General features: G+C 37.6%; 3 protein-coding genes across 4 annotated transcripts; all 3 read left to right on the top strand.

Moving 5' to 3' along the window:
* The first annotated feature begins 376 nt into the window (after positions 1-376).
* Positions 377-63,076, top strand: LOC127423507 (zinc finger MIZ domain-containing protein 1-like). Of its 2 annotated transcripts, XM_051667875.1 has the most exons (24): positions 377-510; positions 17,509-17,581; positions 26,675-26,789; positions 27,190-27,303; positions 34,678-34,783; positions 36,827-36,962; positions 38,630-38,689; positions 40,668-40,782; positions 40,876-41,063; positions 42,459-42,657; positions 42,776-43,021; positions 44,518-44,697; positions 44,882-44,941; positions 45,052-45,220; positions 45,411-45,552; positions 48,530-48,737; positions 52,194-52,299; positions 52,363-52,523; positions 52,652-52,719; positions 52,807-52,875; positions 54,686-54,915; positions 56,702-56,859; positions 59,414-59,602; positions 59,750-63,076. In XM_051667875.1, exons 3-24 carry the CDS (start codon positions 26,721-26,723, stop codon positions 59,855-59,857), a joined length of 3,081 nt encoding a protein of 1,026 aa, XP_051523835.1. In that variant the 5' UTR covers positions 377-510; positions 17,509-17,581; positions 26,675-26,720; the 3' UTR covers positions 59,858-63,076. The 2 variants fall into 2 exon arrangements, with proteins under 2 accessions (XP_051523835.1, XP_051523836.1); XM_051667876.1 differs by lacking the exon at positions 38,630-38,689.
* Positions 63,077-64,204: 1,128 nt separating this feature from the next.
* On the top strand, positions 64,205-66,924 carry LOC127423562 (peptidyl-prolyl cis-trans isomerase A-like). The gene is made up of 6 exons (XM_051667987.1): positions 64,205-64,433; positions 64,916-64,946; positions 65,024-65,112; positions 65,554-65,650; positions 66,111-66,186; positions 66,277-66,924. Exons 1-6 carry the CDS (start codon positions 64,284-64,286, stop codon positions 66,410-66,412), a joined length of 579 nt encoding a protein of 192 aa, XP_051523947.1. The 5' UTR covers positions 64,205-64,283; the 3' UTR covers positions 66,413-66,924.
* Positions 66,925-84,995: 18,071 nt separating this feature from the next.
* Positions 84,996-102,710, top strand: LOC127423524 (annexin A11-like). The gene is made up of 15 exons (XM_051667906.1): positions 84,996-85,127; positions 88,897-89,199; positions 89,345-89,376; positions 89,520-89,693; positions 91,326-91,413; positions 91,554-91,648; positions 91,755-91,868; positions 94,572-94,662; positions 94,746-94,825; positions 97,065-97,121; positions 97,244-97,337; positions 97,794-97,889; positions 100,504-100,562; positions 100,783-100,905; positions 101,519-102,710. Exons 2-15 carry the CDS (start codon positions 88,905-88,907, stop codon positions 101,576-101,578), a joined length of 1,458 nt encoding a protein of 485 aa, XP_051523866.1. The 5' UTR covers positions 84,996-85,127; positions 88,897-88,904; the 3' UTR covers positions 101,579-102,710.
* Positions 102,711-104,751: the final 2,041 nt, after the last annotated feature.

Raw genomic sequence — 104,751 nt, 5'->3', positions numbered from 1 at the left:
AGTGTGAAGCCGCATGAAGGTGGTTCAAATAAAAAGATGCACTAGGCATTTTTATTCTGAATTATTCATCAATGTTAAATCAGTAAATTACTTTTTCAGTAAAATAATATTCGGTTAATGCAACCTTTAATATAATATATTTTTGTGATTATAAGTCATTGCCGAGTCATCCACTTCAAGATTCTTGCATGCTGTTCCTGTAGGCTAATACGGTTTATTTTACATTTAAAACACAATCAAACTCCTAGAAGTACAGTTTGCGGATTGGGATGCAGCCAGATCCGTGCATGCTGATGATCCGTGCATGCTGAATGATCCGTGCCGTGTTTTCCGTCTGTCCGTAATGTCTCTTTGGAAATAGAATAAGCTCGATGTAATTTGACACTTGAACTGAGTGCTGCTGCTCTCCAGCTCATTCTCTCATACAATGACGAGTGAAGAACACAAGATACTTTGAACATCACCGCGATATTACGATATTATCATTCATCCTCCAGCGGGATTTAATCGGTAAGACACTTTCTCTGCGTGTTTCCGTGCTGCGCTGGTTCGGGATGCTGCTTTTGCTCACGGTTCGTGTCCCAACAATGGAGCCACTTGTATGAAATAGTTCACCTTTATCCTGCGGGACCGGACCGGGACTCGCGGTGCACGCGATTGTGTGCGGTCTCGCCGCGGATCGCGATGCGCGCGACCGAGATTCGAACGATTAATCGAATCGGGTTGATTCGGATGATTAATTCAGGTGATTCTGGCAATTATTCGTAAGTTTTGCCAGTTTTTCTCGCTTATCTTTGTTGCATTTGCTTTGAATGTTTGTACACATTTATTATAGTTTTTGGTTGTTATTCTTAATATTAATTAGGCTACGAATTCATAAAATATTGTTTACGATGTTCTATTGGCGATTAACATACAAATAACGTATTTATTTTGCGGGACATCTTACAAATACACATTTATTACAAATATATTTAATATTTCAAATGTTACAATTATAATTAGTATAAATAAACTTTGCTCCCATATATATAACCTAAATCTGAAATATGGCAACATATGCAAAACACATATTTGGTTTCTACTAATATAAAAAGTCACCTACTTGAACATATGTTCCATATATGTGCTACAAGTGTGTGACTTTTTATATAAGTGAAAACTATATATGAACATATTTTTCAAAAATGTGTTTTGCATGTTGCCATATTTCAGATGTATATATATATATATATATATATATATATATATATATATATATATATATATATATATATAGGAGCAACATTTATTTATAACAAATTTGTTATATTATTTGTAATAAATGTCCATTTGTAAGCTGTCCCTTGAAATAAATACCTTTAATGTGTGTGTGTTGATCACTAATAGTAGCTATTACACAAATAGCTGTTTTGATATATGTAAAATATTTTGGACAAATAATAGTGTAATTTGAATTTGTACATACTGTATATGCTCAAATAAATAAACTCTAAATTTCTATATATGGCCATATATCAGATATTCTGTATGTGCTATAAGTTATTTTACAGTATAGTTACAATATATGCTACTGATTATAGTAATTGTACTGAATATTGATATATAATTTCCAATATAGGCTACCAATATAATATTAACATTATGAACTCAGTAATGTAAAGTAGAGGTCAACCGATAGAGGATTTTGCCGATACTGATAACTAAGGTGGTTGGGAAAGGCCGATAACCGATTAATCATCCGATAGTTTTTTTGTTTAGTTTTTTTCTTCTAATCGATTTATAGAATGATTACAAAAATTCGTAATCTTTCCTTACTATGAAGTAGAGGTAGACCGATATATCGTTTTTTCTGATTAATCGGTGACGATTGTTGCTTTTTGGAACTACCGTTTAGTGGTAAAAATCTGTTGACAGTTGTCGATAACTGTCGGTAAAACTATCGGTTTTTGCCGATAACGATAGTTCCAAAAAGCAGCTATTGGCACCGATTAATCGGTAAAACCAATATATCGGTCTACCTCTAATGTAAAGTGTTAGCTCTTTTTTCTCATAATGTATTTGTTGGAATAATTAAAAATGATAACTTTATGGTCTTATATATTTCTTTTGGATCTTAAAGGAATATTCCAGGTTCAACACAAGTTAAGCTCAATCGACAGCATTTGTCCCTCTTTTTTCTTCTAAAAACAGCAAAAATCGAGGTTACAGTGATACACTTACAATAGAAGTCAATGGGGCCAATCTGTAAATTTTTAACCCTCCTATTGCATTCAAAATCTGCATACACCTTTTGCATTCGCAGGTCAGTTTTGACCCGGTGGAGTTTTAAGCTTATAAAACATTCATAATCCAATTGTTTTCATCAAGAAATATGCTGTAGCTCATTGTTAACATCTTAGCTATTCATACATGTAAAAAGATCTATATTTTAGGCATGTTAACTGAAAAATATAAATGTTATTATGTATGATGTCAGGTTTTTTTTTTTTATTAAATTTTTTAGAAATTCTTTAATATTTCAAAATATACATTAACTACAGATAAACAAATGTGATGCATGTGAAGATATGTTTTTTATCAAGGTATATGTACAATTTCATTTGAATATAACATTGCATTAAATTTATATAAATATTTAAAATGATAATTTCTATTAATTCTCCTATTAACTTCCATATAATGAATTACTCATTACTGCTGAAAAACAGCTCAGTTGTCAAAATCTACGCAACTAAATACATTTTTTCCAACCGAACAACATCAAAACAAAATTGATGTAACATCTCTTAAATAAAATCATCTAAAAATCTGAAAAAAACAAAAAAACAATTACGTTAATTTTGGTAGTCTTGACAAAGTCACAAAATTTGGTTCCCGCATGAATAACGATGTGGTATTTTTAAAATGATGATTTACCTCTACCGGGTCAAAAGTGATCCGAACGCAATAGGAGGGTTATATACACACTGTTTCAAAAGCAAGCCACAAGACGTAAACAATATGTGTGTTAACATGATTTTAGTGTGATAAAATCACTTACTAACCACATCTGTGTAAAGTTATAGCCAATTTTACAACTTTGTTGCCATGATGATGTAATGTCAACAAACCCTAAGACTCTAAAATGACTCAAAATGATGATTTAAACTTTACAGCTCAAATAATACACAAGTTTTAACAGAAGAATTCATGTAAGTGCTTTTATAAAATTATAAGTGTCACATTTCTGCCTTTAAACCCTCTAAAAATTGGCCCCATTGACTTCACAGATTTTTGCCTTTTTTAAAGAAATGGACAGACGAATCAAAATAATTTTCTGTTGTAATCAACATTATGCCACAAATGCTGTCAATTGAGGTTAACCTGTATTGAACCCGGAATATTCCTTTAAGTAAAAGCAGTTGTTTAAACATGATCTCTGTGTGTGGATTCTGTGGTTTCACCCCTGGACATCTGTGCAGGACGAATGTGAACCACAAAAACCCTTCAACCAGACACAGACCATCTCTCTTTAACCCTTACAAAAGTGTATCAGTGTGTATGTTTTGCTGTAGTTATCACTGGTTGCATCACTGACCAGCCCTTAAATTCCACTTTACTATGAGCATACTTTAGTCACCACTGATTGTACTGTGAGTTGCATAATCTGGCATTTGTTCCATTGTGGTTTATGCATAATTAAAAATGAACTCAAACGTTGTTCTTGGTAAACGGGGTTTTGCTCGGAGAACTGTAAGTGATGTGTAACCGAAGACGACCTGATTGCAGGTCTGATCAGTCGAATGTGTGTTGATGTCCAAAAAAAGGAACTCTTGAATCACAGGAGGGTCACTCTTTCTCTTAACCTGTGTGTGTGTGTGTGTGTGTGTGTGTGTGTGTGGGTGGGGTGGTGGGGGGTCGTCTGTCCTATTCAGCTGTAGACACAGCAGCCAGTGAACAAAAGACACATTGACACTGGGCAGTGTTATAGCACGTGTTTGTAAGGCAAACCAGTTGCATAATTTGTTAACACTACATTTGAGTGTTTAGAGACTCTGCTGTGAAGTTTTATAAAGTTGAGATGGGGATGTGCTGAGAAACGAAGGGACAGAATGAGTACAGTTAATATGTAAGGGTGGAGTTGTTCTTTCATTTTATGAGACGGTAAATTGATTCGTTTCTGTGTGTGTTTTACCAATGTAAATATCTCCTCTTCTGTCTCTTTGTACTCTTAACACTACAACACTCAGCAGCCTCACAGCTACAGGTTGTGTGTGTAAACTAACCCTAACTACACCTTAACATCACCTGTATTCATCTCAGTTTCCGTATGTCGAGGGTAAAACAGGCACCTTTGTGGTTTTGGTTTGTTTCGGGTTGTCTGCTCAGACGTGTGTGTTCTTGTAATCTCCATTAAGCTAATGTAACGGTGGCTAGCTGATAGATAGCTGTGCAGTGTGTATACACCTCTCTCTCCTGACCTCATGAGGTGCACTAGCGACTGACACTAGAGGCTGTAGCCTTTAGCCTCCTTGTTAACTCACCCACCTCCCATGCCGGAGACGCTGGTTCGAGTCCCGTACAGAGCCGTGACCCGGATAGGAGTGAGGTTTAGGGTGGTGAGTGTAATGGTGGCCAGCTGATAGATAGTTGTGCAGTGTGTATAAACCTCACTCTCCTGACCTCAAGAGGTGCACTAGCGACTGGGCTGTAGCCTTTAACCGCCTTGTTAGCGCACCCGCATCCCATGCCGGAGACGACAGTTCGAGTCCCGTACAGAGCGGGTAGAACAGGAGCGTCACAATGGTGCCGTGACCCGGATGGGAGTGGGGTTTAGGGGGGTGAGTGTAACGGTGGGCAGCTGAGAGATAGCTGTGCAATGTGTATAAACCTCACTCTCCTGACCTCATGAGGTGCACTAGTGACTGACGTTAGAGGCTGTAGTCTTTAGCCTCCTTGTTAGCGCACCCACCTCCCATGCTGGAGACGCCGGTTTGAATCCCGTACGGAGCGGGTAGAACAGGAGCATCACACTAATCTATCATGTGCTGTGATGAGACACACTCTGAGTAAGTCTTCATTAGGGCTGCAACTAACGATTATTTTGATAATCGACTAATCTATCGATTATTAGAACGATTATTCGACTATTCGGGCGATTACTGCAACGATTAATCATTAGCTCTAAACCGACTATTCAGCTTGTGCCCCGACTTAAAAGGTTGTATTAAACGTGCTTGCTAACAATAAAGAGGACAAAATCATCTTTTAAAAATACCTCTAAATGACTCACTGAATAAAAGGGAAAAAATACTTTTTATGTTTAATTCAGTAAAAAGTTCACTGCAAAAAAATCCTATTGTTATCAAGTGTATTTGTCTTTTTTCCATTTAAAATTGTCTAAAAATCCTTAAAACAAGATACATTTACTTGAGAAGCAACATATAAGATATTTAGACTTGCTTTAAGAGAATATATCTTAAATATAAGTGTATTTTTTCACCGAGTGCGGTAAAGACAAAATACAGGCCTCAATCTGGCGCGAGCTGCAGTGCTGCTCTTGTGTGCAATCATTAGAGTTTCATATGATCTTATGTTAGGTTAAGATCAAACGACTATTCGACAACGAAAATTTTTGTTGACAATTTTTTATTGTCGACGTTGCCGATAATGTCGACTAATCGTTTCAGCCCTAGTCTACATCAAACACACACACACACACACACACACACACACACACACATACACCAGGTTAGGTGGCTGGCGGACGCCCGGTTCTAAGGTCATGACCTCTGCCTTCATCTGAAAACACAACCGTTTGCACAGATGCCGCACATATTACCTTATTATAGACGTAATATCCTTTGCAAGTAAATGTAAATAATTAAATAGGTTCACTTACTGAACAACAAAAACACTCAGGGTCCAAAATTAACATTTAGAACAACTAAATATGAGTACAAATAAGACAGCTAAATGTAAAAAACAGCTATATAACCCCATTGTAGTACTGCACTGAAAAATGCTTTGAATTTACATGATTTAATCATGTACATTGGTTCAACATGAAATAATTAAGTTACATCAACATATTTTTTCCTCTTGGTTTATTCGTTCACGTAATTTCAGCGTAATGGAATACAGTTCATTTTAAATGACCCAATTAAGTAGCCTCAAAGTGATTTTATGTGTGTCCCTAACATAGGCCTGTTGTGATTATTAAATAATCGTCTGATCTTACTCTGTTTCTGTGGAGTGATAAAACGAAACCTCAAAGGTTTTGCTTCATGAGAAATAAGGGCTCGTGGGTTTAATCAAAAAGCATTAAAATAGCGTGTGAAAGTAAAGAAATTAGGACAGAAATATTTTACCAGATAATACAATATTACATTTATATTATATAATAAAATATATATACAAATATATATAGTTTATTTTTATAAATGTATATATTATAAAATATAAAACAACAGTGTAAATGTAAAATTTTACCAAAACTAAAGTTGACCAAAAAAGAGATTCACAAGATTTTAAAGCCTTAAAAGGAAGTCGTGTATCCCTGTTTTATTATTTGATTTATATATTTGAAGTTAAATATGTTAAAATGACTTCTTAAGGTTTGTGAAGCACACATGCACCTAAAGAAATATGACAATTAATCATAAAAGCCTAAAAACAGACAATTAATCGCCATAATCGCAATTTATTTGTTTGACAATTAACCGTCAACCAAATTTCATAATGGTGACAGCCCTACCCTAACATGATTCATTTCATCAGTTTAACCTAATATTTTTGTGTCACATTATTGATTTATGTTGTAATTTTATGCTAGTTACCTACCTTTTAGCTAGCAATAGCATACATTAAGAAATGTGCATGCTAAATGCTAAGTTTGAGTAAAACACCTTGCAGCATGCTGTTTGTGGTCCCGTCCTCAACCTAAGTAAAAGCTCCACTCTTCACCACAGTGGTAACCCACCACTGTAAAAGAATCAACCAAAATCACAACATTAAACACTATTAAAAGGGTCATGACATGAGGAATCAATTTTTCCTTGATCTTTTGACATATACATGAGGTCATTGTACTATAAAAACACACTGTAAGTTTCAGAACTCAAAACTTCCCACACACTGTAAAAAGAGCATTTGTTGAATCCAAGCTGAGAGCCAATCAGAACAGTGGGCGTGTACTGTCAAGTCTTATAGGAGAAGCAGCACCAAAACTGAGCATTTCTGACAGTTTTGTGTGCAAAAAAACTAGAGTTAGACCGAAATATCGGTTTTACTGATTAATCGGTGCAGATAGTTTCTTTTTAGAGCTATCGGTTATCTGCAAAAATCAGTGCCGATAGTTGCCGATAGCTTTTTTGTCCCTTTTCTCCCCAATTTGGCATGCCCAATTCCCAATGCACTCCAAGTCATCGTGGTGGCGTAGTGACTCGTCTCAATCCGGGTGGCGGAGGACGACTCTCAGTTGCCTCCGCGTCTGAGACCGTCAATCCGCGCATCTTATCACGTGACTTGTTGAGCGCATTACCACGGAGACATAGCGTGTGTGGAGGCTTCACGCTATTCTCCGCGGCATCCACGCACAACTCACCACACGCCCCACCGAGAGCGAGAACCACATTATAGCGACCACTTGGAGGTTACCCCATGTGACTCTACCCTCCCTAGCAACCGGGCCAATTTGGTTGCTTAGGAGACCTGGCTGGAGTCACTCAGCACGCCCTGGATTCTAACTCACGTGGTAGTCAGCGTCAATACTCGCTGAGCTACCCAGGCCCCCCTATAATAAAGTTTTTTAAATTGAAGCGAGGCCATGCAAAGAAAAACACATAGTGTCTCCAACTTAATATAATGTGAATAATAATAATAATAAGTAGGCTGTAAAAAGCTTAATTTGGTAAATATGAAATATAGAGCATTGTGACGGAGCCAAATCGCCGTCATTTCAAAATAAGAGTCTCCGGTGTGTTTCAGGCTTGTTTAGTGTTAAAAGTCCCATGCACCAGATCTTTTTTTCTTATTATCATTGGTATTTTGGTTGAAAAATAAAATCTGAGATTCCATTCATTTTGGACTCTGGCCTCTGTGTCTAAGAAAATGTTTATAACATTCTAATAATCTAGCGGCCGATTAATCGGCCTTTTCCACCAACTTAGTTATCGGTATCGTTAAATCCACTATCGGTTGACCTCTACAAAAAAACGTAACTAATATTATAAGTGAACCTTAAGGAACATATTAAAATAATAAAAGATAAATGCATGTCATGACACCTTTAAGTCTCCTCCTTTTCACATCTTGCTCAAAAATGCATAAAATAACACTTAATTTCAACTTTTGTACTCTCCGCATTAAGTTCCATATAAAGCATGCTGGGAACTACAAATCCCCTGCCAATGTTGTTGAACATACTTCATTGGTACACATTCACCCTACATAATGTAATCTACTAGAGTGCACATTTTAGAGAATTACATTAACCGAAAGTAAAGAAAACAAGTTTAGAAGAGAAACACAATTTTGTTGTGTAGATCACAAACAATATAATTTAGTAAATCAGACAGTCCGCACTTTCCCGTTTTATCAGTAAGTACAAAAATGTATGCCTATTTTTAATAAAAATAATTACAATTGCAGCTTCCTGGCCTGTAAGAAATATTTAGATCTTCATATTCACTGTTGGTAGGCATGTCAGAAAGTTAATTCTGGACCCTGCACACACACTTGTAGTTGACACACTCTGCCGAACACTCTTTGCATGTGTGAATATTCTTGGCACATTGTCTTTTGCTAATCATTGGCTTGAGAAGCACATAAATGTTGAAGACAAGCAGAGACTTTATTTAAAGAGAGAAAGAGACAGATAGTTCTGAATGAGACAGATTTGACCTCAGTTGACCTCAGAGAGCTCTCCCTCGTCCTGTTCTTATACTGTTGATAGTGGAAATCTCTCTCTCTCATGCACATACACAGTGGAAGACCTAATAATCATGCTATCCGTTCTTTAGTCTGTTAAAACATTACAATATGATACACCAGATCCATCAAAAAAATGGGCTGACAGAACTACACACATATACACACACACACTAGCTTACATATTCAAGAGACCCCAATAATCACTGCACACTCAGGTCATAGAAAGATTATCCATAATAATTGATAACGTATAATAGATATCACAGTACAGGCCAAACAATCCCTATATGAGAAACCCTAACCTAAATATATAACACAGTTTAACACTAAGAATAATGTTTTAAATTTACATAAACAAAAAAAAAAAAAAAAGATTTTATTTGCCCTTTTTTATTAATAATAATAATGATCATTTAACCCAGCTCATGCCTGTGCCATTCAAAAGACACTACCCGGCACTACTGCACAGCTACCATTTTCCCCCCTGCCGCGTCCAATTTATTAGTTTAGTTATTATTATTCATTATTATTTTATTATTTACATTTATCGAAAATCAACATTTATTATATTCTGCAACCGCAGATACCAAAAATACACAAGCAATAAGTGGTAAAATTACTGCGCGAACAGTGGGCGTGTACTGTTAAGTCTTAAAGGAGAAGCAGCACCAAAACGAAGCGTTTCTGACTGTTTTGTGTGCAAAGACACTAGAGGTAGACCGATATCTGAGTTTTACTGATTAATCAGTGCCGATAGTTGCTTTTTAGAGCTGTCGGTTATCTGCAAAAATCAATGCCGATAGTTTTTTTTAGTCCCTTTTTCTCCCCAATTTGGAATGCCCAATTCTCAATGCACTCCAAGTCCTCGTGGTGGCGTAGTGACTCGCCTCAATCTGGGTGGCGGAGGACGAATCTCAGTTGCCTCCGCATCTGAGACCGTCAACCTGCGCATCTTATCACGTGACTTGTTGAGCGCGTTACCACGGAGACATAGCGTGTGTGGAGGCTTCACGCTATTCTCCACGGCATCCACGCACAACTCATCGCGCGAGAGAGAACCACATTATAGCGACTACGAGGAGGTTACCCAACGTGACTCTACCCTCCCTAGAAACCGGGCCAGTTTGGTTGCTCAAGAGACCTGGCTGGAGTCACTCAGCATGCCACCAAAATGGTAGCCACCATCGGCTATCATTTTCCCCCTGCCGTGTCCAATTATTCTGTTTAATTATTAATGTTATTCATTGTTATTTTTAGAGGTGTGAATCTTTACTGGCCTCACAATTCGATTCAATACACTGTGACTGTCTCTGTTACACTATAAAAATTCCTGTGTTTGTTTTGAGAGACCCACTTAGACCCGCCCCAACAACATTACTCAACCAATGGCGTGCGTTGGGGGGCGGGACTATCTGACTGTTTGACCAACGGCAGGTAAGGGGCATATTCAGAAAGCTGTTTTTATAGCATTGTTTATTTTTTCTATTCCGTTTGGTGGCGGTAGTGTCGCAGAAATTACATAATTCAGCTTTAAATAGTATTAATTACTAATTTAGAATGAATCGACCCCTAGCCTTTAACTACGACCACAACTATCGGTTGCTGGATTACAGGATGGCTACATGAGATATTGGTAAAAGCGGTAAAATTGCTGCACGGCTACCTCTTCACAACATTTTGCCAATGTGATGGCAAGAAAGTGATACTGAAGCTTTAAAGCTGGCATCTGTTAATTGAAAAATGGGCTTGTGATCAGTGTATGTAATTGGCCAAGTTGAGATAGCACCGATTAAGTCATCGGATTCGGAAGATCAGCAGCTGATCGATTGGATTGTCCCAAGTTCATTCATTTCTCCCATTCTGTTGACTTAACGACTCTGCAGCTCTTTTTATAAGTGTTTTTGCAGTTGTCCTTATTGAGAGCAGTTACTCTACTTAAGAAAGCAATTTTAATGCAGCTGGGACACACCACCCCTATCTCTCTCTCTCTCTCTCTCTCTCTCTCTCTCTCTCTCTCTCTGTTATTATGGGCTGTTTGGAGTTCTGACTCCATTGATTTTTTCTCTCTCATTCTTGCTTTAGGCTCTGAATAGCATGTGATGAATGACTGAAGGTGTCATAATGATCTGGAATAAGAGTCATAGAGTTTTCCTTCCCATTACACTCCAATGCATCACCTCCACACACACACACAAACATAGAAGATTCATCATAAATTCTGTGACATTCCCAGATACAAAACTCTCCTGTTAGAAAATGCTTTAGAAAAACACAACAGAAATAGAAACCTAGCCAGTATGGAAATTGCGTAATGACTTTCAGAGGGTCAGTGTCACTAAAATGGTGATGATTTTGACTGATGATTTTTTTAAGGTGTGGTCAGTTGAGGTTCTTCTCACACAACCCAAATTATCTTTTGATAGCACAGTAAGCCCATTGTCAACCATTTTAAAGGTGCAATATGTAATTTATGTTTTCAAAGATGTTTCCATAACACTACCCTCTTCTGCTATTGGTCAGACGAACTGGTAGTCCCACCCTAAACTTATGCCACTGGTTGCATGATGAAACCCAGATTTTACATTGGAAAACAAGTGGCGACTCAAAATAGTTTAGCGTATAAAAGGAAAGACAATTATTCTTTAAACAACCTAGTTTCATAGAATGAACGTTACTATAACTAAATTTTTGTGAACTGACCTTGCCGCATTCTACGTTTCGCCACAGTTTCCTGGTGAAATAAATACTAGAGGCACTACAACAACTGTGCATTTTATTCACTTTCACAAAAATAACGATTGTTCTGATTATGACTTAATTTTCGAACTATTACTCACACACTGCTATGTTATGATATCGAAACACTTTTACTATGCACCATTTAGTTTTTGCTTTTGGGAAAATATCGGTTAGGTTTAGGTTAAAATTTTAGGTTAGGGAGGTAATTTTTACTTATTAAAACCTGATTACGACACAATTTCACTCACTTTTGGCACCCCCTGCTGGACATTTCACTGGGAAACTCTAGCAAAATGTGTAATGAAGCACGTAATTTCGTTTTGCAAAAATGTTGCCACGGTCACAAAATGTTCATAAGATCAGGCTGCCTTTACATCAAACACTGAAATGAATTAATTAGTACATTATTAAACATCACTTAAATTAGAGGAGGATCTCGTGCCACCGCAAGCCCTGCGAGCCCCCCAAACTTCCAATCTAACGTCCTCACCTGTGCAGTATGCGAGTGATGAGCTCCGGCCCAAACATAATGAGGCCTATTGGAGCGCACGGCCTCATTAAGTTTGGGGGCTCTGATGATGGGGATGAATCTGTGTCACTCGCAGCTTCAGGCGAGTGATTCACGGAGGATGTTGCCACCTCTTCCCCCAGCAAGGGTGAAGAATGTGCTCACGCCATGGACAAGGAGCTTATTCGCGTCCTCGCGAGGGCGGTTCAAGAGCTCGGTCTTGAGTGGTCCCCTCCAGAAGGTGTGGTAGCTGAAGTAGTGCAGTAGTAGCTGCAGTGGTAGCTCAGCGGTTAAGGCTCTGGGTTACTGATCAGAAGGTCGGGGGTTCAAGCCCCAGCACTGCCAAGATGCCACTGTTGGGCCCTTGAGCAAGGCCCTTGACCCTATCTGCTCCAGGGGCGCTGTATCATAGCTGACCCTGCACTCTGACCCCAGCCTAGCTGGGATATGTGAAAAAGAAGAATTTCACCATATATGTGCAAATGTATAATGTGTGATAAATAAAGAAAATTATTAATTATTATAATTATAAGAAGAGCCAGAAAAGTCTCGCCTGGATGAATGGTTTTTGCAAACCGGCTGTCGTCAACAGACCGCGGTCCGGAGGAGCATACCATTCTTCCCTGAGGTCCATGTGGACCTCACAAAGACCTGGTGTGCACCTTACTCTTCATGCATTCAGGTCGGAGGTGCTGCCGTCCTCACTAAAGTGGACCAGGCCGATGAAAAAGGCTACTCAAAGCTTCCCCCTGTGGAACAGGTGGTCGCAGCTCACCTCTGCCATAATACTGCCATGGGATGGAAATCCCACCCCGCCCACCCCTCCAAGCCGTGTCGACTGACGTCCGCACTGGCTGGAAGAGCTTCTACAGCAGCGGGCCAAGCTGGTTCAGAACACCACAGCATGTCGGTGCTTCAGGTTTTTCAAGCTAAGCTCCTTAAACAAATGGATGAGCAAGGCTCTGATCCAGAGCTGTTCAAAGAGCTCCGTACTGCTACAGATTTGGCGCTGTGAGTCACAAAAGCTACCGCTCAGGCCATCGGCAAAGCGATGAGCAACCTGGTGGTTCCGGATCGGCATGTCCTATAGGCATGTCAATAAGCCCACTGTCCCGCTGCACGAATGCATGACGAGCCCTCACGGATGTGTCAGACTGGGTGTTAAAAACGATCAAGCAGGTTATACGATTCAGTTTGTACGCCGGCCACCTCGCTTCACCGGCATTTTGCCGGTGAAGCGAGGTTTGGCGGCAGTTTTGCGCGCAGAGATTCACAGTCTCCTCGCAAAAAACGCAATAGAGACTGTCCCAGACTGCGACACACACAGCTGGATTTACAGCCGTTATTTTCTCATTCCGAAGGACGGCAGGTTTCGGCACCTTCTAGATCTGAGACAAAATTTTTGATGACAAAATTTAAAATGTTATATCAGAAACAGATCTTATCGCACATCCGTCCTCAGGACTGATTTACGTCAATAGATCTGAAGGATGCGTACCTTCATGTACCGATTGCACCATGTCACAGAAGGTTTTTGAGATTCGCGTTCGAGGGAACTGCATATCAGTTCAAAGTCTTTCCTTTCGGTCTGTCTCTGGCTCCCCGCACGTTCAAAAAATGTATCGATGCGGCACTCGCCCCATTGTAAATGAATGGTGTGCGTGTTTAGAATTTGTATTACTAGCCCAATCAGAGGAACTACTGAGCGAACACAGAGATTTGCTACTTTTCCTTCTGAAAAATCTGGGTCTGAATGTCAACTGGCCAGCAGATCTCCTTTTAAGATGTTCATCTCGACTCTGTGAGCATGCGCGCTTACCTCATGAACGAGCGTGTACAGACCATTCTTTGGTGTCTGTCTCAGTTCAAACTGGGGAAAACATTGCCACTGAAGTTATTTCAGAGAATACTGGGTTTTATGGCAGCAGCATCTGCCGTCATACCGTTAGGTCTGTTACACATGAGATCTCTCCAGTACTGGCTCAAGTGTCACATTCCACATCGTGCCTGGAGCCTCGGGCGCATGCGCATCGTGGTGACTCGCCGCTGTCTTGCTGCTCTAGCACCATGGATAGCGCTAGCCTTCTACCTACAGGGTGTTATGCTGGGTCAAATTTTCAGAAGAAAATTGGTGACCACAGATACATTCAACAAATTGATGCTCTTCACGTGGTAAAGACCCAGTGAATTGCCCCATAGCTGAGATTTTGACATTCCTTCAAGAGCGGCTGGATGCTGGTCTTATCCCATCAACGCTCAAGGTTTATGTAGCGACTATCTCAGCATACCACGCCCTGGAGGCTGGCTCGTCGATAGGCAAACATAATCTAGTAATTAAGTTCCATAGGAGAGCGAGGCATTTGAACCCCCCTCGCCCTGCTATGGTGCCGACATGGGATTTAAATTTGGTGCTCCTCGTTCAAGCCATTGGAATCTGTTGAGCTATAGATGCTTTCCTTAAAGACCACACTCTTATTGGCTTTGGCTTCATTTAAATTGATGGGTGACTTGTAGGCGCTGTCGACTGACAGCTCATGCCTGGAGTTTGGTCTAGATCTGTCAAAAGCCACTATTAAACCTAGAAAAGGCTACGCGCCTAAGGTTTTTTCAACAAGAGCAATCTATGCATATGTTATGCCCGGTGAGGGCATTACATACATATGTTGAGTGCACCTGTCAGTTTAGGCTGTCGGATCAGCTCTTTATTTGTTATGAAGGATGCACAAAAGGATCTTCATGGGCTTGGACAAATGGTGTGTCCTTACAGGGCATATGTTTGGCAGCAGGATGGTCCTCACACAACATGTCGTGAGATTTTATAACCTGGACATGGTGTCCATCTCCTCACATGTCCTCTCTGTACAGAGTGCTTCTTATATTCAAACGGGTGAGCACAAGCCCTTATTATGGGTGGGCTACCAACTATACAGCCACCTAAATATATGCTGTTGAACTGCCCCTTTAAAAGTCATAATTACTCCCATAAGAAATAAAACCATGTTCTAGAGGGTTAATAAACCAGACTACATTCATTTCCATATGGCTTCCGCCATGTGGGACTATTCATATAACACTTTAATATTACTTATAAGTCATCGGCCTGTGGCCTTTGACTCCTTATGAATATCTCTGTTTAGTGTTATAACTCTGGGAGTGTAATGTCACGTAGTGCGGCGTGATGGGATATCGTTCCCCATAGTGCTTACAGCAATGTCGAGTGAACTGAATCTAAAGGAAATGTCTCCGGTTACACATGTAACCTCGGTTCCCTGAGATGAAAGGAAAGAGACATTGCCAAAGCTGGCTGCATTACTACTTAAGAGTTTCATAATACGAGTGACTCACTCTTGTCCTTCAGTCAGAAAATTCGGAAGAAATGGTGACTGAGCTCCCGCTTATTTAGGCCAAATGCGCACCTGAAGTGGCGGGGCTCAGACACCATTGCCAGTCAGAGGATTGGCGTGATGGTATATGGTTTTTAACAAGGTCGTCTAAGAAGGACTCCCTTAGTGGTTACGGCAATGTCTCGTTTCCTTCATCTCAGGGAACTGAGGTTACATGTGTAACCGGAGACGATCTGCCACCCATTTTTGGGTCACGTCCCACCATTTGAGAAGCACTGATCTAAATAAATCAACAGTGATCTCTCTTTCTCTGTAGTGGGGGTGAACAGGGGGTCAGACGCCGCAGTAAATGGCCCCTCTGGAGTTTTCCTCCCGCGTCTCTAACATGACAGACTGTCCTTAAATGCTACCGCGCACAACTCTCTGAACGGCTCTAAAAAATAACATCCTCCAGAGAGAGAGAGACAGACAGAGAGACTCGTGTTCTCCTGTCTGTCTGTAACCAGCACGATAGCTCCTTAATATACTGCGCCTCAGTCTGAATTTAGCTGTGATATTCGTCTGACGGATGGGCTGTGTGTTTTGGGTCTGTTTCGTGTGCTAAGCTTCTTTCATCTGTTGGTTTATGGCTTACATCCTGCCATGCTGTCCAGTAGATTATGAAATCACTGTTGTGTTTTATGGTAGTGTTTTGTGTTGTTATGGTGCTGAAGTGTATAGCCATGGTGATGTCTGTTTTCATGGAAGTGTTGCATATTTGAATGGTGCCGTTATGTGTTATCATGGAGATTTGTGTTTTAATGGTTGATTTTTGGATTTAATCACAACGACTGATAATCAGTATCAGCGAAGCCTATTAACTGATTTTTATATTGGCCAGACAAATAACAAATAACCCTGCCTCTCCTTGACATGATTTTTTTTTATCGGCCATTAGAAAAACCCATACCAATTAATCACTAATCAGATATTTAGTCAATAAGTCATTGGGCTATTCTCACAAAACCTGTCTAGAAAATGTCCTGGACATATTTTACTGCCAAATCAAAAGAAACGAATAATAAATAATATTTTGCATATAGAAAATGAATACTAGTTTTAGAGCCATTGAGATTTTTTACATTGTGACATTATTTTCATGACAATTACTCAAAATATACCCCCCAATTCTCATTTCCACAATGCGAAAAAAGATGGTCATTATTGTATTGTCATTACCGCAATGAGGGAATTTTTAAAATTGTAATTGTGAAATATATATAAATCATAGTAGTTCACCTTTGGTACTGCCTTTAATTTTCGCTGATTTTAATTTATAAAATCATTGAACAGCAGCATCTTTTTCACAGTAATACAGTAAAAAATGACTGTTATGGTAATGAGAATCATCATTGAATACAATGGAAATAGTCAAATTAAAAAGTTTGGATGCGTTATTATTACAATAAGAAATGGGGGCGGGGGGGCACCATGTTTTTTTGTACTGTGTGTCAAGTTAAAAAGACCTTCAATTATTGTTGCTCTATTCGAGGCACCGCGTCTAGCTTTTTTTTTTTTTAGCATAAGGACACATTCATTGGGAACGGCCCCTTAAAATGTTGAAGTATGTCTACAAAGTACATCAAACTATTTTATTTCAGAAGAGCATCAGAGAAAAAAGTTTTCTCTATGACCCCTATAATAATACATAATGAAGTGTTTGTTTGGTGTAAGTGTGCGTGTATTTGTGTATTCCTGTACATTGTAATTTAATATACTGTAAGTATCATCTCCATTACAACATAACAAACATTCCTCTCACTTAGGCAATGACTGTCTCATTAATATTACAATTAAATTTTAATATGCTAAATCATTTTGATTTCAGTGACTGAAAACTCTGATACACGTTTCAAAGGATGAACAAATTGAATTTGTTTTCATCACGGATGTAACTCCTATCATTCAGGGCTTGTGTGATTGCAAACAGAGAGATTATAACTGGTTGTTGTTTTCTTTCAGGTTAGATGAGCGACTGATGGATTCATAGCTGTTGATTTTCCTGTGCAGTTCTGTGGACGCAAAATATATGCAGGTAAAAATTCTGCCATCGTAGGTCAACTGACACCATAATGTGTATGAATGATACCTCAAATCAGGGGCGGACCCCCCCCCGACACATACAACCCCCCTCCCATCCTCAACAGACATACATGCCCCCCAACCCCCAATCCAACCACTCCATCGACAGACAAAAAAATTAGCGTCACGTCATTGACCCAAAAATCTATTGGAGCCCTGAACATAAATTTACATCGGACTAATAAACAGAGAGACAAAATTTGACCTCTTTATTTCAGAAATCCGCCACATGCTGTTGCTGTGTGCATATGAGTAACACATGACTGTGTGTTTGTTTGCATATGTTGACATATGACTCATGAATCTGCATGTGTTTGAGTGTGTGTAATGTTCCCACAGCTGGGGATGTATATTAGGTTGTATAATGGACTGTGTGTGCACTATTATAAGTCTTTATACAGCAGTCAGAACAGCGCGCTATTGTTGAGTGTGTGTGAAGAGTGACTGTTATGAAAGCAACACTGGAAGATCTCTATCTCTCTGGCTCTGTCTCTCTTAGTGCCTGTGCATGCTGTTAAATTGTTAATTTAACCCCTTAAACTCTGGTGCATTTTTGGGCTGCCTCCCACAATTTTTCACACTCAAATTTAAAAGCTCAACATTCACACATACTTTGGACTAATTGCAAAAGAATGGTTTCATTTTTCAGAAAACCCCCCAAATAAAATAAAAAAACTCAAATTATTCATAAATAATATTGTATATGTTTATAATCATGATAAACAGAATTTTTTTTTTTTTTTTTAAGTTAAAAAAAATTTGTTGTCTAACTTTGTAAACATGTCATTCTGGTTCTGTTCACTCTACATCACTTTGAAAAGTCTCATTTTATTCCACTAGATGGCAGCAAGCACAAGTAAAAAATCTATTTTTCTCTATCACATTCCATCACAATATACAGATCTGAAATGTAGGTGGCGCTCTAACACATTTTAGCCCTCACAGATGTGCTCATCCATAGACATTCAGTCTAATTTTCAGTTCAAGCACCACCCTCATTATTTCATTGAATATCTCGGCCTCTGAGTGGACTAAAACATATTTTTTGAAAACATATTTTTGTTTGATTTGTTTAGCATGCTTTTCCTGCTAAGATATAACATTTGATTATTCACACAAGCAAGCTCACAGACAAGTAAACGCTCATTTATTTAGAAAACTCTCTAAGGTAAAAGCAGATATAACATTTTTAGCTATTTGGGGCTTACAGCAGAAGTTATCAGAGCATAAACGAGATGTTTGTTTGATGACTTACAAAAATCATATTTCACTTTGTGATTCTTTTGAAAATCTTTCGCACTAAGTACTAAGGTGTAAGAAAAATATCCTTTTTTTTTTTTTTTACTGAAAAATAAGAGAAAATGTTCAATAAGAAATCTATTTTTTTTGCAGTGTAGGAATGGGGAAATCGATAAACTTGTAATTGTATTATTTATTTACCATTAAAGCGATTGTATTTCATAAGATTCAAAGTGAAAAAATGAATTGGTTGCTTATGTTAAGATTTAGGGCTGGGCGATTAATCAAATTTTATATTCAGTTACGATTTTGGCTTCCAATGATTATGAAAACAAGATAATCGAGATAAAACTATTATTGTGTCGCTTTCCATTTCGCAATGAAACACCCTGGAGTTATATCTTTAAAGCATCCTTTATTAAAGTTCAAATAATAAGGAAGCGGGTTATGTAAATAAACTCCGAAACTGGCATTTATCTGTGCGGCCAGCACTGCGTCTATGAGTTGACCGGGGAAGAGATTGAATCTTCTGCCGACTGATGCATGCTCGTCACTCGCACACGTTTGCAGCAGCTAGATTATAACATGATTGCTCAAGATATAGTGAATCATAATATACCTGTCACGTTCACTGTGTGTATCTTATCATGAAGAAAATCGGCAATACGTAGCTCTGTTAAGAAGAGAAAGTTTGTTTTTTGTGAGTTAAAGATGGATCGAATTGAACATAAAGGTGAGAGTTAGTCTTAGCCCATTATACACTGGGATAAAATATGTTTTTGATTAGTCTTTTTTGGCTTGTTTTCCAAAATAATAAATAAATAATCGGAGAATGTTGAATACAATATTTAATCAGGGCCTGACATCAATGCTTGTCCGCTTGTCTGGGACAAGTGGATTTTTGAAGGGGCAAGTGAAAGAGAATTGTACTTACCCGACCGGACAAGCATACTTATTAAAATGTCAATAACAAAAAAATAACCGGCTATATTTGTGATAGCCTAGGCCTGTGTCACTTATTAGAAAGTTCATATTCTTATTCTGCTGTTTAAAGTAATTTTATAATTCACTAGCGATCTAGTTTGATTGACAGATGGCGTATGTGTGTGTGCTGAACTTGCATGTGTGTTCCGAAAATGTTCATGCTAATGCGCACCTGAACGGTCACATTTTAAAATTTCCCCAAAATGCCCGTCTTGGCAAGGTATTCATGTAAAAACAGAGAGTGATGTCTAAAGTGAACGTAAACAGTGGAGAAAAAAGTGGATTTGTATTAAAATGTCGGATTTGTAAGTATACATGTAAGCTAATAGACCTGCTGCCGTCTAGTGTGTCATTATAATAATCAAACAACCAGAACAAGAAAACGAGAAAACTTTGAAAAGTATTCATGCATTATAATCATACAGTGAAGACAAGTAGTTTTATGTTGCATTTCATTCTGAATGTTTACTTGAATATTTGATACTGCTATTAAAAACTTTTAAAGCTTTTAAAAAAGCATTGAATTGCTGTTTTTTATTAATTTATTATTGACTGTTTACTAGTCTTGAAACCATTCTTCCATAATTAACATATTAGTTAGTGTTATTTATTTATTTATTTATTTATTGCTTTTTCCCTTTTTTCCTCCCAATTTGGAATGGTCAATTCCCAATGTGCTTTTAAGTCCTCGTAGTTGCGTAGTGATTCGCCTCAGTCTGGGTGGCGGAGGACGAATCTCAGGTGCCTCTGCGTCTGAGACAGTCAACCCATGCATCTTGTCACGTGACTTGTTGAGCGCGTTGCCACGGAGACATAGCACGTGTGGAGGCTTCGCGCCATCCACCGCGGCAACCATGCTCAATTCACCATGCGCCCCACCGAGAACAAACCACATTATAGCGACCACGAGGAGGTTACCCCATGTGACTCTACCCTCCCTAGCAACCGGGCCAATTTGGTTGCTTAGGAGACCTGGCTGGAGTCACTCAGCATGCCCTGGGATTCGAACTAGCGAGCTAGCGAACTCCAGGGGTGGTAGCCAGTGTATTTTACCACTGAGCTACCCAGGCCCCCAGTTAGTGATATTTTTGGTGGTTTTGAAGCTAGTATTGAGAATCGTCAAATTTCACTACCGACTACTGAAACTGTGGTATTGTGATAATGTATAGTCTTTATTGTACATGGTAGATCTTGCTGCAATAACATGATGAAAAAGTAGATCTCATTCCATAGAAGTGTGAGCATCCCTGTTTTAAATTATGGCAATGGAGACTTTCCTTTATTTGAATACCATACGTAACATATAATAATTACCATATGACAATAGCCTCCTCCCCTACACAGTGCAGTTTACATTTCAAGTTCAAGGAAATCCACTGTTAAAAAAAAAAAAAAAGTTCAATAAATGCATGATATTTCCAAAGTCAGTGAGTAATCGTGTTAAACGATTGAAGAGAGAGAGAGTGAGGAGAGAGAGAAAACGAGGGCTGCTCCGCCCCCGGGTATGCTGCCATGTGGTCCTCAGCCAGCTGGATGGCCTCTTCAAGCGACACCAAGCGGTGGCACTGGGCCCATTCTGCTGTTCCGGTCGGCAGACGAAGGACGAACTGCTCCAGCACATCCAAATCGACGACTCCCTCGGCATCACACTCCTCCGCCAGCAGCCACTTCCGGCAGATGTCACAGAGCTGTAGAGCGAACACAAACGGGCAGCCGCTTGCTCAGCGTCAACGAGCGGAAGTGTTGTCGTTGTTGCTCAGGGCTGTGGCTGACCCGTTGCATGATGGCTTTCTTTAAGTCCTCATACACCAAGAGGTTCGCAGCAGGTAGGTGTTGGGCCGCAAGCTGGGCTTCCCCAGACAACAGCGGAAGGAAGCGTGCTGCCCACTGATCCTTCGGCCATTTCCACACCTCCTCCATCCGCTCAAACTGTTTGAGGAATGCCTCCAGTTCATCCTGCGGGTCCATTTTCATAAGGGTGACTGGAGGCATGGAGATTGCTGGGTCCGGGATTGCGGTTGGGCCTTCCCCCTGGTGTAGCAAGCTCCAGAATGCCTACAGGTCCTCTGCTTGAGCTCGGAGAATTGCCTGGAAACGTTTATCTTGCTCTCGACGTAGCTCAAGCAGGGCCTGATGCATGCTGGTGAGGGATTGGATTACTTCGTCCAACGGCAAGGACTCCATGACGGCATACTAGCTTCCTCAGATTTCCCAGGTTTCGGCACCACTGTAGTAGGACTGATCAGTATGGGAAGGAGGAAGCGAGGTTCAAGTAAGTTCAACTCTTTATTCACACACAATAACACATAGGTAGCTTTCTTCAAACACACTAACATGCCGCATTGCTGTGCATCACTCTCTCTCTCCCTGGACTCTGGCGTGGGCTCCTCTTATCACTCTTCCCGGATTACTGAACAAGAAACAGCTAGACCTAATTGTCACCCAGGGATGAATCCTTACTGCTTCCCCTATTGATGGACACTCAACCATGCCCTCGCCACAGTATAAAAGTACCCATCACTATCAGCGATATTAGTCATAATAGTACTTTAGTATCGGATCGAAAAGAAGTGTTATCGCCCATCCCTATTAAGTATTTTTTCCCATGAGTTCCACTTTTAATATTAGTAAAGTTTTTGTAATTCAGGCTATTTTCACACCTAGTTCAGAACCTGTTGCGTTTTCTCCCTTAGTTTGGTTTTTTGTAGGCATATATGAACATGCCAATCAAAATCAAATCAATCAAACTGTGTTATCTATCCTATTTAATTCTCATACTTCACTGTGACTAGAGAGGATGAGTTTCTGATCACCTAACAGACATCACTGATCTGTCAATGTGGACACTCGTCAGTTGCCGGAGTTTAGAATAAGTCGTTTTTGCAGTTAAGTTTCATTAAAGGCTCTTTTGGACTTAGGAAATAGTTTTGAGTTCTGAATGCTACAGTATGTTTTTAATCAAAAGATCAAGTAAAAATATAATTTCCGAATGATTTTGCATATCTTCATGAAGAATTAAATTTAATTGTCTGTGATTTGTATCCTTGTGGGAATTTTTACCACGGGCAGATCTGCTGAGTATCGAACATACACCCACAGTTCACCACAGTAACTTTTAAAACTTGAGATCTGGGGAAGATGTTTTGCAGTATTATGAATGTCTGAATGGGTGAATCTCAATAAACATGTCCATAATCACAAACAAAGTCAGTCATTGGTAGTTTGATTTCCTGAATAGTGTGAACACTGATTATGTGGCGATTTTAAAACGGGAAAACAACTCACTGCTTAACTGTCATAGTACAATGCATCGTTGGAGAAATTAACTATGTTGCACATTTGTTGTGCGAAGCACATTGGTTCAACAATATTTTTCCATCACGGCCTTCCGCTGCATTGCGCTGCAATAGTGGAGTTTTCCCTCTTACTTAATACTCTGGGATTCCCCCGGCGCACTTGAGCACGTACGAACACGCGCACTTTTCAAAATCTATAATAGTGCAGCTTATGCTTTTACATGGCCACATAAGTTGCGCTTTCTGGCAGAAATCTAGGTGTGTTAAATCACTTTCTCTGAATCCCTTAAAAGGCATACTGAAAATGGCAGCGTTTACATGTCGCTTCAGAATGCCGCTTTCTGCAAAAACTCCGGAATAAGCAGTTTTCTTAATTGCATTTAAATAAGGTCTTAATTCCTACAGAATGAAAGACATACAGAATATGAAATGGAGGATATAGAAGCCTCAGCGAAGTAAAATGACGTTGACTACTATAAAGAGCTGTAGTTCCAACCACACAACTTTGCGATGTTGGTTGCGAATGTTTGTTGGAATTATGGTTTTGAGAACACCAAATCACTAAACTATGTTGGTAATGATGGAACTTGAGACTATAGTTGGCTAACCATGCTTTTGGGAAACCCACCCCTGTTTGTTTGAGTGTCCTGACATCAACTTCTGACTCAAGTAATGGTGTAAGTTTGGGGCGGGACTATCTGTTTGACTGAACAGTTGCAGATTAGGAGTGTTTGGGAAGTCCGGTAGAGATGACGATGAGTCGGGCGGCACTGGACGAAATGTGATACAATTCTTGTAAACAGTTCACAGTTCACACAATCTCTGTACCTCCCTAAACCAGTTCCGGTCTGAGAGCGCCGGACTGGCCTGTACAACTCTCTCTCTCTCTCTCTCTCTCTCTCTCTCTCTCTCTCTCTCTCTCTCACTGTGTGTGTCTTCCTCTGACAGGAAAGAGCTCATTTCCTGCGGTTGATTTGAATCTGAGCCACAGAGGAAAACCATTCTGTTATGAAAACACTAAGAATTCAGCTTTTAAAACACATCAGTGAATGAATATTTCAGCTTACCTTCACAAAAAACAACTGTGCCGGTACCATGGTCCACAAACACATCTCTTTAGTCATGAAAAATGTGTGTAAACATTTTATAATTCTTATTTTAAACTGAGCGTGAACCATGGCAGTGAGGATTTCTACACTGAAAAAAGGGAATGTAGCTTTGTTGAAAATATTACTTAGCACTTAAGCAGCACCATACTTGTCATACAGTACTAAAAGATATACTGTATATAAAATGTGAATGTGTTTGTTGCTATCTAGCTAAGGGGTTTAAAAGAGTTATTTGAACAGATCAAATTTAAGTTAACTCAGTTCATTTAGGTTAGGCCACTACACAAAGTATTTAAGTAGAGCCTACATTTTAATTTAATGTCAAAGAAACTCATTTTCATTGTGTAATTTCAACAATTGAATTAAGTTAAACCCAAAAAAAAAAAAATATTAAATTAAAATAATTCAGTGTATATAAAGGTCAATATGAAATTCTATTATGAAATAAATTAGATATACATGTGCTCCATTGTGCACACAAGATTACAAACTATGTTCATGTTTATTGTAGATTTTTAAAGAATTTTCGGATTAATTTCAATAACCAATAAGCACAACTTCATAATTAGGACTATATGGACCCGCCGGCGGGTCTAAAGGGGGGGCGCTATATCGCTAAAAACAAATTTACGCTGAAAACGTTAAAGTCTCCGTATACATAAGTCAGGCATTTGAGGTATCATTTGAAAGCTTAGAACCTGAACTTTTCAGAGATATGCATTTCTTCTGCATTTATGTTGCTTAAAATAACAAAATAAGGCCTCAAAACATTTGCTTCTCAAATTAGTGCCTCCTAGAGGTAATGGGGTGTAAATATTTATATGAAAATAAAAGTCTTTCACATAGCACCTAAATGGACAAGTCACATATCAAATGAAAGCTCTCACTCTCAGGAATGTGACTGTATAGTTTATTTTGTTGCCCTAATACCACAGTTCGAACGATTTTCAAAAGAATCACAAAGTGAAATATGATTTCTGTATGTTATCAAATACAAATGTCTCATTTATGCTCCAATAACTGCTGCGGTAAGACCCAAATTGCTCAAAACTTTACATTTGCTTTTACTTTAGGAAGTTCTCTAAAGAATGAGACATTTTTACTTGTCTGTGAGCTTGCTTGTGTGAATAATCTAATGTTATATCTTAGATGTCCAGATCAAAATATGCCATCCAGAAGGAAAAGCATGCAAAACAAATCATCAGAAAATATGTTTTTGACTATTGATCGCAAAGGGGAAGATCTCAGCCTTCTAATAACACCTAGATTGAGTTTCTAGTCCACTCAGAGGCCGAGATATTCAATGAAATAATGAGGGTGGTGCTTGAACTGAAAATTAGACTGAATGTCTATGGACGAGCACATCTATGAGGGCTAAAATGTGTTAGAGCGCCACCTACATTTCAGATCTGTATATTGTGATGGAATGTGATAGAGAAAAATAGATTTTTTCTAGTGCTTTCTGCCATCTAGTGGAAACAAATAAGACTTTTCAAAGTGATGTAGAGTGAGCAGAACCAGAATTACATCTTTACAAATTTAGGAACACAAAAAAAAGTTACGTTTTTTAATTATTCTGTTGATCATAAGATTATAAACACATACACTTGTTTATTATTTATGAATAATTGGAGTCTTTTTTATTATTATTTGGACAGTTCTCTGAAAAATTAGACACATTTTTTGCAATTAGTCCACTGTATGTGTGAATGGTGAGCTTTTAAATATGAGCATGAAAAATTGTGGGCGTCACCCCAAAAATGCACCAGAGTTTAAGGGGTTAAATGTGGTATAAACAAAATAAACAATGCGTTATAATAATGCATGTTCTACCCAAAATCCAATAGTAAATTAAAATAATTTCATTTTACTGTCCAAACATCACTATCTGGATAATTGAATGGGGAAAAAAAATCCATCAAGCCATTTCATTGTATCCAAAATTGGTCGGTGTGTTTCGATAATGATGTAAATTGTTTTTAATCAAATTTGGTGACTGATTATTTGTTTAGATATTGACATGTAAAGTTAAAATGAATTTTAATCATTTTTCATACTAATTAGCTTCTCCCATTTTTGGTCAAAGTTTTGTGTGTTGTGGTAATGAGAATTTACATGCTCCTGAATTTTTTTTTTTAAATGTTAAAATATGTCTTAATTTGACTGCGTACAATATCAGACTTCCCTTTTCATGTGTTTTCAAGGCCAATAGCAATTCTGCCTGATTGTGAAATACTAACTAGTGTTAAGTGTCTCTCCAGTGGTAGCATGTATGTTCTGTTCATTATGATATTTATATCACACACTGTTTGAGAGACATTATGTATTCGACATGCGCTGCTTTAATTTAATGTGATTGTGGAATCTCTGCTCTAATATTCCTCACATTAAGCCTCTCGTATATTTTGTGTGTTGTAGAGTCTCAGAGTTTGATGGCTGGTTGGGTCAGTGAGGGTCCTGCAGGATGAATTCTTTCCCGCCAATAGACAGACACATCCAGCAAACTAATGACCGACTGCACTGCATCAAACAGGTGAGAACATGTGTGTCTGCAGTGTCCCAAAAAACCTTCAGCATTTCCTGTTTTCTCTCACACACTTAGGCTGCGTTCATCAGGCTGAAGTCACTCAGAGTGTGTGTGTGTGTGTGTGTGTGTGTGTGTGAATGGAGTTGTAAGTGTCTTTCGTACTCTGTGCTGTGTCGCCCCCGGCAGGCTGCAGTTGAATATGAGACTTTTATCTCATTATTGAAAATTCTGTCATTATTTTCTCACCTTCATGTTGTTCAAATCCTTTCACTCTTGTAAACAAAGATGCAGTTTATTAAATGAATACAATTTATTAGGTATATCATTGCATTTAAATGAAAGTGTAACCCATATGATCAGATATGAAGTATTTTCTCATATTTGTGTGTTTTTTTTAATTATTTAGCATCTGCAAAATCCGTCAAATTTCCAGACTGCGGCGTCAGAGCTGTTGGACTGGTGCGGTGATCCACGAGCGTTCCAGCGGTCCTTTGAGCAAAGTCTGATGGGATGCCTAACGGTGAGACCAAATTAACCAATCAAATTAACCATGCAGTAAACAAATCCACAAACACTATTCATCTGCAGACAGTAATCAGAACAATGTAAGCTTATTACCCTATTCTGTTCTGTTCTGTCCTATTCTGTTACTTTAATCTGTTCTACTCTGATCTCTGTTTTATTTTATTCTGTCATAATCTATTCTGATCTGTCTATTCTATTATACTCTAATATGTTCTATTTTATTCTGTTCTATGCTATTATATTCTGATCTGTCATATTCTACTCTGATCTGTTCTATAGTATTCTGATATGTTCTGTTCTGTTTTATTCTGTTCTGATCTGTTGTTTTCTATTCTATTATACCCTGATCGGGGCTGTATTCACAAAGATTTCTGTCTCACCACTACGAGTTCTCCAAAGAGTTCCTAGCTAGGAGTTTTTGCTTAAAACCTATTCACAAAACTGCTAAGAGCAAGCTTTAGTAAGGAAATCTTAAGATAAGAGTAAGGCAGAGTTGACCTCATTCTTTTTTATTGACCTATGGATGACATCACGTTTTATTAACAAGCTCTTTTAAATCGTCCTCAGTGATTATTAGACAAGGAACCACTATTTGTCAGCTAAGACAGACAGTGAAATATACATATATATACACATACATACAGCTGATGGATGGATGGATAGATAGATGGACAACAGATAGATAGAAGTTAGATAGATAGACAGTCAGACACACAAACAGATAGATAGATGTCAAAGCTGGGATTCAAACTTGGGTCTCTGGTGCAAGAGTCTTAATTTCCACCACTGAGCCACAGAAGGGAGTCGAACCCAATAGTCAGACGCGTTCTTAAATGAACTCAGAAGAGTTTATTAACAAAAATAGCAAAAAGGGTACAAAAAGCAATTTCTTACTGACAACCACAAAACAGAAAAATCTTTCGTCCAAAAAGGATCCAAAAGGAGGGAAAAAATAATCTCCAAAGAACTCAGGAAAAAGACACCAAAAAACAGCAAAAATAAACACAGGGAAAACAATCCAAAAGGCATTCAAAGTTTAGTACTTAGAATTAGAGCAGACTTATGGCAGCAACTGGCTAGGAACATCAATAACCAAGCAAAGAAACAAAAGGAAGTGATCAGCTTAAATACGCAGCCCAGAACGAGGCACATGTGAAAACAATAACACATGAAACAATGGCGGGAAACTGAAATGAAACACAATGAGGGCCTCTAGTGGCCAAAATATAACATTAAAGCAAAAAACTCTGACAGGACCCCTCCCTCTAGGAATGGCTCCTGACGTTCCCTCCCAGATGACTGGACTTGCGAGCATGAAATTCTTGAATTAGTTTGGGGTCCAAGATGTCCTTGGCAGGAACCCAGGAGCGCTCCTCAGGGCCATAGCCTTCCCAGTCCACAAGATACTGCCGGGACCCACGTACTCGACGGGCATCCAGTATTCTGTGGACTGTGTAAGCTGGCTGGCCACCAATGATACGAGGAGGGGGAGGTTTACCTGTCGCAAGAAAAGGAGAAGACAAAACAGGTTTTAACAGTGAGACATGAAAAGTGGGATTTATCTTCAAAGACTTAGGCAAGTATAAGCGATAAGTAACTGGGTTTACTTTCCTGGCAATCTTGAAGGGGCCAATGAACCTCTGGGAAAGTTTACGGGATTCCACCCGCAAGGGGATGTCCTTAGTGGAGAGCCAGACTCTTTGGCCGGGGCGCAGAGTGGGGGCAGGTCTGCGTCTGCGATTGGCCTGGTGCTGATACAGCTGAGAAACCTTCAAGAGCTTGAGTCGGGCTTTTTTCCATGTCTGGCGGCAACGTTTAACGAACTGTTGAGCAGAGGGAACTGCAACCTCCACTTCTTGCTCAGGGAATAGTGGAGGGGTGTATCCCAACTGGCACTCGAAAGGGGACATGCCTGTAGCAGAAGAGCGAAGGGTATTGTGAGCGTATTCTGCCCACATGATGAAGGAAGACCAAGAGGATGGGTTGTTAGCTGCCATACACCTCAGTGTAGTCTCAAGATCTTGGTTAAGCCTCTCCGTTTGCCCATTGGACTCCGGGTGGAACCCAGAAGATAGACTCACTGTAGCCCCCAGAGATTGACAAAATGCCCGCCAGAATCGGGAGGAAAATTGGGGTCCTCGATCAGAGACGATGTCTTGTGGGATGCCAAAGACTCGGAAGACGTGGTTTATAACCAATTCAGCAGTTTCTTTTGCGGTGGGTAGTTTGGGCAGAGGAATAAATCGGGCGGCCTTGGAGAATCTATCAACTATGACCATGATAGTGGTGTTGCCTTGTGATAGCAGAAGCCCAGTGATAAAATCCATGGAAAGATGAGACCAAGGTCTATGAAGTATGGAGAGAGGATGCTATAGCCCCCAAGGAGAACGGTGAGGGACCTTACTTTGGTTGCACATGGGACATGTGTTTACAAATGTTGTCACATCCTCCTTGATAGTTGGCCACCAAAATCGTCTTTGGAGGAACTCAGTAGTGCAAGAGGTACCAGGATGACAAGTGAGACGAGAGGAGTGTCCCCACTGGAGGATCTGGGAGCGGACAGCTTTATGGACAAACAGGCAGTGGGTTGGCCCCCCTCCTGGGTCAGGTTCTCTGGCTTGGGCTTGTTTTACAGTATTTTCCAGATCCCACCTGATAGGAGCTATTATCTTGGAACTGGGGATAATCGATGCAATAGAGTCTTCCTGAGGAGTGTTTACATATACTCGGGACAAAGCATCAGATTTTAGGTTCTTAGAGCCGGGGCGGTAGGATAAGATGAACTTGAATTGGTTGAAGAATAAGGACCAACGTGCCTGGCGGGGGTTGAATCGCTTTGCCTGCTGAATATATTCCAGATTTTTGTGGTCCATGAATACTTGGAATGGGTGTTTGGCCCCCTCAAGCCAATGCCTCCACTCTTCAAGCGCTAGCTTAACTGCCAGTAACTCTCGATCCCCTACATGATAGTTCATCTCAGTCGGTGTAAGGCGGTGGGAAAGGAATGCACATGGATGCAACTTGTTGTCCTCCCCCCTTTGGGACAGCACAGCTCCAACCCCTACGTCTGAAGCATCGACCTCCACGATGAAGGGTTTATCTGGGTTAGGGAGAATGAGAATAGGTGCAGAGGTAAAATGGCTTTTGAGTTTGCTGAAGGCCAACTCTGCTTCATGTCCCCAATTAAAGCTGGTTGTGTTCCCCTTGGTGAGGGCAGATAAAGGAGCCGCCACAGTAATGAAGTTCCGGATGAACTTGCGATAAAAATTGGCGAAGCCAAGGAAACGCTGTACTTCCTTTACCGACGAGGGGGAGGGCCAATCCACAACTGCTTGAACCTTTTGAGGGTCTATTTGTATCTGGCCAGGCTTGATAATGAACCCCAGGAACTGAACTTTGGTCACATGGAACTCACATTTCTCAGGTTTAACATAAAGATGGTTATCAAGAAGACGTTGATAAGAGCTTGAAATACTGCAGGAGCATTAGTGAGACCGAAGGGCATAACTAAATATTCATAGTGCCCAGTGGGCGTGTTGAAGGCGGTCTTCCATTCATCTCCTTGTCTGTTGCGCACGAGATGGTAGGAATTGCGCAAGTCAAGCTTAGTGAAGATGGAGGCTCCTTGCAGAATTTTGAAAGCAGTGGTCATTAGCGGCAAGAGATAGCGGTTTCGAATAGTGATCTATTAAGGCCCCTGTAATCAATACATGGCCGGAGCCCGCCATCCTTCTTCCCAATGAAAAAAAATCCAGCTCCAGCAGGGGAAGTGGATGGTTGGATGATACCTGCCGCAAGGGATTCGTTAATGTATTTGTCCATAGCAGTTCGTTCGGGGAGAGACAAAGAGAATGTACGACCTCTGGGGGGACAGGTTCCTGGGAGCAGCTCAATGGTGCAATCATAGGGGCGATGAGGTGGTAAGGAGGTGGCCTTCCTTTTGCTGAACACTGAACACTGCTTTGAGGTGGTGGTACTGAGCAGGGACTTGAGGCAGATCTAGGGCTTCTTGGGACTCGAGAACAAGATCAGGGGAGTTCTGGGCCAAGCATGTAGTCTGACAGGTGGGACCCCAACTGAGAACAGCGCCAGTGGACCAGTCAAAGTGTGGGTTATGCTGGAGGAGCCAGGGGTGACCGAGGATAATAGGGAACTCTGGAGTCTGTATAAGGTGAAAGCACATTCTCTCCTGGTGCTGGTAAGTGACGAGACAAAGGAGAGAGGTGAGGTGGGTTATTTTCCCTGGAGCTAACGTTCTTCCATCCAAGGCTGTCACAGTTAGGGGGGCAGGAAGGGAATTAATAGGAATCTGGAGACTTTTGGCAAAGGAAATATCCATGAAATTCCCGGCAGCACCAGAATCAATCAATGCCTGGAGTTGGTGTTTTTGATCTCCCCAAGTGAGTGTGATGGGAAGGAACAATCCAGAGTTGGAAGGTGAAGCTGTGCGTGTAACTCCCGTTACAGTCCTTCCTTGCCTGTACGGGACTGGGCGTTTCCCGAAAGCTCGGGGCAGGCGGAGCGAAAATGACCATACAATCCACAATATAGACAACAGCGGTCTCTCATGCGACGGTCTTGTTCAGATGGGGAAAGCCTAGTCCTTCCCAATTGCATGGGTTCCGAGGACTCGTGGGGCACTGGTAGCATTTGAGCAAGTGTTGGACTGGCAGACAATGTGGAAACAGATGGCCGGTTCAGTCTTCTCTCCCTCAGGCAATTATCCAGCCGGATTGCTTGATCCATGAGGGTCTCGAGATCACGAGCAGGTTCTCTGGTAGCCATATCATCCTTGATTGCCTCAGACAGACCATTCAGGAAACACACCATGAGGGCCTCGTCGTTCCAGCCGCTCCCTGCTGCAACTGTCCAAAACTATATGGCATATTCGGCCGCGCTGCCATTACCTTGTCGGAGGGTGAGAAGTCTCTTAGAGGCTTGCCGGCCACTGTGGGGGTGGTCAAAGACTCGCTTGAACTCCTTTTCAAACACAGAATAACTTGAACAGAAGGGTGTCTGTGCCTTCCAGACCGCTGTTGCCCAAGAAAGAGCCTTGCCAGAAAGGAGGGTGATAACATATGTGATCTTGGCCCGATCTGAGGGGAAGGAAAATGGTTGTAATTCAAATGTGAGAGAGCATTGAGTCAGGAACCCATCACATGCACTGGGATCACCTGAGAAATGTTGTGGTGGAGGTAGACGAGGTTCAATCAGAGGAGAGAGCATTCGAGAATCCGGAAGGAGTACCGAGGCAGCAGTAGAAGCAGTAGCTGAAATAGAGGGCAGCCGGTCCAGGATCTGACGGACAGAAATTATGAGATCTGACAGCACTTGTGAGTGTTTAGCCATCACAGTCTCCTGCTGAACTAATGCTGACTCATGGTGTTGGATTGTGGACTCCTGCTGAGCAATTGTGGCCAGGAGTTTTTGAGCATTAGGCGTCTCTGGGTTCATAATGTGGCTCGGTTATTCTGCCAGAGCCAGGATTCAAACTTGGGTCTCTTGCGCAAGAGTCTTAATTTCCACCACTGAGCCACAGAAGGGAGTTGAACCCAATAGTCAGACGCATTCTTAAATGAACTCAGAAGAGTTTATTAACAAAAATAGCAAAAAGGGTACAAAAAGCAATTTCTTACTAACAACCACAAAACAGAAAAATCTTTCGTCCAAAAAGGATCCAAAAGGAGGGAAAAAATAATCTCCAAAGAACTCAGGAAAAAGACACCGAAAAACAGCAAAAACAAACACAGGGAAAAAACAATCCAAAAGGCATTCAAAGTTTAGTAACTTAGAACTAGAGCAGACTTACGGCAGCAACTGGCTAGGAACATCAATAACCAAGCAAAGAAACAAAAGGAAGTGATCAGCTTAAATATGCAGCCCAGAACGAGGCACATGTGAAAACAATAACATGAAACAATGGTGGGAAACTGAAATGAAACACAATGAGGGCCTCTAGTGGCTAAAATATAACATTAAAGCAAAAAACTCTGACAGAAAGATAGATAAATGGATGGATGGAAGATAGATAGATAGATACGTAGATAGATGGATAGATGGATGGATGGATGGAAGATAGATTGATAGATAGATGGATGGATGGATAGACAGTAAGACAGACAAACAGATAGATAGACAGATAGATAAATGAATGGATAGATAGATAGAGAGATAGATAGATAGATGGATTGAAGATGGATGGATGGATGGATAGACAGACGGACAGAAGGACGGACGGATGTACGGATAGATAGATGGATGGATGGATGGACTGACTGATGGACGGATGGAAGATAGATAGATAGATAGATAGACAGACAGACAGATAGATAGATAGATTCAGGCGATACATTTTTAAACGGTCAATGTCATAATAATATTCTAATATATTGTTTTTAATATGGATTGATGACAGCAGACATGCTTTAGATCATTTGTGAGTCACTCTTAGGGAGTTAGAAATCCTCAGGATGACTTCTAAACTGTTGTGGGTTTAGCAGCTACTTTTAGTGTTAAAATGCTTTATCAGTCACACTTAGATGAAAAATTTTCGAGTCCTAAAATTAAAAGTGACACGCCCCTAATTTTTAAGAGTTGCTCCTAAATTTCCGTGTTACGAGCTACATTTAGCCTTCAGATTTTCTGTGAAAACAGGCCCAGATCTGTTGAATTGTATTTTATTCTTCTATTCTGTTACTTTAATCTGTTTTATTCAGATCTATTCTATTAAACTCTGATCTATTCTATTCTGATCTGTTCTATTTGATTCTACCCGTTTCAGTTCTGATCAAATCTATTCTATTATTCACTAATTTATAGTATTTAATTCTGTTCTATAATTTTCTGTTCTGATCTGTTGTATTCTAATTTATTCCATTCTGTGCTTTGCTATTATGATGTTATATGTGGTAACTCTCTTAACAAGCTTTCTCAAATGAACAGTTGAATCTGAATGTTGTGTTGGAGTGAATTGTGGCTGAAAAAGAGTGAAACTAAAAGAGCAGAAACTTCATTCCTCTCATGTGCCCCTCACTGTGATTTGAACTTAAAAATAAAAGCTGCATTTAAAGAGCGTGTGGAATAAAGATTAAACCAAACCTCCCTCACATGTTTAATTAGACCTTTTACACACACATATATCTCGGTGTCATCTGTGTTTCACTATAATTAAGACAGAAATATGAGACGGCTTCCTCTATGTCTGTGTCTCAAAGGGAAACAGGCCTCAGAGTTTAACCCCCCCCGAAACCACCATTACCCTGCAGCATGACAATATATGACCTGTTACTGTATGATATGACTGCATGAATTATGCACTTGTGAATTCTGGTGTTTGTTTGTAGTTTCATCTCTGTTCATGCTCTCTCAGGTGGTGAGTCGAGTGGCGGGGCAGCAGGGCTATGACATGGAACTGGGGTATCGATTACTGGCCGTCTGTGCTGCAAACAGGGACAAATTTACCCCCAAATCAGCAGGTGAGACTCTGTGATTGTCTCAATACCTTTTTTTGAGGATTCTTTACAGTATTACAGCAGTGATTTATGAGATGAGCTCATGAATTAAAGTCAAAAGGGCTCTTTAAATATTCGTGGTCCAGCAGCTTTCAGTGGAAGTCACAAATCTCAGAGTTTTTTTTGTTTGTTTTTTTTGGCTGGTGGTGTGAAGCGGTTGTGTTACGGTCTGAGGATGATTCTGTTCTCAGAACAGCACTGACTGAAAATAGACTGAAGATGGTCTAGACAGGGTGTGTGAGGTTTTTCTCTTCAGTATCCACTTTATCGCACAGGATGCAGAACACAGATCTTGGAATATTAGGCTGTTGCTATTGTAAAGAAGACTAAAAACGAGTAAAGGCAGCACAGGTGAGACGAACTGTGACAATAGGGTACATTTCGGATTACTGAATGACATTAACATGTACTGGAAAAGTGTTTGATCATCTGATTATAATCTAAAAGGAGAAACCAGCATTAAACTCACTTGTAAAAGCTCTCTAGAATACTTGATTGTGTTTGGTCATTTGCAGCATTATGTGCTTACTAAAATTAATAATAAATGTTGTTCTTTTTTATTATTAGTATAGCACCTTTCATACTTCAAGTGCAGCTCAAAGTGCTTCACGTATTAGAAATTAAAAGTCTAAGGAAGTGACTGCATTAAAATAAATTATTTCAAACATTTTAAAGGACATTTTATATAAGTAATATGAATAATAAATAATAAGTAATAATAAGTAATATTAATAAATAATAATAATTAATAATAATAAGTCATATCAATAATAAATAATAAATAAACAATCATTTTCACAAAATTAAAAAAAAATCTATATACATATCAACTGGGGGCCTGGGTAGCTCAGTGGTAAAAGACGCTGGGTAACACCCCTGGAATTCACTAGTTCGCTAGTTCGAATCCCAGGGTGTGCTGAGTGACTCCAGCCAGGTCTCCTAAGCAACCAAATTGGCCCGGTTGCTAGGGAGGGTAGAGTCACATGGGGTAACCTCCTCGTGATCACTATAATGTGGTTCGTTCTCAGTGGGGCGCATGGTGAATTGAGCGCAGATGCCGCGGTGGATGGCGTGAAGCCTCAACATGCGCTATGTCTCCATGGCAACGCGTTCAACAGGCCACGTGATAAGATGTGCGGGTTGATGGTCTCAGACGCGGAGGCAACTGGGATTCGTCCCCTACCTCCCAGATTTAGGCAAATCACTACGCCACCATGAGGACTTAAAAGCGCATTGGGAACTGGGCATTCCAAATTGGGTGAAAAATCCAAAAAAAAAAAAAAAAAATATATATATATATATATATATATATATATATATATATATATATATATACATATCTACCAAATCATAATAAAAAAAAATTTAATTAAAAGACATTTTAAATTAAAAAAATAATAATAAAAAGTAAAACATTCATTTACACAAAAGTAAATAACAATTAAACTTTAACACATACATACTACTGCACATACCAACATATCAACCAAATGCTAATTTAAGAAAATAACATGGAAAAATTATTTTAAAAGAATTAAAAAAATCAAAATAAAGTAAAACTGTAATTTACACCAAAGTAAATAAAAAAATAAACACTCACACAAACCAACACATTAACTAAATGCTATTTTTTTAAATATAATAAAAAAAATTTAATGAAAAGAAATTGAATAATAATAATAATAATAATACAAAACATTAATTTAGACAAAAGTATATAAAAAATAAATATTCACACATAATTATAACTTGTCATTTTTTTAATATGTCTTTAAATGCTTTTTAAAAGTATGGATTCTTAAAACCTGTCTAATTTCAATAATTATAGTTCTTTCCGTTTTTAGCTGTGCTAGTTTTATGTCACTAATAACTGCCATGTCAATCTTCAAACATGTGGACCTCCAATTCTCTGTGCAGTGTATGGGATGAAATTAGTCTCAAAATGATTAACAAATGCGTGCAGACTTATCCATCAAAGTTGATGTGAGTGTGTATGTGTGTTTATAGCTCTGTTGTCCTCATGGTGTGAGGATCTGGGTCGACTTTTACTGCTGCGCCACCAGAAGAACAGACCGACTAATCCGTCGGTGATGAAGAACCAGATGCAACCAAACATCAGCAACATCAAACCGCTTTCACACGGGTCAGTTCAAATCAAATCAAATCAAATCAAATCACTTTATTGTCCCACAGCCATATACACAAGTGCAATGGTGTGTGAAATTCTTGGGTGCAGTTCCGATCAACATAGCAGTCGTGACAGTGATGAGACATACGCCAATCTACAATAAACATCAAATTAACACAACACAATTTAAACATCTGTTATACATAATTAAACTCGACTTAAAACATCAAATTAACACAGCACAATTTAAACATCTGTTATACATAATTAAACTCGACTTAAAACATCAAATTAACACAGCACAATTTAAACATCTGTTATACATAATTACACAACTTAAAACATCAAATTAACACAACACAATTTAAACATCTGTTATACACAATTACACTCAACAATATACAATAATAACATACATTGCACAGTATACAATATGCTGTTTTTGTTTTTTGTTTTTTTTTTGTTTTGTTTTTTACTATATAGATACTATATAGATACACATTATTCAATAAAAATTAAAATATATATGAAAAAAGTATATATATAGAATGTACAGTATTGTACTGTATTGACATTCAGGCTGTCGGTTGATAGTCAGTTGTTAAGAGAGACATAATATAATGACAGTAATATAATTTATGACAGTCCGGTGTGAGATAAAAGAGTAATAAAGTGCAGGGATGATGTATTTTGATCGTGGGAGATCAAGAGTTCAGAAGTCTGATTGCTTGGGGGAAGAAGCTATCATGGAGTCGGCTGGTGCGTGTCCTGATGCTGCGATACCGCCTACCTGATGGTAGCAGTGAGAACAGCCCATGGCTCGGGTGGCTGGAGTCTCTGATGATCCTCCGAGCTTTTTTCACACACCGCCTTGTATATATTTCCTGGAGGGAGGGAAGCTCACCTCCGATGATGTGTTTGGCAGTTCGCACCACCCTTTGCAGTGCTTTGCGGTTGTGGGCAGTGCTATTGCCGTACCAGGCGGAGATGCAGCCAGTCAGGATGCTCTCCACAGTGCAGGTGTAGAACCGTGTGAGGATGTGGCGGTTCATTCCAAACTTCCTCAGCCGTCTCAGGAAGAAAAGGCGCTGATGAGCCTTCTTCACAACGACTTCAGTGTGGACGGACCATGTGAGTTCCTCTGTGATGTGGACACCCAGGAACTTGAAGCTGCTGACTCTCTCCACTGGTGCCCCATTGATGGTGATGGGACTGTGTTCTCTGTCTTTTCTTCTGAAGTCCACCACAAGCTCCTTTGTCTTACTGACGTTGAGGGAGAGGTTGTGCTCCTGACACCAGTGTGTCAGAGTGTGCACCTCCTCTCTGTAGGCTGTTTCATCATTGTCAGTGATCAGACCTACCACCGTCGTGTCATCAGCAAACTTAATGATGGCATTGGAGTTATGTGTTGCCACACAGTCATGTGTGTACAGGGAATACAGTAGTGGGCTGAGAACACAGCCCTGCGGGGCTCCAGTGTTGAGGGTCAGTGATGAGGAGATGTTGCTGCCTATTCTAACCACCTGGCGTCTGCTTGACAGGAAGTCCAGGATCCAGCTGCACAGCGAGCTGTTTAAGCCCAGAGCCCGGAGTTTCTCATCTAGCTTGGAGGGCACTATGGTGTTGAATGCTGAGCTGTAGTCTACAAACAGCATTCTCACATAAGTGTTCTTTTTTTCCAGGTGGGAGAGAGCAGTGTGTATTGTAGATGCAATGGCATCATCAGTGGAGCGGTTGTTACGGTAAGCAAACTGCAGCGGGTCAAGATTGAGTGGTAATACAGAGCAGATGTAATCTCTGATTAGTCTCTCAAAACATTTGCTGATGATGGGGGTCAGAGCAACAGGACGCCAGTCATTTAAACAAGTTATTTTCGATTGTTTTGGAACAGGCACAATGGTGGATGTTTTAAAGCATGTGGGGACTACAGACAAAGAGAGGGAGAGGTTGAAAATGTCCGTAAAAACACCAGCCAGCTGGTTCGCGCACGCTCTGATGACGCGGCCCGGAATGCCGTCTGGACCCGCGGCTTTGCGGATATTCACCCGTCGGAATGATCGGGTTACATCCGCTACAGAGACGGAGAGTGAACTAACCTCTGTAGCTTCGGCCGTGAGAGCTCTCTCCGCGAGGGCGGTGTTATTTCCCTCGAAGCGAGCATAAAAAGTATTTAGCTCATCTGGGAGAGAGGCAGCGGTGTTCATGGCGGAGTTTTTATTCCCTTTAAAGTCCGTGATGATGTTAATTCCCTGCCACATGCTTCTAGAGTTGGTGGTGTTAAACTGTCCCTCAATCTTACTCCTGTACTGGCGTTTTGCTGTTTTGATAGTTTTTCGGAGGGCATAACTGGCTTGTTTATGCTCCTCCGCGTTCCCGGAATTAAAAGCGGAGGTCCGCACATTAAGTGCTGCGCGAACATCGCTGTTGATCCACGGCTTCTGATTCGGATAGATTCGCACAGTTCTGGTCGGAATCACTTCCTCTACACACGTTCTGATGAAGCACATTACGCTATCAGCGTAAAGCTCGATGTCGTCATCAGAGGCGGACCGGAACATCTCCCAGTCCGTGCGATCAAAACAGTCTTGTAGCGTAGAGTCTGATTGGTCCGACCAGCACTGGATCGTTCTGAGGGTGGGTGCTTCCTGTTTCAGTTTCTGCCTGTAAGCGGGCAGAAGCAGAATGGAAGAGTGGTCCGATTTTCCAAATGGTGGGCGGGGGAGGGATTTGTAGCCATCCCGGAACGGAGAGTAGCAATGGTCCAAAACCCGGTCCCCTCGTGTGTTGAAACTAATGTGCTGGTGATATTTTGGTGCGACTGATTTTAAACTGGCTTTATTAAAGTCCCCGGTCACAATGAACGCGGCCTCAGGGTGCGCGGTTTCCTGCTCACTTATACTCCCATACAGTTCCTTGAGTGCCCGGTCTGTGTCGGCTTGTGGGGGGATGTACACAGCAGTGATAATGACCGCTGTGAATTCCCTCGGTAGCCAGAATGGTCGACACAGAAGCATAAGAAATTCCAGATCAGGAGAACAGAAAGACTTGATAGAATGTATGTTCCTCTGATCGCACCAGGATTTGTTGATCATAAAACATACACCACCTCCTCTAGTTTTACCTGAGAGGTCTTTCGCTCTGTCCGCTCGGAGCATGGAAAACCCCGCGGGTTCAATGGCTGAGTCTGGAATCTCCGCAGACATCCAAGTTTCCGTAAGGCAGATAACGCAGCAGTCCCTCGTCTCTCGTTGGAAAGAGATCCGCGCTTTCAGCTCGCAGAGCTTGTTATCCAGAGACTGAACATTTGCCAGTAGAATAGTGGGTAGCGGGGGTCGATTTGCGCGGCGTCTTACTCTGATGAGAACGCCGGCTCTGTTTCCCCTTTTCCTCCTGCGTTTCCGCGGCCGTGCTGCCCAGACAAAGGGCTCCGCTTGCGTGTTTGTAAACAGCGGGTCGGCATTGAGGAATGTGAAGTCCGGTTTACGGTGTGAGATCGCTGAGCCAATGTCCAAAAGTGTTTGTCTGTCGTAGACAATAAGGCAGGCAACATCCAAGACAAGAAACATAAGAATTGTAAACAAAACAAACAAACCATTGCTAAGTTGTGTCGGAGCTCGCAACGCAGCAGCCATACTCGGCGCCATCTTGAGTTACACACACATCCACACTTATTCATATAGTAATGCACATTCATACATCTTTTTCTTTACATTTCCATAGTGATGCACCGTTTCAATATGACTCTGTCTCCTGGCAACAAAACACCAATCAACCATCTGGTTCTGTCTCTGTGGTAACCACTGTATGGGGTGTGACCAATACATCACAGACACAAGTAAGAGTGTATTTAAACACACACACACACACACACACACACACATGTGGACTCCTCGCACTTTAAGTCCATGTCATAACATTGTGTGTTTAGGTGTTGGGGAACTCCATGGTCAACACAAACAGCCATATGAATGCAATGGCAGGGGGTAATGGGGGTATGAACCCGGGGCAGTTTGCTGGGCAGCAGTTTTCCTCTAAGGGTAACCCTAGTCAAGCATACATGCAACAGGGCATGTACGGGCGACGCAGCTACCCCAGCGGAGGAGGATTTGGGGGCAGGTCAGTATCTTCTTTTTATAGATAAATAGGTGAATCTCACAAAAACTTGTCCAAAACAAAATCAAAGGAAAAAATAAGAACCTTTCTTGAGGATTATTTGTCCTTTCCTGGAAGTGCTGTCTGTTTCATGCTGTAGATTCAAAAGAACCGGCTCATTAGAGTCATTTGTTCGGGAATCGCCTGCATTGGTCACAGTGTTCGTTTTATGCTATAGATTCAAACAAACTGGCTCATTAGAATCATTTGTTCAGAAATTGGGATAAACTGATTGCGCTGTACATTCAAAAGAACCGGCTCGTAAGAGTCATTTGTTCAGGAATCAGACTACACTAGATGAACTGTGCTTTTCATGCTATAGATTCAAAAGAACTGTCTCATAAGAGTCATTTGTTCAGTAAGCGGACTACATTGATTGTGATGTAGATTCAAAAGATACCAGATCATAAGAGTCATTTATTCTGGAATCGTACTACATTTGTTGCACTGTTGATTCATAAGATACCGGATCTTAAAAGTCATTTGTTCAGGAATCAGACTACACTAGATGAACTGTGCTTTTCATGCTATAGATTCAAAAGAACTGTCTCACAAGAGTCATTTGTTCATTAATCGGACTACATTGGTTGCGCTGTTGATTCAGAAGATTCGGATGATAAGAGTTATTCGTTCTGGAATCAAACTACACTGGATGAACTGTGCTTTTCATTCTGTAGATTCAAAAGAACCGGCTCGTAAGAGTCATCTGTTGATGAATCAGACTACATTGTTTGTGCTGTAGATTCAAAAGATTCGGATGATAAGAGTTATTCGTTCTGGAATCAAACTACACTGGATGAACTGTGCTTTTCATTCTGTAGATTCAAAAGAACCGGCTCGTAAGAGTCATCTGTTGATGAATCAGACTACATTGTTTGTGCTGTAGATTCAAAAGGTACCAGATCATAAGAGTCATTTGTTCAGGAATTGGACTACATTGGTTGCACTGTAGATTCAAAAGATTTGAATCATAAGAGTTATTCGTTTTAAAATCAAACTACAATGGACAAACTGTGTTTTTCATTCTGTAGATTCAAAAGAACCGGCTCGTAAGAGTCATTTGTTCAGGAATCAGACTACGTTGATTGCGATGTAGATTCAAAAGATACCAGATCATAAGAGTCATTTGTTCTGGAACCGTACTACATTTGTTGCACTGTTGATTCATAAGATACCGGATCTTAAGAGTCATTTGTTCGGGAATCAAAATACACTGATCACGCTGTATGTTTCATGCTGTAGATTCGAAAGAACCGGCTTACAGACAGACAGACAGACAGGTAGGAAGACAGATAGATAGATAGATAGATAGATAGGTCTATGTTTACTGAAGTTCTGAACTCTTTCTCTCTTTCACAGTTATGGGGGCGGTCCTAACTCCACAGGTGGGATGGGCATGTCTTCAGAGACACGCCCCCATTCTGACTTCAGCCAACCAGCTGCTGCTGCTGCTGCTGCTGCTGTGGCTGCTGCTGCTGCTACGGCAACAGCCACTGCCACGGCAACTGTTGCCGCCTTGCAGGAGACGCAACACAAGGACATGAATCAGTATGGCCCGGTAAGAACTTTTATATTCATGATACCAAATGAATTCAATTATTTTCACTGTTTGATTATACAAAAATGTTTTGCTTGATGCATTATGTGTGAAATTCCTTTGTTTGTTTGTGTTCTAGATGTGTTCGTCTTTTCAGATGGGACCAACCCAGACGTACAGCACTCAGTTTATGAATCAGCCCGGCCCCCGGGGGCCCCCTGCCATGCCTGGGGCCATGAACGCAGGGGGCATGAACATGGGGCAGCCTCGAGGGCAGATGGCACAGATGGGGCAGTACGGGGGTCATCCTCAGAGGATGCCACAGCAGTGTTACGGTCCCGGGCCACGACCCATGCAGGGGGTGAAGAGACCATATCCGGGAGAGGTGAGGGAAATTACATCATCTTAGTCATTAAATTACTTTTATCAAAACGAAACTTTGCCATATTAAAAATACACATAAAATATATATATATATATATTTTACTATAGTGACTTTACCCATTTAATCTTTTAAAATATGCAAATTAGTCATCTTAAATATGCACACTTTGCATATTATATCATAAAGCAGACCCCACAGAACTTTTATTTTTGCTTTAATGTGATCAACAACTTAGTGGTTAGTAATTTGTTTATTTTAAATATAAGATTTATAATTTAATTTTAAATATAAGGTTTTAATATTTTTAATATGAATGTATTTTTGATAATTTATTATGTTCATTATAAAATTGTAAATGCACACAGTATTATTTAGGAATAATTGGAAACTTTTGTTTAAATTTTGGGGGTTTTCTATAAAATGAGACCAATATTTTGTCATTTTTGCAATTTAAAAGAGTAAGGGATTTAAATATATTTTTAACTGTTTAATATCATTTTTATAATTTCATTTATAATACAGTTTTTTTTATATATTTTTAAATATACACATATTTTTTAATTTGTATGTTTACCATAAGATTGTGAATGTATGCAATATTATTTATGATTGTTTAATATAATATTTATAATTTAACTACTATACAAAATTGTTATATATTGAAAATAGTTGAACATTTTTATTTTTTATTTGTTTGTTCATCATAAGAGTTTAAACATGTGCAATATTATTTTTGAAGTATTGGAATTTTTTTATTTTTTTTAGGGTGTTTTCTATTAAATGAGACCAATATTTTGCAATGCTTGCAATTGCAGAGTGTAAAGAATTAAAAAAATATATTTAACTGTTTAATATTTATAATTTAATTTATAATACAACATTTTAAAATATACACATATTTTTTAATTTGTACGTTTACCATAAGACTGTAAACAAATGTAATATTATTTATGAAATATTGGAATTATTTATTTTTTTTAGGGTTTTTTTCTATAAAATGAGACCAATATTTAGCAATGTTTTCAATTGCAGCGTATAAGGGGTTAATTTTTTTTTAACTGTTTAATATAATATATATAACTTAACTATTATACAAAAAAAATATATTTAATATTTTTTATTATTTGTATGTTCATCATAAAATTATTAACATGCAATATTATTTATGAAGTATTGTAATCTTTTTTTTAACTTTTTTTTGTTTGTTTGGTTTTTTGTGGGGGGGGATTTCTGTAAAATGAGACCAATATTTTGCAATTAGTCTACTGTGTTTGTAAGGTGAACTTTTCAATTTGGGTGGGAAAAATTGCAGACGGCAGTCAACATATGCAGACTGTATCTGGGGTTAAACATTTATTTTGATTAAACACTTTGTGTGTGTAACTGAACATGTTTTTTGCCCTTTTGTAGATAAAAATGGCCTATAAATTGCCAACAAAACAAGACAAACAAAAAAACAAAACCTGGCATTTAAATGAGTGTTTGTTTTTCTCCAGGGGAACTATGGGGGGCAGCAGTATGGACCAAATGGGCAGTTTTCCTCTCAACAGGGGCAATACCCTAATTCTACCCCCACCAGAGCCCTGTCTTCACCCCATTACCCCGCTCAGAGAATGCCAGGACAGCCCGGGACTCCAGAACTATACCCGTCCAGTGGCGCGGGACAGTTCTACAAGGTCCATTTAAGAAGCCTTTAGAATACTTAAAGTTCTGTGGATATTCTGATACTGGAAACCTCTTTGTTTATTAAAACTACCAATTGCTTTGTTCAAAAACCAAGTGATCTGCCAACCTAGTTGGGCACTCAGCTCAGCATGTTTTGCACTTATATAAATGTCTTTCTCTCTGTCTGTATTGTAGGAGCCCAGTAATAACTGTAACACAGTGAACCCTCATTATAACCAGCCCAACATGAGCGGGGTGAGTTAGTTAGCCACTGATTACTGTGGATTAGTTTTATGGTTTCTAGTTATTTGTCTGTCGAACATTGTGCCTTCATGTTGGTTTGTGTTCTGTTGATGTGTTTGTAGCCTCCGCGGTCGATGGGCGATTACCCCCACTCTCCCTTGCCGGGCAATCAAACGCCCCCTGTGACTCCAGGAAGGAATATACCTCCGTATATGTCACCAAACCAGGATGTGAAGCCGCAGTTTCCTCCTGATATTAAACCCAACATCAATGCGCTGCCTCCACCTCCAGGTACGAGCTGCAACTCAACGCTTTTAGTCATAATTTACCATTTTGAATGCAAAATATGACATTTATGTGATATAAATAGTTTTGTTTTGATGGGTGTACAGGTTTGAAGTTTAATTTTAACTCAGATCATGATAATAAATTAACAATATGTACCATCTTATAATTTCAGGACCGTTGTCTTGTTTTCTAGGTAACTCTAACGAGGAGTTGCGCCTGACGTTCCCTGTTCGGGATGGTGCGGTTCTGGAACCGTTCAGACTTGAGCACAATCTGGCTGTCAGTAATCATGTCTTCCACTTGAGACCCACCGTATACCAGACACTCATGTGGAGGTGAGACTACATCTCATACATTATTTTGTTACAGTAGTGTGAATATATGACATTATATATCCCCTAACCCTAACCATTACAGTATATACTGTAGGTATTTTTGCTGATTTAAAGAAAGCTTTTTTTTTTACACAGTATATTAAATAACCTTGTAGTAATGCCTATTTTTGGATAATCCAGCAAATACTTAATATTATTAATAGGGCTGTCGATTTAACACATTAATTCAGTGCGATAAATTATATAAAAATTGTCCCTGTAATAAGAAAGATTCCTGAGCAATTCAAGCTTGAAGTACCACCTGTTTTCTTCAGGGGGCAGTCAGCGCAACTTCAGCAATCCATTTTGCAATTGAATTCGTCAGTCAGTCCGAGATTTATTAGGAGGGCTTGTCTGTGGACGCGCCAATGCACACCTGCGTCAGACGGACGCTTTTGGAGCATCTCACTTCGGTTGCGTCGCGTCATAAAGTACCGTTTTTAGGTCGCTGTGTCAAGTTAAACGTAGTTTAATACTTAGAAAAACACGTCTTGAGATTCGGAATTGCGCTCCATCAAGCTGTGTTTGAACGCAAGAATGCGTCCTCATGTCGTGATGTCTGCTGAAGTGTTGGTTTTAGCGATGGGTCGTTCGTGAACGATTCGTTCATTTTGAACGAATCTTTTATGTGACTCAGAAGAACGAGTAGTCTCAGAGAGTGATACGTTCATTTTGTGTTGGCCGCTCATGTGCATTGTGCAATCTCCGTTAGTTTGTTACGTGAAAACCGCCAGTCATCTGGTCCGAGTCGTTCGTTCTTTTGTCACATGACAGCCGTATACGCTATGCATTGCTCACACAGGAAACAGATATTGATTAGTTCAACTCTCGAGTCTTCTGGACCGAGTCGTTCATTCTTTTGTCACGGAACAGCCGTATACGCTATGCACATACGACTGTCATGTGATAAATAACGAATGACTCGGACAAGAAGATTCCAGAGGTGAACTAATCTTTCTGTTTCTCATAATTTGTCCTTGGCTGCATTATCAATTTTTCCTTATTGGGACTATAATCAAAGTTTGCGTAAGTAGACGTGTTGGGGGGGATTTGGCTATTGAAAATGTAACATTTTAATATAATTCTGCTCAAATGAACGAAATGAACGAAATGACTTGAATAAAGATTTGTTAATTTTGCTGAACGAGACTCAAAGATTCAAGTCAGTAAAATGATCTGATCTTCCCATCACTGGTTGGTTGTTCTCTGTATAAGCTTCGTGTTGCTGATACAGCTGGAGTGTCGCTTACTGCCCCCTGGAGACAAAAAGTGGTACTTCAAGCGTGAATTACGGGCTGAGGACATGATTAATTGCATACATTTTTAGCACCTTATTTTTATATAATTAATTGCACTGAATGTACGCATTAAATCGACAGCCCTAATTTAAATACAACTATTTATAATTATTTTCCATTATTTTTTAATTATTGTTATTTGTGGGGCTTTCACCGCAACTATTTAGATATGCGATTAATTGTGATTAATTCGATTAATCGGCATACCATGTAATTAATTTAATTAAAAAAATGTAATCGATTGACAGCCCTAATTATAAATAAATGAAAGGGACTGCATCTCATTTCATTATTTTCTCTTTTAATATGGAACTTGATGGATGCAAACCAAAAGATAAGATTATTCAAAACAAATAATAATAATTCCCACATTATGTAAAAATTAAACAAGCAAAAGACGTAAAAAAGTAGTACAAATTTATGCATAAAACATATTTGACCTGGTCCGTCATGATAAATTGTACTGATCTATCTCCCTAGTGCTTATAGAGAAACTATACTGTATTGTAAGAATTCACAATCCCAAAATAAAAAAATGTGGGTAATCTGTACATGAATTTTCTGTAATGGATTTGGGGATAATTTATGAAATTGTTATTTTTTTGTAGACCTAAATGGCACATATATATACCGTATCTAAAAAGTGTAATCTGAAAAATTGGAAAGAAATGAAAGAACATCCCTCCACTATATAGTATTCAGTTTGAGAAGTAAAACTAAAGCTGTTGTTGAGATATGAAAACCTTTAATGAACCTGTCATAAACCCTTTATATCTCTTTTGTTTACAGTTTAGCTTTTACCCATAAACCACACGTCACACTAACCACTTATGCATTTTAGTTGTTGTCGTCATTTTTCTTTCACATATTTTTATACTTATTTTAAACATATTTTTATAGAGCAAATCTTTGCTTTTTTATGTTAATGTTTTTTAAAAGATAATGTATAATTGTCCGTACAATGTTCTTTAAAAAAAAAAAATAATAATTAAGAGGATGCATATTTTAAAAAAAATTACATTTTCACAATGGAAAGATGTCTTTCTGTAACAACAACAGATGAAGGTGCAATTAAAAGACAACAAATAGAAAAAAAAAATTGCCATTTTTAAAACTCTAAATTCTGATTGCAAGCTGTTATAAAATACTGAATTAGCAAGTTGCTACATTGCTTGGCAAGTGTAAATTTTTAATTAATTCATTAATATTACTTGGCAAAATAATTATTTAAGGGCTAATTAATTAATTTGTTTTCTTCTAGCAGTTTTGTTAGTTTTACTTTAAGTTTTAGTATTTTATGGCTGCCGTTTACAGGTATTTAACTGTGTAATGTCATTCATTTTCTCAGGTGGCATTATTATGTTAAATTAATGTGGATTGTAAATGTTTCAAATTCTATAAAACATTGTTTATCTAAAGCTAAAATTCATTTGAGGTCATTTTTATTTTATATTTAGTATCATGTCAGTTTTTACTTTCATTTATGTTAACGAAAATGTTTCTATTGAGTTTTTGTTTTAGTTTCCGTTAACGATAATAACACTGAATTTGAAGCGGTTGTAAAATAACCAATATACACACACTTCCAACCGCACATCAGTTGAATTCTGTGCGATTCTTAACATGGCAAATTGTTTCAGGTCTGATCTGGAGCTGCAGTTTAAGTGTTATCATCATGAGGACAGACAGATGTACACTAACTGGCCGGCGTCGGTGCAGGTCAGCGTCAATGCTACACCTCTAACCATCGAACGCGGTGAAAAGACTTCACATAAACCCCTGCATCTTAAACACGTGTGTCAACCCGGACGCAACACCATCCAGATTACCGTGACGGCATGCTGTTGTGTGAGTATAAACACACACGTATGTAAAACAATTCTCTTCACGCTGTAAATTGTTTTGACATAAGATATTAAGTCTTGTTTTCAAAAACAGTAAACAAAGTTTAGTGAGGTTTACTTAAAACTGGAGGGGGGGACTATTTGGCAAGATGCGAAACAAGATTATTTGTCTTACCGCAATAGTTTTTTCTTGTTTTAAGCATAAACCTCCCTAAATTTTGTTCGATTTCTCTGGGATAAAACGACTGACTATCTTGGGTGTTACTTCAACTTCGGGCACTTTTTGTACTGTGGACTTCTACAAAGTAAAGTCTCAATAAATTTTTTTCACACTTAATACGTCAGTAGTATATTTAATTATTCTACTAACAATGTCCAACAGTTTATGTTCATGCATCACAGGAGATTTATGTCATGAATATTCCCACCTCAGTGTCATTTCCAGCACATCTCAAATTCTGTGTTTCACCCTTTAAGCTCGGGTGGGCCCATGAGAAAAATAAATAATCGTCAAAATATTAATTAAGTCTTGATCAACACAAAATAGGTATCGTTTGAAATCTTAGAAGCTCTACTTTACAATGCATGCAAGCATTATGACCAAAACTGAACAAATGCTTTGAAATTGGCAGACAAATCAGTAATAGCGAAGTATATGTCTTTGACAATTATGTTGGTGTTGCTTATGTCCCAAGTTTTTGCTTATTTGCTTCATGAAAAATTAACAGAACATAACATACCATTATTTAGAGGAGGTGATTATCTTTCAAAGGAGCCCACACACAAGGTAATCAGATGCATAGATCATTAGATAATCCTCATGAAGCACAATGTTACATATGGCCACCAGGAGATGGCGCCAAATACATGACACAGACTCAATGATGACTCAAATGACACAGAATGAAACTCATTCTGTGAAATCTCATTACTAAAATCATGTCTGCATGCTATGCAAACCTTTAGTCATTGTTGTGTTTGCATGTGTAATTAGTTCTTATGTACAATTATTATGTTTTATTTGTTTGGAGAGGCTTTTGGACACTATGATAAATTATTTTTGTAATGCTATAACTTTTGATTTAACAATGCTATACTTTGTCGTATCAACACAAAAAAAATTCTCAGTTACAGTTGACATGACTGGGAACAAAACAAAAGCAGGTTTTCTGAGCCACCTTATTTACACCCAGAGATATATAATGTAAAATATGAAAAATAATAATAAGAAAAAAACATACATTTTCGGCTCCAATTTCTTAGGTGGAGAGTCTCAGAATGTATGACAATCTATAGCTTTAAAAATTGAAATAGATTATCATATATTAAATTGGTTTGTTTTAAAGGAAATTAATTTAAAAATATATTCTATCTAAAATTGTATGGTATTATAAAACTTTTATATAAAATAAACAGATTTAATATTAGTTTCACTTCTGAAAAAAACATAAACGTTATTAATCTGACAAATTACGAAAAGTGTCAGGCTTTTGGAGCATTTGCTGCCATGTGGTGAAATGACACTAAAGGCCAGTAGGTGGCTATAGTGAGCCATCGATAAAGATGTGCCTAGTCGATGTAAACCAATGTTGAAACAAACTTAATTTCTTGATATTTTTTACAAGTTACAAATGTAATTTTATACTTAAAATCATGAAAGAATATTATTTGTCAAAGTTTAGCATTTGTTTAACCACCTGTTTTGAAGAGTCAGTTTTTGCAATAATGCTACATGTTGCTTACAGTCAAATCTGGTGTTAGAACGAGAGGACATAAAGTAAGCTACTGTTATCGATTATTTATTTCAAACATCAAACATCAAAATTAAATAACTCAGTAGAGTTAATAAATAAAAAATTCAATAAAACAAAAAGCAATAAGAGTTATAAACAGCAGTGAACAGTCACAACTCTGCCACAATAATGTAATGCATTTTAATTATCTGAATATATATTTTTTTATAATATATTATTTGTAATTTTTTTAATATAATTATTTCATCATAATATATTAAATTATTGTTATTTTAGAGGCATTCTCAGCAAATATTTATATATGCAATAATTCGATCAATTAATCGGCACACCATGTAATTAATTCGACTAAAAATTTTGATTGACAGCCCTAGTATCAACATAAGACTTTGCAATGGTAAACTTGCAATTTTTTTTGCAAACATCAAATTTAAGATCAGTAAAGTGAACAGCAGTAATGCATAGCAATAAACAAAGTATTCATAGAAAACATGAGTAACAAACAGTAAAAAATTGTAAAATCTGTGATAACAATGAAGAAAAAAATTAACGGAGGGTTTAATCATATTTTCACACCTTTTGCATAATTTGGCAAAATTACAGCTTGATTGGAAATGATGCCCAGTAGTGATATTTCTCTTGATTTCTCTTTGTTTTGTCTCATATTTCATCTCAAGTATGCTCTTTACTGACACTTTTGTCCACTTGGTTAACAAGTACACTAACTTTTGAAATAAACTTTATTAGGGGCAACATTTTTGGTGTGGTGGAAATGACGCCACAACTGATATAAATAATTTTTCACACAATAAATATTAAAATGGTTTGTTTATTTCACTCTTTGTTTTAAACGTAATATTTTGTATTTTTATATGTATTTTCATAGTTTAATATTGAAATTCCAGGTCTAAAGGCTAAAACAGTCAAATCTGTACATAAGAGACATTTGAAAAGTACCAAAAATAATTGATAAAGACCTGATGAAAAGTTTCCAACTCAGATTTTTTTGGGGGGGGGCTTTTCCCCTTTTTCTCCTAATTTGGAATGCCCAATTCCCAATGTGCTTTTAAGTCCTCGTGGTCGCATAGTGATTCGCCTCAATCCGGGTGGCGGAGGACGAATCCCAGTTGCCTCCGCGTCTGAGACCTTCAATCCACGCATCTTATCATGTGGCTTGTTGAGCGCGTTGCCATGGAGACATAGCGCGTGTGGAGGCTTCACGCCATCCACCGCGGCAACCACGCTCAACTCACCACGCGCCCCACCGAGAACGAACCACATTATGGCGACCACGAGGAGGTTACCCCATGTGACTCTACCCTCCCTAGCAACCGGGCCAATTCGGTTGCCTAGGAGTCCTGGCTGGAGTCACTCAGCACGCCTTGGGATTCGAACTAGCGAACTCCAGGGGTGGTAGCCAGCGTATTTTACCACTGAGCTACCCCTTTCCAACTCAGTTTTAATGTGATCTTCATATAACAAAAACAAAAAAGTTGAAATCTGCTCGTTTTAATAAAAATCAACCCCTAGGATATAAAACTGCTCTCTTATGTCATTTTGCTTCTCAGGGAAATGTTACTTGTTTTATTTACTGTCTAGAAATCAAGAAAGTCAATAAAAATAAATATCTACTAAATTTCTACTTGTCCTCTGCGCTCCAGTGAATGTTGTGTGAGGGTTGCGTGATGGTTGTGTTCTCTCTGCAGTCGCACCTGTTTGTTCTTCAGCTGGTTCACCGGCCGTCGGTTCGATCCGTCCTGCAGGGTTTACTGAAGAAGAGACTCCTCACAGCAGAACACTGTGTCAACAAAGGTACCAGAAATGATCAAAAATAAACCATCCACAACAGTACTCACAACAAGTCTCTCTCTGCAGTAAAGAGGAACTTCAGCAGTGTGGCGGTCTCGGTGGGCGGGGCCTGTCTGAGCGGCGAGGATGGGGTGGAGCAAACGGCCATCAGAGTGTCTTTAAAATGTCCAATCACGTTCCGGCGCATTCAACTGCCGGCGAGAGGCCACGACTGCAGACATGTTCAGGTCAGTCTTTTAGTATTTTTGAACAGAAAGCTTCTACATGGAACAAGCATTTATATCAAGTGTTATGATACCGTTGTGTAAATGTTGTATCAACGTTGAGAATGTGCTGACGTCGCCTTCTCTTACAGTGTTTTGACCTGGAATCATATTTAGAGCTGAACTGTGAGCGAGGAACATGGAGATGTCCAGTGTGCAAGTAAGAATCAATTCTGGCTTTCCGTCTGAGAATTATACAGAGCTGCTCTCTTTTCAGTGTAAATCATGTTTTATTTCTGTTTTTTAGTAAAACAGCTCTGTTAGAAGGTTTGGAGGTGGACCAGTACATGTGGGGAATCCTGAATGCTCTACAAACGTAAGTCTGTCCTGATAATTCACCATTATAGCGGATTTGGTTCTGGATGTATTATTCCTATTTAAAATGAACCAAACCAATTATCTCCAAGATGAATCACAACATTAAAAACTTTGACTTGTAGCAAAAAAAAAGTGTTTGAAAATCAGCATTCGGTATTGTTTTACAGTATAAATATCTAAACATTTTTGTTAGTATTCTTCTTCTTATTATTATTATTCTTGTAGCTCTAAATTGCCCAATAACTCAAGATCTCCTTGGTAAAAAGTTTTGAAATTTGGCACATTGTTACTACAGGCCACGAGTAACTACCACACCAAAAATGGCTCACGTGAGCCTATAGGTGGCGCTACAGGCCACACCCAATTTGTCCATTTTCAAAGTGATGCCATTTCCACCCCATAAGTCAAAAATTTCTGAAACTTGGTAGATATGCCTCATTTCTCATGAGGAACAAAAAAGCCTCTAGAACCCATAAAGTCCTCCATGATGGATTTTCCTGTACAATACAAATTTGTCCAAACCTACAAAAATCTACTCCTCCTGAACCATAGCTCCAATTGACTTGAAACTCGGTATGTATGTGTAGGATACATGTCTTTCAATTTGATATTTAGCAAAAAGGAATATAATCCAAAATGGCTGAAAGGTGTGCATTTATGTAAATGTCCACATTGTCTCAATATCCATATGTCCAAAAACTCTAATGCCATTTTGACTAATGTTTTTTCCAACCTAACAGGCTTCAAGATGACATCACTCTGAAGTACTGTGCAAAATTTCACCTTGATATGTCAAAAGATGACAGAATTACAGTTTACTATTATTTATCGCTAATGCTAAAATAATGCTTTACAAATCCGCTAGTCATAAAACCGATACTTTGATTCAATCACCAGTTCATATGAAGACTCTTGCAATGTTTAATAACAAATTAATGAAATGTTGTGTACATGTGTGAAGTACATGTCTCTACCATGTCCATTTTTACATAATTTGCAGTTTTGAGGAGGAATCCACATTGCTGCTTGCAGCTTTAATTTTTATCATTTTTATTTTTTTTCAGTTAATCAAATATAAAAATATTCCAAATGATTTTCAGCTGTTTTCTGTGCTGATTTGTTATTAAAAATAATCTTTGTTTTATGGTATTCATGGTATATTAAATATACTACGTACATTACATAGAGATGGCTATTTTTTATTTTGATTATACCTGCAAAATATATCATTAGTATCAATAGTACTTATTGTACTATTGATACTAATGGTCTGGACCCACTTTATATTAGTCGTCTTTAACTACTATGTACTTGAGCATTCGATACAATGTACTTATTATGTACATACGTGTTCTTGCATTGTACTTACATTTAAAGTACATGCATTTAATTACATCTGTAGTTACACTGTTAACCTTACTCTAACCCCTATCCCTTACCGTTCCACAACCTCTGTAGCAGCAAATGTGAATTTTACAGAACAACATGTAGTTACACAATAAATACATTGTATTGTATAGATTTTAATGTTAGTAAATAGTAGTTAAAGACACCCAAGATAAAGTGCGGGCCATAGATCTTGATTTAAGGGTGTTTAGATATTTACTGGAAAACATAGCAAAAGTACAGAGTAAGAAAAGGATTTTTTGCAGAGTACGACAATAATGGTCCCAAAATTTGAATGCAGCTCAATGGAGGATTTGGCTTTCTGAGGTCACATGCTCCTCTTTGAGAAAGACAACTTTTTCTCAAATAGGAAATTGTTATTAGCATTTTCCACTTAATCCACTTCCTGTCTGTCCCTACAGTTCAGAGTTTGAGGAGGTGACGATCGACCCGTCCTGCAGCTGGAGACCCGTGCCGGTAAAACCTGAGCTGCACATAAAGGAGGATCCAGACTGGCCGACGTCCAAGCGCTTCAGAACCACCAGTCCCAGTCAGATGATTCTGCCCAATGTCTTGGACATGATTGCTCAGCTGGGACCTGGAGCCTCTCCGTACCGCAACCAGAACCCAAACCATCAGAACAACAGCACAGGTATTGACCACTAATGCTATGTAGCTGTTTGACATACAGTGCATTCAGAAAGTATTTAGACCCCTTAATTTTTTTCACATTTTGTTATGTTGCAGCTAAAATGCTTTAATTATATATGTTTTTCACATCAATCTACACTCCATACCCCATAATGACAAAGCAAAAACCAGATTTTTGATAACTTTGCAAATTTATTAAAAAGAAAAAACTGAAATATCACATTGACATAAGTATTCAGACCCTTAACTCAGAACTTAGTTGAAGCACCTTTGGCAGCGATTACAGCAGGCCAAGCTTTGCACACCTGGATTTGGGGATTTTCTGCCATTCTTCTCTGCAGATCCTCTCAAGCTCTGTCAGGTTGGTTGGGGACCCTCGGTGGACAGCCATTTTCAGGTCTCTCCAAAGATGTTCGATTTTGTTCAAGTCCGGGCTCTGGCTGGGCCACTCAAGGACATTCACAGAGTTGTCCCTAAGCCATTCTTGCGTTGTCTTGGCTGTGTGCTTAGGGTCATTGTCCTGTTGGAAGGTGAACCTTCAGCCCAGTCTGAGGTCCTGAGCGCTCTGGACCAGGTTTTCATTAAGGATATCTCTGCATTTTGCTGTGTTCAGCTTTCCTTCAACCCTGACCAGTCCCCCAGTCCCTACCGCTGAAAAACACGCCCACAGTATGATGCTACCACCACCATGCTTCACCGTTAGGATGGTATTGCACAGGTGATGAGTGGTGCCTGGTTTCCTCCAGACATGACGCTTGGAATTGAGGCCAGACAGTTCGATCTTCATTTCATCAGACCAGAGAATCTTGTTTCTCACAGTCTGAGAGTCCTTTAGGAGCTTTTTTATGTGTCTTGCACTGAGGAGAGGCTTCCGTCTGGCCACTCTGCCATAAAGCCCAGATCGGTGGAGTGTTGCAGTGATGGTTGTACTTCTGCAAGTTTCTCCCATCTCCACACATGATCTCTGGAGCTCAACCAGAGTGACCATCGGGTTCTTGGTCACCTCTCTTACCAAGGCCCTTCTCCCCCGATTGCTCAGTTTGGCCGGGCGGCCAGCTCTAGGTAGAGTCCTGGTTGTTCCAAACTTCTTCCATTTAAGAATTATGGAGGCCACTGTGCTCTTGGGAAGCTTCAATGCAGCCAAATTTTTTGTAGCCTTCCCCAGATCTGTGCTTCCACACAATCCTGTCTCTGAGCTCTGCAGGCAGTTCCTTTGACCTCACAGCTTGATTTTTGCTCTGATATGCATTTTCAGCTGTGATAGTGTGTGCCTTTCCAAATTATGTCCAATCAACTGAATTTGCCAAAGGTGGACTCCAATCAAAGTGTAGAAACATCTCAAAGATTATCCAGAGAAATGGGATGCACATGAGATTAATTTCAAGTGCCATAGCAAAGGGTCTGAATACTTTCTGAATGCACTGTATAAAGCAGCTCAAACGGAACAATGCTTACACTCCAGGAAGTCAAATAACCAATGGATTAACATTAAATTGAGATTGAGAACTTACACATCGAAAAATTTACATGTAGTTTTAACACCTATCAATTTGCATGTTGCACGCCAAATGTCTTGTATAACTGCTCAAATTTGGCTTATATAAATATATATTGTTATTTGCACAGTGCTAAACAGTATGTGTATGCATGTTGTTTATAAAATGCATACAGTTCATTTATTATCTGTTATGTATATTTATACGTGTGTGTGTGTGTGTGTGTGTGTGTGTGTGTGTGTGTATAAGTTACATTTATATCTAATGTAACATCTGTGATTGGTATCCCAGGCAACAGTTACCCAAGCCACAGTAACTTTGGTGACTATCCCCATGGCAACCCTGCAGCATCATCAGTAAATGAGTTCATGCAGGGTAACCCGCTCTCCCACCCACCGACAGACCTGCCCACCTCTGAGAGCATGCTGGCACACACGCTACATAACATGGTGAGTCAGGTGCCCGTTTATACATGGTGTTAAGATGTGTGTGGGTGATTCGTTTGATTTGGGACAACACTAAAGACACCTGTAAGCGGGATCAAAACGCTTTGAGGTTTGTCCACTGCATGGACCACAAAACACATGTGATGACATTGGGCTCCTAATGTAAACCCTGTCTGTTCAAACAGCAGCGAGGCAATGCCTACTCACCTGTCAATCAACCGATGTGCTTAACACATAGGCACTGACCGATTTCAGTTTTGTTTTTGTAATAAAAATGGTTTCCTCAATCTGAGTTGTACAAGAATTTGTGACTTTTCCAAGACTTGCAATCTGAACATACAAAAAAAAGTTGGACTTTATTTGTTAAGTCTAAGTAGCCGAAAAAAGCGTCACCTTTGCTGTTCACGGTCAAAATTGACCGACCACAGATAATGAATGGGACAGACCTTAAAACAGAGTTTTTCTTTTTAGATTTTTCAAATAAAATCAATAAATCAGCTACAATGCTAGACTTAAATTCAAAGAAATGAAGAGGTGGGACTATAAAACATCCTGAATGCAAAACATATACACACACACACAAATGAACTGGTGAGACTATAACACAGAGCACATTTTTTAAATTTGTCAAATAAAATCAGTAAATCAGCCACAATGCAGAACACACACACATACACACACAGAGATCAAAGAATAAAATACAAAGTCTGAGTCTGAATTTTGATATTTAAGATAAATTGTTGGTAACAAAATGCTTATTCTGTCTTCTCTTTGTAACACCATGGTCAGGTTTGATCGTAAGCAAACAGTAATGTCGCATTATTGCAAAAACAAACACTTCAAAACAATTTTTAAAAATTCTAAATTTTGACAAATAATAGTTTAAAGATTTGTCTAAGTATAAATCCAAATAAAAAAATCTAAAATTAAGTTACAATAGGCAATCAGACCACACAGTTTCTGCATCTATCTGCTGGTTATTATTGTTATGACATGATTTTAAAGTCATGTAATTGTTCTTATTTCCACCAAATATCAGCAATTTGCCCCAATACATTCTCATATCTTTTTAATGTTTCAACTTCTTAAAGTATGTTTTTACTAAAGTGGTTAACATTAATGTGCTTATTTGCATATGCTAATGAATTATGTAAATTATACATTTACAGGTAAATAAGATCTAAATTAGGGCTGTCAATCGGTTAGAAATTTTAATCGAATTAATTACATGACATGCCGATTAATTAATCGTAATTATCATTATCATTATTGCTGAGAAAGGCCCCCAAATAAAGATAATTAATATAAATAATGCATAATAATTCAAATATTTATAAATATAATATGTAGGGCCTATAATAACATATACAGTAATACGGATTGAAATTCTGTATGAAATAAATTGCATTATTGTAGCAGATGAATAAAGCATTGATTAGACAACACAGAAAGTGGCTTAAAAACTCAATATATTGTTTGTTTTATTTATTAAAATCCGTACTTTTACGGAATTTGCGTACACGCCAGGGGCTTGATTAATTGCGTACATTTTTTTAACGCGTTATTTGTTATATAATTAATCACACTAAATTAACGCATTAATTGACAGCCCTAATTAAATAGCATGAAATCCCAAAAGCAGTGCATCATTTTATTGCTATTACTTCAGGGAAGAAGAAATGTTATACATTCTTTAACAATAAAATAGTCAAAAATGGCCTAGGAGGGTTAAACAAGTGTTTAAACATTAAAAAATCAAATGCATATACATGCAAAAGAACTTCACGGATTTTCTTCAGTGTGTCTAATATCAACATGCAGTGACACAGATGAGAAGCACACACATCTGAAGTTCAGTTAATACAGGTACACCGCTAAAATAACCAAAACTTCTGCTCTAAATGTCATGTTTGCGCTTAGATTAAATGCAAATGGTACACTTTTTTTTCTGTCATCATGCAGTTATACACTGATGTAATGATTGATGTATGTCATCATGAAAAGAGACCCTCTCCTCGATATCCAAACACTAGTGATGCATTTAAGTGGCCAGGTGCAAACGGGGATGTCTCAGTTATCCATTTGTGATCAGATCACCCAAAGCGCATCTTAATAATACCCAGTGTATACAGGGCCAGAGAGTTCCTAGAGATGCCCTAGACGTCACACAGCAATGCACTAAACACTACTCAGAACACCCTGGCAACCGCCCAGAATACCCTAGTAGTACGTTTTGGATGAGAGAAAAAAATTTTATTCAGAAAATGTAATTTAAAAATATATATATATTTTTTTTAATCTATACTGTTTTTTATAGATGGGGTTATAAATTCCTATCTATTATTTTACATACTTTGGATGAAATCAGGCACTGAAACGTCACTTCCGTCAGCTGTTAAACGCAGAGTGCTTCTGTGTAATAAAAAGCCATTAGTGATCCATTTGGGACAATGCTACACTTTAAAAATTCATACACTAAATGGCTTAGTGTATAGTGTAAGCGCACAGTGCATAGTGCGTCATTTAAGACACGGCTTTTGTTTTCTCTTCTTCACAGATGCCTCATCCAGTCAACCCAGATCAATGCCACAATCCCCTGCAGCATCACAGCGGCCCGCCCCTCCCCTGCAGACCGCCGCCTAGCCGGCAGGACTCTGCCCCCAGCGGCCACATGCACCCAGAAATGACCTTTAACCCCTCGGCCAGCCTGGAGTGTAGCTCGGACATTCCCGAGGCCTCTTTAGATGTGAGTTGATATCGAAATAAAAAATACTGTCATCATTTACTCACCCTCATGTTGTTCCAAACCAGTATGACTTTCTTTGTTCCAAGTATCAGCAATGTTGTTGTCTATTCTTCAGTTGATTATTTCATTGGTGTTTCTCCTCCGCAGCTGCTGCCTGACCTGATGAATCCAGATGATCTTCTGTCGTATCTTGATCCTCCAGATCTTCCCAGCAGCGCCAACGACGATCTGCTGTCTCTCTTTGAGAATAACTGAGAAAGGCTGTTGACCCTGAGGTCAAACTGTCCATTAGCAGCTCCTTTATACTTGACAAAGACAAATGCACTTACCATTATCTTCTTCCTGTACAGACGAGAGATTTCTAAACCAGCGTGGGGAGACGCCGTCCAGGCCGCACTGCTCAAATGAACTTCTGCAGCAAAATTATGTCTGTTTTTGTTTTTTTACCACAAATTGTTTAAAACTAGTAAATGTGTGGTTGCGTGTGTGGATTTTGTTCTGAAACACAGACAAACAAACGTCCGCTATGATACTTCGTGCAACTCCATGTTATTGTTTCAGCTGAAGTCTCAGTTTTGGGTTGTTTATATTTTGTTGTTGTTGTTTTTTTTCCACTAAAACCTGCAGTACAGTTTTGTCCTTAAAGGGACAGTTCACCCAAAAATGAAAATTCTCTCATCATTTACTCACCCTCATGGCATCATAGATGTGTATGACTTTATTTCTTCTGCAGAACTCAAATGAAGAATTTTAGTCCTTACAATGCAAGTGAATGGTGGCCAGAACTTTGAAGCTCCAAAAAGCACATAAAGACAGCATATCATATCCATAACTCCAGTGGTTTAATCCATGTCTTCTGAAGCGATATGATAGGTGTGGGTGAGAAACAGTCCTTTTTGACTATAAACCTTCACTTTTACTTTCACATTCTGAAAGTGAAAGTGAAAATAGAGATTTATAGTAAAAAAAAGGATTGAAATATTGATTAATGTTGTGATGGGAGCATTTGAAACTCTGCCTCATGAAGACCTTTACAGATCTTTTGTTGTGAATCAGTGTTTCAGAGTGTGTATCAAACTGGCAAAGTCGCGTGATTTCAGAAAACGAGGCTTCGTTTTGTCATATGGTTTCAAAACGATCCGAAATGTTTCGCGATTTGATGCTAGGGAGTGTGGACCCCACAGTGAACTCCTGAATCTGTTTCAAATATATGGTTGAAACTGATCTTAAGTCAGTTTAGCAATAACTTCAAATTCAAATAGCTGGTTTGAATTTAACCCTTTAAGCTCGGTTGGGCTCGCTGAGAAAAATAAATTGTCAATATATTAATAACTACAGTCTTGGCCAACACAAAATAGGTATCGATTGAATGCTTAGAAGCTCTACTTACCAGTGCATGTATGCATTATGACCAAAACTGAACAAGTGCTTTGAAATTTGCAGACAAATCAGAAGTGTTTCGTTTTTATAATTTATTTTAAAAAATTGCACTGTAAATATATTATTGTAATCGGTAAAAAATTCAAACTGATCAAATAGCCATGTGTCATATGTTGTTGGAAAGCTTTCAAAGAGTAGAATACAACCAACCTGTTTGTTTTACTCACAGATAAAAATATAGTGAGTAATAGCTAAGTATATGTCTTTGACAATTATGTTGGTGTTGCTTCTATGCCGCATTTTCATTTATAACTTCACAAAACATAAACGGAACATAAAATATAACATATCATTATTTAGAGGAGGCGATTATCTTTCAAATGAGCCCACACACAAGGTAATCAGATGTATAGATCATTAGATAATCCACATGAAGCACAATGTTACATATGGCCACCAGGAGATGGCGCCAAATACACGACACAGACTCAATGATGACTCAAATGACACAGAATGAAACTCATTCTGTGAAATCTCATTACTAAAATCATGTCTGCATGCTATGCAAATCTTTAGTCATTGTTGTGTTTGCATGTGTAATTACTACTTATGTACAGTTATTATGTTTTATTTGTTTGGAGACATTTTTGGACACTATGATAAATAATTTTTGTAATGCTGTAACTTTTGATTGCTTTGTCGTATCAACACAACATTTTTCTCAGTTACAGTTAACATGATTGGGAACAAAACAAAAGCAGTTTTTCAGAGCTACCTTATTTACACCCAGAGATATATAATGTAATGTAAAATCAGAAAGAAAGATTTTTCAGCAGTTTCTTAGGCTGAGTGTCTCAGAATGTGTCATAATCTATATCATTAAAACAATTTGAAAAGTTTTCTGTACAATGAGACCAAACACCTTTAATTTTGGGTATGCCACTGAAACAGGAAATCTTTAAAAACACCTTCAGAGCTTAAAGGGTTCATTTGATAGTTATGCCTTTCATTATGTTCTCAAAAATGAAAATATATGCATTAAAAAAATGTATGTAGCATTGTCATAGTTACCACTTTTCTGTCTTCCGATTGCATTTATGCATCTGTGACCAGCAGATGTCCTCAGCGTGCGGTGTTTCGAGCGCTCCAAAACAGTGAACCATTTTGCGAAGCAAGCGGATCAATTGATTCGAAGTTTTGGAAAACTTTGTTTCTCCCATCACTACTTTTATGATACATTTATGGTGTTTTTTTGTTTGCTTTTTTGTCCTTTTTGGAGCTTGACAGACACCTCAATGAATTGATGTTGTATGGAAAATAGTACCATAAGCGCTACAATTTGGAATACATGAGGGTGAAGAAATAATGTCAGAAGTTTCATTTTTCTTAACCTATATGTTCTCAAACTGTTTGTCAAAACGTTGCAGGCTTTCGTCTTACGTCTAGTACACTACATCTGATGCAGTTGTGTTTTTTGATCTCATGTAAATGTATCTGTGAATAATTTTGCACGGTTCCACGTTATGATTTTTCATCCATTTTTCTTCACCACTGTATGTCCATGAATATTCATTATGTGTGAGAGAGAGCATGAAAGAGACCATCTGTTCGGAATGCAATCATAGCATACTGCGTACTGAACACTGCACAGTGTATACTGTATATTGCACACTGTTTTTTGTTTTTTATATGTGAAACAGTATGTACAGAGAAACTTTTGAAACAGTAGTGTGCTACTGTTGTCCATTTGTCACCTTGGAAATAAATATGGCTATTCACATTATTATTTCTGTGTAAATGTGCATAGTATACATACTTGATACAACAAAAAAATGAGTAGTATGGTAGTATGCTGTTCCGAACATAGTCTCTGTGTGTACATCTTCATGTGTGTGTCACTATGCTTTCACATACAGACTGAGCAATACATTTGGTTGAGCACTCCAAATATACATTTCATCTCAGAAAACCAATAATGTATAGAGCTATCAAAGGATTTATGTTAATATGAGAGTTACTGTCAATTTGTACACGTAAATATAGCATTGTGTGAAATAAATCTTTAAGGGAGCTTTTGTATAAGCTTTAATTGGTCCAGAATTTTTGGTCCATGTTTTGTTCTGGTAAATAATTTGTACTTCCATGCAACATCCTATGGCTAAAAATAAAATGTTACACTATGTAGCAAATAAATAAATAAAAAAAGCTATACACATGCAAATAATTTTATAAATGACTTTGAATATGTGACAGAAGTCTTCCCTTTTTTATGAAAAAGAAGAATCATTTTAATCTGATTCTAAACCATTTTTATCACTAAAATCACTACAAACAATGAACGAGATAACTTGAGATCTTCTCTTCATTAAGTTAATTGTATAGGTCGACTTATAAGTCATGGCTGTTGTTATGACACTGTGCAAACATGAAATAAAGTATTTCATTGTGGGGTTTTTTCTTACATAATCAATGCTCATTCTGTACAGACCAAACTTAAGTCAAATTTGTCTCTAATCACCCGCTAAACACCCTTTTGACATATTTATTTTGTAAGATCAATTACTAATCTAGTGAGTGAGTTCATGATCTTTTAAAGAAAGTAATTTGCTAACGTGGGAAGTTTAAGAAACTTGAAGTCTGCATGGAATGACAGAGAATGATTGTATGTGGGTGAATCTCACGAAACCTGTCAAGAACGTGTCCAGGTCATATTTCACCCCAAAATAAACTGAAAAATATTAAACAAAAAATTACAGTAAAAATGAAGCATATATATATATATATATATATATATATATATATATATATATATATATATATATATATATATATATTTTTTTTTTTTTTTTTTTTTTTTTTCATGAGAATCACAAAAGTTTTTTGTGAGATTTGCCCATTTGTAATTAATAATGTATTTTTTATTTAATTTAATTTTACTACTATTCATAGGATTCACAGACTTAACAAAACGTTTATTATTATTAATATTATTATTATTATTATTATTATTATTACATTTATTAATTCACCATGGTTGTTTTTGCTGGTCATTATTTTTAGATTTATATATTATTCTTAATTGTATTTATTTATTTAAATAAATAATTTATTTTTTGATATTCACAGCTATTGTCAAAATGACATGTCAGTTACACATTTGTTTTCAGTTTTCACGAGTGTTCAAAAATGAACATGTGACTGACACACATTCTGAAACGCTTCCGTGTGCGCGTTCAGCTCTTCCTGTGAGTCTGTTCAGTTGCGCGCGCGGCAGCTGTTGTAGTCGGTAACCGGAACAAACATGTTAATCATCAGTAACCGGGTCAAATTATGTTCGCTGGCGTTTACCGCGGCGCGCATGTACGCCACCGGAGCTCAAGCCAACACCAACCCGGTGGTGTTCTTCGACATCGCGGCGGATAACGAGCCGCTCGGCAGGGTCACCTTCGAGGTGAGTGTGAGCCACTTGATGAATCCTACTACGCTGAAGGTTTGGCTCATGAATATTAATGACGTTCGCCTATGTGGTTTATCTGATTGGCTGATTTATACGCTAGACGCTAGACAGCTGGCGAATGAACGAATCCTACTGGGGCTAATGAATATTAATTAGGCTCTGTGATTAGACGCTCTACCAAAGGCAACACGGACTAATTAATATTCATTATATCAGCCTTTTCCGTAGTAGTAAACTAATGACCTGTAAATAATGACTATAGCTGTTTGAATGAGCCCAAAATACTTACATTTATAAGACTTTAGTGCATAAAGTGTTTCTGAAACATTTTAAATATTGTTTATAAAAAGTTTGAAAAATGATTTAAGTTTGAGTTAAATTATTTGCATGTTGGTTTTTATGTGTAATTATTTGCATTGTAGTTATTTAAAGAGTTTTCATGAGTTTATCACCTTCATTCTCTTTCTGAACTTCAGCTGAATGCAGATGTTGTGCCCAAAACAGCAGGTAAGAGCACTTGAGGACAGTACACACTCATAATTTCTGTCATACAGGTGTAATATTTAATCTTTGTTTTTCTGTAGAGAATTTCAGAGCGCTTTGCACAGGTGAACATGGATTTGGATACAAAGGCTCCATCTTCCACAGAGTGATTCCACAGTTCATGTGTCAGGTAACACCATCTGATCATTTCTGTACAGGAGCATGATTAGACTTGCATTTATAATCTTTTTAATAATGCTGAGATTAAGATCTAGGTTTGGCAATGGGTTGAAACTCTTTCTGCAGAATTACACGGGTGTTGATCAAATAATACGACTGACTAATAGTTTAAAGAAACTCCTGACATTTCAAGTAGTGTCGTTTATGCCTGCAAATATTTCAGTTATGTTTTGTATTTATGACATTAAGTTTATTTGTTACATTTATATAGTATATATTGCCCATATGCACAAAAAATGTGTCATTTTAATAAATGAAAACCATTTATAATTGACCTTTGTGTGTGAGAAAGCACAACAGTATTTTTACATTTTCTTTAAGGGTAATAACCCTTAAATTCCTGGTACTGATGAAATTAATATGAGTTATTAAAAGCATTATTGATGTGCAGGGAGGAGATTTTACAAACCACAACGGAACTGGAGGAAAATCCATCTATGGAGCGAGATTTCCTGACGAGAACTTTAGACTGAAACACACAGGACCAGGTGAAGCACACCTGTTCACTCTTAATGTGTATTTGCTTTGGCTCAGTTGATGCTGCTGTGAAAGTTTTCATTCGTCCTTGTCATGTTGAATGTGAGTTCATTCATCAGTTCTCTGTAGGAACTTATGACCGCCACTAGATGGTGCTATAACAACTGTTAAATGAGAGTCTGACAATGCCGTTTAATAGTATGGAAGCCCTGAACCGCAAGGTGGAAAAAAATATTTGACTTGAATTTTATTTTAGGTGTCCAAGTGCCTTCCTGAGCCTATGTCCTACAAAAAAAGCAACAAAAAATTTTTTTGCATCTTGAGAAAAAAATTTCAGGAAAAAAAACCATTTGAGCAACTCCACAAAAATGTCAAACATACCATGGAAAAATGGTGATTTCAGTCTTATTTCAATTCATCATGCAGCCTTGATGGGTATTATTATGTTTTTGTTTTTGTGTTTATTTGAAGGTATTCTCTCTATGGCTAACGCTGGACCCAACACAAACGGATCCCAGTTCTTCATATGCACTGTTAAAACGGAGTGGTACATTAACACATTCTTGTTTTGTGTGCATTTGAGAGATGTTGAGAATAGAAGAATCTGATATTGACCGTTTGTGTTGTTGTTTTTCAGGTTGGATGGACGGCACGTGGTGTTCGGCAGCATTAAAGAAGGGTTGGATGTGGTGAGGAAGGTTGAAGCTTTGGGTTCTCGATCTGGTAGAACCGCCAAGAGAATCAGCATCACCAACTGCGGAGAACTCAAGTAGAGAGTTGAGAGAACAAGTCGAGTCATTTCATACGCTGAAACTGTTGCTGAAGATTTACAGACTACTGAGTGTTCGAAAGAGCCAAAAGCTCCATAATGTGAAATTAACTCACTTTTGGGTTAAAGGGAAAAGGTCACACACAAATGAAAATAATGTACTCACCCTCATGTTGTTCCAAACCCATATACTGTTAGCACAAAGGAGAATTGTTGAAGAACTTTTCCATTCAGCGATGGCTTTATTTCAGAAATGCGTTTCCCAATTTTCCTTTTGTTTTGCATGGAAAAATAACAGGTTTGCATTGACATGAGGGTGAGTAAATAATGATTGACTTGATATTTTTGAATGAACTATTCTTATAAAAAAGATCCACTGTGAAAATGTCATATAAAAACGTCCTTCTTGGGCAATAATGCATGTTGGGATTTAAATCGTAATTTGTTTTGTTATGCATGAGAGGTTACGTTTTTATCGCACAAGTTTAAAGTAATAAAGATAAGAGCAGTAAGCAATGCTGTCTTAGTAGTTTATTTGTGTTTATAAGCATAAAACACACATTTTTATATTCCACAGGTATATTGACATTTTTTAGTGTGGCTTAAATTTCCAAAACATTTCAGGGCCTTCAGTAGATTAGCTATTAAAACATCTTTCACAAAACACAGGTACATAGACTTTGCACACAATATATAAGTAAATGTCACATTGTTTTATTCTGTTGTGATTTCACTGTTATTGCTCATGTCATATTTCCCTAAATACACAAACATATTATTCTGAGTGGTAGAAACGATCATAATATATTCTTTGACGACTCACAACATTGTAACAGATGAAAAGTATGGAGGATGAAACCTGCAAAAATAATACATAAATCACATATTTGTGCATAAAAACATAAATAATTAAATGTGCAAGGAGATATAGAAATAAATAAAGTTCATTAATAAATAAATGCACCCATCACTGCAAAAATCATATAATAAAAGTGTAAGTAAATGGTTGGGGAAATGCAAAATTGAAAGTTGATTTTTAATTAAATATTTCTATATTTCTTTAATCATTAATTTATTTCTGTGTGTAGTTCCTCATTTGACTGTGATGCCTGAACAGCTGTTGACATCCTCTCATTAGCATGTGCGAAGGAAAGTACAGTGCTGTGAAAAAGTATCTGCCCCCCTTCCTGATTTCTTCTATTTTTCATACTAAATTGTTTAGATCTTCAAACGAGATATAACATAAAACAAAGGCAACCAGAGTAAACACAAAATACAGTTCTCAAATATATATATATATATATATATATATATATATATATTGTTTTTATTGAAGCAAAAAATATTATCCAACACCTATATCAGCCATGTGAAAAACTAACTGCCCCCTTAAACTTAATAGCTGGTTGTGTCACCTTTATCAGCAACAACTGCAGCCAAATGCTTCTGATAACTGGAGATCCGTCTTTCACAACACTGTGCTGGAATTCTGGCCCGTTCTTCTTTCCAGAACTGCTTTAGTTCAGTCACATTGGAGGGTTTCCGAGCATGAACTGCCCGTTTATGGTCCTGCCACAGCATCTCAATCGTGATCAAGTCAGGACTTTGACTACGCCACTCCAGAACTTTAATTTTGCTCCTTTTGAGCCATTCAGAGGTGGATTTACTCCTATGCGCTGGATCATTGTCTTGCTGCATAATCCAGTTGCGCTTGAGCTTCAACTCACGGACTGATGACCGGACGTTCTCCTTTAGGATTTTCTGGTAGAGAGCAGAATTCATGTTTCCCTCAATTATTGCAAGTCACCCTGAAGCAGCAAAGCATCCCCACACCATCGCACTACCACCATCATGCTTGACCGTAGGTATGATGTTCATTTTGTGGAATTCTGTGTTTGATTTACGCCAGATGTAACGGGACCCCTGTCTTCCAAACAGTTCCACTTTCGACAGTCCACAGAACATTCTCCCAAAAGGTTTGAGGATCATCAAGGTGTGTTTTGGCAAAATTCAGACGAGCCTTAATGTTCTTCTGGGTTAGCAGTGGTTTTCACCTCGCCACTCTTCCATGGATGGCATTTTTGTCCAGTGTCTTTCTGATAGTGGAGTCATGAACAGTGACCTTTATTGATGCGAGAGACGCCTGCAGTTCCTTGGATGTTGTCCTTGGCTTTTTTGTGACTTCCTGTATGAGTCGTCACTGTGCTCTTGGAGGAATTTTGGAAGGGTGGCCACTTCTGGGAGGGTTCACTACTGTGTCAAGTTTTCTCCATTTGGAGATAATGGCTCTCACTGTGGTTCTTTGGAGTCCCAGCCTTTGAAATAGCTTTGTAACCCTTCCCAGACTGATATATATCAATCAAACTTTTCCTCATCATTTCTGGAATTTCTTTTTACCTTGGCATCGTGTGTTACAGGATGAGCCCTTTTAGCCAACTTCATGCTGCTGAAAAAGTTCGATTTAGGTGTTGATTTGATTGAACAGTGCTGGCATTAATCAGGTCTGGGTGTGTCTAGTTCAGCTGAACCCCATTATCAATGAAGTTTCAATAAATAACATCATCATTTAAAAACTGTATTTTGTGTTTACTCAGATTGCCTTTGTTTTATGTTAGATTTTGTTTGAATATTTGAAACAATTTAGTATGAGATACACACAAAAAGAGAAGAAATCAGGATGGGGGCACATACTTTTTCACAGCACTGTACATACAGAAATAAATGAATGATTAAAGAAATATACTGTAGAAATTTAGAATTAAAATCAACTTTCAATTTAGCATTTGCTTTAAAATTTTTGTATTTCCCCAACCATTTATTGATATGTTGTATTATTTGATCATTAATGGGTGCATTTATTTATGCACAAATATGTAGTATAAATATAGTGGATAAATAATGTGTTTATTTATATATATGAATTTTAAATAATTTACTTTGGTTTGAGCAGATTAAGTCATTACAAAGAAATGTTCATTTTTGTCCGTCTCCAAAAAAAAAGCCAGCTCCCTAATGACATCATCCTCCAGGAAGTGACATCATTTTGGAGGGAAGACAACAGCACAAACATCAGTATGTATGATGCTGCGTGCCATTCAACTCGGATGTGGGATATTCCTACTTGATATCTCCGACCATAAAAGCATTCCATTGCCAAGTGCTCGGAAATATAAATGAAAGGAAACAAAACTGCAACGCTCCCGTTAGCTTAGCAGGTGTTCGACTGTAACCAGAGACGTCTCCTAACAACACAATTGATAAACTGCAATGCTAGCATTTGAACTACAGGTGTACGATTACCAAAAGAGAGTAGAATTTACCATGTTTTATACACGTTTCTGCAGGCGTTTGTTAGACAAGTTTTAATATCATGTAATGTAGGAAGTCTGACGTATTTATCAATATTATTTAATAAAAGTAAATGTTTTATCACTTACTTTGTAGTTACCCGACATGTTTGTGTGACATCACGGACTTGCATCTCGGAGAAATCAGAGTTGAAATTTTCCACACGAGTTTCCAGGTTGTTATTCCGACTTCAAGTGCCGTTCCATTGCACATTTCCTACTAGGAAGTTGGAAAATCCAACTTTCCGAGTTGAATGGAACGCAGCATTAGCAATGGCATTCTGTGATGTTTTCGGGTACTGTTTAGGTTGTCTTGCTCCCGGTTTCCCCCCACAAGTCCAAAAACGTGCAAGTTAAATGAATTGGAGACTCTAAATTGCCCCGTAGGTGTGAGTGAGCGTCCTTCAACCACTGGGGTTGGCGTCAGGAAGGGCATCCGGCATAAAACCTGTGCCAAATATGTGGATCACAGATGGTCCGCTGTGGTGACCCCTAACTATCATGCAAGACTATGGGACCAGTATTCCAGACGTTTAAAAGCAAAAATGTGAAGCTCATATTTTAAAGCATGCACATGAATTATTCGGTTAAACCTTGTTTATTATTTGAGCTGTAAAATGGCACGAAAATTGCACTTGGAATTAGTGCTCTCACAAAAATTGAATACGATGGTCGTACCGCATAGCACTGCATGCAAGTATGAAAATAGAACATAGTATTGTGGCTATACAGTACTTTCAAATCTGTTTTTTGCATTGTTGCATATACTTCCATTGTCAATGTGTTACTGTGACCATTTTGCTTATATTTAAAAATTAAGTGATGAGTCGAAACTATTTCTGTGGTAACCAACATTATGCCACATATGCTGTTCATAGAGCTTAACTTGCATTGAACCTAGAACACTGTAATGATTCCACGAGGTGATTTTAGCACCAGTTACAAGGTGGATGAGGGTGGATAAGGGCGTATGCTGGGGGTCAGAGGTCACTGAACTCGTCTGCTGTAGTACCCGAGCACTTTACACTTCTGCTGAGGACGTTCTTTACTCTGGTCAGAAACGTCCAGACCATCAGGTTTCTCCAGAGGCCGCTGTCAATTTAGACAAAATACAGTACTTAATGAATGCATATGACTAATGAAAACATTTTGATCATTTTAGAATCAAAAAAGCAGCCATGACCTGCATATGTCATCTTAAAGTCCACTTAAAATTTTAGTCAAGGTCTTTTGCATCAAAATTAGCGCGTTTGGAGGCTTCACGCTACTCTCCGCAGCATCCACGCACAACTCACCACACGCCCCACCGAGCGCGAGAACCACATTATAGCGACCACGAGGAGGTTACCCCATGTGACTCTACCCTCCCTAGCAACCGGGCCAATTTGGTTGCTTAGGAGACCTGGCTGGAGTCACTCAGCACGCCCTCGATTCGATCTCGTGACTCCAGGGGTGATAGTCAACGTCAATACTCGCTGAGATACCCAGGCCCACAAAATTTAGTTTTCAGTGTCCAGTTTTCACCCTCTCTCTGACACAAATCGTTAAGGCTTCTACGCAAATCTTCCTTCACATTTGAAATGTGCAGCTGCACTCATTCAGCAGAAGGAGAGATTTTCTGTGAATAATCACCTAAATTTCAATTTGTTCCTCACACAGTGCTATTGTATGACTTCAGAAGACTTGGGATATAATGCACAAGTCATGGGGACTACTTTTATGGTGTGTGTTTTGTTTTGTTTTTGGTCATTTTTGGAGCTTAACAGACGTGAGTTGTCATCGTATGGAAAAAATTACGTGAAGATTCTTCAAAAATTCTCTGTTTGTGTTGTAAACGGTGAAGTCTGAGGTAAATGTGAGGTTAATTTTATTGTGGGCTGGACAAATCTTTAACTTCCTACAAATACAACAACGTTCACTGCAAGATCTACAACAGAAAAACAGTTTTCATTTCTCTAGATAAAGCCGTAGTTTTAGTGCAAGAGTTAATAACAAACATATGCTCTCCAGCTCTCCAGTTTCGAACTGTTTAGATGTTCTAATTCAGCTCATTTTGTGCAGAGGCTTCAGTAAAACAACTCCAGAACCCTTCATCCAATCTCACTCAAGAGCCCTTTTAAATATGCAAGGCCATTAGCTGTAATGTCTTTGTGTTTATTTGGATGAGACAACACAAAAAATGTACATCCTTAGAAGCCTCTTCTCCAACTGTCTGTTTATAAGGGTAAACGTTAATGTGACATTTGATGCTCTCTTGCCACTTGTTTGCCCATGGCTTTCCACTCATTCATTTTCTCTTGCATTTTGCACAACACTTCTTACCCTGATACAGGGTCAGACCTTCACCTTTAGGGTGAGCCTGTAATTGTAATTGTATGTTTTAGTTTCTCAATATAATTTGACTTGTTTGTAGCATTGAATACAAGCAGCATTGTGTCCGAACCAGAAGTTTCCAGCGCCAAGCAATTAGTACGATAGTTTTGCATTTCCTCACTTTATCCATCCCTTACCCCCTATATTATTATTATGTTTTACTAAAAATGTCATGGTTAAAATATGGTTACTGTAGTAAACCCAAGGTTCATTTTCACAAGGGATGGATGAAGCTATTATGAGGGAACCCCAAATAATTGTGAGGGAACACAAATCGTATTGTGAGCCAACGAAAACTATTGTGAAGGAATGCAAAACTTACTGTGAGAGAACAGAAAACTTATTAGCGAATGCAAATTTATTGTGAGGGAACGCAAAACTTGAGAGGGAGAACACAAAATATATTTTGAGGCAACGTAAAACTTATTGTGAGGCAATGAAAACGTACTGTGAGGGAACACAAAACTTATTAATAGGGAACACAAAATATTGTGAAGGAACACAAACTTATTGCGAGGCAACATAAAACTTATTGTGAGAGAACATAAAACTTATTGTGAGAGAACACAAAAATTATTGTGAGGGAACACAAAACTTATTGTGAGGGAACACAAAACTTATTGTGAGAGAACATAAAACTTATTGTGAGAGAACACTAAATGTATTGTGAGGAAACAAAACGTATTGTGAGGAAACATAAAACTTATTGTGAGACAACACAAAACGTATTGATAGGGAACAAAACTTATTGTGAGACAACACAAAACTTATTGTGAGAGAACATAAAACGTATTGTGAGGGAACATAAAACGTATTGTGAGGGAACATAAAACTTATTGTGAGGGAACATAAAACTTATTGTGAGGGAACACAAAACTTATTGTGAGGGAACATAAAACGTATTGTGAGGGAACATAAAACTTATTGTGAGGGAACATAAAACGTATTGTGAGGGAACATAAAACTTATTGTGAGGGAACATAAAACTTATTGTGAGAGAACATAAAACTTGTTGTGAGGGAACACAAATCTTATTGTGAGAGAACATAAAACTTATTGTGAGGGAACATAAAACGTATTGTGAGGGAACATAAAACTTATTGTGAGGGAACACAAAACTTATTGTGAGGGAACATAAAACGTATTGTGAGGGAACATAAAACTTATTGTGAGGGAACACAAAACTTATTGTGAGGGAACATAAAACGTATTGTGAGGGAACATAAAACTTATTGTGAGGGAACACAAAACTTATTGTGAGAGAACACAAAACGTATTGTGAGGGAACATAAAACTTATTATGGGGGAACACAAAAATTATTGTGAGGGAACGCAAAATATACTGATAGGGAACACAAAACTTATTGTGAGGGAACATAAAACTTATTGTGAATGAACACAAAACGTATTGATAGGGAACATAAAACTTATTGTGAGGGAACATAAAACGTATTGTGAGGGAACACAAAACTTATTGTGAGAGAACATAAAACTTATTGTGAGAGAACATAAAACATATTGTGAGGGAACATAAAACTTATTGATAGGGAACACAAATCTTATTGTGAGGGAACATAAAACATATTGTGAGAGAACATAAAACTTGTTGTGAGGGAACACAAATCTTATTGTGAGAGAACATAAAACTTATTGTGAGGGAACATAAAACGTATTGTGAGGGAACATAAAACTTATTGTGAGGGAACACAAAACTTATTGTGAGAGAACATAAAACTTATTGTGAGGGAACACAAAACTTATTGTGAGGGAACATAAAACTTATTGTGAGGGAACATAAAACTTATTGTGAGGGAACACAAAAATTATTGTGAGAGAACACAAAACGTATTGTGAGGGAACATAAAACTTAGTATGAGGGAACACAAAAATTATTGTGAGGGAACGCAAAATGTACTGATAGGGAACACAAAACGTATTGATAGGGAACACAAAACTTATTGTGAGGGAACATAAAACTTATTGTGAGGGAACACAAAACTTATTGTGAGGGAACATAAAACGTATTGTGAGGGAACATAAAACTTATTGTGAGGGAACACAAAACTTATTGTGAGGGAACATAAAACGTATTGTGAGGGAACATAAAACTTATTGTGAGGGAACACAAAACTTATTGTGAGAGAACACAAAACGTATTGTGAGGGAACATAAAACTTATTATGGGGGAACACAAAAATTATTGTGAGGGAACGCAAAATATACTGATAGGGAACACAAAACTTATTGTGAGGGAACATAAAACTTATTGTGAATGAACACAAAACGTATTGATAGGGAACATAAAACTTATTGTGAGGGAACATAAAACGTATTGTGAGGGAACACAAAACTTATTGTGAGAGAACATAAAACATATTGTGAGGGAACATAAAACTTATTGATAGGGAACACAAATCTTATTGTGAGGGAACATAAAACATATTGTGAGAGAACATAAAACTTGTTGTGAGGGAACACAAATCTTATTGTGAGAGAACATAAAACTTATTGTGAGGGAACACAAAACTTATTGTGAGAGAACATAAAACTTATTGTGAGGGAACACAAAACTTATTGTGAGAGAACATAAAACTTATTGTGAGGGAACACAAAACTTATTGTGAGGGAACATAAAACTTATTGTGAGGGAACATAAAACTTATTGTGAGGGAACACAAAACTTATTGTGAGAGAACACAAAACGTATTGTGAGGGAACATAAAACTTAGTATGAGGGAACACAAAAATTATTGTGAGGGAACGCAAAATGTACTGATAGGGAACACAAAACGTATTGATAGGGAACACAAAACTTATTGTGAGGGAACATAAAACTTATTGTGAGGGAACACAAAACTTATTGTGAGGGAACATAAAACGTATTGTGAGGGAACATAAAACTTATTGTGAGGGAACACAAAACTTATTGTGAGAGAACATAAAACTTATTGTGAGGGAACACAAAACTTATTGTGAGGGAACATAAAACTTATTGTGAGGGAACATAAAACTTATTGTGAGGGAACACAAAAATTATTGTGAGAGAACACAAAACGTATTGTGAGGGAACATAAAACTTAGTATGAGGGAACACAAAAATTATTGTGAGGGAACGCAAAATGTACTGATAGGGAACACAAAACGTATTGATAGGGAACACAAAACTTATTGTGAGGGAACATAAAACTTATTGTGAGGGAACACAAAACTTATTGTGAGGGAACATAAAACGTATTGTGAGGGAACATAAAACTTATTGTGAGAGAACACAAAACGTATTGTGAGAGAACATAAAACGTATTGTGAGGGAACATAAAACTTATTGTGAGGGAACACAAAACGTATTGTGAGAGAACATAAAACTTATTATGAGGGAACACAAAAATTATTGTGAGAGAACACAAAACTTATTGTGAGAGAACATAAAACTTATTATGAGGGAACACAAAAATTATTGTGAGAGAACACAAAACTTATTGTGAGAGAACACAAAAATTATTGTGAGGGAACGCAAAATGTACTGATAGGGAACACAAAACGTATTGATAGGGAACACAAAACTTATTGTGAGGGAACATAAAACTTATTGTGAGGGAACATAAAACTTATTGTGAGGGAACACAAAACTTATTGTGAGGGAACATAAAACGTATTGTGAGGGAACATAAAACTTATTGTGAGAGAACACAAAACGTATTGTGAGAGAACATAAAACGTATTGTGAGGGAACATAAAACTTATTGTGAGGGAACACAAAACGTATTGTGAGAGAACATAAAACTTATTATGAGGGAACACAAAAATTATTGTGAGAGAACACAAAACTTATTGTGAGAGAACATAAAACGTATTGTGAGGGAACATAAAACTTATTGTGAGGGAACATAAAACTTATTGTGAGGGAACACAAAACGTATTGTGAGAGAACATAAAACTTATTATGAGGGAACACAAAAATTATTGTGAGAGAACACAAAACTTATTGTGAGAGAACACAAAAATTATTGTGAGGGAACATAAAACGTATTGTGAGGGAACATAAAACTTATTGTGAGGGAACACAAAACTTATTGTGAGGGAACACAAAACGTATTGTGAGGGAACATAAAACTTATTGTGAGAGAACACAAAACGTATTGTGAGAGAACACAAAACGTATTGTGAGAGAACATAAAACGTATTGTGAGGGAACATAAAACTTATTGTGAGGGAACACAAAACGTATTGTGAGAGAACATAAAACTTATTATGAGGGAACACAAAAATTATTGTGAGAGAACACAAAACTTATTGTGAGAGAACACAAAAATTATTGTGAGGGAACATAAAACGTATTGTGAGGGAACATAAAACTTATTGTGAGGGAACACAAAACTTATTGTGAGGGAACACAAAACGTATTGTGAGGGAACATAAAACTTATTGTGAGAGAACACAAAACGTATTGTGAGAGAACATAAAACGTATTGTGAGGGAACATAAAACTTATTGTGAGGGAACATAAAACTTATTGTGAGGGAACATAAAACTTATTGTGAGGGAACACAAAACTTATTGTGAGAGAACATAAAACTTATTGTGAGGGAACATAAAACTTATTGTGAGGGAACACAAAACTTATTGTGAGGGAACATAAAACTTATTGTGAGGGAACACAAAACTTATTGTGAGAGAACATAAAACTTATTGTGAGGGAACATAAAACTTATTGTGAGGGAACACGAAACTTATTGTGAGAGAACATAAAACTTATTGTGAGGGAACACAAAACTTATTGTGAGGGAACATAAAACTTATTGTGAGGGAACACAAAACGTATTGTGAGAGAACATAAAACGTATTGTGAGGGAACATAAAACTTATTGTGAGGGAACACAAAACTTATTGTGAGAGAACATAAAACTTATTGTGAGGGAACATAAAACTTATTGTGAGGGAACACAAAACTTATTGTGAGGGAACATAAAACGTATTGTGAGGGAACATAAAACTTATTATGGGGGAACACAAAAGTTATTGTGAGGGAACGCAAAATGTACTGATAGGGAACACAAAACTTATTGTGAGGGAACATAAAACTTATTGTGAGGGAACACAAAACTTGTTATGAGAGAACATAAAACGTATTGTGAGGGAACATAAAACGTATTGCGAGGGAACACAAAATTTATTGTGAGGGAACCTAAAACTTATTTTGAGGGAACACAAAACTTATTGCAAAGGAACGCAAACTTATGGCGAGGGAACACAAAACATATTGTGAGGGAAGTATTCTATAAAAGATTAATTGAAATCACTGAAAGCGACATGACCGCTCCCATTATAATTAATAAATCTGTCTACACTAGTAGTATGTGATGTCGGAAATGCGGTAGCAATCCAGTATTATTCTTTTGATGAACTCACAGCACAATACATGGAGTGAACTTTTTATCTGACCTGTTACTTGTCTGAGGTAAAGGCACTTCGATGCTCCGGGGCAAATTCAAAACGACATTTTTTTGCTTTCTTGAAGGGCACTGTTGAGGGAGGGGACGCCACTCGAAAGCTCTTTCAAAATGAAAGTGTGAAAATGAATCTTTTCGTGAAGGACCCTTACACAAGACTGTTAGCCAAGGGTACATTCATACAGTAATGCTATGTTTCCTTCAGAGTACCCACTTCAAGGGCTCTGCACTTCGGAGTGAGTATAGGGCATAAGGAGGATCACTTACGATTGGAATCCGCCCCTGATCACATGCTCTTAATGGCACCTCCGTTTAATTTAGTTTAATACCCCCGCGATTTACAAATAATAACAAATTATTACTATTATTGTGAGATTATGATGATATTTGAATATTGTTTTATTTAACTATTTTAATTTAATTATGAAAATGTCTTCCCTTTTTCTGGACGACCAAAAGGGCTTGCACCCCTGCTGCCCCCGTTCTGTGCACGTCAGTGCTTTCTGCAACTCTTCTGTGCTTCAACACTAAAAAACTGTGCCTTGTTTTTAGTTTTCTAAAAACTTTCTTAGCACCATTAATATGCAGATATTAAAGGAAATTATTACAAATAACCAATGACTTCAACACAATCCAGGGTAAAAATCTGAAATGTATTGACAGACATAAAAAATTGAATAAACATTCAATAAACCATTCGATTTACCAGTCTAACGTTACATTAATTTCTTACCGTACAGTTGAGTGGAGACATCTTTGTTTCTCTTCAGTTGTAGCCAATAAACAGAAAACATCTTTGGTTAAACTTACACATCATATTTTGTTCGATTTTATTTTATGAGTCAAATCTGTATCAAATTATTATTATTATTATTATTATTATTTTTTTTTTTCCTTTTCTCCCCAATTTGGAATGCCCAATTCCCAATGCGTTCTAATTTCTCGTGGTGGCGTAGTGACTGGCGGAGGACGAATCTCAGTTGCCTCCGCATCTGAGACCGTCAATCTGCGCATCTTATCACGTGGCTTGTTGAGCACGTTACCGCGGAGACGTAGCACATGTGGAGGCTTCATGCTATTCTCTGCGGCATCCATACACAACTCACCACATGCCCCACCGAGAGCGAACCACATTATAGCGACCACAAGGAGGTTACCCCATGTGACTCTACCCTCCCTAGCAACAGGGCTAATTTGGTTGCTTAGGAGACCTGGTAGGAGTCACTCAGCAGGTGGTAGTCCGCGTCAATACTCGCTGAGCTACCCAGGCCCCCTGTATCAAATTATTAACATTTAGCCTATAGCTGACCTCACATCTATAAGTGATTATTTACTGAGGAAAGCGATAGAAAACATGTCAGACAGTGAGTCTGTCCCTGAATGACCGATAATTTTAATTGTGCAAGAGCGCGAATTTCTGTGGCTAAATGAAGAGCATGCAGATCAAATGTGCGTTCATATACAGTATAGCTATCAGACAGCGACTACAGTAATTAGATATTCTAGAGCTACTTCCTGACAGCAACGGCTCAAATGTGAGTATTGCCACCTTGTGGACCAGCTAATTTGTGCTAATTCCAGGAGCATGCGGATCCTGCGCGTTTAAAGATGCACAGTTACAAAAATGTGTCTGTGTGCGTTCAGTGCTCGCATACTTTGCTGATGACAAAATTTGCATCACGCGTCCTGTACGTCCACGTCTGACCGAGCCCGACTGAACATGCAGGTTCCACAGTTTGGGATGGAGATGCCAGATTGTGCCTTGCGCCTGAGAGAGGAGATCTCTCCTCAGACACGAATTGTCAATTGAAGTCACGATCCACTTTACTGAGGCCAGAGCCAGCAGTAGTGCGGTCTTAATGGAGAGCATGCACAAATCAACAGAGTCCAAAGGCTTGTAGGGGGGCCCTGCGAGCGCTTTTAGGACCAATGTTAGGTCCCAAGTCGGGACTGTAGCCGGCCATGGTGGATTTAATCATCTTGCTCCTCTAAAGAACTTTATGATTAAATCATGTTTGCCTATAGTGGTGCCGGCTTCAGGTGAATGATATGCATATATAATCACCACATAAACTTTGAGCATTGATGGAGTGAGTCCTGCGTCTAATCGCTCTTGAAGAAATTTGAGGATTTTATGTATGGGGCAGTTTACTGGGTCTTTGCCATGTGTAAGACACCAATCAGTGAACACATGCCATTTGAGCATGTAGAGGCATCTCTTGGATGGCGCTCTGGCCTGTAAAATGGTGTTCATGACTGAATGCATCAGTTCTGACATGTTTAGCGTGCTCCGTTCAGGGGCCACACATGCAGGTTCTACAGTTTGGACATGACTGGACATAACCTCCTGAGAGCATTCCAAAGATGGCAGACAGTGTTCTGACTTGCTAAAAAGACTTTGAGTAAACTGAACAAGCAGCAGTTATTATTTTTTGAGTATTTGAGTATCCACAATATTCCACAAGAGTCCCATGATGCTTTGCGGGCGATGTGGGCGGAACTTCCGGTTCATTATTTTATGTAATAACACAGCATTAAAAATGACAGAAACTTGAGAACAAATGATCACAGAATTATAGCGAGGTGATATTGTTCTTCCCCACCTATCTGTTAATGATTATGGGTTTCAGGATGATGGTCAAATATCACGAATATAGAAGCATTTTAGTTATTTTGTTGAGTCTTTATCCACCGAAGATAGAACCTGAGCAGACTAACCTGAAAAGCTATGTAGCCTATTAGTGCCTTCAGGAAATAACGATGTATTAGCAGCCACACAATAAACTGTAACGTACAAATAGAACTACATACAATACATTATACACATTGTCCACAAAAGTTCAATGTTCTCTGCAATGCAACTATAAACCGTATGTATTATTAAAAGCACTGTACAAATAAATTTAATTGATACTGAATTAATGTTCACACAGTTTTCCAAATCACCTTTTCCCCTTAAGGGAAGACATGTACATTCTGCAAAGACACTCAAAATACCTTTTTTCAATACCTTATCATCTTGAGCACACAGAAAGAAAATCTGTGCACTCAAAATGTAATTTTGTGCATGCAGAATTGTGGCACATGTATAACTCCATAGAAGCCGGACCATAAGGGTGGATAATATAAGTAATCCCCGCTGTTGACTTCTTGCCAATAAAGTGAAAAGAGCACACAAACAAATTATCCAAAGCTTCTTCAAACAAATGTTCCTAAGTCAATCCTTCTGTAGGCAGCCGATGGAAGAAGCAGCATCTGGTACTGGAGCGCTTTGCGAGTGGTTTCTGATCATAACATTGTTGTTTTAGATAAAACTTTAGTTTTGCTAGATTATTAGGATAACCATTAACTGCACACATTGTCCGGGACATTTTTAAGACATCTTACAACATTTAAAAAGCTAGAATCTAACCGCATGACAAGCAAGCAAGCAGAGACTGGCTACACACAAAACGCCAATCAATCGCACTTCCGCTAGCCAAGGGCGTAGATTTGGCTTGAACACTGTGGGGGTTACAGTGTGAAGAATTGACATGTTTCCATTGATCAAGGTATAAATATTGGGGGGGGGTATTATTAGGGGGGTTACCTCCCCCCCATCCCCCCTGGAATCTACATCCCTGGTTTAATATGCTCTCAGGGGAGGAAAGTTAAACCGTGAATTCACCACAATTTATGAAAGTTGCTGTAGTGTACACTGCTGGACGGTTGTCTAATGTATTAATGAGTTGGGCCGGCGCCATGGGATGGTTATCAAAGAGTGTAGACATGTTCTAATTAATATTCAAATATACCTCCTTTGGTTTAGGCCTGCTGACAAGAAGGTTGGCATAGTCTTGTTAAAATTAGAGCTTGGCCTTCCCTTCGTAATTTCGTTGCGCGTCCAGGACAATCCATCGTAAAATGAACAGAAATACCATTAAAACAACTTTAAAGCGGTCGATGAGGATCATTTATGATGAAAATGCTTACATTTGCCTAACCTTTCCCCAACAGAGAGTATAATGTTAGCTTAGCTTAATTTGAGAGAAAAGTTGTTGGACTTGATTTTGGGAGATGTTTCATCATGATCATAATGTGGTCTGATGAGGTGAAAATTCTGCTCTCTATTGTTCATAGGAATGTATTGCATGCTTAGTATAGCACAAAAGTTTGTATGAAACTGTGATTGACTCTCATATATAACCTACCCCTAACCCTAAGATCATATAACACCTACAGACCTAATATATATGTATATACAATATATATATATATATAATTTACTTTATTTATGATATATTCTCCAACTGAGGACATTCCTAGAGGTCTCCAAAGGGAGGTTGAGTGCAAAGTGCAAAACAAAACAACAAATCATAAAACACAACACCAAATCCAGAAACAATACTACAAGTCAGAACACACAACGGCAAGATAGAAAACACAAAAGCAAATCAGTCGATATGGAACCGATTGGCTGTGGAGAGTACCTAGTCCTTTCCTCAGGACTGGTTCTCTGCCCACTGGTGCGATTACTTCAAAATTCATTACTGAAAATTGTGAGTGGTTTGTCACTCAGTAAAACAGTAATGGGACACTTTATAACACAAAGAGCAAAAACAGCAACAGGGAAAACATCATTTTAGGTACAATGTTCAGCTATGGTGTGCAAGGAACCGTCTAAAAATTCCAAGTGCTCATTCAACTGACTTGCATAGTATAACGTAACAAACACTGTTATTAAAAAAGCATTTTCTCATCCTAAAGGTTGCCGTAGACTGCCGGCGTGATGGCGGCTCATTTTCTACATTTGAAGCCAGCATGTCCAATTATGAGTTTTCAATTATTTTAGAAAATAAATTGCTGAAAGATATTATTTTCATATTGTAAACGTTGTAGAAGGCTACTATTAGATATGCTGACTTACTCTAGGTGAGACTTTCCCAGGATGTGGAATTACACATATACAGTATTCAATTATTTAAAAAACACACACACACACAAAAAAAACATGGAAGTTAGTCATTCACACCACTGGCAGCCTGCTACAGCCTTTGTAATGTAAAAATGATATCTTGATGATTTTTATTTATTTATTTATTTATTTTAAACAACAGTGTTTTTTAAGTTAGAACATGCAAGATGAATGAACACTTGCACACCACCAACATTTTAGTGCAGTTTGTGGACTTTAAGCACTATATGAACCATGAGACCGTAGATGAACGTCGTACCTAAAACTAACTTTTCCCACTCGTTGTTTGTACTATCTGTGTTATAAAGTTTCCTGTTACTGAGAAAACACTCCAGATGATTTAGTTTTTCAGTCAGTGACCTTTTGGCATTAATTTTGATATAATCAGTGAACCAATCCTGAAGAAAGGACTAGGGCTCATTCACACAGCCAATCAGGTGAGAAGCTATTGTACCTACCCTTTCCATTTAAACTGAACTGCTGTCCTGTTTTCTGAATTATTGTTGTGTTTTCTGATTTGCTGTTTTGTTTTGCACTTCACGGCCACCAAAGTTTTTCCACTTGTTGTCTATACATGCATCTAATGGAACTAAAGTCAAATCCAAGAGACTCAGTTTATCACATGTATAAACATGTTTATTTGAATGGGAGAGTCATTCGTCATTGTCTCTGAGCCAATGTGAGGGCAGGACAGGCATGAGACAGAGAAAAGCGTACTGTCGTTTTCATGCAAATCATTCGTTTGTTTATTATGTCGGACATCAGCCATGTTCAAAACCTTTCAAACTCAACTTTAAGGCCAATAAATACACATTGGTTTCCTGTGAATTCAGGATAAGCTTTTTTTTTTTTTGCTTTATTGTTTTATTTAATGCAAATCTACTACACAAAAGTGTTACTGTAGTCTTTGAATGTATACAGTACATATATTGTAGAATGTTACAATTAATATTTTCAAACATCTGGCACCCTTACAGAAAGTTACTGTACTCTTTCTGGAGAAACAGAAGGCTGTTTTGACGTTTATTATTTTAATATGTTCCTTGAGGTTCACTTATGTTATAAGTAATGTTTTTTTGCACAAATAAACAGTAATATATTTGTAAAACATGATTATTTTTCCACCCTCTGTCAAAAACGCTTGGTTTTGGTGCTGCTTCTCCTTTAAGACTTGACAGTAAACGCCCACTGTTCTGATTGGCTCTCTGCTCTTGACTGACATGCTCTCTTTACTGGCCACCTCACTGCTCACCGCTACTGGGTGGGGCTACAGAAGTGAATAAAGGTAAATTAAAGGTGCACCTAGTCATTTTTTTCTCATTTATAAAGTTTTACTTCGAAATAAATGAATAGTAATGTTGAAACCAATGTCTAAAATCATGAGCACTCACATTAAAATCAAGACTCCAGTAATATCAGCAACCTTATAAAAGCTGTTTTATTGTACATGGAGAGGGTCCGCACATGGGGGCTGCCATGTTGGCATCACATGACCAGCTGAATACTACTCGCTACTTTCACTCAGGGATTTAATTAATCCTAAAAAAAATGCAAAAACTTAATGGGAAAAATACTACCGGAACCCAGATTGCTGAAAAAGTGGCCCATTCTACAAAGGGGCCTCAGTTTGTTCCTGGGAGGCAGCAGATGCCCTAACCCCGCCCCCACCCTAATCCTAACCATATGGAGCCTGTAAGGCTGCGTACCCAGCAAGGAACAACCAGAGGCACCTTTCTCCTAACGCGGAAAAAGTGGGCGGGCACTGTTGCGCATACTACCACCTACAGAGCTCTGCCTCTGTAGTATGGTAGTATCCTATTCTTTTATGGAGTTATACTTGTGCCACAATTCTGCACGCACAAAATTACATTTTGAGCGCACAAAAAAAATTCTGCTTGCGCAAGATGATATTTTGAGCATGCAAAAAGGTATTTTGCACACAGAGTGGGTAGGAGGAGTAAGCAAAATGTAAGAATTCTGAGAAAAATTCACATTCAAATAAACTTTATTCAAGTGCAAAATTGTTTTTCATTTGCTCAAAAGGAATTTATCTTTGCAAGAAGATACATTGCTTTACAAAACTGAGCTCAAGCGCGTGCAAAATAACTTTTTGTGCTCTCAGATTTCAACTTGCGCATGCATAAGAACTTTTCGGGCGCTCAGTTTAATCTTGTGCGTGCAGACATTTTTTTTGTGCACTCAAAATATCATCTTTCGCGTGCAGACATTTTTTTTTGTGTGCTCAAAATACCATCTTGTTCGTGCATAAGAACTTTTTCTGCGCTCAGTTTCATCTTGCGCATGCAGAAATGTTTTTGTGCACTCAAAATATCATCTTGCGCATACAGAAATTGTTTTTTGCACTCAAAATATCATCTTGCACGTGCAGAACATTTTTGTGCGCTCAAAATATAATTTTGCGCGTGCAGAATTGTGGCACATATATAACTCCATATATCCTCTAGTATAGTATGTGAGGATGAGGAAGGACTCGGGCGGGTCACATCTAATGTGATAGACTACAATCTGTGAACACTTCCTCATTCATTCTGTCCACGGACACGGATCGCGAGTGCTATTAATCACATACGCATTCCAGTAAGTTTTATTTAGAATCTTCACTTCGCGCGCTAATGCAGAAATGTTACATTGTTACTAAATGTTACTATGTTATTTTATTTGCCGCGTACTTTACTGAGACTCTTTAATCATTGGTGTAATGTAATTGAATAATTGGGGTAATTGTACATTTGTCTGGGTGAAATATGTCCTTAAGATGTTTGTAATGGACACTCTGTCGAAAGGACCTGAATTGTTGAAAGGATGTTTGATTTCTGGGCGTTTGTTTTAGTGTGTGTTGTGTAATCTGAAATACTCGGCTGCCATTTTTTTTGCTTGCGATGGATCAACATAATGTCGAAACTATACTACTATATGTAATCTTTGATTATCTGACTTTGTGGTTAGAGAATATTTCGGTACAAGTTTTTACTTGAGATCTTGAAGAGGATGGTTTTATTGTTCCCTTAAGCAACAAAAGAGACTGTAGAAGCGCTTCTCTGTGGTTTACATTTGACACGCACTCTGAATTATAGGAAAGATTTGAATAGCAGCACAAAGACCACGACATCCTATTTAACCATAACAACATGCTTAATATACCAACAAACAACCAGTGGAAAGTTTGGACACACTTGACTGAATTTATGTTTCTCGCGACTTTAAAAAACATTTCATTTAAAGGCGTAGGCCTATGCGTAGTGCTTTCAGTTTTGTAAGTAAATAGTGTGCCTAATATGTACATAACTAACATTTTAAATAAAAATTGGGGTGTTTTAGAGCAGTGAACAAGTGTCCCGTATTTATGGGAACTTTTTGGTAATTTTTCTAGTTTAAACCCCTTAAACACTGGTGCAATATTTCACACTCAAATGTGTGACTAATTGCAAAAAAATAGTCTTTTTTTTTTTTTTTTTTTTAAAGAAATCCCCCAAATTTAAAAAAAGAGTCCAATTATCCACAATATTGTGTTTATAATCTTATGAAGTATTTAAAAAAAACTAACTAACGCATTTTAGCCCTCACAGACGTGCTGGTCCATAGACATTCAGTCTAATTTTCAGTTCAAGCACCACCCTCGTTATTTCATTGAATACCTCGGCCTCTGAGTGGACTAGAAGCTCAATCTAGATATCTTTAGAAAGCTGAGACCCCCCCCACCCCCCAATCATCAATATACAAAAACATATTTTTTCTGATGATTTGTTTAGCATGCTTTTCCTGCTGGATGGCATATTTTGTTCTGGACATCTAAGATATAACATTGGATTATTCAGCCAAGCAAGCTCACAGAAAATGTTTTTTTTTTTTTTTAGAATACTGCCTAAGGTAAAAGCAGATTTAAAGTTTATAGCTATTTGGGTCATACAGCAGCAGTTATCGCTGCATAAAAGAGACGTTTGTATTTAATGAGTTACAGAAGTCATACTTCACTTTGTGATTCTTTTGAAAATTTTCGAACTGTGGTATTAGGGCAACAACAAAAAAACTGTACAGTCGCATTCCTGGGAGTGAGAGCTTTCATTTGATATATGACTTGTCCATTAATGTGCTATGCGAAAGACTTTTATTTTCATACAAATATTTCTAACCCATTACCTCTAGGGGGCACTAATTTGCGACACGTATGTATTGAGGCCTTATTTTGTTATTTTAATTAACATAAATGCAGAAGTGATGGTTATCTCTGAAAAGTTCAGATTCTAAGCTTTCAAATGATACCTCAAATGCCTGACTTATGTATACGAGTACTTCAATGTTTTAAGCGTAAACTTCTTTTGCGATATAGCCCCCCCCCCACCCCCTTATGCATCCATGTTGATTTTACCAATTTTTGAAAACATTTATAGCATTTTCTACAAAAAAAAAAGGAATAAATATTTAATGGATTAAAAATGTAATGTGGTGTAACCAAGTTAAAGGTTTTTAAATAATTTAACCTTAAATACATGAGTGTACGCAACTGAATCATTAATTTAAAAAAAGAAAAAAAAATTGTCTAATTTATTTTTTTACAAATATCACGCATTTTTGAGTCAAAAATATCAAGTTTCCTCAGGGTTACTCAGATTGAACTGAACAGCAAAAAAAAAAAAAAAAAGAAAGAAAGAAGAAAAAAAAAAAGGAAAGTATTGATATTTAGTTACATTTAAAAAAAACATTTTTTTTTAACTACACACAATATTTAGGGGTTTCACTGCTTATACTTTAAAGAAAAAATAATAATAGATTATCCTGCTGCGCTACTCATGCCAACATTTATTTAGATTTAAAGAATTTAAGCTTTTGTGCTAAGGAGACTTTTTTTTAATTAACCACATGACAATATTAACTTTAAGCCCTAAAAAAAAATCTCAAAATGACTTCGAACTCAGTCATTTAAAACATGGTGTATTCAAGTAATTATTTTGTGTGAATTGCTTTTTTAAAGTATTTTTGAATAATTTAATATATCTGGAAAGTAATTAGCGTTATTGACCCCGCTACATAATTCTCTTCCATTATCTCATAGTTTTGGTGACTTTACTATCATTCTAAAATGTGGAAAATAGTAACAATGAAGAATGAGTAGGTGTGTCCAAACCTTTGACTGGTATTGTATAAATACATCAGGAGATATTCTGCATATAGAGTGATTACCATGTTTACTGTGTTGAAAAATTCTCCTTTCAAAGACTGAAAATACCTGTCTGTTTACCAAGCTGATATAGGCGTTTGCTTCTAGGTTAAAGGTGATATGAAGCATCTGTGGCACTATCAAAACAGTGCTGTGTTTGTTTGAGTATCCCAACCAGCCTGATAAAGTAACATTGACTCAACCAATGGATTGAGTTTGTGACTGAACGAACTGTTTGTGTAGAGTGTTTGGGTGATTTATTTTTTGCAGTTTCACAGAGTGACACTAATGGTGCAGAAATTAAATACTTTTAGTATTTGACAAATATCATTGACATGTTTTTCAAGATTTTATGCTCAGATGTATTTGAATGTATAAGGGAAAGTGCGTCACAAAAAAAAAAAAAAAATTAGATTTCTTTTAATCAGTTTTTGTTTTTGCCGATACCGATAACTAAGGTGGTGGTAAAGGCCGATAACGGATTAATCGGCCGATAGTTTTTATAATCGGTTTATAAAATGTCCAAAAAAAAAATAAAAAATTATTCTTTCTTTACTGTGGCGGCCAGAGTCCAAAATAAATAAAATCCTAGAAGCAGTTTTTTTGTTCAAACAAAATCCCAGTAATAACCAATAAAAATGATTTGGTGCATAACGTGTATAAACAAGCCCGAATCACACTGGGGAGTCTTATTTTGAAATGCCGAAATGATGAAAAATCTATCGTAACTATCGACAGATTTTTGCCGATAACCGATAGTTCAGAAAAGCCACTATCGGCACCGATTAATCGGTAAAACCGATATATCGGTCTACCTCTAATTTCTTGTTGATTTCCACCAAAAATAATTTCGACTCCCTCGTTTATTTAAAAATAAGAATAATTTTGTGGTTAAACTATGGCACTTACAATGGAAGTCAATGGGGCCAGTCCATAAAAATTTAAATACTCACTGTTTCAAACGTATAGTCACAAGATGTAAACAATAAACATGTTAATATGATTTTAGTGTGATAAAATCGCTTACTAACATTATCTGTGTGAAGTTATGTCCAATATTGAATATAACTTTACACAGATAATGTTAGTAAGCGATTTTATCACACTAAAATTAACATTATATCAACTTAAACCATGTTTTTGAATGTTCTTGTTACTATAAAATTTAGTTAAATATTCCTATCTGCCCAGGTGTCAAGATGAGTTATCCCGGATACCCCCCTGCAGGCGGAAGCTACCCACCCGGATCAGGACCATATCAGCAAGCCCCGGGGGGTACATACCCGCCCCAACCGGGTGCCTATCCGCCCCAGGGAGGGTTTTATCCACCTCAACCAGGGGCGTATCCCCCCGGAGCAGGTTACCCACCCCAGGCCGGGGGATATCCTCCTCAGGCTGGCGGTTACCCGGCTGCCCCGGGAGGAGGGTTCCCACCGCAGGCAGGGGGTTACCCTGCCGCCCAGCCCGGAGGGTACCCGTCCATGCCCGCTGCAGGTGAGCGCTTTCTTTGCTATAACAAATAAGAAATAACAGCCTGTGTTTATAATGTTTTGACACTGACTTTATGTAATTTGTGGTGTTTTTGTGTCTGTATTGTCACAGTTTAAGCAGCACTAAGTTATTGTATGTTTTATAACAGGTGGGTGGGGTGCCCAGCCTGGCTTTGGAGCTGTAAGCATTCCTTTATTTCTATTTTATTTCTGTTGTTGTCAATCTGCAGTGTCATTTGTTTTTAAATGCATAGCAATTTTAAGCTAAATGTAAAGTCACATAGTAAAGTTACTGAACTCCTTGTGGTGTGTTTGTGTATGTAGCCTGGAGGTGGGATGCCTCAGGGGTACCCTGGAGGTCCTTTCCCAGGACAACAGCCCATGCCACAACAGCCCATGCCAGGATACCCAGGTGCTCCGGCTCCAAACCCGTCAATGCCCGGGTACGGAGGGGGTGTTCCGCCTGGACCAACACAACCAGCTGTTCCTGCAGCTAAAGTGAGCGACTGGCAACTTCATGGGCCATTTTAAGCTTTTACTTTCTTCACTTTAGATTTACAGTTCACATCACATGGTTCCCACGGTCATTGACATCTTGGAAAAATCAGGGAATTTAAAATTGTGATTTTTAAAAAAAAAAAAATGTAGGCCTGGAAAAGTCATAGAAATTACTAAAAATGAATGTGAATATGCGTATATGTACGTGAATATTGTGATTACTTGTATTATGTGTATTCTTATATTTGTGCATATAAATTAAATGATCAAATAGAATTTTCCTTGTGTTCATTTAGTGCAAACAATGTTGAAAACATGCTTTGATTATTTTTAACTTTCTTTTGCTGTGTTTTTCTTGCGCTAAGCATTTTCAGTCCACAGTTTTGTTCAAATGATGGTTCCTGACCCTTTTAAGCCATTTCATTACATATACATAAATATCAAGATAAACTGAATATTGTCAGAATTTGTATAGTAGATATGTGTGTGTATACAGTAAATGTGGGTTATTAAAATAAGGTTGTCTGAGGTGATAAAAATTTGAAATCTTTTAAATGTTTAGTTTAAAACACACGTGCCAAGTTCGTAGAAATGTGAAGTTTGTGTCAAATTTGTTCTTGTACATTTTTGAAAACATTTATAAGCATTTTCTAAAGAAAAAAGAGTGAAGTTTAGACTTTAAAAATGTCATGTGGTGTGACCATCAAGCAAAAGGTTTTAAAATACCTTCTTTTTTTTTTTTTGTGCACATTGAATACATGAGTGTAAACAATTTAATCGTTCATTTCAAGGTGAAAAATATTTTTCAGAAGTTTTCTCAGGGTTACTCCATTTGACCTGAACAAACAAAATGTGCTTTTTCATGCAAATTGTCATGAGGGTCTAAAGAGGTCCTCTGTTTTTGTTTTTTTTGGTCACATGACAACAAAATGTCAACGTACATATTGGTTACACCACCTGACTTTGATTTGGTGGACCCTTTTTTTTTTTTTTATTCTTTTTTTATTTTATTTTATTTTTTTTAAATATAACATTTTAAAACAAAAATTGTTTCACTGTTTTTTTTTTTTTTTTAAAGAATAATAAAAGATTATTCTACTCATGCCAACGTTTCTTTTTTCAAAGATTAATGAGATTTATTTTTTACTGTCTCCGGACAGTTACACCACATGACATTTTTTACTTTAAAGCTCAGAAACAAATATAAACAAGACTTTGAAGTCCATAATTTAAAACATGATCATCATAGAAGAGTTGTTTTCAAGTCTTGGTTTTGTAATCGCATTTTTTATGTACTTTTGAATAACTTAATATATCTGGACCAAAAAATAAAAAATAAATGCATCAAGTTATTGACCCATATGTGTGTGAAATATATTTATATATACACTGTATATATACACACACATATGCACACATGTATTGTGTGTGTTGATATATATATATATATATATATATATACAGTATACACAGTATATACATACTCATATATTTATATATAGCTATGTTGCCCTGCTATCAAAAGCGCATTAAGGAAATACAGTGTCTTCTTCCAGTTACAGTCAAAGTTTTACCCAAAGGATGGCGTGAATCATCTTAAGTGTTTCCTATAACAGTAGTGTTTGTGTTTAGATGGGTTACCGTGGTTCCATGAAGGACTTTCCTGGTGCTGATCCTCTCAGAGATGTTGAAGTCTTGAGGAAAGCAATGAAGGGCTTTGGTGAGAAGAAATTATTATAATTTTTTTTTTGGTTCATTGGTACCACCAAGTTTGACTTTTTTTTTTTTTTTTTTTTTGGCCACATGTTATAAAATTGGTTCAAAATGTATAGACCTGATATTGACTCTGTTTACTCATAGGAACTGATGAAAATGCCATTATCGAGCTTCTCGGCAGTCGCACCAACAAGCAGCGTGTGCCGATGGTCGCGGCTTACAAAACCACATATGGCAAGGTGAGCCATATGATGACACGGCATGCTTTTTACATATTTACAAATGTAAAAGAACTGCCATTGTGGTTTGTTGTGTGTAACACATTTTTTAAATGGTATTTCACAGGATCTGGTTAGTGATCTAAAATCAGAGCTGACCGGGAACTTTGAAAGTTTGGTTTTGGCAATGATAAAGACTCCTACTCAGTTTGATGTCTCTGAACTGAAGCAGGCCATAGCAGTGAGTTTTCCTTTAACACTCATTCACCCTAGTTTTTTCAGGAAAACCCACATCGGATCAAATTTACAATCAGTTACTAGAACTCTGGGTCAGTTTGCATCTTATTGCTCACTTAGACAGGAAGAGACTGACATGTAGAGCAAACAACCACAGTTAATTGTGTTTTCACATTTACTTTATAGAATTAGTTCACCCAAAAATGAAAATTCAATCATTGTTTACTCACCCCTGTGTTGTTATAACTCTATGTGACTTTCTTTCTTTTTCTTAAAACAAAGGGAGAAACTGTGTATAAATGTTGTGCTCAGTGATGTCATACAATGGCTGTTGATCTCCTGTGTGTGTTCATGATTGGACATGAGAGCAACAGTTCACGCAGCCCCCTCGTGACATCGGGGCGTTCAAGCGAAAATTTGTTTTGTTTATCTAAAAACAGGTCCTCCACAGTGATAGTGACAACAAAACACAATACAGCTGCACACAAAACAGAGAACAGAACTTACTAAACATGTCTGAAGAGTTTGTAGTCCAAGAATTGATGCATTTCTATGCCCAGCCTTATTTTTTTAGAAAGAAGTGCTCTGTAAACGCAGCCGCAGTCACACCGTGTCCTAACCTGGTGGCAAACGCCACACGATAAAATGTATATTTTCTATGGTAATCAGAATTTTTGTCTTAACCAGCCAGGATGAGCGACGGTACATTCTATCGATCGCTTGTTTTCTATTTTCAGCATCGCACGGGTAACTCCATCCACTGTGAACTGGTACTGGTCCAAAAATTAGATTTGAAAAGTTTGTGGACAAACTTTAGGTTGGCTTGAAAAAGCCTAGTCTGAAAGTGTATTGATAGATAGAATGCTTAGCTAGGCATTGCTAACATGTTTCAGCATGTTGCTAGCATTTGTAGCACTTAGCTAGACATTGCCAGCATGTTTTAGCACTTAGCTAGGCATTGCTAAGCATGTATTAGCATTTAGCAAGGCATTGTTAGCATGTTTTAACATGTTGCTAGCATGTTTTAGCACTTAGCTAGGCAATGCTAGCATGTTTCAGCATGCTGCTAGCATTTGTAGCACTTAGCTAGACATTGCCAGCATGTTTTAACACTTAGCTAGGCATTGCTAGCATGTTTTAGCATGATGCTAGCATGTTTTAACACTTAGCTAGCATTGCTAACGTTTAAGCATTTAGCTAGACATTGCTAGCATGTTTTAACATGTTGCTCAGCATGTATTAGCACTTAGCAAGGCATTGTTAGCATGTTTTAACATGTTGCTAGCATGTTTTAGCACTTAACCAGGCATTGCTAGCATGTTTTAACATGTTGCTAGCATGTATTAGCACTTAGCAAGGCATTGCTAGCATGTTTTAACATGTTGCTCAGCATGTATTAGCACTTAGCTAGGTGTTGCTAGAATGTGTTAGCATGTTGCTAGCATGTTCCTAGTCTGTTTTAACACTTTGCGACATGTTGCTAGCATGTTTCTAGTATGTTTTAACACTTAGCTATGTGTTGCTAGCATGTTTTAGCATGTTGCTAGCATGTTTTAGCATGTTGCTAACATGTTTTAACACTTTGTTAGGCATTGCTAGTATGTTTTAGCATGTTGCTACCATGTTTTAGCACTTAGTTAGATGTTGCTATCATGCTTTAGCATGTTGCTAGCATGTTTTAGTACTAAGCTAGGTGGTGTTAGCATGTTGCTAGCATGTTTTAATACTTAGCTAGGTAGTGTTAGCATGTTGCTAGGTATTGCTAGAATGTAGATAGGTGTTGCTAGTTTGTTTTGCTAGTATATCTATCACAGATTTGGTGCATGTAGCTTGAAAGCTTTGGCAGTAAGTCTAGTCAGAAATTTTGAATGGGAGTCGATGGGAAATTGGGCCTGTTCGGAAGTCCGGTACGGGAATACCACAATTCCGATCAGTTAGGTGCATGTAGCTTGAAAGCTCTAGGAGGAGTTAGAGTTAGAAATGTATATAATAATAATACGTTTAAATAGTAGATCAGTATGTTGGCTTTTTCAATCCAACCTAAAAAGTCTGGGCATAGAAATGCATCAATTCTTGGACTACAAACTCTTCAGACATGTTTAGTAAGTTCTGTTCTCTGTTGTGTGTGCAGTTGTGTTGTGTTATATTGTCACTATCACTGTGGAGGACCTGATTTTAGATAAACAAACGAGTTTTCGCTTGAACGCCCCAATGTCATGAGGGTGCTGCGTGAACTGTTGCTCTCGTGTCCTATCATGAACGCACACAGGAGATCAACGCTCAGTGAACATTTCACTAAATAATACATTAGATATCGGTTTGTTTCGCACCAAATCTTATTGTATACTTTCATAACAATCATGAGTCTCATGAATAATTTATTAGACTTCTGAATTATAATTTTGTGTTCTTTTGAAGCTTGAAGAGGTGGTCACCATAAACTGCCATTGTATGACATCAATGAGCACAACATTTTATTTCACAATTTCTCCCTTTGTGTTGAGAAAAAGAAAGAAAGTCATATAGAGTTATAACAACACAGAAGTGAATAAACAATGACTGAATTTACATTTTTGGGTGAACTAATCCTTTAAGTCTGAAAACTAATGTAAAATCAGACTGTGAATATGAGAATGCAAAATAGCAAAGAGAGTTTTCAGTAAATAACCAGATAAATGAATGAATGATTGTTATTGTTTATGCTCAGGGTGCTGGAACAGACGAGGCCTGTCTCATAGAGATTCTGGCATCTCGTAATAATGCTGAAATCCAGGAAATAAATAAACTGTATAAGGCAGGTGAGTGGTCCCAGTACCCAGAAGAATGTCTGAAGTGTCTGAAAATGATGTTTTAAGTATACAGATCACTGTTTGTTGTTTAGAGTACAAGAAATCTCTGGAGGACGCCATCAGCAGTGACACATCTGGACATTTCCGTCGTCTGCTCATCTCCCTGTCTCAGGTACAATGTCTGTCTTTCAATATGTGTCTGGGGGTTTCTTATTGTTTCTCTGTCCTTTTATATTAGCAATGATACCAGCATATGTTTGGATGTAAATGACCTGTTATACATGTAAATCTTACTCAAGTTGGACATTGTTGAGGATCACTGTTGTGATGTTAAACATGTGCTTACAATAGGATGGTAAATAGTTGTCACAATGGCACACTGTTTTGGATTTATTTATTTATTAATTTTTTTAATTACATGGAGAATTATGGAAGCCCGTTTCCACCACATGAAAAAAAAAAACTGCTTTGGTAAGCCCTAATTAAGAGATACTAAGTCATATTTATGAGAGAAAAGTCATAATTATGAGATACTTGGTGATAATTATGAGCTAAAATGTCATTTATATAGCACTTTTCTAGGCACTCAAAGTGCTTTACATAGAATAGGGGGAACCTCGTCAACCACCACCAGTGTGCAGCATCCACCTGGATGATGTGACGGCAGCCATAGTGTGCCAGTACACTCACCACACACCAGCAAGTATGAGATAAATTCATAATTACAAGAAAATTAAAAAATTATTAGATTTGAAAAGTTTGTGGACAAACTTTAGGTTGGCTTGAAAAAGCCTAGTCTGAAAGTGTATTGATAGATAGAATGCTTAGCTAGGCATTGCTAACATGTTTTAGCATGTTGCTAGCATGTTTTAGCACTTAGCTAGGCAATGCTAGCATGTTTCAGCATGTTGCTAGCATTTGTAGCACTTAGCTAGACATTGCCAGCATGTTTTAGCACTTAGCTAGGCATTGCTAAGCATGTTTTAGCACTTAGCTAGGCATTGCTAAGCATGTATTAGCACTTAGCAAGGCATTGTTAGCACGTTTTAACATGTTGCTAGCATGTTTTAACACTTAGCTAGCATTGCTAGCATGTTTAAGCATTTAGCTAGACATTGTTAGCATGTTTTAACATGTTGCTCAGCATGTATTAGCACTTAGCAAGGCATTGTTAGCATGTTGTAACATGTTGCTAGCATGTTTTAGTACTTAACCAGGCATTGCTAGAATGTTTTAGCATGTTGCTACCATGTTTTAGCACTTAGCTAGGCGTTGCTATCATGCTTTAGCATGTTGCTAGCATGTTTTAGTACTAAGCTAGGTGGTGTTAGCATGTTGCTAGCATGTTTTAATACTTAGCTAGGTAGTGTTAGCATGTTGCTAGGTATTGCTTGCATGTAGATAGGTGTTGCTAGTTTGTTTTGCTAGTATATCTATCACAGATTTGGTGCATGTAGCTTGAAAGCTTTGGCAGTAAGTCTAGTGAGAAATTTTGAATGGGAGTCGATGGGAAATTGGGCCTGTTCGGAGGTCCGCTACGGGAATACCACAATTCCGATCAGTTAGGTGCATGAAGCTTGAAAGCTCTAGGAGGAGTTAGAGTTAGAAATGTATATAATAATAATACGTTTAAATAGTAAATCAGTATGTTGGCTTTTTCAATCCAACCTGATTATGAGATTAAAGTCACAATTTTGAGATGGTCACAATAATGAGATAAATGTCATAATTATGAGATACTTAGTGATAATTATGAGCTAAAATGTCATAAGAATGAGATAGTTATGTGATAAATTCATAATTACAAGAAAATGTAAAATTATTAGATTTAGTCATAATTATGAGGTAAAAAGTCAAAATTTATAAGATAAAAAGTGATAATTATGAGATAGTTAGATAGAGTCATAATTTTGAGCCATACAGTAATTATAAGAAAATGTCATAATTATAACATGGTAATAATTATGAGATAAAAAGTCACAATAATAATAAAATGTCATTATGAGGTAGTAAGTCATAATTATAAATAAAATGTCAAATTTATGAGATTAAAAGTCCTATTTTGAGAAACTAAGTCATAATTCTCATAACAGTCTCATAAATTGACATTTTATTTCGTAAATATGAATTTTTATTTCAAAAGTAAGACTTATCATAGCCATTTTTTTTGTTCATGTGGCTTTAATGGGCTTTCCATAGTAAAAAGAGGTGGTAACATAAATGCAACTGTAGGTGGTTGATAAAGCAATGTTATATTTTTGTTAATAAATGTGGAACTTCACATTTACGGCAGATTACACCATAATATAATTTTTCCATTTGAAACAGGAAGTGGATATAGGAAGTGTCTGTTGTGTAGTTTTCACCCATATAGTATAATGTAATGTAATATAGTTTTCACTTGTTTTCAGGGTAATCGAGATGAGAGAGAGAATGTGGACATTTCTATGGCCAAACAGGATGCCCAGGTTGGGGAAAATACTTTTTTATTCACTTAAAGCTGATGTGTGTATTTTTTTTATTTATTTTTTGTCGTGAACTGTAGGTGCTTATTCATGAAAGAAAATGTGCGTTATTTTCTCTGATGTAGAAGCTGCATGCTGCAGGAGAGAATAAAGTTGGCACGGATGAGTCCCAGTTTAATGCCATTCTGTGCGCTCGCAGTAAACCTCATCTCAGACAAGGTAAAAAAAACACACAGGAACTGCTATTACTTCCTAAATGATGTCCAGGTACATTGCATTTAATAGCATTCATCTGGAAAAACAATTATTTTAGTTCCCTTTTATTTGAAACATCCCCATCAGGTGATTGCATTAGCTATAGATCATTTCCACTGCATTAGTTGCTCATAATTGGACCATATCCTTTGAGATAAGGATATAGTTTCCATCAGGTTAACTGAAAAGAGCTGTGTAAACAACTTAAAAGTGTCTCCCAAACTTCTACAGCATAGGAGTTTGGAATGACACGAGGATGTGTAAATAATGACTTTTAAAATATATATTTTTTAAATTCTATTTACCTGGTTAAAATGATCATTTGCAGCATAGAAACTTTAAATTTGTCAGTTCTAAATCAAAAAGCTGTAACATTATTGCACATTGTTGGTTTCAGAAATTCTTGATTTGTTTTTTTAGTCTTCCATGAGTACCAGCAGATGTGTGGCCGAGAAATTGAGAAGAGCATCTGTAGAGAGATGTCTGGAAACGTGGAGTCTGGCATGGTGGCAGTGGGTGGGTACTCGACTCTGATTGGTCTTGAGAAAAGCCTTCAGCCAATAGCTGATCTTGAATAAGCATGCAGGGGGAAGGAATAGCCACACAGGGGAGAGAATGACATAAAAATAGGGCCAAATCAGAACTCACAGTATGCTGAGTCAGTTGTTTTGAATAAGATGCAGATTTGAGGTTGTAATGCATAGAGTGCCTAAACGTTTTGCATATGCAAATAGAGCCACACTGAAAAAAAGACTTTTTAAAGCCTCTTAAAGGAATGTTTCGATTTCAATACAAGCTAAGCTCAACCAACAGCATTTGTGGAATAATGTTGATTACCACTAGGCCTGTCGCGATTATTAACCCTGTAAAGCCTGACATAAGTGTGCATGAATGTAATGTAATGATGATTGAGAGATATTCCTCTAAAGCCTGTTGTATCACATTTGATACATGCATTTCAAAGGGGCTTTTTCAATAAAATAATATACAAAATTTTAACCAAGCACAAGTTGCTTATATTCAGCAAATACTCATTTTAAAATATCAGTAACAATATAATCATTACTGTCACTTTTACTTTATTAAAATAAGCTGTCATTTATCCCAACATAAGAGTCACTTTTCATGCAAGTCTGTTGCCATTATAAATAGATCGATATAAACATTGAAACCACTTTTTTCACAAATAACCACTAGATGGTGCCATAAACATGTGACACTTACATAACATAGGTTGTTTGGCTCGTCAGCTTGAACAGAGAGTTAAACAGGAGCCGTCAAACATTGTGTATCATATTTAATACACACAGTGTTATAGGGTTAAATAATCGTCTGATGGCGGTTATTTGATCTAGCCGGGATTATAATGCAATTTAAATTCCAATCACATTTTAATGCCCAAATAAGGGTATTTTAAGCAAATATAAACAGCATCAGTGGCACATTTGTGTGTCATTCAATTGAACTCCGAGTGTCCCTGAGCCGCAACGCTGACGTCAACCAGATCAGCTCCTGTCCGGAAGATTGTGTGAAGTGCTCTGATGAACGTGCTGTCTGCAGAGGTTTTGCTTCAAACTCCCACGAAAATATAAAGAACAAATATAACCTTTGATAGTGAACGCAAAGAGCTCCGGCTTCACTTTACATTTTCCTGGTCACAACAGGTTCATATGCACAGTGTTAAAGGTGCTGTAAGCGATTTTAGCTGTTCTACTTTCACGAGACTGAGCCGTTGAATAAGCCACGCCCCCTGTTTCCAAAATCCGCACCCCAAAGATATCAAATGAGCTTTATTGAGACTGACATTATGAGAAATGGTTGTTAAAAACAACATCAGTAAAATAGCGCCCTCGACTGACAACTGTAATGAACAACATGGCATAAAAATGGCATTAAGCCTCAATAATTCGCTGCAACTACAATACTGTGAGAACGTGCAAAATGATTGACAGGCAGAAAATGTCATTGACCGCGGACACATTTTGTTGGCTGTTTACAGAGACTAAAGCTGTCACAGAGATCTGTGAGATATCTCACAACACTTATTTCATGAATATCTTTCAAGGAGTGAGATATTTTTTGCGTACCTTTACATGATAAAATCGCTCACAGCACCTTTAATGATGCACAGTGACACAGGACGAGATGCACACTTACTCTGTTTCTGTGTAGTGATAAAATGACGAAAGGAAATCTTAAAGGTTTTGCTTCATGAGAAATAAGGGCTCATAGGTTTAATTAAAGAGCATTAAAATAATGTGTGAAAGTGAAAAAAATGACAGAAATATTTTACTGTTGCATAATATAATATGATATAATCACAATTAATTGTCAGCCAAATTTAATAATCGTGACAGCCCTAATTACCACAAAGAATAATTCTGACTCGTCCCTTTAAAAAAACAAAAAAAAAAATTCCGGTTACATTAATCCACTTACAATGGAAGTGAATGGGGCCAGTCCATAAACATTAAAATACTCACTGTTTCAAAAGTATAGCCAGAAAATGTAAACATTATACATGTTAACATGATTTTAGTGTGATAAAATTACTTACTAATCTTATCTGTGTACATACTACACTTTTGAAACAGTATGTTAACGTTTACGCATTGGCCCCATTGACTTCCATTGTAAGTGCCAAGTCGAAATTATATATATATTTTATTTTATTTATTTTTTGCTAATCATCATTATGCCACAAATACTGTTGGTTGAGCTTAACTTGTATTGAACCTGAAATTTTCCTTTTAAAGTTTTATTTTATTTTTAAAAAGCACACAAAATAAATGGTATAAAACAGCAATTTGATAAAAAGACACCATGTTCAATGATTTGTTAAATATATTAATCATAATAATTACAATTCACATTGTTTTCCGCTAAGTAGTATAGTATATACTGTACGTATATTTTAATATACTTATTAATTGATATTAAATGTAATATAAAATGTGCATCACAGGTGGCTATTTTACAACATCTTTAATGCGACACTCCGTCAGTTCTAGTATTTTGCCTGTAATGTTTGGAGTCATTTCTATAATGTAAAATATACAGTAATGTGTAGTTTAGAGTCATGTTTACAGTTTCAGTGCTGTGCTGATATTTCATATGTGCTGTTTTTCAGTGAAGTGTATCAAAAACACTCCTGCCTACTTTGCCGAACGACTTAACAAGGCCATGCAGGTAAAGCATATGATGTCATATATGTTAAAGGGGTAGTTGACCCCAAATAATTTACTCATTCATTTTACTTTCTTTCTTCAAGGAACAACAAAAGGAGATGTTAGGCTGAATGATTTTGGGGTGATTTATCCCTTCGTGATGTTAATGCATGTTCAGTGTCTTTTAGCAGAATGTTGGCTGCTCATTAAATAGTGTTTTACGTATGTTTGAATGTTTTTAGGGTGCAGGCACTAAAGACCGGACTCTCATCCGCATCATGGTGTCTCGTTCTGAGGTGGACATGCTGGATATCAGACAGGAATATCTGCGGCTGTACGGAAAATCTCTGTACACCGCCATCTCTGTAAGCCACACACACACACAGAAAATATACTGCCTAATTCTTGTACTTAAAAGATGTGCATACCTATAACACAGACACACAGTCCTAAGGAATGTGACTGTGTGTAAAAGTTTAGAGCAACTTATTTTAGGTTGCGGGCCATTACATGTACATTATGAGGCCTGATATTTTTATTTGTAAAATCTTGTACCATGCAGCGAGCATCCGCAATACATGCTAACAAGTCCAGAATGGAATATATACTGCTTTAATAACCATTACTGAAGCATTAATATATTTAAAAAAATTATATAATTAATATAATATATAATTAAATATTATATATAATAGAATATATAATTAATTAATATATATATATATATATATATATATATATATATATATATATATATATATATATATATATATATATATATATATAATTATATATATATATATATATATATATATATATATATATATATATATATATAATTAATTAAAATATATATATATATATATATATATATATATATATATATATATATATATATATATATATAAAGCATTATTTAAAAAATGCATGTGGAAATGACTAATTTCATTTACCAGAGGCCTGCGTTTGTGTTTGCAGGGTGACACGTCTGGTGATTATAAGAAGCTTCTCCTGAAGTTGTGTGGCGGAAGTGACTGAGGAAACAGGAAGTTGGATGCATAACTGTGGCGATCAGAATTGTGGTGTCGTCACATAAATACAGCATATATATCAATAGTCAAATAATCTAACTGTAGTGACATCTTAATTAATAATGTACTCTCAAATTAACATTTCATTTGTGCCTTAGGGACTACAATTATTTTGTTTTTAATTTGGTGTTTAATCAGACTATGCATGATGTCTAGATAATATATATTTTGTACCAGTTTTTGCATCGATATAAGTGTACATTGTCTTCAGTAGCTGATGCCAAATATGTGATCAGAGCTATGTTGAAGTTGAATAATCATCTCTCAACCAAAAATACAATCTGTTCACTGTTTGAACATAACGATCTAAATTCTTAATGCCTTGAAGTGCTGAAATGTATGCCATAATATATGCCATAGTTGTTATAGTAAGCTTTATGATCTCTATGCAAGAAGAGTTTTCTACAAAATGAAGAATTATATCAATCATCATGAAGGTCGTATTGGGTGAAACCACCTGAAAACATCTCCAGGTCATATTTCACCCCAAAATCAACAAATGAAGCCTATTTTAGGACAGTTAAGACTTTATTTTATTTTTTTAATTGTGGCATTAATTTCATGACAATTCATTGTTTCGTATTTCATTCTCTTTACTGTAACACTGTAAAACAAAAGTGTTGCTATGAATCAGTAAATGCTACCATGATGTTTACAAAATGTTTCAGTTTAGGTAACTTTTTTTCGCAGTACGTGAGAATGAGATATTTCGGTGAAGTAATGACATTTCAGGGGGAAATGTGATACATTATTGTTAAAATATAGTCACAATGCAAAAAGTCTTCATGGTTCTTTTGATTTTGGAGTGATGTCATCCATATGACTGGTGGAGATGTTTATTGTTGTGCCAATAGAGGGCAGGAAAGTGACCAATCATTCATCATGTCATTTTGAGTTTGAGAGAATATTCTATCCTTAATGTCTTGTGCTGTATATTAACAGTGTAGACTACTCTTTATCAGGGATTTACTGACCTGTGGTTGCCAATCTGCTCACAAAACCAACTAATGTCTGTTACTTAACACACATGTGAGGATATTATTGTTGTCTGGAAATAAATACTCCATGAATCATTCGCATTGAGGTCTCAGTCCCTTTCCATTGCTAAACTTATTTACTTCACTAACCACTAGGGTTGGGTAAGAAAAAATATATCTATATCTATATACAGTGGCAAGAAAAAGTATGTGAACCCTTTGGAATTAGCTGGTTTTTAAAATGTGATCTCATCTTCGTCAGTCACAAGTATAGACAAACACAATTATAATATTTCATGTCTTTATTGAACACATCCCATTAATCATTCACATTGCTATGGAAAAAGTAAGCGAACCCTTGGATTTGATAACGGGTCGGTCTTCCTTTGGCAGCCTTTGGTGCCCTTTTTACTCCACACGTAGTGGTGTGTGTTCTTCCCAAACAATTCAACCTAAAAACATTTTCCCAGTAGCGTTGTGGAGTATCGAGGTGGTCTTTGGCAAACTTCAGGCGTGCAGCAATGATTTTGTTGGAAAGCAGCGGCTTCCTTTGTGACGTCCTGCCATGAACACCATACCTGTTTAATGTTTTCCGTATTGTAGACTCATGAACAGAGATGTTAACCAGTTCCAGTGATTCCTTCAAGTCTTTATCTGTCACTCTAGGGTTATTTTTTACCTCACTGAGCATTCTGCGGTGTGCCCTTTGAGTCATCTTGGCTGGACGGCCACTTCTGGTGAGAGTACCTATAGTACTAAATCATCTCCATTTATAGACAGTTTGTCTAACTGTGGACAGATGAATATCTAATCTCTTCAAGATAACTTTGTAACCCTTTCCAGCTTCATGCAAAGCAATAATTCATGATCATAGGTCTTCTGAGATCTCTTGGTCCATGTTAGCAGATGCTTCTTGTGAATAGCAAACTCAAAATGCTTCAGTGCTTTTTATAAGTCAAAGTAGCTCTAACCCACACCTCCAATCTCGTTTCATTAATTGGATGCCAGGTTTGCCAACTCCTGACTATAATTAGCTTTTTTGATATCAGTAGCCTAGAAGTTCACATACGTTTTCCAACTTACACTGTGAATGTTTGAATGATGTATTCAGTATGTACAAGAACAATATAATAATTTGTGTGTTATTAGTTCAAACAGATTGTGTTTATTCATTGTGGTAATTTATTGCACATTGAAAATCTTTATAACTGACTGTTTACTTGTCTTGACTAATTACTTGAGAACTTGAAACAGTGTTTTCTCAAATTACTTAATATTTTGTTGTGGTATCATAATTGGTATTGAAAATAATCAAATCGCTTGGACATTATAACTGAAATAGAGCCAAGTGAATTGGAATCAAATCAAATTGGGAAAAAAAAGTTTGTTGACCAAACTTAAAAAATCAAGGCAACATGAATTGTTTAATAATTGTCCTCAGTAACATTGTTTTGTTTAGTCAATGTGAATTTGTTTATTCACAAAATGCAAAAACACTTGTTGAGAGAACTACTACTCAATTCACAATACGAGAACTTTCATTTCGTCACCATTTCAATTATTTTGAGATGAAGTTAACTGCAATTACACCTCTGAAGAGAGGTATATCTTGCAAGGCAGTATGCACAATTGTTTGACTTAGACACACAATAGACCTCAACACACAAACCTCAATGACGGTGACAATCAACAAACCTCAAACAAAGTTAAAAGATGAGCCCCTTTGCTTAACAGTGGCAACAAAAAACAATTATAACAGCAAACCTAAAAAAATAAGCCTATAACACTAACCGCATAATTTATTGATTATGCGAATTTGGGGTAAGGGTTAGTGTTAGCATGGTGAGAACTTGCAAGATTTAATTTGCATGACAAATAGTGGCGGATTTAGGCATGGGCGACATGGGCAGTAGCCCAGGGCGGCATCTTGCGGGGGGGGCACGAGGCACCCACACAGACCCCCCCCCCTCCCTCCGCTGTATGTGAACTACATTAACTGTTTATGAACTCTGGATGTCCTCTCTGGAACTGATGTGACCAATGGCTGACAGTTCGGACCTGTGATTTGATTGGTTGATTGGATAACGTTCATCGCCTCAGGCAGTCCATATGTGTGTGTGGCTCCATTAGTGGCATCTATAAG

The sequence above is a fragment of the Myxocyprinus asiaticus genome, chromosome 32 (assembly GCF_019703515.2).
Source record: "Myxocyprinus asiaticus isolate MX2 ecotype Aquarium Trade chromosome 32, UBuf_Myxa_2, whole genome shotgun sequence".
Taxonomy (NCBI): Eukaryota; Metazoa; Chordata; class Actinopteri; order Cypriniformes; family Catostomidae; genus Myxocyprinus; species Myxocyprinus asiaticus.
This window is presented reverse-complemented; position numbering and strand designations above follow the sequence as displayed.

What these genes read in the sequence shown, in the direction of transcription:
- LOC127423507 (XM_051667875.1), top strand. Translation starts at nt 26,721, where the DNA reads ATGAATTCTTTCCCGCCAATAGACAGACACATCCAGCAAACTAATGAC. An exon ending in GTCTGATGGGATGCCTAACG is followed by an intron (nt 27,304 to 34,677) that starts GTGAGACCAAAT and finishes ATGCTCTCTCAG; the next exon opens with GTGGTGAGTCGAGTGGCGGG. An exon ending in TTCCCGAGGCCTCTTTAGAT is followed by an intron (nt 59,603 to 59,749) that starts GTGAGTTGATAT and finishes TCTCCTCCGCAG; the next exon opens with CTGCTGCCTGACCTGATGAA.
- LOC127423562 (XM_051667987.1), top strand. Translation starts at nt 64,284, where the DNA reads ATGTTAATCATCAGTAACCGGGTCAAATTATGTTCGCTGGCGTTTACC. An exon ending in TGTTGTGCCCAAAACAGCAG is followed by an intron (nt 64,947 to 65,023) that starts GTAAGAGCACTT and finishes GTTTTTCTGTAG; the next exon opens with AGAATTTCAGAGCGCTTTGC. An exon ending in TTCCACAGTTCATGTGTCAG is followed by an intron (nt 65,113 to 65,553) that starts GTAACACCATCT and finishes ATTGATGTGCAG; the next exon opens with GGAGGAGATTTTACAAACCA.
- LOC127423524 (XM_051667906.1), top strand. Translation starts at nt 88,905, where the DNA reads ATGAGTTATCCCGGATACCCCCCTGCAGGCGGAAGCTACCCACCCGGA. An exon ending in AACTGAAGCAGGCCATAGCA is followed by an intron (nt 91,869 to 94,571) that starts GTGAGTTTTCCT and finishes GTTTATGCTCAG; the next exon opens with GGTGCTGGAACAGACGAGGC. An exon ending in GTCTGGCATGGTGGCAGTGG is followed by an intron (nt 97,890 to 100,503) that starts GTGGGTACTCGA and finishes GCTGTTTTTCAG; the next exon opens with TGAAGTGTATCAAAAACACT.